We start from the raw sequence: 144,179 nt of genomic DNA, 5'->3' as shown, positions 1-144,179 counted from the left end.
AATGAAGAAAACTACACACAAAATGTTCGAAATTTCCATACAGTGTACATTTTTACACATCATTCGGGGCCTGGGAAGGATGACTAAAGAGTTGTACAAACTTCAGGATGAATCCCAGCGAACCACAACTTTATTTACGCGGACAGCTCATAATCTCCTGTGTGTATTTTGTCCAACAGCCCTAAAATCCAGATATCAACCACTAGATACCATAGATTTCTTCTTTTTTTGCAACCAGAAGCTTCCCGGAAACATTTTCAGAAGCGCCTACTCTATATTTGTCCTGACATGAAATTTGGAGAATATTAAAAGTGTAATCTCTAAAAGATGACCCATTTATCACGCAAGCAGTCGCAGAACCCATCAGCTATCACCTGTGGGGGCAACGGCCAATAGAGTACGAATGAGTCCTAAAACCTGGAAATCAGTTTGCATCGCTGCACTTTTGGTTCCCTCGTCTTAAACTCGATGGGTTTTGAATGGCACTTGTCTGAAATAAGGTGCTTAACACAAGCTTTCAGGTTTTGTCCTACGACATAAAATAAGTCCGTCCCCACTTTTGAATTTTAAAGCTTTCACTTGTCTCAAAAAAGGCAGAGTCTTAATGAGACTACAGAGGTTTTCGTGGACATTAAGCTTCTTTTTTGGGGAACACAGAGACTCATCTACTCTCTTGTCCGTCTTTACTTTAGTTGCAAACTATTCTCAAACTTTCTAACTTGTAGATTGTTAAAATTGGGGTAAAGTGTGTAGAGTCTGGTGTGGTAAGAGGCTTAGTGGTGGTGATGCTGGAGTCATGCGACCATACTGTTGTTTGTTTATAGCTTAGTGTTAGCTTTTTACTTCCGGTGACTGCATTTGTGCTTCAAAATCATAAAAATTGCGTACATTTGTTGCAAAATCTAATCAAAAAATCCCACAGGCATCACAGGATGATGCTAACTTCTGGGTGAGCCTCCAAAAACACGCCATCCTGCACTCTATAGGGTACTTTGTTGTAATCTATAGACTACTGACACACTTAGGTTACTATACTGTAGGTTGATCAGTCTAAGTGTGCTGCAAAAGGACCCAAAAAACAGAAATACTTCCTGAAAAAGTTTAAATTTTACAGCACAGTAACTCCAACAAGAGCTCCCACATATGGTTTGCAAATGTGCTGCTTATTTTAAAGGTAACTAAAATGATTCACACATTCCTTTCTCCTAATTTCCTCATCTCGCTGCAAGTGAGTGCTGATTGCACACAGCAGGAGAGGGGCGGTTTCTGTCATTAAAATAGTCTGTAGATTATTCCTCTTTGTCTCACAGTTTGAAACTGCACTTTTTTTGGCAGAGGGCTTGGCTCAATCAGCAGACTGTTGTTTTACTTGTAGATTGTCCTGCATGAAACACTTCCCAGATCATATCTTTTACAAAATAGCATCCAACATTTGAGGAAAAGTGGCTCTTTGCTGGCACGAAAGTAAAAGCGACACAAGATTATGACTACCTTCAGCTTTAGGATTTCACTTTAAGCTGCTACACCTCTCCTCTCGTGATGGCCTTGAGTGAAACGTTTGTGGAAATCCATCAAACGAGAAGTGATTGACGTGGAGCTGAAGGAGACGAGGAGGTGGAGATGGCCCGGGGGTCACGTGCGAGGAAAAGACCGAACAATGTCATCAGATCCTATCATGGAGCCCGCTTGGGAAACAGAACGGTAGATACAGCCGAGATAAGCTGGGGAAGAAACGCAGAAAATAAAACTGAAAGCTGAAGGAGACAGTCTAAGACGAGGATTATTAAAGGTATAAATCTTCAATACATTTTATGTTTGAGGGTAATTAGCAAATCTTAGCATGCTAGCTGGCTAAACTAAGATAAGACACATTTTCGTTAGTGCCCAGAGGGAAATTCAGGTGTCATGGCAGCAACAGCAATGAGAGTGAAACCAACACGTCCTCACACCCACACGACTGAACAGGTTGATTGCCCGTGATCGAGTTGTGGAGCCCGATGGCCACCGGCACAAAGGAGTCGCTTTGTGGTGCGCCACGGAGGGATGAATCTGTGGCTGAATGTGCTCCTCGTCATTGTTAGCTCATCATAGAGGGGATGGAGAGGGTTTTTGTTCAACTAAAACCTCGACAGATAATGTGTTTTAACGGGTCACACCTGTTTAAATAAATAAAGCAGCACTTATCACTATCTTATGAATGCAGTGTGGTTAAAAAATACAATATATCCCTTTTAAATGTAGTAAAGTAGAAGTATGAAGTAGCATACAAGAGAAAAACTCGAAACTGGTGTTAGCATTTGGCTCTGAAGGCTGCACTAAGAGCGTCTGAGTGCATCTTAACTCTCTATTCTCTGTGTCCTTCAGGCTTTGACCCACCTGCAGGACATACAGTGCCTCCTCCTCACACTGAGCCCCTCTATCCTGGGATTAAGTGACACTCAGACTGTCCAGACAGATTTGTTGTCGACGAGAACTTTACTTACTCGACTGTCGCAGAGTCAGAGTTCCCGCAGGCTGTCGTTTGGATCCGTCGTTGTCGTGTTTACGATCCAACTGGTACGCACACACAAAACTTGAGGCTTTTTGTTCAGACTCGCATAAATCCATTCTTCATTCCCGAGATAAAGCAGCATTAATACCTCTAATGCAATAATAAGCAGCACAAGCAGATACACAAACACTGAAGCATTTGGAGATTTGTTATGTTTCGGCTGGATGAGAGTCAAGAACAAGCCGCTTACCAAAGAAAAGAAACAGAAATCTGCCCATATCTCGACAGATTGATGTTAAATTCTGTTTCATTTGACATTCAGAGAAGCTGTTTTGTACCATTTTTGTTGAAAGCCATTATTGTAGTTCACTTGCTGTGATGTTTCCCCTCTCCTAATCTGCTGAGAGCACCCTCACTCCAATTTAGCTCCACCTAAATCCCGGTCCGACAGCTGTTTCCAAAATAAAGCACACCCAGGTGGCTTTTTGTTTCACTTTGTATGTCTTGTTCCTACCTCCTTTTCAATGCCGTAAGGGAGACAAATCATTCTGTAAAATAGTTTTAAAAAATCTTCTCGCTTCGAGCTTCTTTGACCCCCACTCTTTTTGTTTTTATTCACTGAAAGTCTTAAGTCCTTGAGCAGAACAAAAGCCCTCTGACGAGCGGATGAGTAACAAATTCTCTCTCCGAGCTTGTTTGATATACGACGGATTTATGAGCAATTTCTGCACCAAACCAATTAGGTGCTGCTGGTGGAGAAAAAAAAAACAAAACATCTGTGTTTCGGGGCTTGTTTGGTTTCATGTTGATTTAATCCAATCACGGGCAGTTATGAATGCAATTAATTTCAACACCGCCATACATTTGTTGCGGTCGCGACCTCCTGTTTGAACGGCTGCGGCACGTTTTAGTATAACGACAATAAAGCGTTGATCCGGCTGAACTATACCCACTCCTCAGCTTTTTGCACGACATGAATAAAACATGTATGATGCAATTTTGTGACACTGCAGATGACAAACTTTGTGCTTTAATCAAACAGTCGCCTCAGAACAGCTCATATTGTTTATTTGGTGCATCTTATGTTGTTGTTTTTGGGGTATTTTTCATCATGTTCTGGGACACTGGGTTTGATTGCTGTTTGTTTGCACATTGCTCATTGTGGAGAGTTTTAATTGTGTATCAGTGGAGTTACCTGATTTCGCAGGTCCTATTTTTAGAGCTGATGAATACTTTCATTTAGTGCAATTCTGACTATTGTTACGTTTGTTTTTCTGCTTCCCTTTCTGCTTTCAAAGGCTTTTTTTCTTCTTTGAAGCAATCATTTTCTACTGTTTATGTATTTATCTATTTATCTGACAAGCTATCTATTGACAGCTCACTGGCTGTCTATAACACCTGTGGAGATAAGTTGTATTAAGGGACTGTATGGAAGTTATTGGGATGGGGAGAGAGGCTGAACACCAGGCTTTAGTGCTAACGCTTCAAAAATATGGAGGATCAGGGCAAACAGCTTTTTGTTTTGTCTCCATTGTTTTGGTTGGCGTGTGCACGTAATGTGACGTCACCCGTTTGTTTGTAAGCTACCGTTTCGAAGCCTCAAGTCTGGTATTAAGGCCGCCGCCATCTTGGCTTTATAGAGCCAGAAGTGAACACATCTGGACGAGAGGGTGAAACTGAGGAAGGAAGACCTCCATATTGTATCTGACTGAGAGGCCGAGGACACGTCATGGTAGCGAACTGTCAATCACGAGGTAGGAAGGAAAGAAACTATTCATTGTTGCTTTTAGCACAAGTTCAGACAATAGACTCCTTCAATTCAATAATTCAATACTCTCAAGAACCTCTTGGGTCCCTCCTGCATTAACCTTTAGTGTTAAAAAGGTTTTTTTTTTTCCTTTGTCTGTTCTTTCTCATGTGTTCCCTTTTGTACAAGTTATAAGATGTCTTTAGAGAATCAAGGGTCGTTCTCTCGTACTCGGTTTACTGTTAAACGCCCTTGTAAATGTGATGGATCTTTATTCTAAGAAAAAAGTCAAATGGCCACCAAATTGCACAGATTTGATCAATTGGATTATGGCAAACAATACAAAATGATGCATCTACTTGCCACATTTCCAGCAAAGAACTGCCACTGTCTCTTTATTTAACATATTTACATACAGTATGTATCTCTACATCATGGGTCATGCTAAAATTGTATACATTTAACCTGTTTTATACATACATCTATCCATCACTCTATCCATCTGTCTGTCTGTCTGTCTGTCTGTATTGAGTGTACATACTTACATTTAACATCATTTCTCTCCCTGTGGTGATGGGTGTCAATAGGTGCTCTGCCTCACTCCGGTGAAAGTGGGTGATTTTTCTTCTGAAAGGAGGCAGACAGTGGCTGACAGGGAGCTTGACAGTGAGCTGTCGCTCTGCTCTTCGCTCCTCGGGAGGTAGATGTCCTCAGAGTGGAAGTCAATAGGAGGATTTCACTTTTTTTTTTTTTTAACCTAGTCAGAAACCGTTGTGTAATGGCGCTGGGAGGAGGACGGCTGTAAAAAAAAGTAAGGCAATGGAGGGAGATGGGGCCACTGCCTCGAAACTGTTTAATTAAACCCTCAGAGACTACTGGCTGCATGGGAACAAGGGCCAAATGAGTTGCTGGGTCATGTGCATGCGTTCTGCCGCATGAATAATACAAAACACTGCAGGCTCATTCAAAATAATGTGAGAATACTGCTCCTTCAGGCGTCTGCCCATGTGACAGGAAAATCCAGGGTGTTCTGTGTCTGCGTCTGTCTGGTTACTGTGCTCAGCAAAACTTATACAGTAGGAGGGAGACAGTGCAGCTCAGGTGACAACGAAGAAATACAAGTCGATTAGGAGCGTGTAGTGATGACGCCGACGTGTTTTCTGCACTTGATTAAAGTATCGTTGATGCTAGGGAGCAGTTTAACGCCGCTCTAATCAATATATTTATGTTAACAACGGATCAAATTACCATGTGTAATGTGAAAGGGGTTGCCCAAAGTGACGAATCCACAAAGAATTACCACAAGACTCTGTCGTACCCACAACTAGACAGAGCATTTTATTGTCTTTCATCTAATTGTTTTGGGTTTAAGGTGGGTAACTTACTGTTGTTTCCCAGCATAGCAAGCAGCAAAAGACACAAAAGTTACATTTGCATGACTTAAAATAAAAGCTAATGTTTTTCTTAATGTCTTCTGGTTGTGTTAGCCATGCGTTAGCCAAATCAGCTTTATATGGAGATGTCGGCAGAAGGCAAGTTTGATGTACACAATACTTTTCATCATTAAAGGGGCACTATGTAGTTTTTGGGGAAGAAATTTAAACCCAGAATTGTAATATTTACAATATTAATAAGGTAATAATACAAACCAGTGTCCATAACTGAATAAACAAGCTGTTCTCAGAGGAAAATAACTGTTTGAAGCTAGAAAGGTGGCAGGGTTAGGCATAAAAAAAACAGTCAATAAAGATCTTTCTCTTCTGATTGCAATTTATTTCCCAAAACTACATAGTGCTCCTTTAAATGCGCTGTCACTCATATATGATATCAGCAGTGGTGTATATTTACCTCCCTTTCACTTCCATTCTACGCCAGTGAAGTGGCAAATAAAACATCATCTCCGTTAGCGAAACAAATTCACATCTTGGCTTTGCAGGGAGTTCAACTTTGGTGAACTTCGAGCGCCGAGGTAGCAGCCTCAACGTGTGCGACGTTGACCCCACCAACAGACAACAAACCAGAAAACTGAGTTTAGTGTGCACAGCCCACGTTCGGCACCGACGGGCGATATGTGTGAGCGTGGCTTTATGATGAAGCTGAAATATATGCCGCTTTTCAAAAATGCACATTACAGGTTATTGCTCCGAAGGCAAAAAGTCCTTCAAGGTTAGTCGACAGCTTTTAAATATTTTCTGTCTGAGTTTTGTGGTCTGCCTTCTTCTTTATGCCCTTGTACTGTGTGTTAGACAGATTTATAGTCAATGATAGAACAGGTTGAACTACTGATTCTTTAGAAAAGGTTTTGGAGAAAAGAGCCAGGAGGAGAGTTTGTATCTTTGTGGTGTGAACAGTAACCTAAAAAATGTGTTGAGTGACAGTATGGATGCAAGCGAATGACATGATATAACACATTGATTGGACGATTTTGTTTATTTGAGGTGCATCACTTATGATCACCCTTTTCTTTATTAGTTCATCAATTCATATTTACAACGCTGACATTTTCCTCTGACAAGGGCGCGCTGCTGTGATACAGGTTGCAAGTCCTACTAATGAATGGAATCTGACAAATTGTTTTCATTTCACCGCTTCCTGATTGATCAGCAGATGAAAAGAGAATCAACAGTGAAAATCTGGAGCGACATCTGGGCATATTTCACGGTAAAACAAGGTATTTGATAACCTGTTAGCTGACAGCTAAGGTTAGCATTCAAAGGAGAGAGCGGAAATCCAAGACGCAGGACTGACATGGGGAAACAAACAAAGACAGGAAGTGGAAAGTAAAACATGTCACACGAGGATTAACTTTCAACATAAAACAGGAAATCACAAGATTAAATTCCCATCCTGAGTGAGACGTCAGAGGAAAATGGCCGCCGTGTGACTATGGTGTATCGCAGTAACATTGTCCACTACTCACAGGGTTGGCGGTTCAATCCTCACCACTCCTGTCGACGTGTCGAAGTGTCCTTGAGCAAAATACTGAGCCCAAAATTGCTCCCGGTGGTCAGGCCATCAGCCTGCGTGCTAGCTTGGTAGCGTGATATATCACGCTAGCCATTTACCATTGATATTCGTCACTGCACAGGGGTGATGAAAGTTACTAAAGTTACCCTTATATACCATTCAATAAAAAGTGACTGCAAAAAACTGGATTTTCTTAAAGCATTTATTGGTAGGAGTCCATAAAAAATGAACATTTCTGAGAGATTTCTACAACAATCATGAGAACCATGTTTCAAGGACAAATCAGACATGAGAAAACCATATTATATTTTAAGAAATCTTTTACAAAAGCACCTAGGGAAGGTCAACATCTCGCTGAATGCACTCGGTACAAAGAATCCTACAAAAAAAGAAAAAAATAAAGAAAGGAAATAAAGACTTTGAGAAGGTGAGAGCGAAAAGTCTTAAAAGAGTGGGTGATGTTACCGCCAGTGTGTTTTCATGTATGATGGAGGAGTGAGAACATGTTCATCTCTTTCTGTCTTAAAACTCACTCTTCAAGGCTTTCGTTCTGTTTTACTCTCACATTGCCTCGATAGCTCTTTCTCTTCACGTCTCTATTGAAAGAAAAAAAGATCCACTGAACAGCTTGACCTTCGTTCTAATTCTCACATGCTAAACAATATTACTGCAAGAATCTTCACGCTTTTCACAAACAAGGCTGCTACCTTTATTCTCCTTCCACCTGAACTCTTTCAAAACACACGTGCGCTGTAAAAACTCCAATCACAGGAGATTAATTAAGGTTTCTGAACTCTGTACATCCACAGGGCCCACCCACAATAAATACAGCGAAAGCTTAACTTCTAAAAATGTATCTCGGACAAAACAAAACGCTGAAGTAAGGCCTCTGCGGACTGATGAGAGCGGGCAGCTGATAGACGAGAGGAGATACGGTGCAGCAGTGGGGATGTCGGCGGTCCGATACATAGCAACGATGAACTAATGCCTCGTATGATTGATGGCGTCTCTGCCAACACATATATACGTGTGTGTGTCTGAGTGTTTGGGTTAGGGGGGTTTAAAAAAAGGTGCCAAATCCACCAAAGCGAGGGAAGAGTCGAGGAGCCCTTTTCTTTTTGGACTCCGCCTCCTTTAGCCACAGTTTCTTCCTCTTGGTGTCCGTGTGTCCTACAAAATAAAAGATAAAACACTGGGTTGAATATGAAGGTTTTTCAGTATCACTTTCTAATAAGACACCTTTTATTTAGAGTTTATAGGCAGTACCAAATGACCGTATTAATCAGAATAAATCTACTGATGCTAACGCTTTAAGATCTGTTATAAGACATTTATTCAATTCAATACAATCTTATTAATAAATGAAGGCAATTTGATTTGGGGCTTGAGTAAAAACAGACAGGAAGCAGACATGTGCACAGAAAGATAATTACAAGTAAAAGACCTGACTGGGGACTATGTTGAGCCGATACTGCAACTGCATTAAAATAATAATAAAAGTTATAATTAAAAGAAAAATCAAGAAAAAAGGGGTTAAAGGTTGAAAAATCTCGCTGGCTCTCCGTTACTTCACATAAATTTCACTGACTCGTCTATCTTTAAAATAATTGTTAAATATTTAAAAAAAAACAATACTTGACCCTAAATTCTCTCTTTAAACGCGCTGTATAATCAGAAATATTAAATGCAATTACTCACGCTGCTGTTGTTGTATTGTTCCTATAAACGATGTGTTATTTATCCAGAAAGCATAAGCAGATTTTATTGTAACTATTAATAAAGCCATTAGTTACAGCGTGTTAAGAGAGAATTATTAGAAGGCGGTGCAGATGTTTCTCACATTTAAAACTCTTAGTTCAGCTGGCAGCGGTATTTAAAAACACTCTCTGAGGGCCCATATTTGAGTAGTTTGTGTCATTATCTCAGAAAGAGAATTGGGGCCTTTATTTGCATCCCAGCAGGAAATATGCACGCCTAAATTAAAGGTCCTTCCTTAACTAGCCAAACTGCTCCTATAAAACATTCAGCCACTGTGTGTTGCGGATAATTGCTCGGCTTTTGTGTGCGACTTCCTGACCCCGTGAGGGAAAACAGAGGGCGACCTCTGACCTCTGGTCGTTACTGCAGCGTAGAACAGAGCTGCCTAATGAACACCTCTGTCCTCGGTGTTTACATCTGCCAATCAAGCATGCCACTCTTCGTCATCGCCCTTTGTGCGGCCATCAGACACAAAGGCAGACAATTAGCTGCGCTTATTAAGACTCTACTCTTTAAAAGAGAGCTCTGTGCGCTGGTAATTAATCAGCCCTGCAGTGGCGGGTGGGCGGACCTCTCGTTAGTCCAAGACTCTGCAGGCCGTGCTCCTCCTCTTCCTCTGAGGGGTTTTGGGCGGAGTTCCTCAGGTAGCGCTGGTGCAAGCCGTGGCCAGGTAGTGCGTTCTGTCTGCGGCGGCGACGCTCGTCCTCCGAGGGGTCTTCGGCGATGTCTGTGGGCAGAGCAGAGCGGAGTGGGGAATGAATCACACCTTAACCGTCTCTTCTCGCTGTCTGGATGGATGGCCTGAGGTGTTCAAAGCAACATTAAACCTGTTTTTTTTTCATATATATATATATATATCTTTGAATTTCAGCCTTCTGACATGAGATGTGTGGAGCAAAAAAAAAGAAGGCAGCTAAAAGGAAAACATATTACCTCGTAATGCCCTTGGCAGTGTGAGTACAATCAGACAGGGTGAAAAAAAAACCACATACACACATCTATTACAGCAAGTTGAGCACAAGTGCAAAAAGGCATATTGATGTAACCAACATGAAACAACAAAGATGATATAAAACAAGAAGTTCAAAGAGCCCCTGAGGACATATAGACCCCTCCTTCCTTTCAAACGACAACCATATATTTCATTCATATTTCATCTGCTTGACTTTATTGTGATTAGTCATGTAAATAAAATGAGATTTGGTTATTCTTTTCTCTAGGTAATTTACATTTATATTGAATTAGTGGCAGGCAGGGTATAGAGGAGAAGGAGGAGGAGGGGGGGGGGCTTATTATGCTGCGAGATTACAGGCAGATCTCATCGCCATTGTGTTGTGTAATTAAGGCAGTGGAGAGGAGAAGAAAGGGGGCCAGATGCTCGCCGTGCTGAACCTGGTCCCATTTAGAGGAGGATCTGCAGCAGCGTTTTCAAAATCCCCGGTAACAGCGCAGCCTTTAAAGACATCAGAAGTCATTGGAGACATGGCAGCTTTGTTTGACATATTGCTGTGTACCTGTGGGAGCACCTTGACATAAACACATTGTCATTTTAATCATTAATGGGGACAGTAACAGAAGACTGAGGCTATATATGCTTTATGTGGGAGATTTGAGAGGGGGGTGGCTCTCTTTGGATGCTTTCAGGTGGAGTTAAGGGGTTTTGAGGCTGCAGGTCAGAGACAAAGACATCACTAGATTTCAATTCTCTCTGAATAGGCATCCTATTACCGCAGGACCTCCATCTTGACCCAAGACTATTTCTTTGTAACGAACCCCTTTCGAGCGTGTTAAGGTTGAAATTGGTGGAGTATTTTCTCGCAGAAAACACCTCAACTTTAAGGTGATTTATGTTGCTTTAGCCCCACACTTGGATTGCAAAGCGGTGTTTGCAAATCACCTTCTTCTATCGAACACACTTTTATAATAAAGAGTTGACCTCTGCGAGGAGAGACCAGCGCCCGGTGGACCAACAGAAACAGGACAATTGGTGGCTTTACTTTCCAGGCTGCTGCTGCTGCTGCTGCTCGTTCTCTATCCGGCTAATCCCAACCTGCATTTGTCTGCTGATCCTATCAAGTGAAGTTAGACAGCTGGATTAAGCCAACATGTATGCGACTCCGAGCTTTGTTCCAGCCCTCCTTCTCTCCAGAGGATCAATATTTGCGTCTATTATGTGCGATAAGATTCCTTCCGCTATCAGGTCACATAATCCATCATCAGTTAATTAATTTCAACAAAAACAATATCAAAGAGCAGCCATGATAATGAGATCTTTTAGTGCTCACAAAGGCGGCCTTTTATTTTCTGGACTTAATTTGAAAAGCAGAGTGAGCACAGCTCCTGGATGCTTTCATTTGTAGCTATTGTCTTGGGAGTGCCTGTCATTTGTCTCCAGGCTACACAATGCTGTGTGTATCTGTAAAAAGCTGCTTGATACACACTGTCCAGACTGCAATACACGAGCACAAACACCCGGGTTAACACCTGAACACACATGGACACAAAATCCATGTGTGACAGACAAAAGCGGCGTTACTTGCTGCAGGCTGGAGCCCAAAGCCCAAAATAAATCACTGTTCAGGAGGAGGCTAACCCTACATGACAACTACAACTGTGGACCAGATTATTTTCAACAGTCCACCTTCCCCCGGTTCAAGACATGCGATGTCGTGCTGATGTGACTCCACTGCTGAGCACACAGAGATACAGTCTGTGTCCTCGTTCAGACACGGCCAAAAGGAGCTGGCAGCTTATCTTCGCCATCGCTCATAAAGTGGCCAGCAGCTCCGGGCCGATTCGATGTTTCATGCTAAGCTGTCAAGCAGACGAGGTGGTGATGTTGGTGGTGTGTGTGTGTATGTGTGTGTGAGGGCGGTTAAACCGGATGCTGCTTTCTGCCAACAGGAAGCCATCTTTCATAACGTTGGGAAACTCTAGGACAGGAAATCACAGTATTGTATGTTATATTGGAGAGGATGGATGCAGGAGGAGAGGCTGCAAGACGCAGAGATATTTTTTTTATCAAATGATCTAATACATTTATAATAATAGGTATACTGACACTTTAATATGATTATTAATGATTAAATCGAGGAAATTAAAATTTTGACGGGAAAATCACTTATTATGTCACGTGTTGCTCCAGTTGTCCTTCCAATCAGAGTCTGATTTCTTCAAAATGTGATTCCTGCTCTGGAAATGATCGTTCAGTCATAACATGTCATGCTGCCTTTTGTATAGAAACACTGACATCTAGTGGCCACATGAGGATCCACCATAAATAATTAAGGTCTAATAATTTAACTTTTCTTCGGCTCCTTATTTTACATGTTGTAACAGTGGTCTGAGAGGTAAGGGCCTCTACATGGGCTCAGGAAATTAATATAGTAGAATGATTAGCCAGAAAATCCACAAAATATGTTGATTTTTCAGACTTTTCTCATTTTTCCTTTGGCAAAATACTGTACTTTTACCTTATCAGGCCTCTAAAGATTGTCAAATTAAATAAGTTACTAATTATTTTATTTGGACGACCTTTAGTCTTTAGTAGTCTGGTACAAGGTCAGCCATTGGAGCTGCCAGTATCCAACAAGCAGGTTATGACGAAGTTAATTAATCTACTTTACTTTTGCCCCAAATATCACAGAAATCATAACTTTAATCTGACCACACATACAGTATACACATATTTTCAGAATCAGAGTGACTAACACTTTCCGAGGATATCATTATCTTCACTGTCCATAGTGAATAAATGTCCATCAATCCTCTTAGAAGACAGATTAAAAATATTGTCTTTTTACCTTCAGAACTCGCCTGAGAATCATCAAGTTTATAAGTTGTCTTATGTGTTAAAAGTAATTTAGTGATAGTTACCTGTACATATGTGGGTACATTACGAACATAAACTGCTAATAGGTAATTCGGCATTCTTTTAATGGTGCCAATTTGTCAAAATGCAAAGAAATAGAGGCAAAAAACAGAAAAACGGTGCTCTGGTTGTTGCCCTAAACTAGCTAACTCGCTGACTTCCGGTTTACACCCGTCAAATTAAGAGTAAACTAGAGCTCGGTCCGCTCAGATAAAAATAAGACTAATAATAATAATATGTGACAAAGTTAATGCTATAACTTCTAGCTCTAGCACAAAAATATATGTATATTAAAAAAAACTTGTTGATCCAGGAGAGGGAGCTATTGCACCACTAATACAATTCCTGCTCCTTCAACACCTATTCATCTAATAACACTCTTCACAATGCACTTTTTATAATAATTAAATCATGTGGCGTTAAATCTTGATTATTATTATTTATTTATTTTTTTCAGATTCCAGCGGGTTAAATAGGCTATAGATTAAAAAAGTATATGGAAATGTGACTCACAAATTTGTGTTCCTAAGATTTAGATATGATTTATGGCAACATGTTACTGCTCACTTTTTCTTTCTAGTTCGTGTAGTGAACCCCATCTACGACATTTATCCATAATTTACCCACAAATACACAAATATGCTCACACACAAACTCACACCGACAAAGAGAGGAAGGGATTGGCGCAGGGTTGCAGTTGTCACCTAGCAACAGGACTGCGCAGGCGCAAACGCTTCAGAGGAAATTGAAAGAACACAACAAATCCAAGCCCAACAGTGGAGACATGGCCTTCACACCAACAACACACACAGACACACACACACAGGCAACACATGTACATTCACAGATGTTACATTAAGTGTCATAACCTATTTCAGCCAAGACTGAATAGCTTAACGCCTCACCCTGCTCTATTCTTTCTCTTTAGTTTCCCCACTCCTGACTTGTCTGTCTGAAAAATATGCAAGAGGCTTGTGTAAATAAACTAGCCCCGAGCACATTCCTCATGAAACACACTGTCTTCTCAGTACACAGTGACCTCTGAGCCAACCGCAATCATCCACACTACTGCTCAATTTAACTTGAATCAGAGCCTATCATTCCTGATGTTTCACAAGAGTGAGCACATGAAAGCCGACCGAAAAGTTTTACTACCGACTGGATTTTCCCAGCTAGAGGATTCTGTTTAGTAGATGTGTTTTGAGTCCTTATTTTGGCTCGGTGTCTACAGAGAGGCTCAGGTTTTGTTTGAGGGCGTATTAAAACAAGGTGCACTATCAGCACTTTTACAAGCACATTAAAATGTCCACATGGGAGGGGTGAAGAGGAATGAAGAAACATGAGGAAGGGCGCGCGCCCTGGAAAGTGGGTGTTGTTTCCTTCCTCACCTGGTTCGTACAAGGTAAAATACCTACCTCAGGTATCTGAAAACCTCACGATCACTTAGATAAATAATTAAAATGATTATTTCAGTGAAAGCACACACAGCAAACCTACCAGTTTCCTGTTGACGGCGACCAAGCCCTCATGTGAGTCACCTACACTGAATCAAGGGCATTAGTAGGTTAAAATGATGCACACACAGTGAGCTGTCTGATGAGGTGAGTGTACAAAAGAAGCAGCTGCTGTGGTTTCCTTTATTGCGGGTTTTGTGAAGCAGGTTTAAAATGTAATCAGGCACAAGCACACACCTCATACCACACATTCAAGGAGGAGTGAAACGCTTAAAAAGCCACTCAAGCCATAAGAAACATCACACAGGAGACACCAGGTGACTGCAGCAGCCTTTCCGAGCCGTTCCACACAGGGAAGTTTATTGAAACTGAACTCTTTATTTTGTTTTTTGTTTTTTTTGTTTTTACAAAGAATGAAAATACCCCTGTCTGTCCGGTAAAGAGTGTAAGGTGTTGTGTGGTTTGATGGTTTGAGTTGCTGACAGAGTTACAGTGAAACTACAAAGCAGCCTCCTGGAATCAGCAATCATGCAGAAAAAAATGAAACATACGGTGGGTTTTATCAAATACATGAACAAATGTAAAAGTCAGAGGAAAACAAATGCACATTATATTAATTAATTAATTATTAATAATCAACGTCATTCATATTACACACGTGTGAACATGGTAACAGCTAACAGGTTAGTTCAAGTCAAAGACATTAGAGCAAAGCTTTTATCATTCACTTGTTAAATTGGTCAAATGAAAAGAGCAAAAAAAAAATAAAAAATGACATGCGTCAGTCTAAATGTACAGCATCATGTTTTCCTGCTACAATAAGACAATATCCACCCCAAAGGAAAAAATATGTAATATTTATAGCACGTACCCAGCACTGTCATATGGCAAAAATAAAAAGCACAATTCAATTACTCTAGTAAACAAAAACACAAGTTCCAGCAAGATGCCCCTCCCCCCCATAATAATGGAATAAATACAAATATACAAATACTGTGAACATCTCTCTCGCCTCCATCGCAGCTAAGCTAAAATGAGAAAATTCTTCTTTGGGAATGAGATGCAGGAGGAGAGAGACGAGAGACCAACTGCCAGTAGCAAACAGTCACTGGGCGAGTTTTTTTTCCAGGTGGTGAAAACTGTATGTTGGTCAAATGTTGTGGCGAGATTACTACTTGTTATCCAGTCTTAGGAGCTGCTCCTTACCATTAACTGTAAGAGATTTTATCTGACCGTCCTCCTCCACTTCCACCCGCTCCTGGCCGTTCTCCACGATCCTGTAACAAACACGAGAGCAGACAAGGTAGTCAGGCTGGTATAGCTGAGAAGTATGCCTTTTTCCCTTTTTTGCTAAAAGTGGGATGAGTATGAAGGACTGAAACTGCCAAAATCAAAAATAGAAATAAATGAATATGCCATTAAATGTGCCAAAAATAATATAAAAAAATAAATGTATTGAGCCATTTATTTATTTATTTGTTTGATTTCAGCACTTTTCATCGATCAGACGTTCTTTAAGATCAATAAGCATGCTCAAGAAACAGCTACGCTAATTAACTGCCGGCTGTGGCTTCCTCTTTATCCTACAAACATGAGAGTGGCATGAATTCATTTTAATAATGAATTGTTAAATATTGTCCCTGCTTGGGAGTTTGACATCTTAGTACCGTTTTGTAGTAATTTTTCTGCCGTTGACGAACTTGGTGGAGGTTGAAACGGATCTGAAGTTACCCATTCCTCCTCCTCCCCCACCACCAAATGATGAAGTCGAGAAGGATGTGATTCCTCCTCCACCCATGTCTCCGAATGAGTTAAAACCTACAAAAGAGCACACATTGAAAACCTCAGTCTAACTGGAAAAGCATCCAGAATTAATAATGAATCCAGTTATTTGTTGGGATGTACGCACCTGAATCGAACGATGAGAAGCCATGCCCGAACGCTGGGAAGCTCCCAAAGCCAAACAGCGATCCTCCCATCCTGTTTCGGCTTGGGCCTCTCTGGCGACTGCGGCTGCCAGCGAAGAAATCGTCAAAGGGGTCGTCAGCTGGGGAGGGAAACATGGTACAAGTTAGGAGGAACACTTCAAGATTTTATTGCAAAACCATGTGAGGTTTTTAATTTTTTCAAGACCAAAACAGTGAGCTGAAAGACACGTTAACACTTATGGGGGGAAATGCAGATTTAAGGTAGATTTGTTGCTAAGAGTGACCCCTTACATATCACAAATATTTGACCCATTGTTAATAAAACATTATTGATTAACAACTTTAAGACTGATTCTAGGTTCCAAAAGATTTAAGTACCTGAGACTCAAAAAGCTGCGTTTGATGTCAGAGGATGGGTTTGTAATTTCTGGAACAATCTTAACCCTAAACTGTCAAAGTGCCCACCATTTAATTCTCATCCTAAAGCCCCCGTGGACATGCGACTAATTGCGCTTCGCCAATCTGGGTCACCCCAGCAGGATAAGGCTGGATCACTGGCACCGTTTGCTGAAAGAAGACTCCTCCTTCAACCTTGAATGTACCAAGGCAGCGAAGAGAAAGCTTCATTTGTTCCCACTGACAGAAAGCTTAAAATAAAAGTGTCCCCTGACCGCTGTTGTAACTGCATTACTGTCCGTTTACTTAGAAGAAGACATTAGAGGAGACAGCTCGGCTCTTACAAAGCTGTCAGTAAGACAGCCAACATGAGTGGAAGAAAGAGAGGGAGATGTAAAGCCTGAGAAAGGCTGCTAAACACTGGATCCTGGTTTAATTCTCCTGTACATGATCAGCGTACACAAAGAGATAGCTGGGAGAAGAGCTAAGGCAAAGCGCTCTCACACGTCTGTGTGCTGACAGAACTTTAAAAGACCTGTCAAGCACAAAGACTGAGATTAAATCAGTGGAGAATGTGCCACACCTACAGTACAGTACACTGCACAGGGCGTAATAGCATAGAGAAGATTGTAAACGACAGGAAAATGGGTTTTCACAATGTGCATGTACACCATAAGCAGGGTTCCTAGATCTTTTCCATGGTCAAGTTTTCAAGCTGCATTTTCAACCTTTTCCATCACCTTAACACTGTGGTAAATGACATATTTATATACGTGTATAAGCTCAAAGTGATGGGATGGGTTATGAGAACTCTGTTGTTTCAATGTATTATGGTGCTTTTCTTCATAACAAACATAAAACGATCAAACTACTTTGCTGATGTCTTGGTAGCTAACTAGCTATCAAGAACATCCGTTAACATAAACGCCATTGACGACAACTGTTGACGTCCGAGGGGCTTGAAGGGTTGTCCCATTTCATAAAGGGGGATTTTAACCATGACAACTCGTAACTGTTCTGAAGGGTGCACTCAGAAACAGGTTAGGGGTCAAAATATGAAACGGCCTTGACTTTGGCATCCTATCTAACCTGGCTGAGCCAATACATACAGCTTATAAGGAAAGTATTGCAGTTACAATTACAAACAAAAACTTTATTTTAAAAAATCCTTGAAACCACATGTATAAAATAATGTCTAACAGCTGACAGCTACACAATTAAACAGGGACAGAACATATCATCTGTGTGAGTCAAATTGCTACAAGTCTAATTATAGGAGGTCCTCAGGGAGATACGGTGCACATATTTCTTGACATATTTCTTGATTATGTCCAACAAAAAAAGTGTTAAACCAGTCCTTTTTTGTCCACTTCTTCATGTGTCCATTTGAGAATTGAGTGTGTGCTGTTCTTGGCAGACGACTAAGCCCTCGTCATCGTGTGAATCTCTATTTGCCTCAACAGCACACACACCCCCTCTCCAGCCCTCACTCTGAGGTGGGTGAGTGACAGATCTACAGGACCAGCTGCTGCTTTCTGAGACAAGCTCCTGGACAATGCAGGACTGGGGGGCCGGATGGGATTTTAAAAACTATCTGGACCCTCTTTCTACTGCTGCGATCTTAAGTACAGTCAAGAGACCCAGAATAGTTATTTATATAAATCTATTTAAGGAAAAACCCTTCATATAGTGTTGGAATAAACTTGAGAAGACGGATGTTTTGGTATATCCTGTTTAAGCATAATAAAGGTTGTCCCCAGTCAAAATAGTACTTGAACAGTGCGGACAGCTTTATGGTTAGGCTTTTTTTAAAACAGTCAACAACAACAACAACAGCTGTGCTCCATTACTTTATCTTAAAAATAAAATCTACAGTAACACATGTCAGTGTCATAAAAACTGTTCAATAATCAAGAGTATGACTTGACTTTTCCTATGGCTTCTAATTCGAGTATCATTCCTAAAAACTCGTATATTAGATTACAATTTTTCCAGTACGTTTATGTTGTACACCCACACGTAGCACGTTTTACATGTGCTCCGACACATGGAGACACACAGCGCGCACACACTTATTACATCTGCTTTTGTTTTAATACGGAAGCTATTTTTGAAAGCATTCCAGTAGAGTGATGTAGACGCTCAAATCCATCCTCTGCCTGCGTCTGAACTCCATATTTAGAGCTACACGGGGTGAACTGCACATGCCTTCCAATCAGCCTTTTGCTGAACCCAGACAACCCAGTACAGGCTTAGCTCCTACAACTACAGACAGTCCTGATATAATCAATTATCAGGCTGTCATTATCACAAATTAACAGTCGCTGGTCAACTGTATATTACATCATCATTTTTTCACAAATTCAGAGAGAAGTGGTGGGCAAAAGAGAAGAGTATCTGTTAGGAATATTAGTAGTAACTGCTTTGAAAGTAATCACTGAAGTTGATGACAACTTACATCTTTTAGAGCGGATGATTTACTCCATAACATTTTTAAAAGAATTGGGTGAGAAGCAGAGTGTTTATTGAGCCAATCAGACAAATCCCTCATAAATACTGTACTACTGTATGTGTAACTTTGTATTTTAAAGTAGGCAAATCTGCCTTGATGTACCGACTGTCCCATGACGTTGTGTGCTGTTTTTTTTTGCCTTTCTGTCTATAGTTCTTATTATGTGGATAATGTGAAAAATGTTCATAAATAAAAGATTAACAAAAAATAATGTAATCACTAATAAATTAAACGTGCACATCTGTAAAAACAGACAGAAATTAAAGTAATTTCAACTTATAGCAATAAAACACAGGATGAGAGGACACCACTGATGATTAAATTATTTAAAATGTTAAAATATTTTCTTGGTTTATCTATGATATGTGAGAATAAAGTGGAAAACAGCCAACCACAATTTCCCAAAGTAAACCAAATCATATTTAGCACACTATCATATGAAATCCTCACAATTGAGATTCTATTTTTAGAAAATTTGCTACAAAAACACCCAACTAAGACCATTTATTGATTATGGAAATAGTTACTAAGTAGTTCCTAATAATTGACCAATTAGTAACATTTCTTTGTAAGAAAAAAATTCTGATAAAATGGTAAAAACTATGTCAATTCAATTTGTAATGTTCTACTACTTAATTTGCATTACATTTTTTTCTATTGTCATCTTAAAACATATTCAGTTCATCCGATCGTTATCCGACTGATGATCAGGTTATTCTGACTAAAATACTCTTTATTCATAGTTTAACAGTATGATTTTAAAAAGAAGCTGGAGTGAATTAAGAGGTCTAACCCGTCGTTAATGGATGAAGGCTACATATTGATGCAGGTCAACATCCAGCAGAGACGCTCAGTGTTTTCCAACATGTGACATTTACTGGCAGATGACCTCCCGAGGTGAACAGTGCTTGGTGTATTGGAGATTAACATTAGAATGCTGTGGGGGGATTAGCACCGGGCTTTACTGAAGGTTTCCTGGGTCTAATGCTCCATCTTTCAAATTTCTACACAGCAGGAGCTGCTAGCTAACAGCTCACAGGCAAACTAATGAGGAAATATCAATGTTTTATCTGGTATAAAACAGTATGTCCTCCTTTTCGCTCCTATTTTTGACCAGATAGAATCATGCAGTTAATAATAGCCACTGCGTGCTCCCCACTCTTCTGACTCTCTTCAGTTCCTCTTTCCTCCTACTCTCTTAAAAACAAGAATTCCCATCAGTGCCTCTGAGGGAAGCAAATGGACTTACCAAAAAAATCTCCAAATGGATCTCTGCCGCCAAAGAATTCCCTGAAAACGTCCTCGGGATTACGGAATGTGAAACCGCCGCCACCGAAGTGATCATAATGGCCTCCTGTAAAACAAAAAACAACAATGACGATCATAAACTGCACAATTATTCATCGAAAGCAGTTTTATTTTATTATAAGTCATAAAAAATACCAATGCATTACCAAGCCCTTTGTACTTTGGACCATGCCACTAAAACATCAAGATGCAAAATCATAGCTAATTAAATCTTATCAATCATATCCATGGCACTGGCTTCAAATACTTTGACATAATGAAAGTCATCCTCTTACCTCCTCCTCCTCCTCCTCCACCACCTCCTGAAAGGCCTTCTTTGCCGTATCGGTCATAAATATTCCTCTTGCTTTCTGTTGTGGGAAGAGTAGTACTTTAGATAAGATAGAGGGACAAATAAAACAGACAAACAGAAAGAGAAAATGCCCACCTGGTTTTGTTTTAAATCTCACTTAGGGTCACGAAGGTCTTTACTGCATATTGTGTTAGCATTAGCATCAAACTGGCTGCCTCTTTCAATTTTTTTCTCTTCACTGTGATCCATAACATTTTCCAAAGCACATCCAACTTATTGTAAAAAAAACAAACAAAAAGGAGCAGGAACTACTATCACAACTCATTTATTGTATGGGCCAACCTGATAACATGAAATGACAAGCAGAAAGTAAAACTAAACCTGCAGCACAAGATCTCTGTGCAAGACCTCCACTCTGCAGCATAAACTATCCTGACATTGTGCTCTGCAAATGCTAACAATAATGGTTTCTTGTGACTGGGTGTATGGTACTAAACTGTGACTAATCCAATGAAAATGTTACAGACTTCTGCTGTGTTCTCAAGCCCACATATGAATTCGAGACTTAAAGCATTATTCTGGTAGTTACTTCCACTTAAGAACCATGACTGATGAACTGGCTGACCTACTTGGCACATGTGATGCATCAGCAGGGCATGTATCAAATCTCAATTCTTATTTACTTAATACGTTCATTACCGACCGAAATTTGTCTGTAGCACAAACTATCTGCTGAAATCAAATGCCAGGTCAAACTGATGACTTGATAGGATTGTTCCGGTACCAGTATCGGAGATGCCTCTGATAGTGCCTAAAATGCTGGATCAGGTGACAATGAGTACACCTCTATGCTCTCTGCTCTATGATAATACCACATAATTTATTTATTTATTAGAAAAAACCCTGATACTTCCCAGCAGCGTCCCGGTACACCTGTATAAAACTTAACTATACTTTTTGCTTTTATTTGTTGAGTAATGCTTTATGTGTGTTGGTAGTGTCAATTTAAAGTAAACTTTACTCCACTTAACGGCTTACAATTATTTACAATTGTTTAAAAGAGAAAAAAAAAGGGATGGCAGCTTCTTCTGTAGATAACGAATTGTGTTTCATTGCAGATAATATCACCTCCGATCGATCACAGGCTACTGGATTGAATCGAATCGAAATCGTATTGTGACAGACTTTGTGATATCGGCAAATATCGCATCGTCCAAAGACTGGATAAAAAATCATATCTGATGAAACTGGTACAGTTACACAATACACAATTCTCCTGACGTTTATGGATAACGTCACCATAACATCCACACAGGATTAGTACTATGCAGCCGTTTGAAAATAACCAGGAAGGAAAAATAGTATTGGAAAGTTCTTGTTTTAAATCATAATTTGCCAATTTAAGACATATTTTCAGGAAAAGTTCTCTTAAGGTTGGCCGATATTTAACATTTTTAAGAACTTTGTTGGAAAACATGATTGACGATTTTGGTATCACTTCAAAAACCTTCAGATATCATACTTGTGATAGCAACAAAACATTAAAATGACACCCAGCCTTGGTAATCCAACATAAAAGTGCAGTTAAGATGGCAACAAATGTCAACTTTTAAATTTGATGACAAGATATATATGTTATAAGAAACATTCATTTCAAACAGTGCACTTCAGAGAAACACCCGTCATCATGTTCAGATATTCAGCACTTAACATGGCAACTGTATAACAGCTTTTATCCCTCTGCAGAAAGCCTTACCATCGGAGAGCACTTCATATGCCTCTGACAGCTCTTTGAACTTTTTCTCTGCTTCGTCCTTGTTGTCTGGGTTCTTGTCTGGATGCCACTTCAGCGCCAATTTTCTGTAACTGAGACACAAATACCATACTGTTAAATAAAGACACAGAGATTAAAGATGAGACAAACACATAATGTATGTAATATACTGTAGATGAACCATGGGCAAGCAATCAGTTCTTATTATAGAAATGGGAAAATGGAAATGTGTATGTATGTATGCCCCTAATAGAAACACATGTACACATGCTAGTCTGTTTTTAGGGTGGAAACCATGCCTACACCAAACACACAGACACAGATACACACACACACTGACGCACACTGTCCTTCTCCCCAACGAAGCAGAAATAACAAACACTGCCTGAACTCCACTGATGTGCAGCGCAGGCTCACACAGCAGCTTACGCTGCATCAGCTGTTTGTTTCTAAGCCCAGCAGCAGCACCGGCAGCGGACACGCACATGCTGTAGACAAGACTAGTGACTGAGAGTCGGCCAGCAAAAAAGGCTGCATTCAATCCAGGGATTGACTCCCTTATGGATCAATAGTAAAGAGTCTTTGTAGTCTACGTCTTTGTTGTAATCTGTGACATTATCTGTTGGTCTAAAGCCTGGTCAATGGTTGACCGTCGAGGCTACGTTGAACAATGTAGTGTCAGTGTTCGTAGTCAGTAGCCTTCATGTTCACTCGTAAAGGCAACAGCAGCCATTATCTTGCTCTGAATACTTATAAGACTCTGAGGACAGTATAAACTCTCTTGCTCTTCAGGCTATGATTTCATACACATCACATTTCATCAACAAACAAGACAAAAAGTCGATATCCAAGCTAGCAGCTCTGTGGAGCTGTACTTATGCTGAGTTCACTTCATTTGGGATGGATGGGAGAGATGGGAAAGATTCCCAAGACGGTTGTATGAATAAAGAGTTGGTCATGTGAGGATTACAAAAAAGTGTGCGATAGCATTTATTTTGGGTTTAATAACATTTAACAACAGCCACTGGCTGATGCAATGCATATATATTAGTTTGGTTTTCAGGCACTTCCACATGATTATAATTAAGTATAGCTGTGTTTAAAACAAAAACAATGTCCTTTGTGCATCATGAATGTCGGCACCAAATTCCACGGCAATCCATCCAATAGCTGTGGATGTATTCAGTCTGAACCAAAGTGATGGACTGAATGACCGTTATTGCCATCCCAAGAGCCAATCATTAGCAAATAATTCAATCAGATCAGATCAAAAGTCAGAGCTGGGGTCATAAGCTAAAGATAAGACTTATTGATTGGTGCCAGTCGAGATACCGTTTGACTTTGGTGGCCAACAACTGAGTGCACAGAGACAGCACGCTCTCAGCATTCATCATCTTTTTAAGCTGGCTTCTTGGCAAATCATATAGTCTTAAATTGGTTGACTTGATCTTCAATAGTTTGCTCCTCTCTAAAAAGATTTGACCTGCATTTCCTGTATTACCATCAATGACATTACATTTCCTAATTTCTGCCCGTAACATTTAAATATACACTTCAATTCATAGGAAATTCTTCACTTGTCAAAACAATGCGTGTTAGTGAGAAACCTGAGCAAGTGTCATGAACAGGAACTGGTCCGTTCAGTGGGCGACCGCAAGTGGTGGATGAACGTAGGGGGAAGGTATTTGACAGCAGCAAGGTTACAGGAAGAAGAGTGGAAACTTTCTGCATTGCAGTCTCTCTGTTCTCTCTCTCCTTGTGTCACTGTATACAGCTTGGGGGGGATATAATTAACCTATTACACCCCTCTGAGTGGCGGCGATTCAACGACAACACCGGGGGAAAACCAGAGCAGAAAACACTCAGAACAGGGAACTTACGCTTTTTTGATGTCCTCTTGCGTTGCATTTTTCTGAACTCCTAATATATGGTAGTATTCCACCATGGCTCTGTCTGTGTTGGTTTGTAGTTGCCGTCCTTTATGAGGGTCCTCTGCGTGGCCTCTGTGGAAAAAAAAGTTAAGTTCTGTTAGGACATGTTAGCTTGAAGAGATAAAGCCCAACAATCTGCGAGTGAGCGTAGCCATGTGTGACGGGCTCTCTTCCAGACCTGAGGGGTAAATTTTGTAAAAGGGAAGGAGGGGGCAACAGCATTAAGCAGGGTGGCAATACCCAACGATGCAATCAAAAGCACTGAAATAGAGATGCAGGGAGGAGGACAGCTAAGCTAATACAAGCCGAGCAAAATTACATAATAAGTGGGTGATCATCCCTCACCCCGAGGCTATGTCAGAGAAAAGTGAATCATGTTTTACTTTTGAAAATTGGAGATAAAGACCACAAAGCACATTTTTATAAACACGACCTAACTACTGAAGTTATGAAACAAAAACAAGACAGAACAGGTCAGATGAGAAAGTATCAGAAGATATTCTAGTCATCTAGATTTAGCCCTAGATTTCCACTTTGTTTTTGCAATACTACAAAACAGAGAAGGTAACCTGCACCAACAAACATCCAATAACAATTGCTGCCAACATACTGAATCTTGCCCTAGAGGTAGATACTAGGACCTATTAAACTACTTTTTCACTTTTAACCATTTATGCACAACGCAGTCTCATGAGACAAGAGAGAAATATGATAAGGATCACACATTACTGATAAAATGCCAGTGGCTATTCATTTTACAGATTCATATTTTACTTATCTCTTACCCATAAAGTAAACTGCAATCACTAGCAGGTCCAGCTAACTAGCAACAACCTACAGAAGTAACCGAGCATTACTTCCAAGACCAGGGAGCGTACTACTAGAAAACTACTAAATGTAAAGACCTTCCCCACTGGCAAATTATGCTGTGGGTGGGACTTGCACACAGTATGTCACAAGTCTTCTTTCAACATGATACAAAAAAAGCAGGCTCTGTGGTCTGTATACAGAGAAGAGGTGGGGGGATCTGTTTCTTCTCTCAGATTAAAGCTACAAAGTTTAAAGAGTTAATCTCTGTATGTTTTGGCTCAGAAAATCTTCTTTCACTTAAAAAAGGGAAAACTCAACCTCCCAGGACCTCACTTTCTTTAATAAGAAATTACACTGCATCATACTTAAGAGGACAATTACAACACTCCACACAAAAACAATCTTACGTTGTTTAAACAAAACTATAAAATAAAACATATCATGGTGGACATCAAAATAATAGATGTTAGGACACACCCACACAAATCCTGTTAACTGTGACCTCTATAACATAAAATATCATCCAAACCTGATAAATCACACTCAATGTTTTGACACTTAAACAGACCTTCTGTATTCCCTCCAACACCTTGACTCAACAAATAATCCAACAACTCGACATGTCGCTTTGTGTGTTTTTCTTTGCGACAGGCAAAATCATTTATCCTGCGGCAACAGGCCAACTAAAACAACAAGGAAAATGCCAAGCAAACCCACAGTCGACCATTAATCATCAAGAGAAATATCTTAGCTATCGCACTAAAAATGATAAACAAACCAATGAGGACTACTTACACAGAGAGTCCACTGTGTCCTGTTTGTTTGCTATTTATAACCTGTGGCCTTTGCCGTTAGATTGTGTTTGTGTGTGTTATGAGCATGTGGGGGGTTGGGGGTGTTTGGCACACAGCAGTGCCAGCAAGTGAGTCCTGGTTGGGACATGGCACAGGCAATAAACTCCTCTCTTTCAGATGCCTGAGTCAGTCCAAATGTCCCTCTAATGCTTCAACATCTACCTCCTCCTTTACTGTCGAATTTAGTGATTTAAAGGGGCACTATGTAGTTCCCGCTAAGTTTTAATATTTACAATACTGAGGTAATAACACAAACTCAGAAATATTTATTTTTTCCATAACTGAATAAACGAGCTGTTCTCAGAGGAAAATAAGAGAACACTGTTTGAAGCTAGAAAGGTGGCAGGGTCCGCCACATATAAAAAAAAAAAAAAAAAGTAAAACAGTATGAAATTGTGTTGTCCTTTAAGGTCATTTTGTTTATTCAGTTTATTCAAATCATAAAAAACAAAGAGTTTTTTTAGGCATAGAAAAGTCAGTCAATGAAGATCTTTCTCTTCTGATTAAAATTTATTCCCAAAAACTACAGAATGCTCCTTTAAAATCAATTTAATTATAACAGTTATGATGTACTTCTTTCTCCACATCCCACTTGACTGCAGTATATCAAAAAATATGACCCACAAAGTCATTATTTTCCTCTGGGTTTTTCTAAAAAACAAACCCAATGCCCTGACATAATCATATTAAATGTATCCCGTTTTATCCCCCTCACTTCAGCCATTACGGACCCACTCACCTGTCACCAGTCCCCCCCCCAGCAGTTTGGAGTTAATGGACACTAGTGCCTGCTAGAGATGTGTTTACTCGTGGTTCTGTGCAATTTGTGTATCCATGCATGTATGTGTGTATTGATGCCCCATGGAGGCATTACACAGCTAACCCAGATCTGATGGATTCCTGCTCCACTCAGCGTGAACCGAGCAAACAGATGTGGGTCACACAATCACATGATGACTCAGTGAACCAGAGGTGGGGGTTATAAACATTAACAGTTCACAGACAGAAGAAAGACTGTTTGTCTTTTAAATTTCCTGTAATAAGCACAAGTAGGAGTTAAATAAATAATAAAGCTAACAAAGACAAAGGTGATCTAAATACTTAATAGAGCAGAGTCGAAGAAAAACAGACGGAAAAGCAGCATTTACCTTATCTTACCACAATTCGTGTTGTGCAGGAATCCCTGAAGAATCCATTACAAAGTGACTTCATACAATTTTCCACAAACTAAATGGGGGAACAGCTGTTCATATAAACATTTAGTGATTTTTCCATTCAAGCATATTGTAGAAAGTGAGATTCCCTGTATGTTTCGGGTTATAAAGTAGGTCTAGGAGCTCTATAAATACTGTGAAAGTATCACAACGCTTAAACCTCGGACAAAATGCACATGGCTCATATTCAGAAACTGTATTCAAATGAGCTGTCAGGACTTCCGTAAGGCTGTGATTTTATAACACATTCACCGCCCACAGGTATGGTTGTTGAGCACTGGCCTGCTCAGGCCTCAAGAACTGACCAATCAGAGCAGACTTGGCTTTTAAAGATACAGTGTGTGGATTGGGACAGAAATCACTCAGGATAATCATGAATCTCCTCACATGAATGACATAAAAGACAGACTAGCTCGCTGACGTACAGTGCAATAATTTCAAAATACTAAGCCTGTCACCAATTTGCACTCCAATCTCTGTTACCACCATCCATGTTGTCTACGTATCTCATTCTGTTTTCCATTGTGATTTACTGTAAGAGCAGGGCTAAGTGCAAGGTATCTGTTAGATTTTGAAGTCAAGGTAAGAAAAATCAAAGTGAAACTGACAGCTGGCAGTATGTGAGCAGTGTATCGCTGTTGATGTAGAGCAAGAGATGATTCACAAAGCAAATTGCTGAATTTATCTTCAATCTCACCTAAACCACAAACTCAACTGAACATATAATCAGTCAAAATGAAACCTCTATACGGAGCAGAGTCTGTTCTACAGACACTGATCAGGTGAAGACCTCAGTGATGAGCTGCTTCACTTGTGTTTAGTCAGCTCTGGTGGTTTGGGTAACTTGTGAGGACCTCAGCCCCACCACCTACCCTTTCAAAGATGTACTGATGAGGACTGATTGAGAGAGTACCTCAGGGCACAACTCTCTGGAGGGACTACATCACCCAGCTGGCTTTGAAATGGGGGGGATTCCCAGGAGAAACGGGTGGAGGATCCAAGGGCAAAGCGACTCCAAAATCAATACAGATGAAGAAAGGATTATCCACTGAATTATAAAGAAGGTTGCCAGAAGAAGACCTTATGAATCATTATTAGACTAGTGTTCACGGGGCAGAGCTAGTTAGCAGAAGTCAACAGCAATGGTTTGATCTCAGTATTAAACACTGACTCTATAGGAATCTACACAGGATTTTGGAGTAAACAATTCTCGACAAGTTGAGCAGCAAGAGATTACAACAACATCTGTTCAAGTTTTTTTTTCCTGCCGTGCAGTACTAGAGTGCCAAATGAGATTTCCCTTGAAGGGGCAATATTGTGTAACAGTAAATGAGACTGAAAGTCAAATTCTTGCAACGTTAAATCAAAAGACACAAGAGTAAAGCCAGGAATGCAAAGATGTTAATCTAAATTTTACACACTTTACAAACAGCATTTAGTTTTGTCATCTTGTCTTGTGATCAATCAATAATCACAGGGTAAATTCCATTACAATGTATCAATACGTGTCTGACTCCAGGCTGGAAGAGCAGGTTAGAACAAGTTTTCAACCACATTCAAAACACACTAGACCATTTCATCTTACAGAAAAACCCCCACACCATTTAGATTAAAGTTTTACTGAGGCAGTTTATTTTACAGTTAGACAAGAAACTATGCCAAATACACAAACCTTTACTTCTTGAAGGGAGACCATACACTTCAAAGATTCCCTGGGTGGGTAGAGGACAAAGATGTTCACCAGAAGTGGGTCAAGAATATCATAATTATTATGATAATTATTATTGATTAATTAATATCATTATTTAAGCAATATGATCCTCTATGAGCCATCGTCAGGAAATTAATGAAACAATCTTCAGTACCTATGAAAAGGACAAATTCATATTTTTAAAATTTTACAAATGTAACTGGCCTGCAATGATTAGATGCAGCTTTTGATTGGTTAAACAAGCTAGCTAGCTAGATATATCTGAGATAAGTCAGTATTGGGAAAATAATATTGACTTGCTGATATATTGTATGTCCAAACAGCCCATACTGACACACATATAACCTTTGGAAAATAGAGACGTGACACATGTTAGGTTCTCTGAAGCCGAGCTATTCAGCAGCTATTAAGCATATTTCAACTGCTTTATTAATTTTTAATGTGGGCCTATTGTAGGCTAAGTGTGCACAGATTGGCTATTATTTAGAAGATAATAAATACATAATAAAAAATTAAAATCAGATTGGACTAACTGGAAACTCCATATAATAGGATACAGATCAGGACTGGAGGGCAACAACATGACTGGAATTTTCCCAAACAATGAGGGCCAACCCAAGTTATCAGCACTGAAGTTTTGCCCTTCAACTTACTGGAAGCAACATCGTGTTAATCAGGGTGTGGGCTCATAAAATTGTTGTTGTAAAAGCTTTCACGATTTCCGTCTGCACATCAACTCCCCAGTTAATTACCTGTGAAGCAACTTTAGGTTAGATCTCTTGATTAAGATCTCTGATTAGACTTCCCTAGTTTCCATTTTGTTTTAGGCCCAATTTCTCCCTAGAGATTTCAGTTTTTAGAATAATTACCTGCAAACCCAGCCTCACTCTGTTACAAACTGAACACTACGGTACGAGTACATAGTGACTGTGATTGCAATCAACAAAATGCAGCTGGAGTAGTGTCCAAGAACACTCAAACACCACTCACAAATCTGACACTGACGAGACGAGAGCACCGGACAAAACCAACACCTAACACAAATCACAGCTGACAGAGGAGAGCCACAGATGACAGCTGAACACAACACAAAGATAAGCTTGTGCCCTACCTGAAATGATTCATAGCAACGAGTGCTTGTGATTCAAACACTACAGAGAGAAACATAATCAGCAGCTCAAGAGAGTTTTCACTGGATTTTTCTCTCTATATTTTCCATTAGTGGAAACATTTTCGAAGAGGTCATTTACTGTCAACAGCAGTGAGCATTGTCTCCTTGGACAGAGAATCCATTCACAAATTTGCATGTGTGATTCGGGGGGGTAGTGGGTATATTTAAAAAACATACAATACTTTTAAAAAATCTGAGTTTTCTTCAGAAGGCAACAACCCTGCACCTTTTAAGACTTAACTCTAATGTAATCTGACTTGCACATGCCATATTATAGCTCATACCTCTTAATGGTAGTGCTAACACAAATTAAACAGGATTAACTTGTTTTACATTAGTGGTCAAACTGGTCAGGTGGTACTTAAAGACCAATGATAAGATAAATGCATTTCAAACTTTTTGTAGTGCTGCCAACCTTTGAACAGTAGTATTTACATCGTACACAGTATATTTCCAGTCAAACTCTGGGATAAAAGCCAACACAACATACTGTTTAACTGTGCAACTTAGTAACTTTCCATCACATCGTGTTGTAATCTAATATAGTTTCAGTATATTTAATAAAGATAAAATCCAAAGTAATAGATATAAAGTAATCATTAAAAAATATATAAAATTAAGCCTGATACTGCCTCATTGGGTTGCAACTAACAATATTTTTCATTATCAATTCATGTGTTGATTATTGTTGTGATCAATCAAATAATAATTTAGTCTAATGAAATGTAAATAGTAGAAACAAATCTCCATTATAAGTTATTTATCATATCCAAATCAATTAATCCATTAGTTGTCAACTATTAAATTGATCGACAACTATTTTGATGACTGATTAATTGGTTTGACAGAATATCTTTGGGTTGAGGACAAAATAAGACATTTGAGGATGTCATCTTCGATATTTTCACCATTTTCTGACATTTAATAGGCCAAGCAGCTAATCGATTAATTGAGAAAATAGTACAAAATCAGAATTTTAATATTTACAATATTACAAACTCAGACATGATTATCTATTATCTATCCAGAACACTGTTTGAAGCTAGAAAGGTGGCAGGGTCCGCCAGATATGAACAAAGTAAAACAGTATGAAATGATGTTGTCCTTTACAAGGCCAGTCATGCAAAGGAAGAGGGTTTATTAAATTTGTCTAGGCATAATCAGTCAATGAAGATCTTTCTCTTCTGACTAAGATTTCTACATAGTACACCTAATTGACTTATCGATTAATTGATTTGCTCTGTTCAATCACATTTCATATCATGAAATGAAGACTTTGTTGTTGTTGTTCACCTGCAGATGAAGAAATATCTGAAACAAATGTGATTTTCTGTCGATACTATAATTTCTGTATTTTATTACACTTGCAAATATAATGTCAGGAAGCAGTAAAGGGGATTTAACGACTTCCTCTCGTCCAGGCCTCTCGTTTGTAACCAATAGCAACCAGTAGTAAAAAAACAAACAACCTGCAACATAAATTAAGGAAAAATGTAAACTAACGAAGTGTTTTCTTCTCCTGTCGCTCGTGTTTGTCCCCTTTTTCTGGGGGAGGCCAACATCAACAAAGCAGCCAGACAACACAAGTGTGGCCGAGTTATCTTGTGAAACAGACCAGACTTATCAAGAAAGTTCGAGGAAGTTCGAGAAAGTGCTGAAAGCCGAATGAACGGTTATAGAGATATATTGACACACAGCGTGAGGATATTAATAAAATCTCAAAAACGTTACATAACGAGTGAAAACATCTCTAAAAATAGTGGTGTCGTAACTTTAATATTTGACTGGTAGGTCTCGTATTGCCCAGACCTTCACTAGCAACCGAACAAACATAAGCTGCGCTAGCTACAACGTAACTTTAGCATTAAATATGACCCCATAATTACAATAAATCTACCTTTTGTGTTGCTAACACTGTAGCTAGCTTTACCCAAGTTATTATATGCGAGTGAGGATAGCTACAGCCACATGAGCCCCACTCATTTGTTGTGTTTTATGCTAACTTAGCCGAGCGTTCGCGGGCATTTTTAATGTGAGAGCTACATTAAGTGGCTAAGTAATAGTGATATATTATTTATGATAATAGCCGGTGGGGGGGCATCAGATTGCGACACCACAGCATCCCCACATGTAGCTGAACGGTTACTCGAGTCTATGCGACAGCCAGGGGGACGGTAAACACATCCAACGGTCATTCAGCAAAGTACAGCCGCGTCGACACATGTAGCGTTTACATTTCTGCTGATAGAAATGAAACGGTGCTCACCTATGTGAAGGAAAATGTCCGCTCCAGCCGGCCTCTCTGTTGTTGCTTTTTTCTCCTCTGTGCTCGCCTGAGTGACGGTGGCTGCAGCCGCTGGTGGTGGCTGGTTGCTGGTGATGTGGCTACTGATATGACTAGCCCACAGTGCTGCTGCTGCTGCTGCGTTCAACGACTGTCGGATATCAGAAAGCTCATGCTCTTCACACTGAAATGAATGGATGTATGGAAGCCCACTTCGGTCAGTTAAAGGTGCAGTATGTAGTTTTGGAGAAGACATTTTAATCAGAAGAGAAACATCTTCAATGACTGAAAAAACTCAATAACAAAGCGAACAAAATTTCATACTGTTTTATTTTGTCTATATTTGGCGGACCCTGCCACCTTTCTAGCTTCGGACAGTGTTCAGGGGACCTTATTTTACTCTGAGAACAGCTTTTTTTTTTTTAACAATTTATGGAAAAAATAAATATTTCTGAGTTTGTATTATTAACTTTTCTTGAATAATAAATATTGGGGCGCCCCAGTAGCTCAGTCGGGAGTGCGCGCATCTCATTTACAGAGGCCCTGTCCCCACTGTAGTGGCCTGCATGCCTTCCCCCCTCTCCTGTCATCTCTCCAAGCCGTCCTATGAATAAAACTATGGAAGGCCAAAAAAATACCAAATAAAATCAAATATTAAACTTCTTCTCCAAAACAAACAAACAAAAAAGTTTTAAAGAAAAATGTCTCCAAATTAAGGCACAGTGATGCAGTAAAAAGTCGAAATTATGAGGAAAAAAGTAATAATTATGAGAGAAAAGGTTATTATTTTGATAAAAAAAAGTCATAAATATGAGTAACAAAGAGTAACCGTGGACCTGCCTGGTGTGAAGTCTAAATGGTAATAAAGATTATCCTTGATCCTTAAAGTTGAAATAATGAGATAAAAAGTCATAATTATGAGAAAAATGAATAATAATAAAATATAAAGCCAAAATTAGCGATGTCATAATTGTGGGATTGAAAGTCAAAATACTGAGATAAAAAAGTCTAAATTAAAAGGTCATAATTGTGAGATACATTACATCAGATGCAGGGTTGGTGGTTCATATCCAGCGTCTCATTACACCCTGGTGCCTTAAAGTGCCCCCTAGGATGGTCCTTTCATTACCCGATCCATGCCAGCTGCTAATGCCTGACTGATGAGTTATTCTAACCCTAACACCGTGTCCAATCCTCAGCCTATCGCACATGCGTAAAACAGATCAGGTCTCCGGTACAGATCTGGCAGCCACCCTTTCTAAGACAGATAAAATATAATAAAATATACTTCCACTGCTTGCATCTATGTGTGGATGGGTGAGAGTCCAAGAACTTAAGATAGCTCCTTTATTTTTACCCAACCTTGAGGTCGTGTCATGTTGAGGGGCCCTGTGTCAAACTCTGTTTTTAATATCTTTAATATTTTGGTTGATGTTATAACAAATCTATGTTGAAGAAGTTAACAAAAACCAACATACTGTACAGAAAATCTGCAGTAAGGTCATTCAATTCACTGTGTTACAACTGAATCATCAACACATTGATAACACTGTTTTCCCAAATGAACATAAACTCAACATGTTTAAAAAAAATCTATTGCTTTTGCTGGAACAGTATTATTAGTCCTGGCTTCAGTTAACGAGGCTCATGGGAACATTCTTGTGTGAATACTTGTACGATGAGAAAGCTGCAAATAATACTTTGTTAAATCTGTTTATATTATATTGAGTTAGAATGTATTTGTATAAACAATGGATGATCTACTTTCAGATAATGATCTTTTCTCTATTTTGTTAATATTGTGCTTTGGCACTGGAGTGCAACACGTGACGCTGATTTATTTTGTCATTGCAGAAGTGTTTCACAACCCCACAGATTTTCAAATACACATATACAAGAGGACTGAATGCACAAAACCTTACAAGTTCATTTTAAGGTGGAACTTGAAGCGTGTGTTGTCACATCTTGGACTTTGAGAAGATAATGCATGTCAAGTTGCATTTTTGACCCATGAGAGGCTTTTTTGTACGAGGGGTACTTGAACGCAGCATGCCTTTGAGTGCCGACAGCAGCGCTGTTCACTGACCTGCTCACACATCCATGATGACACAGAGCAGAGCCTGTGAGGACACAGGACAGAGGGCTGTCTCTACTGTGAGACATGTGCATAATGCATGAAGAGAGACACGAGTCAGGTAGTCAAGAAACTGGGTTAATTATCCGTCAGGCGACGAACAGGCACCGAGAAGACCTGACAAACCGCTTTCTGCGCCATCTGTCGTGTAGTGTGGGAAACAGGTGACCTATGACTGTGATGATCAGCTTCTGCCTGAAGATACTGTTGGGGAGGACCAACCCTGCGACTGAAAGAGGGGGGAAAGCTACACAGAAGAGCTTTTGGCAATTATTAGTTGGAAAAGCACAAGTATTAATAGTCTCAAGTATTAATAACAGCCCCAGCGCCCCGGCCCTAATCTTATATGCTCACTGGCAGAGCTTACTGGGACACTTAAATGGGGAAGAGCCAGAATTAATGTTATGTAACACCTGAGCTTTTTATACAATGACAAGACAAAATGTCTGTTGTGACCTTTTATCTCATAATTTTCACTTGTTGAGTTCAAACTAAGATGCAACACTTGATGTCCTTGCAGAGGGTTTGAGTGCAACTTATAAATGCTGATATAATTAGAAGGAACAGGAATCTGGTGGTAAGTACCAAGCAACATATTGGAAATGTAGCCTATTTGAAATAACCCCCAAATTACCACAATAACTAGAATTACACCAATATTATTTAATAATATTCTGCTATTTTTCTAACGAGCAGTTAATAAATAGCTGCTCATTTCTTCAACACATTTCCAGGAAACTTTCAACTTGTTTCTGCCTAACTTCTGCTGATCATGCCATTTTAATTAAATTGAAGCGAGTTGTTGCAACTTAATTTGCAACTAGTTTCTCTCCAACTTCTGCAGGTCAGTACACTGAAGTACATTTTTTAATCATCGATGTCTTCACTAATTTCATTTCATTTTTAGGTAATTAGCAATTTATGGTAGCCAACTATAAAAAACTGGCATTTTGGAAAGTTGTTCCAAAGTTGGACTAATCTACCGAAACGATAAGAATTGGTGAAAATGTCAATGTTTGAGAAAATATACATCAACTTACTGCAGTAAAGCTGCAACACAGAACCTCCATTTAGTGTCCTGCTGAGCAGAAACCTGTTGGAAGTTTCCTGGAAATGTATTAAAGAAATTAGCTGCTTATTGGAAATTAGCAGAATATCATTATCACATCATGTTGGGGTGGTTTTCAGGTGGTTTTCAGGTAGTTAGTTAGTTGGTTATTGCCTCCTACTATGAAATTTGTGGACCTGTGAAAATATCTAGGAAAGGTAACCAGACTTTTATGTTTTTATAAAATAATTGAACTTGCCATCACATGAACTCATTTGTATATCTTGTATTTTATTAGTTTTTATATGTCAAATTAAGTATTTTATAGGTAATTCCTCCTTTATGTTGTGCTTTTTCGTCTCAATTTTCAATGTTCACTTCATTGTTTGCACAGAAGGCTTCTCTGATCCTTTTTTTATGTTTGGCTTGGCTTTGCAGTGTTATATAAATGCATTTTATTATTGTTATATATTACTAATACGCCAGGACAGTCAGGGTGGCATTATGATGTCCCTGCCCACACAGAAGAGGCCTAATGGCCAGTTTGTATTTATAAATACACCACCAATATACCACTTGATCAAGATTTGGCTTTTCTTGGCATGACTGGGCTTCCATAGACTATTTTCAGGCCACAACTCAAAAAAACTGGACAAGACACAGAAACTCTGATTAAAAAAAGAAAGAAAGAAAATCAGTGGGCTGAACTCATCGTAACCCAAAGGAACAGAATGAAGCAGTGCAGGTTATTGCCGTTTTGAACCGAATTGAGGCTGAAATTACAGACTCGCATTGATTTTAAATGGAAAATGAAGGTCGTTCTTGCAGTTAAAGCCGGCCGGAGCTCTTGCCAGCTAAGGAAGACCCAATGAAAATGACAGATGGCTATTAATTACACTGGACATTATGGGCAGTCAGTATCTAATTAGACTCATTGAGCAGGAGGAATCACAGCAATAGATATGGTGCACGGGTCATTTTTAATCATACAGTCGATAGCTTTCTATAAACGCATTCGCATAGATTTTTATATGCTTTTCTTTGATTGTTATGACTGCAGGCGGCAATGTACTTCAGAAAGCGACAGATGTAGAAGGTTAGAAGACAGAGAATGACAATTCTTCACTGAGAAGTTGCACAAAGCTGCTGCTCACATGCAGACTTTTGAAACCGAGAAATAGGGTTGGGCTACTCCCTTTTCAAGTCTGAACAGGCAGAAAGTACACCCATAAGGCTGCACTCTCACACATTATACTGGCGTAATTTGCTGTTATGCCAAATTAATGCCTGAATAGTAAACTTTAACCATATTTATGAAGCTTAAGCTGACAGAAAAGGCAGATTTTTTTGTCTTTACTGCCGCAACCAGGCGGCCAAAGTGTGATAATTAATCTTTGAAATGTCTCCAGTGAGCTGTAGTTCAGCCCATTTCATTTATTCAAAGCTGTGTCTGGCAGAAGAAGGTCTCATTTCACCCGAGATATATAAAATAAAGGCCTATAAATGTTTAAAATGTTCCCCGCGCAGTGCCACAGTTTGACCACCAGATGGCACTCTGTTATAACAAAACATACCTGAGAGCCATGAAAGACATTTTCTCTTTGATGCAATACCTGCAGCTATGAATGTCATTCTGTCTCATGATTAACTTGTCAGATGCGCCTCCATGTTGGGCACTCACATCCGGTTTAATGCTCACTTTTTACAGGCGTGCACAGTTGATGGCACTTTTGGAATAATCTTCTGCAAAGTAGGCTCCGATCCACAATCCCCGTAAAGTGATTTTTTGATGTTTCCTTGCACTGCAGGCAAGATAAACAAGCCTAAAAGCTTCAATTAGCCCTTAAAAGGCCTGTGAGCAAGCTAAAGTATATTACACAGTGAGGATGATTCATAACATCCTGCATTAACTTTGTCAGTTATAATCCATCACGAGGTAATAGTCTTAAATAAATCTCATAGTAATTGAGATGAATCCCTCATTTCAATGACAAGTCTGGTTTTTAAGACCCAATTATCACTTTGAGTTCCCTGGCCCAGCAGATGCGTGGGGTTCGGGCTCTGAGAGGAGGAGAAGAGAGGGCAGAAAGTTGGCTGTTTCAGCAGCACGGAGGAGAGGATGGGGAGATGGACTCGGTCCAAAGGGGGATGGATCTCTTCCTGGGGCTGTGCTGCATCGGAGAGCAGGTAGATTTATGACGAACGCACACAATCTTAATTTGTGCTCAGCCCGATAATGCATCTCAAGGCCAGAATAGTTCTGCTCAGTGTTTCTTAACTGGATGTTTCTTTAATTATATGTCAGAGGCCATAAAACTCAGGAGGAGATTTTCCCACAAAGCACTGTTTTATGTCTCGGTCATTACTGTAAATTACAAGCAACAAGAAAAGAGACTTATGGAAGGAAAATGCAAAAAGAAAAGTGGGTTTATTCATTTCCATACTGTCCTGTTTTTGTTTTAATCACCCTGTTGGTACACTGATCATTTGAAGCCTTATGACACGCTCCCAGAGAGCAAAACTTCAGGGCGCTGACCAGGGAAGAAGATTGTTCACCTTAGCGAGCATGTGTGAATACATGAGGCCTCCACTCGTCACACAAAAGGAAAGAAAAACAAACCTGTACAAATACTGAGTAAATGAATAATACAAGAGTAAACATATACATATTCACAAATCCATTATCATATAATACTCTCCCCCAAATCTAGCAAATATAAGCTGTTTACACACTTCGGATGGCGTGTGCACACTTACGGTATGGTTGTCAGACATGACGGTTATTACTATTGATAATCATTGGAGAAATCACAAAAAAGTTTCGATGACCTTGATGTGAAAATACACGATGGCTGTACAGAAAAGCTCCCCTTCCTCTGCAGCCCTTGGCACACCACGAAGCGGCTTTTGAGTCCTACAGTCCGTCCCTGTCTGTCTGTCTGTCTGTCATATTGCCTTTTTCTATATGATGCCACTTTATCTTTGGTGAAAAATAACTGCGTGTTCATGTTAGATTACACAAGAGAGCAGCAGCACCTCTTGTTTTTTTTAACTCTTGCATGAAATTCAACTGTATCTCAGCTTTCTTCTGAAGTTCTGACACAAGATTTAACAATTAAATTACTTAAAAGCAACAAGGCTTTAAAAAAAAGAGGCTTCCTACCCCGCTTCATCCTTGCACCCTTTATTCCTCAGTCTGTGGAAAAACCCACGGCTTGGCACGCACACACTCATACACACACACAAACACAGTAAATCAAGACAGGTCAGTGCATCGTTTGTGTTCCCCAAGTCTTTTTTTCTCCCACGGACGCAGGGACAGAGAAGCCTTCGCCCTCCTCAGCTCAGCTCGAACCCGGCGGATGACTCGATGGCGTACAGCAGCTTGTTCCTCATCAGGTGCTGGTCGCAGAACTCCGGCAGCTTGAGCAGATTCATGCAGGTGCTGGCAGTGGGCAGGCGCTCCAGGTCGGTGCCACCGTTGTGGATGCAGAAGACCGGGTAAAGCTCCTGTGTGCATACATAAAGTGTTAAAGGAGCAGTGCACCCAGAAATGAAAATTCAGCTTCCCTCTCAGCACCTTTCAAACACTAAGTCGATTTCCTAAATGTATACTTCCACGGTATTATCGTACGGAAGCCCTAAAGGGCCATGCAATCATACATTTTATTTCCTCCGTTTTCCCGTGATAACGAGTTAATTTCAATTGTTTTCTCGAGATCTCGAGTTATTATCTTGAAATAACAACTGCTACTGGAGACTTGGACACCGCTGGACAAGCTATATGGAGCCATTTTATGTCTTGGTTTTTTTCGGTTATTTTTTTACGTTTTAAAACAAGTCCCCATCTACTTCAGATGTGTAGGAGAATGCTGCAACGCTGTTTTGCTGTGACGCTCTAGAAATGTTTTGTTGACTTCGTAACTTCACCTGACTTTCCATCAGCACGGGGGTGAGTAGATAATGAGTGAATATTCATTTTTGGGTGAACTGTTCCTTTAATGATCGCCTGACACGTTAGCTGCAGTTGCAGAGATATTTGAAACATTTTGAGGCATTTAAAGACTTATGGTGTTGATGATCGCAATGTCCAAAGCAATCATGATTAAGCAATAAATGTCAAATTCCACAAGGGGATAAATGTTAAAAGAGAGACATTAAGCGTTAAGCTAATAACGCGGAAGTATAAATTTGGGAAATCAGGTTAATGCTTGAAAGGTACTGAGAGGGAAACTGGCCCACAGTTTGACCCTTGGATGAGACACGCGAGGAATGGTCATTTCATGTTGTCTATCTGGCATTTTTTAAATCAAGCCTCCCTGCGATGAGGCCACCTCATCTGCAGACTGTGACACTGACCGTGTCCATCACAAGCCCGGCCGGTCGAATACGTTCCTCCGGCCTGATTTCATCCTGCTATTTAAAGTTAGCGTATACGGTTCAGCGGCCATACTCGCCCGATTAAATGGCTCTTCGGGGGCTCAGCCGTAATGACCCCATTTTTCTGACAATTACCGTATTAAACTATCGTTGCTTATTGAGAAAGTGCCATTACCACGGCTATCATTTTGGAAAAAAAGAGAGTTTCCATCATCTTTTTTAAATGGCTTCTCCTGACAGAGCTATTTCTCCTCTAATGAATCCTGGGCCGTTTCACGACAGCTAATTAAGGCTTAGCTGGCTCAGGCTGAGGGCCGGGTCAGGGGCCGCTCCCCCCACGAATTACCGCCCTTCTCCGGCCTGGAGAAGAGACGAGGAGGGTGGGGTGGATCCACACACTGGCCAAAGTCAAATTGATTAAATGAGGAGGGAAGGCAAGACTCAAACCCCGAGAGGAGGCACTGAGAAGGATTTTAAGGAGAGTTTTGTTCCCTCACTCTACTGCAGTGCAATTAGGTTTTCTTAACTAATGACAGCCATAAAGAGTACTAAAACCAATCATATGATGATTACAGCTTCTGGTTAGACGAAGTAAGACACATAAAAACTCTTTAATGGCCCCGAGCAACACTTTCTGCTTTTTCCTCCTATCTCAAGCTACCCAAGTGTCCCACAAATCAAGTCAGCGAGAAAATGAAACGACTTCCAATTAGGAAATCATTTCAGAAATAGGTTACTAATAATGATTAAGCGCTGCTGAAATAATGTTTAGAATTACAGGGGGATATAGTTTCCTTGTATGTTCATTAACAGGAAATTGCTGCGTTGTGCCATGTCACACAGAAGGCAAACGTTCAAAAGTTCAACCTGCTACGAGCTCTGAATGACAATATTTGTCCAGCCAGGATCTCCGACCAAGCCCACACATACAGGGCTGCAGACAGAGTTCTTCAACAGAGGAAGGTCATGAACTATAAAACAACAGCGGACGTGGAGATAAGACCTCACCACGCCGGTCTTATCGCCGTCTAATTTGAAAATGATCATTTTGAGGGCTGTTATCAGTCTCTGTATTTTCATTACAAGTCCATTAAGAGGTAACACGCCCTTCTGTCGAGCTTGGAAAACCTGCCAATAATGGAGGATAGAGGTAGTACGCAGTCTGATGGAGCAAAGGAGGAAAGTCTGGTTAACTCTCACCTTGAAGCCCAGCAGTGGAGGTCTGGAGCAGCTGGTGACAAACTTCAGCAGCTTGCGCTTTTCATCGTCTGTGAAGCCTTCGACCACCTCCCAAAAGATGATAATGACTGGGTGAGTGGCCGAGTACCCGCCTGAAAGAGAAAATGATATTATGTAACCTACAATCACACATACATTACCCTCACCATTTAAATATGTATATATACTGTTATCAAAATCCTAAACTACAAATTCTCAATCAGATAAAATGGAGATTCCACCGATTTTACATGTTTAGGCATAATGAGTATTAAAGTATTGTTAATGTCATAATCTAATCCATTTTAAGACTTGTCAAAATCATATTTCATCATATTTATGTCTAATCACATTTAAGACATAGAAGTTCAGATTATCCAAGACATTTTAAGGACCCACAGGCACCCTGTATAAAGGGTCTCCACAGAAAGTTGGACCTGTAACATCGGCACCTACCTGAGTAGTTTGTGAACTTCTTCAGGTCATCAAGACAAATTGGCACATGAGCCCCAGATATCAGCACCTATTAAAAGACATTTGAAGTGTCTGTGAGTTATAAATATGTTGCAGTTTGATGGACAGTTTTGCTTGTCGTGCTCAGCGTACCTGGATCTCCTGCTGATCAAACATGCGCAGCCACTCCAGGTTGACCACGTTGGCCAGACCCTGTCTGAAGGCCAGGCAGTGAGGCCTGATCTGCTTGTTCAGTCTGTAGTCAGCCACCAGGTGGATGTAGGCTATCCGGTTGGCCGTGGTCACGGGAATGTCTTTTCCTCCAAGCTTCAGCTCGACCACCTTGTTCAAAAAGACATTTGTATTTTTACAATTTCTACTGTTTTATTTAAGGATTTTTTTTGCATGTCTTGGTCCTGACAGTAGCTGAGTAATATTACAGTTAAGCAGCCATACTGTTATGTTTAATCATGCATACCGCCGAGGCAGCCTTGGGTGCCAGATGACCAACAAACAATGTAAGTGCCAGGTGCATTTAATTCAATCACAGCGAGGTAATTAAGATATTTTCCAACAGCACTCTGATTAAAGGTATGGCTCAATGTGAGTGTATGTGTGTGTGTGTGTGTGGTTAAAGTGCATTTCTAAATATAGCACATCCAATGAACATCTGGTCCAATGCAATTTGGCCTCAAGTTCTCTTTTCATTAGCTATAGAGCAGTTAGCACTTGATAGGATGTGCTCATCTCTGTTCATAAAGCTCGGCATATGACGACATCACAGCGGCTCCGGGGGGACGAAAAGTAACGTTCATCCTTTTCCAGTGCGGTTTTCCTGCATTTGGTATATGTGTTTTCAGAAAGTAATGACTTCCACAACTGATAGAGTAACTTTACAGTCAAATTCACTCTCATGTCCCGTTTCTCTTATTTGCTGGGGAAATATTGGGATACTGGCATTAGTTTAACGTGTTGCAGGCATCAACTTCGTAATGATAGGATAAGGATTATCATTATGAACAATAAACATCTTGTTTACGTTGTCTTTTTTCAGTCCCTTAAAACTTGGGGGGGTTTTAATCCAGTTTGCGGATGCTTATTACCACAACTACCTTTGTGTAATTCTGATCAGCAACGACTTAGAGTTGCCACACGCAGGCTGTCACAAAAACTGACTGAGAGACACTTAACAGGATATTTGTTTAACAATAGAAATGAATCAGCAGCTCTCTGACGCAGTCTTAACAAAAACTAATTGATAAGCTTCACAATGGTATACAGTGCAGCGATACGGAGCTATTGCATTATAAGTACGTAAGTGTGTTCCTCTTTTTTTGTCCATCCCCTGAATGCTGCCTACAGCATGTGGTTCACTGACAGGTAATAATTTTCTGCCTTTTTTTTTCTCTCCCCCACAGTGGATTGTGATTATGTGCTAATGTAAGAGAATTACTGTCCTTATCTTGCTTGCTTTGGCTATCTCACGAGGGCAAATGCAGGGCAGACTGCTCCCGGGTGTGTGCCTAATCTTTCACAAATTGTTTTCCCTATCGTGTTTGCGATTGCCCTATTTGTGACCAGGAGGGCTACATTGTAACTCGACCATTTCAGGTGTTGTTTGAGAAGAGCTAATAAGACGCGTTAAGGCCCTGAGCAAACAGGGGCTCCGGGTAAGAGTGCAGGTCTGGGTCCAGGTGACTCAGAGTGCTGGTTGGCGACTCGTCTTCGCAGCCTTGAGCTTTGGGGGGGACGTGCTTAAGAGCAGCGAGTTGCTTCTGTCAGGCGTGTTCTGAGATAATTCCTGAAGGAAAGGCAGGTGGAACGGTCAACAGAGCCGCTGTGTTCCCTGCGCCGCGGCAGAGCTTAGGGCGACAGCGGCGACGTGCTTTATCTCACTCAGAGCTGAAAAGTGGTACATCATGAGGGAAATGAATTATTAACGCCACAAAGAGGGACCAAACAGGAGGAAGGAAGGACGGCTGAATGAGAGGGAGATGGAAAGAAAAAGTGAATCATTTATCAGACTCCAGTCACCTGAGCTTCTCCTAGATCATTGTTGACCACCGTGAAGTTGAGACCAAGCTCCTCCACGTCACCCTCGTAGCTCTTGAGAAAGAGGAGGTTGCGGTACATCTCTGGGTCCAGCGACGCCAGATGGTGGATGTCCACGTCTGCGCTGGTTCCCAGAAGTTTGGACAGGAAGAAGCTGGCGAAGGGCAGCTCCACCAGCATGTTCTCATACAGCGCCTGGAGGAAAATGTAGCTGTTTAGTTGGAGGACAACTGCAGGACAAAGATACAGGCTGTTTCTTGTAAATCCCCCCACAAACATCAGTCAATCAGTACAAATGAGAAAATGCTCGTAGCGTTAAACACAGCGATTGTTTATTGCTTGGGTGTCACTGAATAAAACATGATGATTAGATAACCGAGATAAACTAAATGGACTGCAGCCTGCATCAAGTACCACGCATAATACTACTGAGTGCATATCCAAAAATCTAAATACAACAAACATTACACAACATTGCCTACTTCTTTTATATCAAAGAATCAAGTGATAAGATCTGGTCACATTTGACAGAACACAATCTATCTAAAACACACAGGCTTCTGTTTCGCCCGCCTCAAACTTTATAAATGCCAATTCTCACCTTGACCTTAAATGCCATTAAGAACCACAGCCGGGCAGGTGACTCATAAAACCCAAAGCTAATGTACTGGAATAGTCCGAAAAAGAGCCCGTTGGAGGCATTAAAATATACAGGTCTTTATAAATGATAGCGCTAAAAACCCTGACCGCATCAGCTAAATGGATTATAAATCTAGTGGATTTCCATAATGCATGCATCTTAAACACACAGGCACGCATAAATCACGGCTATTTTCTAAACACAGGTTAATTGCGCAACTTCAAACATTGTCTATTTTTTATGCAAAATAATCCACTTAGTATTTCTCTCGTGGCCGGTGCTCGTTTCAGACCATATGCGCCGCGTGGCCCCTTGAAACCTATCAATAACACTTATGCCGGGAAGAGGCAGCAGTAAGTATATGGAAAAAAACCTGTGGCCTTATTTTTTCAATGCCACTTCCTTTATTTATGAGTGTTTATTGCCAGAAATTGTGCCAAAATGACTTGGGCTGGAAAGAATTAATTATTATGGCCCAGGCCTTTTAATATAAGTGAGTGCAGTGGCAACGCAATTAAAGCAGATCGCGGCACCATCAGGTGGAATAAATGCCAGCAACGTTGCAGGTGCATTCTGTTAGCTGCCAAATACAATCCTTAATTTACAACATTAAGAATCAATAAAATTATAATGCCTTTCAAACGCATCTCTATCAATCAGGGGCGCCAACCTCACACACCTCTAAAGGGAAGTATCAGTCGCTGGAGATCAGCGAGAGGAGAGTGTAAAGGAGTCTGGTGGGTGCAGGAGGAGGAGGGTGAAACTTTCCTCGCCCTTTACGGAGTGGAGAGGCTCTAAAGCTGATGAGGTTGGAGGTTTTGTACTAATGAGAGACGAACGAGGCACAAAGAGAACCTCCTGCAGGTCGTACTACATAATGAGAAATTAGATTTTGACAAAACCACGTCTGTAAACGATCTCATCAAGATGAACTTTTTACTCCGAAGTCTGGAAGGATGGGACCACAAAAGCAAACGTTTTCACCATTTGTGGCCTAAATCTCTCAGCCTGTCAGCTGGGTGGACAAGTGAGGAAGAGCGATGATGACCGGCCTCTATTCTGATGTTCAATCCCATTTCAGTGAGTACCCCAGACAAGCCACTCCTGCCTGTAATACATCACCTCCACAACAATGGCACGCCTCGGACATTAATTAACAATATTAATCTCCCGTGTCCTTTGAGCCGCACTGTGCACTGTGCACTGTGCACGTTGCAGGCAGCGGTGATGCAATCCCAATCTTTATAAACGGTTGCCTTTTATCCAGGCAATAACGGCACTAAACAAATATCAATACACCTCTCAAATGGCCACTCAAACGTCCATTTTTATGGAGAAAGAGGAACTTAAGGAAGGGTTAATTGAAAGTCAAATTCAAATTAATTTCCCCTCGCCTAATTGCCTGAACCATTAGCTATTGAGAGCACAATATCGAGGGAGTAAGGGGGGCGGAGAGCTCGTAGCTGCTGATTGATCACTTCCAAGGAATACAGAAGAAGAAGAAGAGGAAGAGCAGGAGGAGGAGTTACGATGCTCTGATAAGTGGACTGGACCATCTCGGGCCGAGCAAGAGAGAAGAGACCTGGATGTTCCTGACTGTAAAACAGATCAAAATGCTATTACCACATGCTTTGAACGCTTATTTATGTCCTGTCTGTGTGGGCTCGCTGATTTAGTGCCAGCCAAATGCAATCACTACACAAACAAGAGGTAGGAATCATCGGCTAATGGAAGCCCTAATTGAGAGGCGACCGCTTGTCATGAGGTAATTCTTCTCCGGGTTGAGATGATAGCCCCCCCACACCCCCCAGGAGGAAGGCATCTTGATAAACAATCACTAGCACATGCATTAAGGATGATTTAGCAACATTAGGCTCTAATAAATAGTGCCATCAGAGGAAGGAAGGGACAGAAAAACAATGCCGTCAACAGATTATGCACAGGGCTAATTAACAAAGCTGAAGCTTGCACGAGTGCCAGGTTCGTGTTCTAACCCCGACCCTGAAATCTGTTTTGGAAAGAAACCACGGCAATTTCTCTGAACATTGTCAGCGTCCAGAACAAAACACCAAAACAACATCTAAATCTAAATATGGAGGGAGTGCAGCCTTGACACTGACTGCAATTGATCTTAATTGACTTATTGACCATCAAATCAAAGCAGTCTGTGACTAAATCTTTCACTTAACTTAAATATCGTCACACATTCCTCATTGCTTTAGGTATTTTAAGGTTACTAGAAAGGACGAGAGAATATCTAACGTCACCTTTCCAAGGATCCTGCCTAGAAAGTAGTAATGCCTCGTGAAAGAGTCTCCGACCAGCATCTCGGCGGCGGGGTTGGGATACAGCAGGCCCTCGTTGGTCGTCTTGAAGAAGCCCTGGTTGGGATTGAAGCCCGACTTGAGGAGCTCGTTGAGGAACTCGCGAAAGATGCCGCCACCGTCAATGCCGGCCTCGTCCAGACCGTGAGCGTTCAACAGATGGACTCGAATCCGTTTCTTTAGGTCCGGTTCTAAGGTAAGGACGAAGAGAAGAGAAGAGAAGAGAATATACAAGTGTTTTAATGTAGTAACAAAAGAAAGCTGACAAATTGTCATGAATGAGTTGTTTTATCTGCCATTTTTCTTCCTTTACTTTTCCTGGAAAGCACTTTGTAACCTTGTTAAGAAAAATACTATATAGATAAAGTTAATTATAACAAATATACTACAGATAGTACAATAGACTATGCTACTTATCCACTACTATAGAAAGTAGTGAATAAGTGTTTTAACAGAATTACAGCCTTTTTAATACTCTATACTATATTCTATTTAAACAGGACACTGGTCCTCACACTTGAGTTGGAGAATCTATCTTGAGAGTGAGAATTGGCCCAGATGGCAGCTCATAAACAGTATCACATAAACCAACAATTAAATGCAAGAAAACACAATTGAAACTTACATTAAAACAATGAGTTAAAGCGCTTGACATATTCATGATGACACAAGCAAGTGTAAGGCAAGAGAAGCAGGGAGACCCGTCAAATAACATGCTGCTGTATGTTTTACAAAAGCTTCAAACTCTTCAATAAGGGGAGTTGGTTACAAATGGTCCAATACTCTGACTTCTAACCTTCACGTTGCCCTTTCTAAATCAGTCAAGGTTAAGGTAAACATTTTACTTTGTCTCCATGCATGTAGAGTATCTACATCATTTGGTATTATGTGCAAATATGTATTTTCCTGTTTTGTCTACCTTTATTTTTTATTAGCAATGCCTCAAGGTTACCCAGTTGATTGATTGTATTATAATGCATTTGACTTTTTTACTCTATTGTATTAACGTCTTCGGGGAGGGTTCAATTCCAAGGTCTCCCCATGTGATTTACGAGCAGTATTTGCAGCAAAATGCAACATAAAAACAAGCAAACCTTTCAACTAATGACCTAAATACTCCTGTAAACTGAGAAAATGGAGGAAAAATGTAAATATATAATTCCAATACCATTAACATCTAGTGTCTCCTGTTGTTTTCCTCAACAAACACATTTTGCAAGAAAGCAATTTCTTGACCTGCCGAATATTCAAATCAAATTCTATAAAAAGGTCATCTTTCAGAATAATTAATGTACAGTGATAAATCAGGGCAGCTATAAGTTATAGACACATAAATGATATAGATCATGTCTTCAGCCCAGGTCGCCTACTACTCTTTTTAATCAGATTGCCCCCACCGAAGTGCCCTTTCAAATTCAAACACAAAAGAGGTGACTTAAAATAATTGATTCTGCTTTTATGTGATCCATTATAATAATCGGAACCACAATTATGCTTTACCGAAATTCAATATTCTGCACAAGGAGAGCGCTAACCTTCATCTTTAAAGCTAACCTGAGCCTTGATCCTCAAAATTAAGATGTTATAGAGCACAACAGGAGTTTCAGGTACAGCGTCAACATTCACTACAGCGTGCTTCCTCTCCCTCTTGTACTTGTCATCTTGAAAATAAACGCACATATTTAACACAACCTATAATGCATGTGTGAAAATCCCTCTTTTATTTAAACTGGCATGATGCAAGCCGTACCGTTTTCTGGAGAGAGCTTATCGTAGGCGTCCTCATAGATGTAGTTGCGTCTGATGGTGACATTGATGCCATCGGGGAATGGCCCGTCCCCCTGCACGTCCCGTTTGTCAGCATAGATTAACCTCTGGAAGATCTACAGGACAGGTGTAAGCCCAGTGGCAGGGTCAGTGACAAATCCTCTCAGTTGTAAAATGTATTTTTCCCCCCTGAGTAAAGATTCTGCTACGTATTATTCAAACTTTATCTTTGATCAGTTGTTTTCTGGCAGATTACACCTTTATGGGTAGATCAGTGCAATAAGAGATGGATAGAAAGAGGGGATAGGGTATAATAAGCAACAGAAGTAATATCAAGTACAATTAAGCCAGCTGTCTAAGATATAATTTAGACAGAAAAGGATATTCTACTATCTGTAACGTTGACCAGTAGTATTAAAGTACTACGGTAATATAACAAATGTACTTACACACCCGACTAGACAAAAGTTGGATGTTTGCCAACATCCTGTGGTTAATCCTGAACTGATAATTGTTGCCCCAGTGGCCTGCCTAATCTATAAATAGCACCCATGATACTTCAGAATACTTCAAAGTAAAATACTTAATATTGAGACTATAGTTTCTGGTGTGCTTATTTCATATACCGTGTTGCTTTGCTAGCTTCTTGGGTGAAACAAACAGGATAAATGAGATGTATTGACACTTTTTTTGTTGTTGTGGTTGTGTGTCGGACAACAGTGCAGTACCTTGACTCGCTCCTCGAAGGGAACCACAAAAGGGAGCTCTGTGAGGATGGCCAGATGTCTCTCTTCAGACACAGAGAGCTGTGGAGGCTCTAAACCAACTGCAGAGCCACAGACAAAATTCAACATGTTAGAGTATTTCCTGATTTTAGACCATCAGTCATCCTGGTCTCTTTGTGTTTACTACCTAAATATTTTGTGTTCGCAAGAATAAACAATTATTTTTTTCTAGATATAGAAACCCTAAATATAACTGGTATTTTATGTTAACCTTAAATTATTACCTGAGGATTAAGTAAGTACGTTTATTTACGTTTATAATATTAGTTAATTACATTTTGAGCATCGCAGGAAGATTATTTTGTCTCCTCCACTGGGCTTCAAAGGTCAGAGTCAAGTACATGTGGAGAGGACAGGATCTGACAGGGTTTAACAGCCTTGTTCAGGGAAACTTTATCTGGAGACATACTTCCTGACATCAGGTGTCGTCTGTGTGTAACACTACTCTAACAGTATCATTACCTCCCTCACTGCAGCGCTCTCTAAGTAAGACCTAGTCCACCATTTACAGGCGAGCCATTAAAGACATTTCCACCCTACACCCTTTTAATTACACCCTTTTAATTAACCCAACTGTGAGCTGCCCATCCACCTGCCGGCCTTTGTCCATTAAGCTGATGTTTGTTTTGTATTAAACTCGGGGTTTAGACTGTTTAGCCCACAAAAAAAATTGCCACAATAGCTAAACCGCTCTTCACCCTCCTCGCTTTGCGTCCACCGCAGCTCAATTATTCTGCTCAATTAGTCAATCTGATCTGCATTTTCCCATCAGGTTTCCATCTTTGAGGAGAAATATGGCCTCCGAGTGGTCAATACATTGCTCATTCATCAGCCGCGGGCCCGTCCATTTAAGGAAATGAGAAAAGGCCAGACAAACACACCGACCAGATGTGGCTGAGTTCATCAGGTACTTTCACACTAATTGAATTTATCCCATACAGCCTCTGAGTGGGATTAGGTAGATCATACACACATATTATCAGCTTGTTTTCACACCAAAGAAACCTGAGATGGCTTAAAGTGAGCCAGATGAAGCTCAGCCTGTGTCAGTGTATTTTCCTCTGAGCGCCTAATTGAGCCAACAAAGAGAAAAATGTGGTAATGTATTGCGGAAGGTTAATGAGTTTTTGCCATGAGGAGTGCTGTGAAAGACATCTTTAAAATATGAAGCATTTTCCCAGCTACAAAAGTATTAATGATGGCTTGTTTAGGAAGAATCATTTTCTAGTTCTACACCGGAGGACAGAGCAATTTGCACCCTAGAGACAGAAACCAGAACGATGACTCCAGCCTCTTCTTATGGGAAATAATCTCAATGCACAGCTCCATCGAATATGAAGAGCAAACGCAGAGAAGGTGACTTTGGGCAGCAATTAGGGTGATTTCCTGGGCTATGTATCAAGCTGACGCAAGCATTACTATAAAGCATTCTACATTTTCATTCATTGCCAATAGAGTAGCTCTGTGTGGCGTTTCGGATGACAGCCTGGGAGTCCAGTCGTTCTGGCTCACAAATATTTCATAGACTATTCTTTGGCATACGTAATTGCAGGATAACTGTCAAAATGCTTTCAATGTTTTTCAGGCAAACATATGTTAAAAATGTGTCTTTTCAAAGGGCCATTCTCATGAAGCGAATACAGTTTTTTCGTACCATCAAGTGTGGACTGAAGCGGCCCAATGCGGCCCATCCTTCTTGTTCGCCATACATGTCTCGCGGACGGGACGTACAACTGGGTGACCTGGAGAGAAAAGAGGTGGGTCATGAAAAAGACTTTTTACAATTTAGTTTTGTTTGTATATTTTGCTTAGTTTTAACTGATAATTTGTTTATAGCTTAGCTTACACTTATACTCACTATGCACACTCTAAATATGACAAATAAAATCTCTTGAATCTCAAAAAAAGATGAAGCTCCTGCCAGTGCCTACCAAAACTTAAAAATAACCCCTAAAAATGTATTTCCATAAAATTCATAATGGTGTGTAGCTGTCCCTGCTGGTTCATCCATCTTTGTTTCCTCTTAGTTGTAAGGGAAAATAAATAGAAAAAGGCAGAATTCTATATACAATCACCTACTTTATCCACTGCAATCAATGTATAGCAGAAAGCTTTGTGAATACAGCTGACTACAGAAGTGTTTTATTCACAAGCAAACACAGACATTTTATTTCATACATTACATTACATTACATTTTAAGCTTAAATCTGGCATAATATCACATCTAGCAATTAACAAATACAAAATTTAAACAGCTGTGGTGAAAGCCAAGTACCTTATCTGCTCGGATGTTGACCTCCTCAGAGAGCCAGTGACCTCCTGGACAGAAGGGTCGTCTAATGTCGCGAGCTTTCACCATCTTCACCAAGTTAGTGATGACCTGGGTAGTAGATCAAACACACAGACAGGCACACACCCGCACATTAACATCTCTAATCCACTTCATTGTAAGATAAAGAAACACACTGATAAACACTGATAAAAAGAGGTTTTCTGTGTATACACTGTTCAATAAGATGAGGTGCTTTCGCTTAGAAAGAAAAAAAAGCAATTTGAGAATTTAGCCATTAGTGCGCCATTTATGGGGAGTATAAAAGAAAAACGACCTGTGCTGTCGCTCAATGTCCAGCCTTGTTAATTACCGGCGAGGTCTGCTGACATCAGCCATCGGACGGAGAATGCAAAAAGAAAGACACGGCAAGTACCAGCGAGGCTCTCGCCCGGCCCGCAGAAGGCTCAAAGATATTTCACTTTGATGTAATGTTGTGACTTTGTAACGTGCACAGAGAGCATCGACATTAGCCACAATTACAATCAGTACTCTGAAGTGGTCGGTGTGCTTTTTTTTTAACTTCTTTTCACTTTATAACCAAAATTAAATAAAAAATACGAGAAAAGAAAGAGTTTTTTGTATTCATAAATAATATAAACAATGTCAACCTGCTCAGTTAAAGATCAATATCAATTTTTCATATCTCGATTTTCATCAAAGGTCCAGAATCAGGACTGAAGACGTTATAGTAGCACGTTTTATGGGTAACTTTTGGGTTTCAGTCTCCTTCGACTGGACATAACAGGCCGCTGTTGCCATGGCGAGTCGCAGTCAGACATCCGCTGTATAACCTCATGCATGTCATTGCATGGAGATTCGTTAAGGGAGCTGTTACGTCTTCCAATAACAGTTACAGCCAGTCCATTTCCATATAATACCCGGCCTAGATTATTTCAATCGAAATGTTCTTTTCTAAAGCACGTCATTTTCATAGAGCGACAATCAATCTCGGCCAATCACCGAGAGGCAACCAGAGTCCGCAATAATGGCAAGTGCAAAATGCTGTAAAAGGCGCGTGGCGATGGGTTTGGAGCAGGCCTACCCCCTGACTCTGGGAATGAATAAGCATTCCTTAATTAGCCCATCGGGTTAAGTGCAAGCCTTAATGGGCCTTTCCCAAACTCCGGCGTGACATCGTTCTCCAAACATGGCCAAGAAGAAAGTTCCATTAGCAATATTAATACAAGCTTAGTTGATCATTTTCATTCAATTAACTTCTTTCAATTAAATAGATAGCTCGACAATGGAGGTGATAAAAGATGGGGAGGGACGGCTGATGACACGAACCAAACATTAGCGTGTTAGGGGTCAGCGGCGTTAAACCGACTGTAAATCCCACCGTTCAATTTGGAAAATGCATTTCCCCTGCTCCCCACTTCTTTAATGGGTCGTTTTAGCTGACAAGAGGCCTTTGAGCAGATCTTTTATGAAAATTCCCGATGTGCTCTTCGCGTATTTGCCACCTTTCACAGAACTCCAGTGTTTCTTCTGTCAAAGACTAACAGCCAAGAACAACGTCGCTTAATTACCGTTTCCTTGATGGAGAGCTGAGGGAAAGGAAGAGGCTGAATGAAAGGAGAGACGCGGAATGAGAAAAAGAGCCGAGGAGAATGAAGTTAATGCTGTTTTCTGCCTCATTTCCTCTTGGTAAATAACCAATGGATGACCTCCAGGGCAGCGCTCCACCTTGTCTTTGCCTGCTCATGCATACACGCTTGATTTCCACAAACACAGACGAGCATTAGGCCACTATGCTTCGATGCACGAAGAGGCTACATAAGAAGCAACCCTTATGTGAATGTGTCACATATCATGGTTTCTGCGCCGAGGTTTCAACAGGAAAAACAGAAACAAATCTTAAATTACTGTCATGAAAAATATTTAGAATGGACACAAAAATCGTCCAGAAGATGTGGTGAAAACATTAAAAATGGTTTTAGGTTGAATAAACTCCTCTTTGCAAATATTATTTTTTGTAGTGTTTCAACCAGACTGACAACTGAGAGGTCAGAAAGAGAAAAAGATACATCTGAGCAAAAGTTAGATAAGAATAGAAGAAATCCCCAGTCAAAAAGTCTTAGTGCACAATAATGCACAATAATGCAAGAAGGCTGTTGCTTTAGCCAAGCTCTTCTTTAAGTTTATAAAATAGATACAGAAAGTTATTCAAGGGATTTAATTTTTGGAATTGGATCACAGAATATCAGCTCAACATACAGTGGACTGATCTTGGGTCACTGACGCTTCTCTGGACTGGAAAACAAATGTATAATCAAAGAGTATTTCTGGGTAGAAATGTTTGAGGCAGTATTCACCCCGGTCATGCAACACTGTGGGGACGCTGACTTAAAGGAAGTTTTGAATTGTTACGTTTTTCTCCTTCTGGGGTGAAAAACTATTTTAAATGTAAATAAAACATTTGTTGTCTGAATTATACTGTTTTTATCCATGTTAAAATAGCCACTATCGCCGTCTCTCTACGAAAGACTTCCAACTTCAGTTTTTTGCAGGCCTCTGTGTGTGTGTGTTTGAGTTTAAGTGTGTGAGTCAGGGTTTATGTTACCCGGGATATTCTAGCTTTTTGCCGGTATCGCATGTAATTGTCAGGCAGATGAAAATATCAACGGCCAAAACGTCCGGTGGGAAATATGCCAAATAAATTAATTAATTAATTAATGGCATATTAAATAAACTAACATTGTGTGACCTATACGGTACTTGTGTTGTTTAAATATTTGTGTTTTAATTGTTAAAAAAAGTCTCTCTGCTGCCGTCTCACCACACTAAACTTCAGTTATCAAGTCATCTACTACGCTGGTCTGTGTGTGTGTTTGAGTTAACAAAGCTTGTGAGTATGTGCGTGCACACAGTGGCAGTGCAGCCTCCCGACCCCTCCCACTTCATTTCCCACGCTGAGTTTTAGGACAGTGGGAAAGTGAGAGACACGGCAAAGGGAACAACAAACAGAGACTGCATCAAGTTTCAAATCAAATTCAGCTGCCTGTCAGACGAGAATACAATCAGTTATTTGACAAATATGAATGAGAAAGTTGTACTTTCAGCTGTTATGTGCAGGTAGTTGTTTTTGGCTTACCTTGAAGAGCTGTACCCAGCGTTTCTGCTCGGCCTGGATGCGCTGCTGCACCTCAGTGTTCGTCTTCACACCCACACTGCGGAAGGCAGCCATATACTCCTCGCGGTGCTCCGTTTTGGTCTCGGGGTAGGCCAGCTTGATGATTCCCAGGCACGCGTCCCTCAGACAGCGAGACAGAGTCACCAGCTCTGCCAGGGTGAAGGGCATCATGGAGGACTGCGTCTGACCTGGTGAGAGGCAGAGTGGATTCTCTTTCTTTTACAGATATTGATTTTTACATTTATATGGCGGCAGGACGAAGAGCAGCTGCTGAAAACAACAGACGATAGATTATTTTTCCACCAAAGTCAAAAAGTAGTTAAGGTGAGGGGTCCATCAGGATCGGTACAGTTTTTCCAAAGTAAAATGTATGCACTTTTCAAGCACTTTCAAGGTACCTAGACCAAAGTCATTCTCAAAGCTTTTATCATTGCATCTAAATTGTTACTATAAACACAGATGTGAAAAATAAAATGTACAGAATTCCTTTATACCAGCAGCAATCAATGTATATTACCACTTAGGTAATTAAGTACCTGTTCACATTAACTTTGATTGTATATTTAATTCATGATGATTTAATTCTAGCTAATTTCGACACCTGGAGACAACAAACAAATATGATGAAAAGATTTTTGTTTTACATGAGTGATGGTGTAAATAAAACACCAGATTATATTGAAAATGAAGCATTTTTTAAAAAATCCTATTCAAATTCATTCATATTCCTAACCTAACAGTTAAAATTAAGCTTTAAGTTTGTACAGACCCTCAAACAAGAAAGACTTGAAAAACAAAGACTTGAACTGCGCTTTTTTTGATAAACAAATGATAGAAGTTGCTCTTTCTTCAGCTGAGGACCATTTAAATAATTGAGCCATTTTTATCTCCTGGCCTTGAAAAAATTATTACTACTATGCACTTTCCATTATGCAGCTGCTAGACTTTTAGTTGATTTCTAAAAACGAGTTCACATTACCCCCATCCTCAACTCTCTTCATAGTTTGCATATCATTTTTAGGAATTGATTTTAAAATGTTACTGTTTTTAAGCTCAGGCCTAGATGGTCCCTACATCTTGTACACAACCTCAGATCCTCAGCGGCGTTCCTCCTGTTGATTCAAAATCCCGGCTTCTCACATGTGGTGACTGGGCTCGCAACTTCAGTGTCCTCTTTTAATTCTCATCTTAAAACGTATTTTTATAGTTTAAATCCATTTCTTTGTTTATATTACTAATGTGTTTTTATACAAATGTGCCTTGTTTGCCTTTTACCCATCTCTTTCTACTCGTTTATATAAAAGTACTCTGTTACTCTGCCTTCTTATGTTATTTTTACTTTGTAACAATGCTTTCAAAGGTGCTATATAAATAAAGATGAGTTTAAGTCGAGTATAAATCCAATAAAAAAGGATGGGTAGCCTATTACCTTCCATTTCGTGACCGAAAAACTCGCTGTCATGCACAGAGATAAGCGAGTGGCTGAAGAGAGAGCTGAAGAGATAGAAGAGGGGAATGATGCGGTTGGAGTCCTCAAACGACATCGGAGACCCTCGAGAGATCAGCTGTAGGAGCGGCACCATCGAGCTGAGGGGACAGACAGACAGGCCGAAATAGGAATACAAGACTGTACACGCACAAAGATACGTTTCCAAGTAATCAGGCATCAATCAGCTCACCCAGTGATCATTTTTGTCGTCATGGAAGTTATCAGGTGCCACAGATGCCTCAGGAAACGTGCATTGAAAGCTAAACTGTACAGAAGTCTGCAGAGAACAGAGAAGCAGAGAGACACGTTCAGTTTAAACACTTATTTTGATACAGAGAACGGCTCTCATCAACAAGAAGACATGTGTTTGAGAGCTATTTCAATCGGATGACACAATCAGTGCGAAGAACTGTAAAATGACTTTCCGACAATCTGTCTGCTGTGTCGAGATTGTTAACTTTGCCCTGTTAACCAGAGGACACAAGTAAAAGGGGGGGAATAAATAAATGACACTGTTAACCAACATTTTCCCTCATAGAATTTTCTTGGCCTTTCTCTCCCCTTTTATACCCTGTGAGGGCCGAAAAGAGATTAAATGAGCCATTAAGCTTTATTTAGGCGAGGCACCTTCCATTAGTAAACTAGTTGCTGGCGAGGGTGCCCAGCTCGGGTCATAAACAGCCCCTCTGGCTTCCTGCTGGAGCCCCATTTAACTTAATGGCCAGGGGGAGCAAGACAATGGAGGACAGAGGAGGAGGGGAAGCCTGGTCCTCGCTGTGACCCCGCAGCGCCAGCATGCTTCCACACTCACGCCGAATTACATGATAACACCGCAGAGGGCCCACATACCTTGCTATAGTCGCCCTGCACTCAACGGGCTGTGGCACCGAGGTGTGAAGCTGCTCTTTGTTCGAGTGTTTGTGTGTGCTCCTAAATTGCATGGCTTTTCACACAGAGGGTAAGTACAGGTGACAATAATGTTCTAAGTAAGCTAAAAGGTAAAATAAAGGGCCCCTGCATATAATAGGCCCTTGTTTAAGAGTGACAGTGCTGACACCTATAAGGATGCTTGCATTTAATAGGGCAGCATCATGTATTCTCAGCCGAGGAGAGGAGCAAAGGTCAAGAAAGTAGAGCAAGAAAAAGAGAATCCAACATCGGCTGAATATTCTCATCTCAATGTCAATGCTCAAATTCCCATTCCGCCATTCAATCTTCCAAAACCCATTCAAAACTCCCAAAATGGAAATGAGCATTAGGAGCGGGGTGTCACACGATCCTCGGTACGGCTTGAAAAATGGTTTGTGCCGAGCGCACACCATCTGTCAGTGGTACAAGGCTCAGGAGAGAAGCAGGGAGTGGTGCTGTGGGCTCATAACAAGTGATGCAAGTGTTTGATTGAAATGGGAAACAAAGCACTAAATGCCAGCTGACACGCTGATTTACGGCCCGAGAGAACCCAAACCCCCATTTCAATCATGGAATGAACCGCTAATAAACAAAGTCAAGACATCAAAAGGGGTGTGTGTGTGTGTGTGTGTGTGTGTGTAAAGCAGCTTGATGAATAACGCCGGGATCATTTCATTTTGTGGTGATGGAAGAATCTCTGTTCAGCAAAAAAATAGAAACAGCAGGACCGGGTCAGATTTGATACCATAAAGATCAAACGAGCAAATTTCAACCTAAATACAAATTTGTTTAAACGTGATTGTTATCTCATGACAACACGAAAATCACAGCTACCATTCAAAAGTAAATGAAGGACCAAAGTTCATCAGAGCGAGCCCCGTTAGCGACGGAGTGTTACGTTGGGTTAAACCAAACTATCAAAGTGAAATTACACCAAATATCCGACGGTAAACAATTAAAGTGAAATTACACCAAACACTCTAGAACAAACCTGGGCTGCACACAATTAGAAAACCTATCAAAAACTAATTCTGGTCTCAACTCCTCTCGGAAAAAAAAGTCCTTTCATGAGACATTTTACATATTTATTAAAAAGGCAGCGTGCCGGGCCGGCTGGACCACCGGCCAGCCTCTCTCTCTTCTTTTTGCTGTAAGAGCAGTAAATCAAGGCCGGGATGCAATTTGCTCCCCTTAGCCTCTTGTAAAGCTATCCCGTCCACTCCTGCAGTGATTAATCTTTCTCAGTGAGCTAATTATTTTGTACAGATATCCAATAATGATGGAAGACGAAGGGCAGGATTTATGGTAAAAGCGAAGAGTAGGAGGAAGCTGTAAAAATTAAGGGGAACGGGAGATAGGCAGCGAAATTATTCTAAACTCTGGTCAATCACTTGTAAGCAATCCTGCAAAATTGCTAATTGACCATCAGAACCGAGATGCATGTGTCGATGAGGGAGCTAATTTTTGGTAACAGATGCACAGTAAGATACAGTTGCAAACGTGATAGGACTCCTGATACATCACCATCTCATCTCCACCCACACATTTAAATCAACTGGCAGCAAGTGGCTCCACTAATAATTAACTAGAGCAGGTTGACCATCCATGAAGCTCAGTCTGGATCACCTCCCGTCAGTCAATGCACCATCCACCCCCTCCACCACCACCACCTCCGACATCCTGGCCCTAATGTAATCAACCTGAGAAGAGGTAATTGCCCTCGTCCAGAACTGACAGCTTCCCTGACATCCCTGCTTCCTTTGCCGGTTGTAAATGCCAGTGGGTGCAGACCACTGATAACTGCCTGCCTCGCTTCACCGTTATTTACATTACTGCTTACAGCGCGGAAACACATAAAGACACAGTTTTCCTCTCAATCAGGTAGGTGTGTAAACAGGCTCTCTGAATGCAAGGGCTGATGTTGACAAGGCGTGTAAAATGTTATGATATCAAATAAAAATGTGTTTTTATGTTTTGTTTTGATCCATAAACACCTGCTTCACTGTGAAGTAAATATATTCAAAGTACCAAAAGTATTTTTATTAAAATGAAAGAAGGATACCCACAATCTCTGCTAGTTCTGATCGATATATATATAGCAAGACAGTTATACAAATAAAAAGTCTAAGTCTTACAGGTTATCCCGAAACCAAAAAATTCTCTGTATTTGTACCTGACTTTTGGCACCATGAGGCGATGCTGGACCATGAGTGTGTGACAGATGGATGCCATCATGGTGAAGACCTCCTCGCTGGCCGAATCCCTCCAGACCAGGTTCAGTAGGGCGTTAGTCTGATGCTTCGTGTCCAGCTTGTGGACACACTCCTCTGTGATCAGCTGCACTGAGATTCTGCTGTCATCCTGATATGAGAAGGAAACACACACTGGTTGGAAGACTCGGAAATAGGATATCTATCTTTTTGTTATTTGAGTAGAACTGAGGTTAATTGCTCTGTATTTAGCCAACACTGATATCACTTTTAGGCTGCTATTGATCTGTCTGAATTGCACTGTTGAATACTGCAATAAATAGTTTTATTTACAGAAAGACACACAGACTATACTTTGTATACACACACTGGTAACAGTACTCAAATATGTGTGACACAACTGTAATATCTGTATATCAAAACTAGCATGAACATGACATCCCGTACAACTGACCAATGTTTATGAAGCTTGTTTTTGTTTTGAGGACAGAACTCTGACAAAAAATTACTAACAGTGGTGTAATCCCATTACCATTTTATGAGTACATATATGTGTCTGTGTATGTATCCTACCTGCATGGGAGGGTGATGGATGCCAGTGTTATCGTCGTCGTCCTCCGAGTCACTGCTGACTTCAGGCCTGGTGCTGCTCTCCGACACTGGCAGCAGCGGCAGCAGCGTCTGCAGAGCCCGGAGGTACAGCAGGAGACCCTCCTCTGATAGCGAGCCTGCCAACACACACCCATCACCATCACCGAGCACACCATCATAACTTCATCTCTTTAAATTAGTCATAAAGAGTTTATGCCTCAGTGTGCGCTCTAAACTGTTCCACCCACCTAAGCAGTTCTCCCCCGCAGAGAGGACAAAGTAAAAGACCCACGGCGCCTTGCTCTGCGGTGACGAAGAGGAGCCGATGGTGCCCTGCAGGGAGCTCAGGAAGGCCTCGAACGGGAATGAGAGACGGACGTCGGACAACGCCGGGATAAAGAAGTGAAAGATCTGCTCGGTGAAGGGTGCAGAGATAAACTCCTCGGTAAAGGCGGCAAATACAAACTGCCTGTGAGACGACAGAGAAACAAACATAAGACGAGTTAATGCACTGCATGAGAAGGGTAACGTTACGTAAATAAAATGACTGTGATTCAGCTACAGAATTCAGCTAAAAGGGCGTCTTGTTCCAACACCACTCTGCTCATTCTGTTGCTCCAATATTGAATCTCCAAACAGAGCTGCTTTGTGTGACCCAGTCACTCACATCTGGTGGGCCAAGTCAGATAATTAGCTGTTACAGTCCGCGTGTACACAAGTTTCTCTCACTCCCGCCTCGCTTTTCTTCAAAGAAGAAAAGAAGTGCCCTGTCGTTTGTTATTAAGAATGTCTGAAACTGAGGGCAAACAGCCTGATATTCTGCACTCTGGCGAGCGAGCGAGTCTGGGGGCCTTTTATGGCTTGTTGTAAATTGGTCTCAGAAGCAATTACTGCTTCACTACTGACTAGAGGGGACAAAAAACTGCTGCAGTTTGTCTGATCAGTTTAATGGATGATTTTTAGAGAATTCCCTCGGGACAAAGACTTTCCCTTCCAGCTGTAATGCAGTCGTCTTCTCTCTGTACTCAGAAAACGGCATTTTGGGAGGTCTGCAGACATCAACCACTTTATCAGTAAATCCTTCGGATCTTATTACGTGCAGATTTTTATTGTGATACTCTATTAAGTGTGGATAGGGTTTTTCAGCCTTCTCCAGACAACGTCAGCACTGTATAAGGATCTAACCTAAAGTCTGTGAAGTCAGTCTATGCTGATGATCGCAGAATACAATTTGCAATCCACGATCAATGATGACATTATTTATACGGTGCAATTTTACTATCAGACACCTGTCACTGGAGTTTGTTGTGTCTGATATACTGTAAATGCTTATTTCCTTCAGCTCCTTTAGCCAGTAACCATTTTGAGACCCAACTCCATAAAAAAAATTTAAATATCACATAAATATCGTAAATATCATACACACTGACAACATACTGAAAGATGTGAGGATATTGCAGGTTACAGTACGTGCAATTTCTTCAAAGCCTGGATGCTTATGATAATATGATAAATCATAATTAAACTTTGGAGCAGAATTTTCCACCCTGCAATGCAGCAAAGTCCTGCCACCATCTGTGTGAAGGCCCTGATCTAATTGTGGCTTCAGTCTCGTGCTGTACCTTGCGCCCGTTGTGCAGGAGGAGTAAGTAAAGTGCAGAGGTTTGAGAATGTGCTCCAACAGTGTGCTTGCTAGAGGGACAGAAGGAGCATCACTGTACTCCAGACTGGAAGGGAGCCTGTGATTCACAAGAATATACAGCGACCTGTAGTATCCTGAAGAGGAGACATAGAGAGAAATTGAGATTGAAAAAGGACATTAAGACACCAATTCATTAGAAAAAAAACATATAAAAATATATTTGCAAACATTACATAACAATAATAAACTTTAACAATAAGAATGTAAAAGGGGAAGCAAGGATAACCTGCAACATCAGCTGAAGATGAGAGCTCTCCTCTGTGTAATATTTTTAGCTATAAAAGTAAGGCTTGCCAGCCTGCCTGCTTAATTGGGCTTCAAGACATCTGACTGCAGTTGACACAGTGCCGAAAATTAAACAAGCTGCTTTGTGTTGACGGGAAAAATTATTTTAAACAGTGCTGCCGAAGTGACTCATACCACTTGGAAAATGTAAATACTATGAGATGCACTTGACCTGTGCACAGTACTGTATACACTCAGGTGCCAGTCAGAGCAGGAACTGCCCTTGTTCAGATAAAAGTAGTCAAACACACTTGAGACCAATTGGTATTGACATACATTAACAATCTCTATATAAGCCTTAATGTTTGGCGATTAGGCCTTTAAAGGTTTATTTGCGTCTGTGCTACAGTACATGCTGGAATAAGAGCCCTGTGAGCTTACCTTTCTGTACCATATAGTGCAAAATCTGCTCGAGTAATGAAGCTACATAGTTAGCATCTGGAATAACAGGAAGATAGGTTTTCTCTGATGAAAAGATTTCTAGCATCCGCATGGGAACAGCCACATTTAAACCATCATCCGTGCAGTTCTGTAGGAGCCTGTGGAGACCAAAAGAGGAACAAGAGAGATGGTGACAACCACTGCATCTTCCCTAACTATCGCCCTACCACGTGTTTAAGCATCCAGTAGCTAAAAATAGGAATCTATTTAGTTCATTTTTTAAGTACTGTACCTGCAGCAGAAGCCTAAGATCCTCTTGATCTGAAACATACATGTTTGTCTCTGTGGGCCCACCAACAGCTTCACAAACTGACTGTTGAGTTTCACCAGGTTCTGGCACAACCATATCTTTAAGAAAAGACAAAACAGACGCAATTTATACAATGTATATGAGACCTCTGGCTGTAACAGTACAATCAGCATAATTGTAACTGAAGAACATTAAAGATATTTAAACATCTCACCAATCTCTGTGCATCCACACCCTGTCTGTAGAAAAATATGAGTTGTCTTGATAAGAGGCAGAGACGAGGACCATCCAAGACATGCTGAGCTCCCCCTGCCAGCGTCTGGCTGACGGACTCGTCAAAACTGGCCCTCTGGGTGGCATACTGAAGAAAAGGTTCAAGGTCACAAATTGAAAATACTTTGTTCGTGCAGACTTTGAAGGCTCTATCTGTGATTATGAAAATGACAAATGTGTGAAATGACAAGCTGAGACAATAATCAGTCATAATGACATATTGTCACTTATCTGCTTTCTCAACAAACAGCCTATGTTTAGGGTCCTGTCATATGCACTGTATGTGTGTCTAATCAGTGCTATCAGTGCTCTTATAAACCCTTTGCTGACAAAGTGAAAAAGATTAATTCATCTTTTTTCTTTTACCAAACTGTCACTTTCACAATTAACACAAATCCTTTCATTTCTTGAAATATATCTCAAGCAGTCATCTCCATGTTCATTAGTCATCACTAAATGACTAATAACAAGAAAGCACAACAGACAAAAATAAATGTCACCAATTAAAAAAAGATTATACACACAACTTTTTAAGGAAACTGATGAATTAACTAGAACCACCCCCCTTACTGTGCAAATCCTTACTGTAAATCAAACTGTAAGACACATAGCAAAACTAAGACAAAGAAAATCAACCACACAGGAAGTAGTTGTTCATCAACAGATATTCTCACTTGATACTTGTGAGACCTGTGCCAAAAACCACAGCCACATTCAAACACAGACCCGATTGAGATTTCTGAAGGTTGATGCACTAACCCACTGACTGTAACTGCAGACTCACCAAACCATATCCACAAGCCATAAAACAGGCAACGCCATTCATGAGCCACCTGCATGTTACAGGGTTTTATGTGTAAGTGCTGACACACACCATCATTGAAATCTCAACATGGTACCTTAAAGTAGGCTCACCTTGATCCTACTTTTCTTTTAGGTTTTTTGACTCAAAAATAAGAGTCTAATGACACAGCTCACATTTCTGATGGAGAACCGAACATCTGAGTCTGAATGTAGCGTATAAAATAATAAAAACAGGGATTTATGGTGCTTGCGGCCTTACCTGTCGTTTCAAGTCCTGGTAGCCACGTATGTAGGACTGAATGATAATGGCATTCTTCAGTCGTTTCCTTTCATCCTGAGTAATAAAAGAGCACAGTTTAGAAGTGATGAAACCAAAGCATCAATGACCACTGAAACAAAGGAGGGTTTTTCTATCCTGAAAACGTAATGTTTGGTAGGTGAAGATTCAGTCATTCAGGTCATGGTAGTCTAAATGCTATATCGTAACTTTATTGTACCAAGATGGTACCAGGATGAATGGTGAAACATCTTCAAGAAACTGAAACAAGTCCAGTTGCCTCCTATATAGCACTTGTAAACAAAGCAATGCACAAACACAGTTACCTCTCTTTTTCTTCTTTCTTCTTGAGTGCGGTGCAGCAGAGATGCCTTCTCCTCCTGGAAAACAACAAAAGATCACCTCTAGATTACTTGCTTAAAAACTAATATGCTTTCTGAGTTTTGCTATTCACAGACGGGTAAGAAAACTGACTATTTGTTTGATAAGATTCATTCATCTCTACCTTCCCAAATGACACTTACCTTTTTACTCGCTCCTCCAAGTGATACCTTGGGTCTTGTCTTGAAATCTCCCTCAAAGCTAAACATTGTTAGATTTTTCCCATTGACTGGTTCAGAAGTTGCCACTGATTCCTGAAACAGAAAGTGAAAGGAAAACGAAGTCAGGGTCTTTATCTAACACGTAATGGTAGAGCCAAAACTAAAACAAGTGATGAAATGAAACTAAAACGACCTGACGACTCGTGACTTGGCAACAACTTACAAACAATTAACTCAGGCTAATCGATTCTTCAGCCAAAACAGCAGGCTCTTGCGTTTGCTGATTGTAATATATATGACCAAATAAAACAGGCATTAACGTCAATATGGACAAGACCGAAGGTTAACTTAAGCTAATTGTCCGGCTGACAGCTTCAGTTTGGTTTGCAACAATAGTTAGCTAGCCGGTTACTTAGCTAGCTAATGACTCAGCAGCTGTCAGACACTATTCACTGCCGTTTACGTTATGTGACTCCAAGCAGCAACGAAGACACCAAATCACAAAATATTTATTGTTGACATGTCGCAGTACTGATTCGTACGTTTGTGAGTAACTTGATATTGTTGACGTTAGCACTGCAGCTAGCTAGCAGAGGAGCTAAGCACTCAGGCAGGCTAACTTTACGGGGGGTGTCTTCCTATCCGCATGTCCTTTTTGACATCGCTCATATTGCAGGATACTCGTCTGAGAAATAGAACCGTTTACCTTTGACTTTTGATTTAAGGAATGAAACACACACAATAACACTGTGTAGGCAGTTAAGGTTAATCCAAACGTCAAGTCTTCTTTTCCTTCTCTCTCTAGAAATCAACACAACACAGGGAAAAGCTAACTTAACTGCATCCGGTTCCTACGCTATCAGGGAGCTGATTGGACAGAATTCCTGTCAATAATATTCAAGCGGCTTAAGCCCGCCTTCTTCTAGATGCATTGAGAAGGTTCTGTGACGTGTGATTTCTCTTTTCTTTCCTGTTTTCTGTCTTTTCTTTACATTTTTATAGTTTATTGTGAATTTAAAAAATAGAGAGGAACTTTGCATTAAGATATCGGTTTATTCTATTTTATTTTAACTGTACACATAATCACACAGGTGCTTGTTATTCTATTATAAGTGTTGTAAAAAAGTACCCACAAGTCATACTTTAGTAAAAATAAAGATAAAGGCCTAAAACATTGCTTTTGTAAAAGTGAAAGTCACCTAATAGTATTTGAGTAAAGTCCTAAAGTTCCTGATATTGAATATACTTAAGTATCAAAAGTAATTTCCTGGTAATACATGCTCTTAAGTATCAAAAGTACAGGTAAAAGTAACATGTATACATGTATGTTGTACATGTATGTATATACTGTATACTAGGGTTGATATTCAGCATCTTTCTAATCATTGGAATCTTAAATTAATTTCCAAATGCAGTACTTTGTCTTTGATGCAGCATGCAATCTGCAAAGTAACTTGTAACTAAAGTAATCACATAAAAGTGAAGTAAAAAGTATAATATTTGAATCCAAAATGTCTATTGGAAGTATAAAGTAGCAGAAAATGGAAATACTCAAGTAAAGTACAGATGACTCAAAATTGTACTTTAGTATAGTACTCGAATAAATGTACTTAGTTACATTCTATCACTGTGTATTATATAAATACAGGTGATTTTTTTCTCAAAAAAATACATGATGCACTTTTGCTGCTATAGGCAAAGGAATATAAATATAATTGATGGATTGTTTAATAGAAAGCTCAGTAAAAAAAATCTATGTTAGGGTGTCATTGTACAGATTTGAGGTGAAATACCCACTTTCCTCCATACTCTACCTCAGTGACACAGTATACCAAATCATCTTTTATTGACACCAGAAGCTGTTTCATAGGACCCTCATCACATAGCTGAATTTAAGGGGGGATAATTGGAGTAGTAACCCAACCAATATATTGGTCGACTGATATTACTGGCTGATATTGGCCTGTCACAGATCGGTGTCAGCGTATGTTGTCTGATATGTGCTGATTTTCTTTTTACAGAAAATAATGCAGAAAAGGATGTTTGGGGTCATTATTGTTATTAAACTCCCAGTGAGGTTTAGTTTCTGTGCACTGGTGTTGAACAAGTTTATTGTTAAACTGTAAAATATCCTGCCTCCATCACATATGTATCTTTGTCACTAGTGTTTAATAACCACTTTTCAGGAATCATTAAAAAATATGTGTGTTTCTGTGTATGTTTATAAAAGATATAGGCCAAAATATCAGTATCAGACTTTCTTTACTCCCTAACATCGATATCAGCATTGGCCCCATGAATCCAGTTCTACTTAGTAGCTGTTCTGAAGCTCTCAAACATACAGTATCACACAATAGAGGGAGTTTGCCTGTTGTCATGTAACTGCAGATGTTAATGAGTATTTCAAGGACTTCTCTTCTGAGATTGAAAGTTCTTCCTTGATCTCAGAAACAGCCATCATTTAAATGCTTGAATGTAGTTTTAAACATGGCCAATAACACCTTAAAGTGCTCAGAAAATCTCATCATAATTTCATTACCTTGATGTCTGGAAAAAGTTCAATCCATATGACTGCCAAGAGCTTCGATTTGCCATATTTCATTGTTCATCTGAAAGGACTCTATAGTTCCAGCTGTTGCTAATGCAGAATATTAGCTGACATTAGGTGACCCTAGGGGCATTTTCTTCATTATTAGTCCAGATATATTCAATAAAACCAGTCAAATACAGCACAAACAACAACAACCTGAAGCCAAAAAACATTTGTTCTATGTGATTCATGCGGCCATATGATCATCTCCTCACAGTCCTTCATTACATGTGGTGTACCTCAAGGCTCCTTCCTCGGACCAGCTACAGTCTTAACTCATACATGAGAGGGAAGGAGATCTCCTGTCGTTGTTACGCTGATCACACACAGTTTTGCCAAGTTGGATTCTCTGCATAACCAATTTTATCTTTACAATACCCGTTTCATGAGTCAGCTCTTGAACAAAGGGACAAGGCTTAAGCTTTGTTTAACTTTCTCCTCACCAGCTCTATCTTCATTTCTTTAGCTTTTTATCTTTATGAACTTTTGATCCCTTGTGAGCCTGCACATAGCTGGAAGTCTCGGATGCAGGCGGAAAGATCTGCCTGAGCAACTGTGCATGAGTCAGCATCATTACTATAAGGTCTTTTGAATTTTTAAACTTTTATGTATTTTACATTCCTATTTTCTCATCAGATTTATCGATTCCTTCCTATTTGGTGCTATGCTGTGTAGTGGATGTGTAAATTAACATTATTATATTATAAAATGAAGGCATAACTGGTGTGATGGTTCAATCTTGATTTTGAAGGACATATGTTTGTAAGTTCTGAAAAGTATTACATATATACATTACATATTATATATATGATGGATTATTGTGATTTTTATGTGAAATATTTGAAAAATATCATATATTTATCATATATACATATATAATGATAAGACAGTATATATGTGAAGTCAAGTATGATGATTAAAATGAATATTACTAGAAATATTTCTGTTTCTATTGGTGTTGCTGTTTGTACCTCAGTCTTTGACTTTGCTTAACGTATTCATCAGTTTATACATAAATACAAATTATTAGGTTTGCATGCATAATAAGCTGGAATCTCATATAATTGCCCCACAAGACAGCCTAATATTTTTTCTCATTTGAACCCCTCATACGATGGCCTAAATATTACAAACATTTTTCACAGTACATTTTCCAATTCAACACCACCTGATCAAATCAATGCCTCTCTGAAGAAAGTCAACAAAAAGTGAAAATGATAAGCTTCACTTCTAACCATCTCTTTTTGTCCCTCCGTAACACAAACATTATAGGTGGAATGATGTTTTCAGTAAAAAATCTCCTTGAACATTTAAATTCATTGAGTAAACAAGTGATTAACAGTATCTGCTGATATTTTCCAGCTTGGTGGAATTAAAAACAACACCTCAAGTTCAAAGTAACTTAAAAGGTGAGTTTTCTGTTAAAATAATTGACCTATATAAGCCAAGAACCCCAAAAAATGTGAATATAATAGTGAAGTCTGGCATGAGCTTCCACACCTTAAAGTAAACTGTGCCATTTAAGAAATTAAATGTGTGCTTCAATAAGCCAATTTATTTATTTATTTATTTATTCATGTTGTTTATTTGTCTAGTTTTTGATTGGCCATTGGCTCATTTTCATAGTTAATAAAGGCCTAAAACTCACAAATGAATTAATCACATTTGATTTGATTCTTACTTACCATAGGCATTTATGAGATATATGCTGTTTTTATTGTTATTATTTACACTTTTTGTCAACAAACCGATGACTGATATCATCGGGCTTTTTATTGGCTGAACGAATAAAGGCTTTTAAAGCACGAGCACGAGACAGAGGCAAATGGTTTCATCGATTAGATGTGATTGGGCCTATATATAATACTGTGGACTCCTATTCTCTCCATTCACACTGTGTTGATAACACGTGTGAGACAAATTAACCAGTGATATCGGACTTGAGACGTTTCATTTAGGGAAATAAGTCCTGCTGTAATTATCTCACATATTGACACTGATATTATAATTTTTTTTTCTTGAGAGAAATTAGCTCATTAGATGTCAAGTAGGGGGAAAAAATGATCATGAGCCACAAATGTTTTTAAAAGCATTTCTGCACATTTCATGAAATTGGCCACTTGTGCCAATTTACCCGAGCGTATTTATTGCGTAAAAAGAGACAGCGCAGGTCCCTTTAGATTGCCTTTTCATAATGAACGCATTTACCGGAGATAATTAATATATAAACTATCCCGATTTGTCACTTTGATTTGTATTTTAGTTAATTGTGAAAGTAATTACAGAGCAAATTAACAGCTTTCAGGAAAGAGCAGGGTTTTAGGGTTCGGTTCCATCCTGGGTGCCTTATTAATTTTCTCTCCTCTAGATGTGATGAAAAGGAGCGATAAATCTGGGTGATCGGTGAAGGCCAATACTAAATGGCTCCATATTTCACCGCCGCTTTAATAGAAATATTCATGCGGGGGCCCTTAATGAAATTAAACCCGCGGTGGGGACGAGGCGCAGCTCGGCCGCGCGGCGATCAAGACTCCGGCTGTTATAATAATCACAGCAGGTTGATAAAACGCGTTTAATTGACGAGAGAACCGCAAAGCAGGACTTCTGCTCCGGAGAGGTGAGGATGTTTATTCAGCCATTCAGGAGGATTTTCTTTTTTTTACAGAAGCTGCCCCATCCTCTCCTGTGGCTCCAAGCTGGATTTTTCTATCATCGTAATTGAGAGTAAAGGTCAAATAAAAATGAGGGGAAACACATTTTTATGAAAGAAAACGCTCATTCCAGGAACATTTTGGACGATCTATCAACGCACAATAATGGTCTAATATTTTATGCTCTTTAACATCAGCATGTGCACCGTTTCCACCCACAAAAATAAGTTGGCAGCAGCACATTGTAGTGACTTGCCTCCCCCTCTCCCTCCTTTCTTTCTATTTTTTTTTTGTTCCACGTTTCCACGCAGCCCCACATCAATCTCCCCGTTATCATTCTGTAATTGGTCATGATCATCAAGGTCCACAATTAAATGGCGATCCTTTACTCGAAAACCACCCGGTGACTTGTTGATTTCCCCCGAGCAAATAAACGTCCCCGGAGCGCGGTTAGCTGATGAATTGACAAAAACTAATCAGCTTTATTGGTAGACAGGTTAAGGGCAACTGGGTGTCAATAATTCTCATTTTGACCTCCTCTTCCATTAACTTTAAGTGGCTTATTAGACCGAAGTCACCCGGAGCCACGGGCCTATTAACTCCATCTCTCTCCTCATCACACTTTGGGGCTTTCAATTACAAAAAAATCTTGGTGCGGCTCGTTTGCGCACGGATTGCGCCTGAATTTGACTTATTTTGTCAGCTGCGTAAAGCTTTTCTCAGCGATATAAACATCCAGTTGCTTTCTTTTTGTGATAAATTTGATTTTAAAGGAAATTTTGCAATAGTTTCAGTAGTACAAGAGCAAAAAAACGTGGTGATTTCTTTTAGAGAAAATGCACAAACTCCAAAGCAACAAAACGTGGTTTGCGGACACCTTTGTTAGAAGCAGTGAGGGTTGATTAATTTGGCTGCACAGCTCCATTATAACAGGCCAGAGTGCTGCTGTCACCTTCAGGTTCGGAGCGACAGAAGGAGGGCTTTTACTGAAATTTCCCAGTTGGCCTCGCAGGGTGATCCGGCTCAAGATGTTCACTTCTGCGCACGCTTTCTCGTCCTCTTTTAAAACGCAGTGTGTATTACGTTATCTGCTATCTAAATTCAATGAGCGAAGATGAGCCTGATAACCTTTCACAGCACTTCACACGTTAGGACTTAATCTAGAGGTGTACACCAGGGGATTAACACGCGCAGACACGGTTTGGCCTGCAGTTATTTCATGTTTTTTATTATTTGATTTTTTAGATTTGTTGTTATCATCTTTTTCTAAACAGTATTATACATATTTTACTAAAGCTTACATCTAAAGTAGAGGCCTATATAAGAGAGGCAAAGACAGAAAACAAACAGAAAGCTTTATAATTGGAGTAATACATTAATTTTCTTTCTTTTTATTATCAATATCATATTTTGTTTCTAATATCAGGTTAAAACTGAACAAAAACATTCCTCAGACAGATCATCCAGTATACTAACAGTATGAACAATTAAAGGAAATTCGTTTTTCTCTTCAAGGTTTTCAAAAATGTAGTCATTAAATGTGCTTTTATGAATTTATCCTGCAGTGTCTGTGGCTGCAGATGTTTACTAAGACATCACCATAGCTGCTCCTGTGACCTTGGTCAAATTGCTGATGTACACAGAAAGCCAGTCCCCCCAAAAAAACCCACAGCAGAAGGGCCACACTGCTGCTCATAAAGAGAATAAAGTCCATCTTGAGCTCTCTTGGAAACGTTTGCTCCATAAAGCCTCTGTGAGTGAGTAATATATATAGGCACAAAAATAACATCCAGCTGTAATTGAGCAAAAAACTTAAGTTTTATTTCAAACGTGTGCGTCATTTTCTTATAACAGCGATATTTTATGAAAGCAATAAGGCAGCCAACAGCGTGCTGTACAGTGATTAGAGCGGAGAGGCGTTGTTGGGTCTGTGACGCTGAGCCAGCCCACCTCCAGACGGCTGCACCAATCGCCTCCTCCTGACAGGGATTAAGTGTCAAGCCGAGCTCCTCTCTCACACTCCGGACCACATCATAACTTTTGAGAGGTGGGAAATCGCCACCGACTTCTTCTCCTTCGTTTACGGCAGCAGAAGTGACAAGGACGCGCAACGGCGGCCCGATGGAGAAATCCAAAAACTTTCGCATCGACGCGCTTTTAGCAGTCGATACACCCAAGGTGCAGACCTCTCCGCTGGCGCTTGTGACTTCCCTGTCCTCCTCCTCCTCCATCCCGTCGTCTGGAAGCGAGCTGACCGCCAGCGCCGACGCTTTACGCACCGAGACGCCGTCTCCGCCGAGGATTTCCACCTGCGGCTTGATTCCTAAACCGGGTTTCCTCAACAGTCCGCACAGCATGGTTGGATTACATCCGCAGAGCACCGCAGGGATCCCCGCACAGGCTCTCTACGGCCATCCCATGTACACCTACTCCGCAGCCGCGCTCACAGGCCAACACCCTGCCCTGTCCTACTCCTACCCACACGGCTCCCATCACCACCACGCCAGTGATCCCATCAAACTGTCAGCCAGCACCTTCCAGCTGGACCACTGGCTGCGGGTCTCCACAGCCGGGATGATGCTGCCCAAAATGTCTGACTTTAATTGTAAGTAGCTGTTTCATCACTGTCACTTATACTTTAAATAAATGTAAAGATATTACTAAGCCTTTTTTGGTTATGAATGGGTTATATCTAAAAATGGTTGATGAAGCTTTATGTGTTATATTTTTGCTTCTTAATTTCACAAATAAAACGATGCTGCGTCAAGATTTGGTGAAATCCTTAATTTACTTATATAAGGGTCAGTTTTCTTCAGATATTATGATGTCTGAATGAAGAGGCTGTCACAGAGAGATGTTTTTTTCTAAGAGGAACTAAAATGGACAGATAATGGACAGTGGGAAAGTAGCAGAGGAATGTGAAACCCACAGTCGACATGCTATTTGCTCACCAGATACTGCCTTTTTTGTCTCAGCTCGTTTTAACAGATTTGTTCAAAACGGAGTGGCAAATAGCTCCTCTATGGAAATATTCATATGTGGACGACCTTGGTGCTTATGCGAGGGGGCAAAGAGATATTTTATTGCAACATAACACCAGATGACTGTCGATTTTGTGCTGATTTTAATTATTTTAATGTCAAGTTTTAGACTTAGATCTCTTTAAATTTAGATATACTTCATGTCTGCAATTATTTTCTAAAGTCTACTCAAGGTCTGTGATTTTAAGGTTGAATTTATGTCCTCTCATTCTTGCAGCTCAGGCGCAGTCCAACTTGCTTGGCAAGTGCAGAAGACCAAGAACTGCATTCACAAGTCAGCAGCTGCTGGAGCTGGAGCATCAGTTCAAACTGAATAAGTACCTGTCACGACCAAAGCGCTTTGAAGTGGCCACGTCCCTCATGCTGACAGAAACTCAGGTACGCTAATAAACCTTGAAGCATTTTTTTGGGGTCGCCTGTTTAAAAGCTTCAAATATGTGTTGTTGTTTTTTTTCTTGGTCTCATTTTCTGAAAATGATGAAATCTCATTCTTCTTGACCCCGGTGCGTCCTGACTGGGTTATGTCTTGTCCAGTTTTCCTTTCACTCAAATAAAGATACGATAGTATGTTAAAAAAGTGATTTGAAAAAATAAAAATATAGTATATATATACATATATAGTAGATTACATAACTTTTTAGACATGTGCTCTGTGTGTGATAGCTGTAACGCCGCAGAGGTCAATGTCAGGTGGACTGGCAACCTTTACGCAATCTTTACGCACAGTTACGCACAGATAAGCCTCCTTCTCTCCACGTTTCAACTCATCAAACTCGATCATTTCCCTTCCTCCAGGTTAAAATCTGGTTCCAGAACAGACGCATGAAGTGGAAGAGGAGTAAGAAGGCCAAAGAGCAGGCCGCCCAGGAGGCCGAGAAGAATAAAGGCAGCAAGAGCGGCCAGGAGAAATCTGACGGACTCGAACAGTCGGACTATAACAGCAAGACAGACTCAAAAAACGGCAGAATAAGAGACTTCAGGGACAGTGACGACGACGAGGGCGATAATTTCCTGTACAACTCGTCAGACTGCTCCTCGGACGACGAGAGGAATCACACCAGCGACATAAGTCCGCAGCCTTGAATCTCGAAGGAGGCGCAGAACTTCAATTATAAAAGACTGTGGGAGGATTTTCGCTATTAAAAAGTGCAGTTGCATGTAATCCGACCTCTAAATCACCTCCATGGAATTCATTTTGTTGTCATGAAAAGACTAACATTTAGGTCAGATGATCTCAGTGTCACGAACGAGCAATAAAGCAGGAGATTTATGTTTAATACAGTAGGAGCATCATTCAGTCGGCCGTAGGTAAACTGTGACATAACGCATGGTTTATACGCTGTAAACTGGCTCAGGTCTCTGCAGTCTTTCCCTGCTGTGTTGGTTAGTTTGTCAGCAATAACAGCTCACACTACAGTAAATACTCTGCCGCCATCTCTCTTTATGTTGGCCTGATTTTGTTCCTCGTGTAGTGAGTCATATCACGCTGGAAATAAATGTTATGGTTTATTTTTCTATACTGTATTTATAAAATGGTCATATGCCAGTGCATGCTAAATTATTGTTTAGCGTCTCAAACTATGTGGAATAAAAATGTTTTGTATAAAACTCGATCACGGCGCAAGTCTTGTGGTTTTTTGTTTTAAAGGGAAAAAAATAGTCCCCTTGATTTACGATTCATTCGCAGCGCGGATGCGGACGGATGGAGGCTTGTGTTTTCCTCGCTGCTCTGACAGGTCGGGTCATGGGAATTACTGTTAATAGCTGCTGTCGGATCTGTGCAAACGTGCAGCGAGAGCAAACAGCGAGTAGGCAGGCAGACGGAGGAAACATTTCACACCACACTAGCAATGGGCTCGCATTAATAAAGCCCCTCAAACGGCCTGTTGAGCGACAAGTCCGCCCGCTCAGGCACTATTTCCAGGTCTGGAGTCATTTTTAAATTCATTCAGCTGAAAGAAGTCTTAAAATATTTCCATTGTGGGTATTTTTAATTGAGAAAATCTGATTTAAAGGCGCACTATGTACTTTTGGAGAAAAAAAATCAAACATATTTACAATATACAATATTTTAGATAATAATTCAAACTCAGAAGTAGTTATTATATCCATTATTGAATAAACAAAGCTGTTCACACAGGAAAAAAGGGTTTGAAGCTGGAAAGGTGGCAGGGTCCGCCGTATATAAACAAAGTATAACAGTATGAAATTGTGTTGTCCTTTAAGGTCAGTTTGTTTATAAACAATTTAGTTTGTTTGGGCATAAAAAAAATATATCGGTCAACGAAGATCTTTCTCTTCGGATTGAAATGTCTTCCCCAGAACTACATAATGCTCCTTTAAATAAAAATCTGTTGAAGGTGCACTATATGATAGAGAGAAAGGAAAGAAAAACCTCCATCATGATTGATTTTCATGGCTGAATAAGCGGAATAAACAAACTGTTCTCAAAGGGCGACACAGTGTCACAGGCTGGTGTTTTACTTTGTTTATATCTGCGGGAAGCCACCTTCCCAACATCAAATAGAGGACGGCTTGTTTATAATGGAAATATATCAAATAAATATTTCCCAGTTGTTATTATTATGTTATTAATATTGTAAATGTAAACTTTCTCAGTTCGATTTTTTTCTGTAAAGCTATGGTGCAGCTTTAATTTGTGACTAGCCTATTTTTTGTGTGGCCTGATCGCAGACTAGCGACTCTTTTTTTAAATCCAAAAACAATTTAAGAAGGAGGAATGATGAACATTTACTGCTGGGAAATAATAAGATATATATATATATATATCTTCTTGTCTTTTCCTGGTTTTAAAAGCTGCATTACGATAAAATTATGTAATATTCTGAACTCACCAGACTGTTCTATATCCACATTACTGATTATTATTTATCAAAAATATCATTGTGTTGTGAAAGTACCAATAGTCTTCCATACAATATTGTCACAATATCAATTATGAGATATTTAGTAAAAAATAAAAAGTGATATTTGATTTTGTCCATATTGCAGAGCTCTGTACACATTTCTAAATTGTGTTATGGACTCTGTGCGTTACAGGAAAAATAAAAGTGGACTTCCTCAACAGATTGAAAATATCCCATCTGCCTAATTTTGATACATACTTACACATAAATTGACAAATTTAAAGTGTGTTATTACCAAATACGCTGACATCCAATAGGATCTTTTAGGGTTTTATTTTGTAATATTTTGATTTAAATTCGAGCTATAGGGCCAGTTTAAAGGTGCACTATGTCGTTTTGGGGAAGAAAGAGAAAGATCTTTATTGACTGATTTTTTATGCCTAAACACACTAAATGAACAAACTGAATAAAAAGATTAACTGAATAAAAACTGACCTGAAAGGACAACACATTCAAACTGTTTTACTTTGTTTATATGTGGCGGACCCTGCCACCTTTCTAGCTTCAAACAGTGTTCTGGGGACCTTGTTTTCCTGAGAACAGCTCATTTATTCAGTTATGGAAAAGATAAATATTTCTGAGTTTGTATCATCACCTCATTAATATTGCAAATATGAAAATTCAGAGTTCTTTAAAACTACATGGTGCCCTTTTAATAACTCTGGGGTCTACATTATGCATCAGTTACTCCACAGAAAACATCGTTCACGCTCATCTGCGTTAAACTGTAGCCGGTGTTGACTGATAGTGTCTCATTTGTAACAGGATTACTGAGGGATCTGTTGGTTATCTCCAGCTGTTTGCTTTAGCAGACTAAATCAAAGTTCAGCAGAGGGTCAAGCCCAGCCAGAGCACACCAGGTAAAGCCGATGGCAGCTCTGTGACTCACGGCTGCAGACAATGGCCAGTGTATAGACTGCACACTGAGTCTATTGATCCCACTATCTCTCACTTTTAACTGACAAATTCTCCGGTTTTCCTCCCGGTAGTCTCCGTCTCCTGTCCATAAAAAACACTGCTACTCAAGCCTGAAGTGTATTTGTCCTTTGTCGTGTGCTCTTTGTCATCAAAAACAAGTATCTTCAGTGTTTCATGTCATTGAAACAACTGTGCTCCCCTCAGCAGTGTGATTTGTGGCTTAGTGTACGACATTTCCTCTGGTTGACCTTGGTGGCCCATTCCCGACCTCCAGCCTCTGTTTGATACAGGCAGCGCCGATGGAGCTAATTAATAAGAGCAAGTATCAAATGTAACAGAATGACTCTGCTATGCTAACCACGCAGGCAGAGACTGGTGTCAGCGAGCAAACAGAATAGACTAGTCTGGAGGCCTCGGGGTCATTTCATCAGGGCGTGTAAACACTGAATGTGTCGTTCATTCAGCACCACCACCGTCCCCTCGCTGGAAATATCAACAGAAAAGAAACAACACACAAATATTCACTAATCAGTTGTGTTTAAGGCCGAGAGACTTTACTACAACGTGCTTTATTTTGTGCAAGAGTGTAAATAGACCCACTAAAGCCAAGAAGAATGGCTCCAGGTGGTGTGTGAACTCAATATTAACTCTTGAGGTCTGCTGCCTCCATGAGGGCGTCTCAGAAGAAGAAATGAGAGCCGGTATTGAGTCAAGTTTTGCCCCTTTTGTTTTATTAACAAATGTACAGTGTATTTAGGAATTGAAATACATAAAATATCCAAAGTATTGCTAATTATTCCACTATTTTTTGCAGGACAATAAAACCTAACCAATAAACACTGCAGTAAAAATAATATACAGATTGCCACTTGAGACTGTTCTCTCTAAAGGATTCAGCGTCTTCCAGATTTAAAAATCTTATTATTAAAATTATTTACAAGCCAAAACATCCATTCAATATCAAAAAACATTTATTTTTCTTTGCAGAAAACTGTAGCTTCTGTTCTTTGTATCAAGAGAAAATTCACACTAACAATCCATCTTCTGTTCCACAGTTGTGTTGCGCTCGTCTGTCACGTTCCTGGTGTGTGTGGCTGTGTGTGTTTTACAGTTTGAGCTTGGCCTCTTTGGCCTCCATGGCTTTGGTGGCGACCTGAGCGCGCTCTGACAGCAGCGCTGCTTGCTCAGCTGGCCCCTGTGACTGGGCATTCTTTAGCAGGAAGTGGCTGATGAAAAGCTTCAAGCCCTCCCGCAGCATTCCTAGCTTGGGAATTCCTGAAATCCTGGCGAATGGGAAACAATGAGGGACATTGATTAGAGACGTTCACATGGTGTGAAGCAGTGAAGACGAAGATGTTGGCTAACATCGCTGAAATGTTACAATAGGATTTTAAGCAATGTTAGCAGGATGGCTCAATGGATGGCATCTTGTTCTCTCTCATTTTATTAAAGATTTTTACTATTATAACCCACAAGTAATATATTATTACTGAATTTCCCTCCTGAGTGTCACAAAAGGTTTATCTCATTAAAACCACAGGAACATCATTTGTACCCATGTATTGAGCATCAGTGATGTCTGTAAAAGACAACACCCACCCCAGTCACAGTCTGTTCACCCTGCCGCCATCTGGCAAAAGATACAGAAGTATCCGCCACTGTACCACCAGACTACTGAGCAGCTTCTCTCCTCGGGCTGTGAGACTCCTGAACACTCCACCGTGAAGTTAATCTTATTAAATTGATTATCATTTATTCAGTAGTTTGTATAGTTTGGGGGTTTTTGCATGTGGCTTAGAAAATTCAAACTGGAGTTTTGCTACACAACCTTGTGTTGTATAATGAGAATTAAATTAATACTAGATATTTGGTCCATTTTGGTCCAAACAGATATACTTCAATAATTATTGGATGGGACATCAAGACATTCTTGGTCCCCAGAGGATGAATCTCATTGACTCTGTTCATCCCATGACTTTTATTTATTAATTTATTTATTAATAAAGTACTTTAGTTATTATTTGTTTAAGTAGAAATAAAGCATTTCTTCACATCCAGCTCATAAACTGAGAAGACTGGCTGCTTTTCTTACATTATAAAGTGTTTGTCGGACAAGACAATATCATCATCCTGGGCTTCATCATCATCACTCTTTTAAGCTTAAACAATTAATTAATCAAGAAAATAACCATCCTTTTGATACATAATTAGAATGCAAAATATAAGAAGTATAAGTACAGCACTTACACAGCATTACCTATTGTTAGCATTAAGCTAAAATCCCTGCTGTGCTGACTCATAGTGGTTGTTTTTTTCCATTATTTTCCATGTTTAAACCTCAAACCCTCTAAGTGTATGCACAATGAAGCTCACCTTCCAAATATGCTGGCGAGGTCCTCAGGATCCGTTTCTTTAAGCAGTTTGGTCAGAACCTGACGCAAGAAGCGCACTGTGGGCTTATCTAGTTCCCCAAACTCGATAACCTACAGAGAAAAACACAGAAACGACTGTAAGTAATATATTTTTTTTAGGATTTAACTCAAATCATCACATCAAATATATAAATGTAACACAGCGAAAGCCTCAATCTAAACATGACATGTCACTTACTTTGAGTATGGAGAGCGAGAGGCACTTCTTCTGAAGGAAGCGGGTAACCAGCAGGACCAGGTTGTTAAAGGTGCTGCTGGGAAGGTTGGACAGCTCCCTGAACTTGTCCCATAGGTTGAACTGGAAAGTCATCTTGGAGAATACAAGACAAAAGATTGTACATTAGCACCGAATGATACACAAATGATTCCCAAAAACAAAACAAAAGTAGAAACCACAAACAACAGAAACCAGCTTCTCTGCCCAGGTAATCCCCTCATCCAGGTCCAGTTTATATGTGAAAAGCAAACATTCCCGCCAGCTCCGCTTCGAGCTCTTTGATGAGGACAATGGTTCATCAGTTTCTGATATGGACCCGCAGCCTACACGGCAGCAGAGTAGGAAGTGTGGTCTCGCGCCCATTGTTTGCAGTCACAGTTTGAGTGAAATCATTTCAGAGGTGAGAGGTGTGAGAGGCTCCCACACTGCAGAGGTGAACTACAGGCCGGGTCACACACAGTTTAAGAGACTGGGTGGTCACACACACACGCATACATCCAGCAGGTAACTCTTCTTATTTTCTCATTTTCTCTTTTCTTAATAAAGACAATGTACAAAGGATTTAATTATATAATTATCATATACTGAATGTGCAACATTTATATAAGAAATTAGAGATTTGATTATGATAATTACTTGATTTGAGTATTGAGATGTGTACCGGTGAAAAACACATTATTATTATTTGTTTACGTTCTGCAATAAAATAACTAGAAATAAAACAAAACGCCAATCAATCAATTGCAATCATTTGCAGCTATTTTTGTGTTTTTTTGTTTGTTTTTATTTGTTAAAGTCATATTTCTAGCAAAAATACCTAATGTTACCTACTTCCAGCCACTAAATTGGGAGGACTGGTTGCTTTTGTTACATTTTGGTGTGTTTTGGGGAAAAAAAAACAATATCATCATCCCTGGCTTTGGGAAATTCTATTGGCCATTTTTCACAATTTTCTCACTTTTACAGACTAAACCATTAATTAACAGGGAAAATAAACAGAATATTAAACACACAATTAAAATGCAAAGCATTTATATATAGATAAACTAACTATTGGTACTGATCCTGAAATTTAGTGAGGAAGAAGTAATGAGATGGTGGGAGGGCTCCGAGTAACGATTATTCGCATTATTGATTACTCTGCCAATTATTTTCACAATTGTGACAAATGTCAAAACTCTTGTTACATTATCATAAATGACATAGAAAAGCAACACATCCTCACATTTATGAGGCTAGAACCAAAGAATAATACATAAAATAATAATAATTTAAAAAAAATTCTAATGACTAATACATTATCAGAACAACTGTCAGTTAATTTTGTTTAAATTAACTAATCTATTCATGGTTTCAGCTCTAACTTACATCAGCTATTCTTATAATTCTGTGCTTTTACAGCATATTGTTTTTTTTCAATCATTTCCTGCTCTCAAGATCAGAATTTCAAGTGTTTACATATAACAACTGTCTTGGAGAAAGGCTTCTTATTGTATGTACTAATCTGACTGTAGTTGTATGTCTCAGTCATCAAGGTGTGGGTTTTTACCTGGAAGCGGCGATCCTGGGAGCAGAATTTCTCTCCAAGCACGGCGTAATAGGCATTAAAGGTTTTCTCCTGCAGACAGCAGTCCATCAGGACATGAACGATCTCCCTCTCCTGCTTGTCCTTCAGGCCCATCCTTCACACACAGCAAATAAAAGGCTTTTAAATATCAACCTCACAGCTGGACTACTGTGAAATGCTCAAATAATGAATGTATCATTTCCTTCCGTCACACTGCAGAGGTGAGCGAAGACAAACCTGAGCAGTTTCTCAAATGCATCTAAATAATCTTCACTCGTCATAATCACACAGAAGATGTTTCTTCTGACTTCTGTGTTCATCCTCTGTTTCCTGGCCAGATCCAAGACCTTGGCACTAAACTGAAACAAACAAATCAACAGTTAAGTTAGAAATGCTGGTAAGGCCGAGGACGCACATGAAATCAATCACATCAAAAATTTAAAACATTCAAAAACTGTAATAAAACTATAATAACTCTGACTACCTGTCCCTCAGCAGTACTATGTTTCGAGGTCTCGTTCCCTGCTTTGTTGATCATGGGCGCCCCGCTCCACGAGGAGCCGACGATCCACCAGCGGCCCACTTGCTCTGCTGCCAGGAGGTTGTCCAGAGAGACCCTCAGCTTCATGTCACTGCCTGCTGCACTCCGCTGGATCTGAGAACCACATTTACACAGAATTAACCACAAGTTCATTAAGGAGGCGAACGCCAGTTGCAGAATATTAAAGAAGGACGTCAAGTTAGCGATCCTGAAGAGCAAAACAGTTAAAAACAGCCACAGAGATGGTCATAACAGCATCAACAACGATTCTGTAAAGGTGGTACTCTGGCGCCACCTGGTGGTACAAGTGGGGGCTACAATTAAAAAAAAACACTTAAAAGAAACGTCCATGTTCAGTATTATGAATGTAATATTTATTATGAAGTAGCACATCAACATTTTAAATTCATTTTCACTAAAGGGGGAAGATATGGATACTTCAAACGTAACATGGTCATGTTGTGAAATCACCCACCAGAGTCCTCTGCAACTTCCTCAGTCTCTCCATAGGTTCGGGATCGTAGCCTGGGATCTTCCGCATATCGTTGTTCTTCAAAGCCAGCATGGTTTCCAGCATGAAGCGCACCTGAGAACACATGTGTACATAAATTAAAGTGAGAGAAGCTTCCAAAATACATACAGAACTGAGAAATCAATTACACAAGGTTGTAGCGTGTTAAAAAAGTCGAGTAAACAAAATAATTTAAATAAAAATGTATTCTTGGTTGCCTTACCCTGGTCTGATCCTGAAACTTCGACCCCATGTCGCTGGCCTTGCGCTGGCCTTCAGTGATGAGCTCCTTGAGTGCCAGAGGGTCGTCCTTCCTCAGGGCGAAGCCGACATTCCTCAGCGTGAACAAAACCAGTTCCACGTCCTTCTCTGCGAAGGCTCCGATCAAAAGTTTCAGGATGTCGAAGATGAGGACAGAATGTACAACCTGGAAGTTATAGAGGTGACCGATGATGGCGACCAGGTTGTCACACTCCTTGCCTTCAGTCGGGTTCCTGTATACAGCGTCAAACTTTCGCACAACTGTCTCTAGAAAATGGGCCCCGACCTAGGAAATAATTAAAAGGACAATTTCAGACTGTGATTCATGTTTTAATCAGATGTTTTTATGTTAATATTTGTGGACATGGACATATGATGAAATGGTTCAATATAACAGCGCTACACAGGTTGCCACAGTTCAAGTCCAAAACATAACTCCATTTGAGACTGAACTACAAGAGTCAAAGTTGAATCTAATGGATGTTCTAGGATTGTTGATGTATCCCCAGATTTCTACAATAAAATGAGTTACAAAATATTCCTTAAATAATCTCAAAGATCCCTCAAACTGTGTTCAAAGCCAACTGTATGCTCCTAATCTTACTAATGATCCTGTTGTAGGTCACTGACAGGATGGAGAGTCAATACAACAGAGAGATAACAATCCTATTACACCTTAACTAAAGGAAACGGAGGTGTTAGATATCACTTTCCAATTCATTAAAAGAGCATTAGCTCACAGTGGAGACATGCTAATTCCAGCAGCTAATCCCTTTGAAAAAAAGCCTCTAATGATTAATCCAAGATCTGATGTCGATTCTCAGGTGAGTCGTTACTCTTTCTCACAAAGACAGGGAAACCACAAGCTTATTAGTGGATGAGACAGTGAACTGAAGGTCTCCAGGTGGAAATACCTCCAGAAATTCAAAGCCCACCAAATGTTGTGCATCTATCACAGGTTTTCAAATTCTGAAGCCAGGAATAAATGGGGTGTGTTCACCTCTAAGCCGACGGCGTGATGGAGGATGCTGACGAGCAGGACGTGCTCCATCAGTAGTCTGTCTGGCATCAGGGCCGGGGTGACGCAGGCTGCCAGCAGCAGCTCTGTCAGGGTGTCATTCATGTCCTTCCTGCTGCAGCTCATGTACAGCTCCTCCAGCTGACCACTGATGGACGCCATGTTGGGCTCACTCAGCCTGACCAAAAAAATGGGCGAGTCAATCAAGAGAGTTTAATGACAACTATTTTGATAATTGAGCATGATGTGCCAGCAGAAAACCTGTTACACTTGATAGAAAGTGTAACAGGTGCTGCTGGTCATGAGTAAATACTATTTTATTCACAACCTAAAGATATTCCGTTTACTTAAAGATACCAGAAAATATTCATATTTAAGAAGCTGTAATCAGAGAATTTTGACCTTACAATAATAAAAATTAAAATAATTGGCGATTAATGTAATGGTTGACAAATAATTGATTAATTGTTCCAGCTCTAACTTGCTTTGGGGTTTTTTTGGCAGGCAATTCATAATCATGTCCACCTACAACAATTGATATGCCAAAGAAATCAAGGTAATGAGATAAATATGGTGTAAATATGAATGCTCAAATCTAAAAACTGATTTCCTAACATCATTTACAAAGCGATATCTATTTAAAGTTTGGTCACATTAGTTAAGATCAGCCATCTTAAGCTATTAGTCATATCAGAGCAGTAATGTCAATGTGAAAACAATTTCCCAGAGCCCAAAATGTCTTCTTTTGTCCAACCAACAGTCCACAAACACAAGACTCTTCATTTACTGACATAAATGACAAAGAAAAGCAGCAAATCCTTACATTTAACAAGCCCGAACCACCGATTGTTTCACATTTTTCCATGAAAAATGACTTAAATGATTATTCAATTGTCAAAATAGCAAAATTTTAAATAATCAACTAATTGTTGCAGCTCTAACAGCTAATGAGTACAATTTGTCGTGTGTAAGAGGTGCTATTTCTGTGCTGTGTTCAGACAGTTACCTGTTAATCAGACCTTTCACATTCCTCTTCAGCTTTTCGAGCTCTGCTTTGCGTTTATCATCTCCAGCGCCTCGCAAGTGAGGTGGCACGTATTTACCCGTTGTGTTGACCTGGATATTAAAACATTACAATTAGTATTAGTATTTCCATTATACAGTATACAACATGTCAAAGATATGTCAATGATGGTCAAATATTTCTGCACTTACAGTTTCTGACTTTGAGTCTGATGTCTTTGCGTCTTCCTCTGCTTCCCCTTCATTTTCGTCATCTGACTCAGCTGCATCACTCTCACCCTCCATTTCCTCCTCCTCATCAACCATTTCATCATCATCATCATCATCCTCTGCCACCTCCTCATCATCATCATCGTCGACCATTTTATCATCATCATCCTCTGCCTCCTCCTCGTCCAACTCATTTTCATCATCAGATGAGCCCATATCTTCCTCACTGCCCTCACTCGCCATCTCATCTCCAGGTTCTTCGTCCTCATCTGACAGCTGAGAGTCATCGAGCTTTTCAAAGTTCTCCTTGGCCATATCCATGTCATCATCATCATCATACATCCCCGCGGCCGACGAGCCAGAGTCAAGCATACCAAGGATGTAATCGAGTCCATCGGCCACGAATGACTGAGGGAGAGTTTTCTTGTTTTTTCTCTTGTTTAATCCCAGATACCGCTCCAGTTTCTTTATTTCTCGGTCCTCGTCTTCATTTGCTTCCAGAAGTGCCTTTTTTCTTGACTCTTGAAGCTTATTGATTTTCTTGCCTTTCTTAGAAGATGCTGGTGTTTTAGAGGTGTCTGATTTCTCTGTAGGAGCACTACTGGACTTACTTGACACCTCTTTCTTTGCTTTTTCCATTTTCTTCTTCTGCTGCTGCTGCTGCTGTTTATCAGCTGTCACTCCTGAGCTTTCACCCTCATCCAGGGGTAAACTGATGGTCTTTTTACCCTCATAATGACTTTTCTTTTTGGCTTTTTTCATTTTTCGCTTTTCTTTGCGAAGCTCCTTTCTGCTTTTCTTTTTAACAAATCTCAAGCCATGGTCATCCTCCACTTCTTCAGCGCCACTTTTGCTTTTAATAAACTCATCCACTGACACCATGTACTTCTGCAGCAACTCACTTCCCTTCTTCTTTTTGCTGTTCTGCTTCAGTTTCCCCTTCATCTCGACAAATTCAACTCAAGACTTCGACTACGAGCTGGATAACGTTAACTTCATCCGGCTAACCTTCTTTCAAAACGCCCAGTTTAGCTAACAAACTAGCTAACGCTGTTGAACTACAGAGCATAGGCTCAACATTTAAACAATAAACCGACGTAAAGCGCTAATGTGTGCTTATTTTAAACACATCAATACACTCACAAACACACTTAAATACCTCAGAGTTGCACATGTGTCTCCATGAGGACAATATTGTTGCTATGACCCACGAGCACGTGACCATCTGCTTCCAGGGCGCACAGAAGACCCGACGCAGGCTGATGACGCACTTTATTTTGGGGCGTTTTTTTTGTGAAGCGGTCTTCATCCGTTGTAAACTGTCTCCGAACCAGACTGTGCAATTGTTTTTGCAGAGGGGGGAAGTCACCGGAGTTGTTGCTGCCGTTGCCAGTTGTGCGAGCTAGCATGTAGTGAGTCAGTAGCTTTTTTGTATTTGCAATATGAAGAATGGACGAAGACGACGTTACTATCAGAGAGCAGAATTTCCACAGCCAAGTTCGAGAGTACATCGTAAGTAACGTACGGAGCGGCTAGCCGAGGCTAGCAGGCTAACAACGTCCTCTACTGCACAGTGACGTTAACGGGGGCTAACGTTAGCTTCATCTGTCAGTTTGACACGGCAGAATTTATTCAGCTCGATAATAATACTTCATTATGTGGTGCGCACAAAAAATATTTAATTTCATGTCCACTCAAGTTAGATGGCCACATCTTGTGTGAATTTAAAAAAATAAGGAGTGAACGCGCGAATTAAAGTTAGCTTATGTTAGCTAACATTAAGTAGTTGATTACAGTCGTATGAAAGAGCTAATGTACTGGCTGATGATGTTAGAATAGATTTGTATTTAATTTGCCTGCGGTTCACTCAACTACGACATGGACAAAATGTCCCAGTCCTCACTGATTCAATGTTCCTGAATTAGTGAGATAAAATCGTTATTTTTTTAATGATTTATGTACCTTATATTATCCAAAATGTCACAGAGTGCTCATAGTGCTCAGTGCAGATAGTCTTACATGTGTAAGGGAAGATGTCATGTTGATGTTTGGGGCAGACCTCATGTAAGATCATTTTTATCATGAAAACCAGCTATAGTTAAAAAAGTCTATTTCATGTTTCCACGATGGTTTAAAGTTTAAAAATCCTTCTGGTGTTTTAGGAAGGGAACATTTTTTGTGGCAAATAGTATTTGTAGAGCTTGGCACAGGATACCTTTTGTTTTCAGTATGATATTATATGTAAAAGGTTATGTTCTTGTCTTGGTTATCCAACTGATACTTTACTTTTGGTGTCTGATAAGAAGTAGGTGATTTTTTTTTCATTTTCAACAGCAACTGACTGCTTTGGTCATTTTAGTTTCAGAGATATTGTCGGGACCATAGATTCTAACTAAAGGATCAATTGAACAGGTTGACAAGGGGAATTTTTAAATGATGTCTTGCCAGACATCTTGGTGAAGTTGAAGATGGGACACTTTGTCTGGAGTAGGTCTTCTGGCAACACTTCTGGACTATAAAAACTATCGTGTGTCTAACCAGCAGGCAAGCTCAATAACTCAGCTTAAGCGTTCACATTTTGTACTAAGCATCTGCTCAGTATCTCATATCAACATTCTGTACTAAGGATCCCTTTGCGTGATGCTGTGTTGGTACTGTGTCATTTAGCCTTAATGTCTATGGTGAGTCTGCTTATGGATTGATTTCTACAGGTGTAAAGTGATATTTCTTGTTGTGTGTGTGCTTATTTTGCAGCTAATTTTGCACTCTGGGCTAAGTTTCAAGTTCATAAACATGACTTGCTGACAAGATGGTATGCTCTTCATCTGCAGCTTATTTTGCACTCTTAAATTATTTTATTAAGTTCATGAACTTGAGCCGGTGACAAGATGGTATGCTCTTATTAGGCCTGAGGTGTGGGAAACTGTTTCTTCTGTAAATTCCCAATACTGTAAAGAATTACTGAAGAAAACCATGTTACCATGTGCAATCAGGTTAACATAGGAATGTGTCACTATCTTGCATGTGGTTTGGTCAGTAATTTCATTTTCCACTACCACCTCCAAGCAAGGCTGTAACATCATTATCATGTATTGACGTCCCAACCTGAACAGCAGTTTCTTTGGTAGAAATTAGTATCACCATAGTTAGGGGAACATGTAACATGTACTTCCAACAGACTTTGCAACATCACATTACTCTCCCTATCCAAGGTCTCCTTCATACTCATGTCTGTTCTTCGGCTGAATTCTATATTTATCTCTAAGGTGACTTATAATTTAAAATCATGACCTCCAATAATGATGTTACTACAGTGCATGAAAATATAGTGAGCAGCTCAGCCAGTTGGAGAAATTGCAGGGTCCTCTGTCTGAAACGATGCAATTACTGCCCCTCAACTCCAGCTTGAGTTCATATGTCATGAAAGTGTGAAATACTGTTTCTAAATTGGTTGGGGATGCTTGCAAACTTGGGAGAAGCTCGACTTGTTATTACCTGCTCCTTTTATATTGCTTACAGTGTTAGTTCATATATTTTTTATAGGAAAACAGCAATAACCTAGCTAGTGGCAGTGGTGCTGACTGGTCTGCTTGCTACTTGTCATTATCTCCTCCCAAAATGATGTGTTTTTGGGTCTGTCCTGGTTTATCAGCTCTGTGCAGTGTGCACCTGATTATGTCTTATTTTGGGTTTCCCCTTTTGTGGACATGGTTTAGCTTGAGCCACAGTCACTACAGAGTTTTGTAGCTTGTAAATATATCAGCTGTCTTTCATTTGGAAGGGAACTGCAGACGATTAGAAAAACAGTGTTTGCTACAGCTGTTACATAACACCATGTACTCCCCAGATTGACTGTGGAGGTTTGGAATTTCTTTTTATGCGAGTTTGTCTGTCTGTCTGAAATGTGCACGATCTGCCTGGTGGTGTCTGGCTGAGTCATCTCATGATCCCAGCTTGGCTGTGATGAGCTGTGCAATGTTGACAGGGGGGCAAAGTGCTGAAGTGGGAGCTTCTAACATTAGTTACGTCCCAGCCACTGTCACAGTAGAAGGGGGGAATGTGGAATGTGATCTTTCTGTAAGACCGTCAGGCTTGTTTCAAGGCAGTGGTTACCTAATAAACGGCACACATAGGTAATTTCTGGAACACTTTGCATGCAGCATTGGCCTAATTAGTATTGTCCGATGTTGGAAAACAATGATGCATTGCTCACTTCTGTCCTTTTATAATCAACTAAATGGGTCGTGTTGAAATAGTAGCTGATGATTTGTGCAATAATGGAACCAAAAAGATTTAATTTTACCTCAATCTGCACACTTGAACAGACCTAAACCGAATGTTCGCTTATTTATGGAGAGCAAACATTTATGTGTATACTGTGCAAATGCTAAATGATCAAGTATATTCCACCATATTAAAGCGTAGGAGGAAATTGACAGATTTGTGTAGGCAAGTCTTAGTGCACTCTACCCTGCCAGGACTAGATATTCAAACACTCAGATAATCCACTGTTACAGTTAAAACTATTAGAGCTGAAAACCAATAATAGATTATTTGTTTAGGTTATTAGTTATTTTGACTCTATTGTCAATCAATTTTGTTTAGGTACATTTTTTGAGCAAACATGTAAAAAATCAACCGGTTAGACTCCCTGAAATGTGAGTATTTTCAGTTTTTGTCAGTCTTCTGTGATAGTAATTGGAAGAAAACAAGATTTTTGTATATCAACATGGACTTCAGTGTCCATCAGTGTTTCCCAAAGCCCAAGATTAAAGACATTCTGTTTACTGTCACAGATTAAAAAAAAAAAAAAAACTGAACACGTTTAAGGATTAAGGAGCTGGAACCAGAGAAGTTTGATCTTTTTTTCTTTAATTTATTGTTGCAGCTTTACCTAATATAAATGTAATTCGACTAGATTTTATACATAGTATTATTATATTGTTGAGATTATAACATGTACAGTAAAGACTAACAATCGTGTAGTCTGTAGTATAATAAATAGATGTACAGTAACAAGAAGTGGAGAAGGTAAGTTTGAAATCTAAGTGTACTTTTGATAACTCCTTGCTAATGTACTAATGTGGTGAGTCATCTTCAGTCGTTGTAAATCCTTGACTAAGATTCTTATGTTGTCATTTCAGATTTGCTTCCTCCTGTTTGCAGTCCTCTACATTGTCTCCTACTTCATCATAACCAGATACAAGAGGAAGAGTGGTAAGTGTAAAATATAAACGCTCCCTCCGTGGGAACAGAATTCGGCATGGGACTCCATTTAAAGCATCTTTAACACTAACGCAGCAGAAATGTGCCCGTGGTGGACCCATTTTCACGGCAAACATTGTAGAAGTTAGTCTGGTTATGCTGTGTTTGCTCAAAGAGAGAGCCCTTCATTGTTTAGACTGAAAGGAAGTCATGGCCAAGAAGGCTTTAGGTGTATGCTTGAGAGACCGCACCCATGCCTTGAGAGTAATCTCTCACAGTCAGCTCAGAGTAAACTGTATCCACCCCAAATTGCTTTTTGGGCTGTGGTGGCAAAATGAATACAATTGGTCACATTATAACCTGTTTGTAATAAGGTCAGGTTAATGACATAACCTGTTGTGTTAAATGTTATTCAACCAATGAATTGAATTGACGAAAGGATTTGTTTTTTTTCTTCTGTAACATCTCTGACACAGCGTTTGAGCTACAGCAGTCAGACATGACAGATAAAAATCTGACCGAGTTGTAAAGGAGAAAACGGAGACGAGAGGCCCAGGCAGACATTATGAACTGTATCCCATTTTCCCAGGACAAATTTAGTATGTCCGGGTCACCTAGGCTTCCCTTGTCTCATTTTGAAAGTAGACCACTTTGCACCAGAAATTCCTTCTGGAGTTTTGTACAGTAGAAATCTAGGCTGCTCACACCTCGTGCTTTGCCAGCCTAATCTTATCACTTACATTACTCAGGCATTGTGAAATAGAAAGTGGTATTACATGCACTATTTCGTACAGGTTATTTGAACGCACTTGCACTGAAAAATGTAAGGGAGCACTTCATGGACTTTCACTTTGGATAGGGATACATGTAGACGTAGAAATCACAAGAAAGCTCCAAGGCGCTGTCTTTTAAGCTGTTAAAATGCCTTTATTGTCACAGCATATTAGAGTGACGTATTTTGGCATCAAGCCTTCATCAGGGGATCTAATAAATGGAAGGCATGACTCTAAAATACATCAGTTATCTGTGATATCTGCCGAAAAAACATGATCAGTACAAGTATCATATTTTTCAAGTTTCTGACATGAAATAATGCTGGATTCAGCATTCAGCAAGTAAAATGTTTATAAGAAGCTTTTTAAAAAATAATAGGTCACCTCATATAATCTGTCAAATTAGCAGTGGACAAGTACAATTATTATTTTTTTTAAAACAATAATGGATGCATGGAAAGAAGTAGTCAGCCTTAAAAACAAGGACATCCCAAATACTCTAGTCTTTTGTCCCTTTATCTGCATTCTTACAGTAATTTATGTTTTTTATCAGCTAATCTAGGGTGGAAAATTTTAGATATCTGACTCTGCTGACTTATTAGGATGACCTGAATAATGTTGACAATGCTGTGTTCTCCCAAGTAATGTTTGAAGTAAGATGTGATGTATTGAATGTGGACCTTATTCAGCTCAAAAGGTCACACTCTAACCACCTTGTGACTGAGTAGTTGTGTTTCCTTTTATAGATGACCATGAAGATGAAGATGCTGTTGTCAACAGAATATCGTGAGTAGAGCAATTTATTCTAGAGATTGTAGCAAGCACCGTTGAGTGAGGTATCTTTTTTAAGAGAAAGTAGTCATCAAGCTGTTTTTATTCGGATGGGCACAAGTAAGGAAAGTTTGTAAGATGAAGTGATTAATTGATCAGTTGATCAACAGCAAATGTGTCGATCATTTAAGTTATGGTTTCCAACCAAATGACAAGGTTTATCTGATTTAAACTTCTCAGTTGTGAGATTTTTCCTTCTTGTCTGTATTTTATATCATTGTGAGGTAAATATCTTTGGGTTTTTAAGTTTGGGTGAACTAAAAAAGTCATCTTGGACATTTTTCACTATTTTCTACAATTCCATAGAGTAGACCACAACAATATATGTATTAATCTAGAAAATAATCTGCTGATTAATAGATAGTAAAACAAACATTAGTTGTAGCCCTAATTCTACTAACTTCATACATAAATTGAGAAAACATTTCAACAATCTACTGACAACCACTAACACTCTGAATGTGTCCCAGATTGTGTCACTATCTAGGACTGTGTTGACAAGTATCGCGTATCAGTAAGTTTAGAGTTACAGTACACATCACACTCTGGGGCGCCTGTTGTGTCCTACGTGTTCAGGCCCAGCCTGCCAAAATGGTACCTAAGGGCCCAGCATAAATAATGTAAAGCATTTCAGTTAATGAGCTCCTTTAGTGATATGGTCAAGGGGGGGACCTTGCATTGCCCTACTGAGCAGATGGTCACTCCCCTGGGCCCAATCCGGAGACCCACAGCTTTTGAATCTCTATAGCCAGTCCATGTCTTTTGTTCTAGGACTGGGGCAGGAGTGGATTAAACTGAGGAGTAGAAGGATGATTGGAAGTATAGATTGACATGTGGTCACTTTTGACGAATAAGTTATAAGACCAAGTCACACTTTTATGTTTATGCTATAATCCAAAATGAATCCTCCAGTAAGCAAACAGAAATGTCCTTGACCTTGTGATTCTGCACGTGTTAGTTTCTATCTCGACTAGTCCTAACACTTCCGTGTGTGTCTCTTTTTGTCTGTCTGTGTGTGTATTTGGTTCCATTTGCAGATTGTACTTGTGCACCTTCACCCTGGCAGTGTCGGGTGGTGCCGTCTTCCTACTGCCTTTCTCAATCATTAGTAACGAGATCCTCCTCTCCTTCCCCAAAAACTATTACATTCAGTGGCTCAATGGCTCCCTCATCCACGGTCAGTAAATCACACAAACACTTCACGTGTCTTTCTATTTGATTAATTGATTTTCTCTCCCTTTCTGCTCTTCATAGAAAGACAATACCTTCTAACATATTTGGAGTAACATTGATTAGAATCAGATAACTTATGGCATTAATGTCAGAGTCAATAGATGTGTTGATTAACATGCAGTGAACTAATACCCACATAAATACATTTTTAATGTAGGTCTTATTACTCAGACTTCAGTCAGAGATTCATCTGAATTGGACAGCTTAATTACATTATATAGTATAGTCATGTGCAAAACGTTGAAATTCACTCCAATACAGTATGATTTTGTTCAGGTCTTCAACAATGTCAACACCACTCGAGTCAGTTATACCTTCTTTCATTCGTCATTGTGCTGTAACACGACTACATAAGTAGGATAGAGTTATTGTTGCAGTTTCATGCTTTTGGTTTTACTTAAACACAAACTGGATTAAGAGAATATAAATAGACTTGGTATGAAAACTTGTTTTAAATCTGCTCGACTTTGACGTCAGTTGAAAGCATCCTGACTCATTTATTTCTTGGTTGAATGCAGCATCTTTTTTTCTCCTATCAAGTTTTCCAGTTTGTTGTTTATGATCAAATGTTGAAATAGAGACTTTGTTTATAACATGTAAAAAGGCTTGATTGGCACTTTTTTGGGCCAAATTTGTTCTTCTGAGGACAAACTATTCTTGTATCAAACTGTAGGTAATACTGCAGAATTATGTCTGGCTTTTGTGATACTATTGAATGTGGAGAATTGTGTAGCGAGCAGCAGCACCTTGTAGAGGGAATATTTCTTTCCTTCTATTTAAAATCCAACCATGTGAGATTTGAAAAAGGTCTTCTCTGTTTCATCTGCCACATCACCACATATCAGATCAGTTAACATCTTTGTTTCACAGTTGGTCAGTGTTAAGAACCAACTCTGTAAATAAGGGTGTTGGATTCTCCAACAGCCACCAGGGGGCATTAGAGTCCATGAGTTAGACATGGCAGGAAGACACTTGCCAGATAAAACCCTCCCAGTGTTTCAATACCCATACTACAATACTATTTAGTATGCCAGAAAAAGATTTGGTTTGTCCCATTACGACGTATGTGAAATGCAGTATGCTCAAAATACCGGGATATCCTACTACATCCGGTTGCATTTTGCAGTATGCAAGCCAGCATGCTTTTCTGGTTGTTCTGACCCACAATCCTCTGCGCAGCGGAGGATGCATGACATATGTCACAGTGTGTCACACAAATATAAACAAAGCCGAGAGAGCACAAACATTTGACAGAATGACAGACACCACAATGACAGATAAAATACATTAAAGTGTGAGAACTACATTCTTTGTACTACAACGGATTTAGGGGCGTAGTTCATGTCCCAATTGTATGCTTACTCCATGCTACAGGTATGTACTTTATAAGGGCAGCTACATTACATACTAAAATTAAATAAGAAAAAAGTATGTGATTCAGAATGCACCACCTGTGTTGGCACCTAACCTCACATCTACTGCATCATAATGTTCAAGGAAAAGCACTCTAAACTCTGGAGAAAACTGTTTGTGGAACCTGACCAAGCCCTGAAAAATGGTCCTACTGTCACAATTAAAAAATAAGACTGACTATTGATTTATGATATATAGTTTTTGCATACAATTACACATGTATGTGTATACTTATATATGTTTTGTTTCTGCAGGTCTGTGGAACCTGGTGTCACTGTTCTCCAACCTTTGTCTCTTTGTCCTGATGCCCTTTGCCTATTTCTTCTTGGAGTCTGAGGGATTTGCAGGATCGAAAAAGGTACATTAGCTAAAATGTTTGTTTTTATATGCATCATTTCAATTTTTGTGTATTGTCATTGTGTGTTATGCAAGGTTACCAACTATCAAAAACCCAATGATAGCATTAGAAACGGAAAATTAACACTTGTACACTTGAGACTGATACTGTGTGAAGTGATTTATTAATCATGAGACAGAGGTGAAGACCAGGCAATCTGCAAATTTAAAAAATGACATTTTTAATTGTAAAATGCGGAATCCTGTTTATTTTTCTCTTTTGGTCTTGATGTAGTTGTATACTATAATATCCATGCAAAGGGTTCCCTCTTAAAAGCCAAAACAGCAGCAGCAGGTGCCTAGTCCTTGCCCTCTCCCTGACTCACGCCACTGACTGTAACTGCCACCGCAGAAAGCTCATTAACCATGAAAGTCTGAATCTGGACTTCGCCCAGCGCCACATCCTGACAAACCCTTCCAATAAGGCCATAGGCTGCAAACGCTTCAACACTGCTGCATCGGCCCCACTGATTTAGAGCCTGATTCCTTGTCACCCCCTCCCCAGCCCCCTAAAATAAAACTTCAAAAGGACAGGCTAATAATCGAGTTGTAAGGCTCAGCGAACTTCCTCGTTTAATTGATTACCCCAAAAAAAAGAGGCTGGGGGCTCGTGTTCCAAAAGTCCATAAAGTCGCAGCAACATGACAGCACAATAGAGCCTCGCAAAATGGAGGGGGAAAGATTTACTTTTAATACACCTCTATCCTGTGTCACAGTTTGAAACCTCTCTGGTTTATGTCCCTCCTGGCAAAAGCACATAAAAATTAGTCTGTACTGTAGTGTATAGCCCGTTCTTTTCTTCCTCAGCCCACTAATTTGTTTCGGTTGGATTTCTTCAGCAGAGGGCAGGCCCTGATGTGTAGGAAGCAGGACGAGGGCCTCTTTCACGTTCCTCCTTTTTGTTCTTTTTCATTTCAGCAAGACTGTTTCTTGCTACTGATCTTCCATAAATTTGCTTAGAGGAAGCACTGTTCAGTGTTGAGCTGCACTTCCAGGTCTATATTGTGTGTTTGCTATGGAAGGGGTTGAGGTGACACTCCTGTTTCACCTTAAAGAAAAAAGAAAACAGTTAGGGGCCTGCAGAGTCAATCATGCGGGCAACAGCAAGAGGAATGTAAAACACAGATCTGAGTTTTTATAATGTGATATTATCCCTTTCCCCAATAACAGCATTAGACCACGATGTCATAAGGTTTTATGTGGCATTTTAACCTCCTGGGCTAATGTTATGGCACTGCGAGGTCCTTTTGACTGCGGAAATGAAGTGAATGATGAATTTCACTACTAACGCTGTAAGTCAGCCTTTTCATGTGGCTGTGTTTACTTTTGACGATGTACTAAAAGACGCCACCAGAATAAAGATGGAAATGTGGATTTTTTTAAAAAATGTTAACTGTTCAGCTCTTTAGAGGCTCTGTCACCTAAGTGATTAATAGTTTAGCAAATTGTCCAAATTGTGGATGAATCAGAGCGACTTAGGCTCTTGATGTCAGATGTTATGATCTGGCTTTATTTGCTGCTGTAAAATGTCTCCCACTTTACTGCTGTGTTCTTTGGATAAGAGCTGCATCACAGGGGCTGAGAAAGGTCGTTGTTTAGTTCTGGTTGTTTGGGTCTGATCATGTTTGAGAAACCTCTATATCGTGGTGTATTTGTGTTGTAAAGTAGTATCTAAAAATTAAGTTCTGGATGTTTTTAGTACACTGGACAAGATATAAATCTCCTTTTTTGAGGCTTTATAAAGCCCAAATTGAACAATTATCTGTTATAGTTGTCTCCACACCACCAGTAGATGGCATTATAATGATGAGAGCCATCCCTGTCATCCTTTTTGACATGATCAGCTCGTTCTGACAAAGACTGGAAGAAGTCAGCACCAGCCTTTGTTCAGACTTGCTTTAATATCAGGTTAGCTTAATTATTACGCATAACGAGTATGATATCTCAAAGCTGTATTTACTCAAAAAACAATCAGATTAAGGTAAATATAAAAAGTTTTGAGAATTACAACTTCCTGCACTAGGGTTTATTCTTAGATGTTTATTATCGCCAGTTAAAAAAAACAAATTCAGTGGCACAGCCTTACAATTATTGTAAATTTAGCATGGATGAAAAGTAAGTCGAAATTTTCTGTGTGCAGGTTTTTGCTTCAAGAAAATATATGAATTGAGGAAAGTATGCGTCGCACTGAATAGCCTTTTGGTCTTACCCACAGTATTGAAATGCGTTTGATCCTGAAACGAGTTGGAACGAGTCTGACCCCCCGACTGACCCAGCAAAGGGCCAACAGGTTTCATCTGGTAGTTAAAGAAACTCCTCATCAATCTCATCCTAAGCCCTAACCCGCCAATGATGAGAAGTGTGTTTATTGTGGAGGGAGAGGAGGGAGGAGGAGGGGGAGAGAAAACGTCTCGCCGAGCAAACCCCGCGTGGTGTTACTAAGATACTCGTCTTTGTTGGAGCTCCACAATGGGGGCCTGGATATTTATTTCAAATCTCCTGCACATGCAGACATTTTTCCCAGGCCTTCTTTCGGGCAGGGCCAGCCGGAGAATATAAAGTGGTGTTTACATACCTTCCTTTAAGGTCACAATGTCTCCCTAAAGCTGCCTGTTACAATGTTCGTTACCATGGTAACATATTAGTTCGAGCTGGGAATTTAAAAAGGAACAAGCGAGTTGCTCAGGATTTTTTTTCCCCCTCCTCTCGTGACTCAGTTTTTCTAACCTAAGTGATAAGTTCTGAAGCTTGACTGATTCTGAAACAGATTTTTAGCAGTTTTTTCCCTGATTTTAAAGATACTGTCTATTATACATGCAAATACTACAACTCATTCGCTTGAAGTAGAGTATTATGTTGATGTCTTGGTCCTAACCGTTTTCTTGTTGATAAACTCAGGTTACAGTCATTTATTCTTTGGAGACTCATCAGTCTGACACCTTAGTGTAATCGAAACAAGCTGTCGTCACTGTAGGATGTCAAATGAAATATGGCAAACATCAGAAAATTCTGAAGCTGCTTCCATCGTTTAATTTCTGACTCATCTGGTGAATCAGTCATAAGACCAGCAGGGAAGCAGGAGTTTTAATTCACATTCCAACAACCACGATACTACCAAACTTTCACAACAATGTTTTCTTTTTCTTGCCAACCCCCCTCCCCACTCCCGCCTCGGTTAGAATGATACGATGTGATGCTGATCATTTTCCATGCTCTTGTGTCATCGGTGCTTTATTAAGAAGTCTTATTAAGAGTCTTTAGAAGTTCATTGTGCAGCTTTACAGGGGAGTGTCCCTCTCCTCTGCTTTCTGTCTCTGACACGGTCACTGCGCTGTGGCCGACTGGTTGAAGGATACACTAATAAGGTCCCTGGGCATCTGGCACGTCTTTAGCAAAGGAGCAAAAAAAAAGGACCCTGCCCCCTCCCTCACTTATTACACTCTTGGCCCTTGTTCCACACGCCCCTGACAGTGAGCAGAAGGATGGTCTGCGGGATGATCTCTGCCACCGCCTGCTGACCTGCTAAGGATTGATGGCAGCAACTAGGAAGCTCCTGCACCACCTAACTCTCTCCCTTTGTCTGATTTCTCTCTCTCTCTTTCTCTCTCTCTCCCTCTCTCTCTCTCTCTTCCTTTGCCCCCAACATCCCACACAGCCCTTCACCTTCCCAAGTATCAACTCTCACTCTGTTTCACACTTGTCCCCTATTGCACAGTGGCATTCAACTTCCAGAGGTGAACTCTCTGCTGGATTCATCAGCCGAAGCACTACATCAAAGACAGTGGCAGACTGTGCTTTAGTTTGTCTGCAGCACGAGCTAGGCGAAAAAGCTTGTGAACTGTTTCCAGGCCCTCTGCGGCTTTGCGTAATTGGGTGGATTTGGAGGTTGATTTACTTGGCTGGTCGTGTGTGTGTGTGCGTCGCTTTGTGTGCGTACATGAATTCATGCATGTTTGTTCGCTACTGCATATGAGGCGGTTACTTTCCCCTCTCTGGCCACTCCACGCATTTCTTGGAAGTCTCTCCAGTCTTGTTCAAGCATAGCTGCAGTTAGCCAGCCCCTCACTCGATGTCGGTGTGAGGATCAGGGGATGCTGAATATTTCAGAGCTGCTATATTTAGAGGTAGTTACACATTTAGAATGGCAAGAATAGAAACTTTCAGCGGGTGCTCTGAATGCCAAGGCGCAGGTCTTTTTCTTTTTTTTCTCCCTTCCTTCACCAGTTGACAGTTTAGTCTTTGATCATTGATGATAGCTTCGTTGAATTTTCCTATTTTTGTACCATATTTTTGCCCTTATTTACCTTTGCGATGAGAAACAAAGGACTTAGTTTTGCCATTGCAAGGATAGATGTAACTTTAACTGTGCAATGTCATTCATGTGGATGGATACGTGAAACCAATCTGGGCTCACAGTTCAGTGTCCTCTTTCTCCTGCACACTCAAATCATGTCTGACACAGTGGATTGTTCTTTCAGCGAGGCAGTAACCGGGGATGATAGTAAGGGAGGTGACAAGCATTGCCTTTGCCCTAAATGATCTGAATGGGTAATGATTTGAGTCTTATAAATGATTGAGAGAGCTATCTAAAGGGAATACACCTTCAGCATGGCATGGGCAGCTTGTTAAGGTGGACTGGTGCGCTTGAGCGGACGCATGTCCTGCCTGCGGCTTCTGCTCGTCCCGATGCATCCTTAAGAGAGCGCGTGTGGGACGTGGCTGAAGTCCCTGAAAGCATTCCTCTCTCACCTCTCCTACCTCCGGGGAATGAGATGCGCTCAGACGTTGACTCCTCTCCTCCACCAGTCTCTCTCTATCTCTCTGTTGTTCTCTGTCTTTATGTCTCTCTTTCGCTCTCCATCTCTTCCTTCCGCCCCCCCTTTTCTTGTTTTTTTTTTTTAATTTCGGCGGTGTTGAGTGTTTTCCCCACTGCCCAGTTGAGCTGGGCTGTGTGATGCTTGATTGCAGCATCCATCTAGTGAACTCAGAGTGTGTGAAGAAGAGCACGAGGCAGTCAGCATAATTAAATGTTTATGTCAGATTTTCGGCTATATTTTAAGTGTATTGATCTGCACTATGGTGGTGGATTTATTGTTAGATTGTCACATAATGGCAAATATGCGTACATGCTTCCCTTGAGATATGTGTGATGTATCTATTAATGTTATATGTTTATTTGTAATATATCACTACAGTCTTTTAGGTTTATTTCATGCTGACTAAAGACCCTGCAAGGCCCACTTACCCCATCTAACATTACCTGTCGAGTGGCTGCAGTGTCCACCTCGGCCACACTGGGGCACTCCAGACCCTGCCCACTTTCCTCCCTGTTGTGCTAGAAAATTCTGCACTCACTCACTCAAGCTTTTTCAGAATATGACCGTAAGAGGAGGCAAGAGGCAAGTGATAGCGAAAGGATGCTACAGGGGATTTTCACCACTCACAATGAGTAGAATATGGGAATAATCTCTATATCATTATCCCAAATATGGGCTGAATAGGTCAGTAATAATGTGTAGAGAAATATGTGTATGACCCGTGAATGTTTATTATGCAAGAAAAGTGCTTGCTCAAGAGTGAGTTAACTATATTTTAGGTTGTGTAGGAGAGAAGACAGCTCTTAATATGTGACCTAATTGTAATGCTAATGTACAGGTGGTTTGGATGACAGGCATGAACTGTGTTGGGGGGGGGGGGGGAGAAACCAAGCCTTGTCTGATTTAATCAGCAGAATTGAAACCATTTCCATTCTATAAAGCGACTTGATTAACAGATGGGGACTTTCAAAGAGAGACCCCCTTCATGTACCTGTTGGCAAATACTGAACAGCAACCGCACAGCCATTATGTTAGCTGGTAACAAATTGCTCATATGTGGCCAATTTAAGCAGCGCTCCAAACGCAGAGAGCCCTTGTTATCCCGTGCCTGGTAGCCTAGCTGACATGTGTACGAGAATGCCTATCTATCTTACAGTGCTAGACAGCTCGGCTCTCCAGCAGGGGGGGAAATGGAAACTGTGTGAACAGGTAGAGGAGGACTTTATTAACCACTCAGCAGTTTGTGACCCGGAAAACCCAAATTACCCCAAAACCCCTTCGTCTGCGCGGCCCGGGACACGACCGTGGTGCTAAGGGAGCTCTTAATCGGCCCCAGATGGGAGGCCTGCTCTTGATCGCAGACAGTAGCTGACCCAGCCAGGATTCATGCTCCTTACAGCACCCCCCCGCCCAGCTCTAGTCTTTTTTTTTAATTTCACCTCTGCCACCACCAGCCCCCGTTAGACCCACTTTATAGACCACAAATGTGTGTATAAAAGAGTTGTTTTACACATGAATCTGTGGGAGCGTTTATGTCATGTTTGTGTGCTGTGAACGGAAATGATGCTGTTTAATATGAGCAAGGCACCAGCCAGACGTCTTGTGAAATTAATCTTCTTTTGTGTTTCAAAATCTGGTATGAAATAGAGGAAATGCCAGCTCCCAGCTCAGAGCAATGAACATCAGTTTTATTAATGTGTTTTTGATGCATTTTATAATGTCCTTACATACAGTATGTTATGATATTGATGTCTAACTCTTTCTCTTCTGTGCACTTCTTCTGTCAGGGCATTAAGGCACGTATTCTAGAGACCTTTGTGATGCTCTTCCTGCTGGCTTTGCTCATCCTGGGCATCGTGTGGGTTGCATCAGCGCTCATTGACAATGATGCAGCTAGCATGGAATCACTCTACGGTACGTTTTTAAGGAATTCAGTGACATTGATGCATGTCAATCATGGTAATAGTCAAGGAATGGTAATAGTTAAAGTAATGACATACTTTGATGTTAGATTGAGAGCACTTTCAATATCTGTGCATTGACCATAAACCACGTTTAGCTTAATTTAAAAAAACAGCATCTCTAGAACATGTACAAATTAACACCATGTATTTTTTTGTAATCCCTTCACTAATCGGCTGTACAAAAGACAAGTTGTGGTTTTACTCAGAAGAGTTTCTTGTGTATACTTTCAAAATGTTGAACCTTTCAGTCCATATTTCATTTAATTACTGTATTTCTTTCTGTAGATCTTTGGGAATTTTACCTGCCATACCTCTACTCCTGTATATCTCTGATGGGAGGACTGCTTTTACTCAGTAAGCCATTTAATTGCTTTTAATACACACTAAAGAAACAAAATACCATTGATGATGTGGTGTTGAAATACCGTCAATTTGATTTTGCTAAACTAGTTCACCTTACTGTAGTTAAACATCAAGCTGATTGTGCTGTATTCTGTCTCATATATAGTGTGTACTCCTGTGGGATTGTCGAGGATGTTCACCGTCATGGGCCAGTTACTAGTAAAGCCAACAGTAAGTGATCAGTTTTTTATGTTTATTCTGTAAATGGTTTGGTCAGTAGAAATTTAGCAATAGAAGTTTTCTCTGAACTTGATCACTTCAGCTCATACTTGAAGCTACTTTGCTCCTCCATTCTGAAAGATGTCTGTCTCATTCGGCCATTTACATTCGCAACAGAGGACTACAAATACATCACCAACTCATCCTCCCATCTGCCATCTCTCCAGTCCCACTTTGGGCCTAATTATAACCCATTTCATCTCTTCCTCCTCTGCTCCCTCCCCTTCAGATCCTGGAGGACCTGGATGAGCAGATTTACTGCATCCATTTGCAGGAGGAAGCCCTTCAGAGGAGATTAAACGGTATGTCTGCGGGAGACGTGTTGGCACATTATAGGGGAGGGGAGGGGTTGACTGCCCTATTGGGTGTGATGGAGCGCACCACACTGGAATCAATTAGCATTGAAAATTCAGCCAGACACACACACACACACACGCTCACACACCAACAGACAAAGGCTAAAAATCCACACACACTCGACACCGGCACTTTCCCCACCACTGTCTTACCCTCATAACTTTCTGCTAAAGGGCAAAGCAGCCACCATGGCAAGGACCATATTTTATGTTTAGGAAGTTTTTAAGGATCCATTTAAGACACTCCAGTGTCACTGACACTGCTGGCGAAATGATTGCCTCATTTAATGTCAGGCTAAGAATTGTAGCCTGGGTAATAGGATGGAAATGAAATCTTTCACAAGAACTTTTGGCTAGATCCTGTTAACATTAAAGCGACTTTTCTGTGACTTCTGAAAGGAGACCAGGAGTTTTGTCCTCTGGACTCGAAGGGAAAGGCACGAAGGGAAAGTTTAAAGAGTTTAAAGATGGTGACAGTGTTTTTCTTTTGTCAGCCTGCATTTCCTTTTCATGTTACAGCCCTCTGTTCCCAAATTCCTTGTTTGACGTTGAATAATCTCAGAAAGCAGGAAGTATTTGGGCCAAATTCCAAAACCTACTTTAATATTAACTCAAGCACGCAGCCAAGTGTACAGATGCGAGTAAATGAAGAGGACGAGCGTCCTTTCAAACCAGGGAGGTAAGGGAGATCGCTCCCTGATAAAGCATGTTTTTGAATGCTACGCCGGCCACCTCCATTGACTGTCACCAATGCGTATGGTTCCTTAGGGCTCATTCCACACCGCCCTGCTTTGAAGTAACTGATAGAATAATTGTAATCTGTTCCTTATCATCTCCTACGTTGTTTGATCTTTACAAATCCCTGTGAGGCAAAAATTGAAGGAAAAAAAAAACAGCTGTGGTCAACATCTTAATGTGTGCACAGAGGCCAAGCTGCAGTCCTCTTTAACCTGTTAAATGGTGGGAGTTACAGGCGAGGGAGGATGTTGGCGTGAATGTTTTTATGCGCATACTGTAGGTACGTGCACCCACTCAACGTTCACGCTCACACTCAGGCCAGAGCGGCGTTCCTTTGATCTGCCTAGAGCGCTGAGCAGACGGCAGTTCAGGAACAGTTCACAGGACACACTCCAGAGGCGACCAATGTTGTCTTCTTGCTTCACCTGTGTCCTCTCTGCATCCAGCTCCTCCAACAGATTATCCTCTTACCACTTTGTGTTTGTAGATTTGGACTGTTGAGCCACATCAGTTGATGCATCAGTGTTTATTTACGCATCTGGCCCTTTGTTCTCCTCTCTCTACATGTAATTGCCCATTTGTAATGACATTGTTGATGTTTTAAATCTTGCAGATCAGAAGGTTTTGGCTTAAATTGGTTCACTGGACATGCGTGTCTGTTTTCCTTGTCAAAGGGTATGATGAACATGGAGATGGATGTGGGAAATGTTAGATAAGCTTATGACACATAACTTATGAGAAACAATTTTTAAATTGTACTTGCACAATGTAGTACAAGTTAATTATGTCTTTACTGCTTTTTTGTAAGGCTTAAGTGTACAGAAGAAGAGAGAATTCATTTTGTGCTACATTATACGGGAAGTGTATTCCCTTCACTACATTTTAGATGCAAATATTGTACAATTTTACTCCTCTACATTTATTTGAAGTTACTCTTCAGATTATATTATTCAGTGTTGATGGCGGGACATTGAATGAGACCACAGAGCAGTGATGAGGACAGAGAGCCATAGATAGCTACAGAAACTAGTACAGCTAGCAGCAGTTAGTGGTTCCTTTGCTGATATGCTGTCCCCTATTTGTCTAGAGTGACCTTTGACAGGCGGCCAACTTTTGCATATAGCATCTTTTAAAAAAGGAACACACACACACACACACACACACACACACACACACACAATACCCCTAATTTCTGCACATTGTACCCATTTTGTTTCTGATTTCAGTGGATTGATAGCTGAGAACATATTGCAAAAGTACAATCTAGTACTCGGAGCACACAAATATACTGCAGTACAGGCAATGTGGCATACACACTTGTCCGACCTGCCCTCTCAAGACCCTGATCTGCTGATAGCAGAGCAACAGAGTGCCTGTCCAGATGCTATGCGGCACAATGACCTTGGCCAGTGCCTCTGTTGTCTCAGCATGGTGTTTAGCATATGTGTGGATGACGTAATTTTTCGACTCTAGTGAAGGTTGGAGAGGATACGTTGAATTACTCCGGGCCTTTCCTGGCTGCCAGAAGCCTCACTCAGCATCTCTGCCTCGCTGTAACTCAGCCTTTTACTTGATGCTGCCAGCAGGAGAAGAAGGATATATTTAACTTCAGTCGGAGTGATGTCATTGAGGATACTGCAGTTGAAATTCTCACCGTTTTCTTCTACAGCCCTGAACAAGTGACGATAGTGTTCTTTGTCTTTAGTTACATCAGCTTTTTTTTAAAGGACCTACTGTTCATTTGATGAATGATTTATCTGTCCTGTGTGACGGGTAAGGCCATGTTGGGATATGTTATGCACTAAGGTGATAGATTAGTTCACTTGCGGCTGAGCAGATTTGGCTACCCTGAGGCAGAGTTTTCAGTTCGTATTTGGAGAAAAAGAGCTGCTGAACTGTCCCTGACATTTCCTGTTGTGTTGTGACTGCATTTGCTCGGAGGGTTCAAACTTTCCCCTGCTTAGATCCTGGGACAGGTATCTGCGAGGGCACAGACAAGACTGTTCACTCTCTCTCTTCCCCGCCTATCTCACCTCTCCTGCCTACTTAAAGCCATCCAGACAGGGCGTGTCGTAATAACAGAGGGAAGAAAAAGGTTTGATCAAAGTGATTGGTCTTTCACTCCTGTAACAAAGATGAAAGATGGTATTTTTATTGCACGCTAGTAACGGTGTAACACTGAACTAATTGGTCTTGATCTGCCAATCACCCCAGGGGATGCAAATGGATACTCTTCCACTTTGGCTCTGAGGGGCCTCTACGCTAGTGCGTCGAGCTGGAAGGAAAACAGAGTAAAATAGATAAATTAGCCTTAAATGAGCCGGCCTTGTGGTTTTCCTGGAGAATCCCTTGCTGTCTTCTTCAGCACACTCAACCAGTTGCGGCATGTGCTAGACAGCTCCTGACACAAGAGATTATTTTTACTTGTTTGAGATCACATTGTTGTGTTCTGAGAGGGATTACTTGTTTTGATGGGATTTCTTAATAAAGATAAGTCAAATATTATTATCCTGAGGTAAGACAAGTACTGTGAGAAGTTAACATCTTCTTAATTAGGACTTCACCTTCTATTTTTTCTGATTTGATGCATTCGCTGTGTGAGAAATGTCAAAAGAAATACTGTTGTTTTTCAACTGAGTGAAGAGTTTAAGTGGTCTGTCAGATGCTGTCTACATATCACATATCAGAAAAGTGGTGCTTTAGTTGGGATTTGCTTAAACATTATGGCTGAAACAATCAGTTGATCGACAAAAAATGAATCCGCTGTTTTAAGGATCGATTAATCAGTTTAATTAAGCAAGTTGAACATTTTATCAGATATGACAATATTCTTCTTTTCTTTGTCTCAACATTTTAAATTGAATAACTTTGGATTTTGGACCGTTGGAAAGACAAAACAAGACCCTTACAACTTGTGATGGGCATTTCTATCATTTTGTGACATTTCATAGACTTAAGGGGCTCTGTGTAACAATTTGTAGCAACTTACATGTATCACTTTTTTATTGGCCATATGTGAGCGGATTGTAATGCAACATGAAAAATGAGACCTTCTCCGTCTCTCTTGGTTGCCTATACAAGCCTGTGAATGATTTGATTAAGTTGTTTAATGCTACCGGACTGTGGATTTCTTTGTGAAGGACTTGGATCTGATTTTCTGTGACAGTCCAAAGGCTGTGACTTAATACACTTTCTCGAGTGCCTCGTTTCTGTTCACAGTACAGTAGCTAACGTTAGCTTAGTCCGCTGACATACACAACACAACACAGAAGGTCCACAGAGCCTCTTTAATGATTAATCCAGTCATTGAAAAAAAATATCTGCAGATTTATTGATAATAAAAAAACTATTGTTACTTGCATTTTTCATTAATTTCAATGGTTTCTGTTTCCACAGGATCATCCACTCTTGCTTATACTCGAGGGAGCGTTACTCATCAGCTCAACAAAGAACTGGACAATGTCAGGAATCAGAGAAATAAATTGGGTAAGTATTTGTATTGTGTGACAGGTTTGATATATTTTGTCTTAAGACCTTGAATTACCATGGAAATATATGCCAAGAAGTTAGCTTTTTACATATTGCTGACAGGCAGCCGCTTTCTCCCCGTCTGCCTTAATTTCTTAATTTGGACTTGGACCAGAACTGCCTGATAATTTTCCATCCATTTTAGGATATTATAAATGAGCCCCGAGCCTTTTGGGGAGCAGGGTGGGAGGGAGGAGAGCACAAAGGCACTTAGGATATTGGACAAGATGCAAACTTTATATTGTAGCAAGCCTTTTAGTGATGTCATTAATTTAGAAGGATGGTGCATATAAAGTGCACTTGGCAAACTTCTCGGGCAGGCAGGGTGGGTGCACTTTGAAAATAAGGAGGACTAACAAGGTTGGAAATGGAGAAAGAAAGTCAATATGGCAAGGACTAGAGGGCAGTCAGATACACACTATAAGGGGACCGTAGATGTCCATAACAGAAAATATAGTGCCATGTGGTCTACAGGCTGTCAGCAGTGTCTACAAACATGACTGATGAGCTGATGAATTAAGAGGAAGATGGAAGATACAAACTTTACGTTTCATCTGGCTCGGAAGAACGAGGCACATTATTTTTCATCATGCACACACGCACCTGTTCTGACCAAAATATAAATCACTGAATTAATTTTGTTGCATCTCTTTTTATCCAGGATTTATTATTGTTTCCACTAATTAAGGCAATGATGAGTGTGGCTAATTAAAGAGGAAGAACTCAATTTTTTTTTTTGAAGGTTATGAAGTGTATATTACCTGGAGGGGGGGTGGTTGTGATGAGAGGTGAGATTGTGTCTGATACACACACTCATGATATGTTTTACTAAACCAAGCTGTACAAACCCTGTAAATAAAGCCAGCGGGCTTGAGGTTTCAGTAGTTGTCTTTGATGAACAGTAATTAACAAGGGGTGGAAAGTGGTTTGTAATGGAAGGGTTTAGCTCATCTTTGGATATTAAAAAGTTGCTTATGCATATATTTCTTCAGACTAACCTCATATTTTCTCTCATTTCCTCTCAGAGAGAAGAAAGAAAGCATCAGGTTGGGAGAAGAACTTGCTGTATCCCATAGTGATGCTGATCCTGCTCACAGGAACGGTGAGTGCTGCTGAGACTGACCTATCATTAAGCCCAAACTGTTTACTCATGGCGTACACAGCCTGGCTGGTGGCCATCGGGACTAACACCCTGTACATCAAACCCCATCTTCTCACAGTTTCCCCACAGAGTCTGGGTGTGGAAACTACTTTTGTTTAATAGCTGTTTAAGACAATGCTGAATAGCCACCTGCAACAACTGTGATTTTCAACAGATTATAGTGCGGGAATACTATTTATGCCGTCTGATATTGTTGGATAAAGCAAGAAAGGCCATGTGAGAGGCATGGCACGTGCATCAAACAGCCCCACATTGTTCAGGCTTTGAGAAGCTTAATGTGGGAACAGTTTACAATCACAAGATGGTTATTATGCATTTCCATACTTACGGATCAGCAAGGCTCCCACAATTCAATTATATCATGGTGCCGGATATTTTAAGGATTTGGTCAATCTTTTTATAACTATACCATGTGTAAACAAATCTTTATCTTCCTCTCTGTCTGCAGACAATCTCAGTTCTTATGGTGGCATTGAATATCCTCTACCTTCTAGTGGATGAGACTGCCATGCCCAAGGGATCCACAGTAAGCCTACCGTCTGACTGAAGTACATTTCTACCCCCACACACACACACACACGCCCAGAATGTAAACTGCAGAAGAGCTTGCCTATCAGACCTGCCATGTTCCTGGCGGAGACATAAATCAAATTCCGGATGTGCTCAGATGCATGTTGGAAGAAAAGGCCCGACCAGATGTTAATCAGACCCCAGCGTTGTGCCTCTGGTTTTGTTTTGGAAGCTCATTGAAAGTCATTTCACAGCAGTGTGCAGATTCAATGAGCTCGCTACGTGTCTCAAGTCCACAGTGTGTGAATAAGCTGCTTTTCCTCCCTCCCTGCAAATGCAGTCAGGGCCAGGTGAAGGGCTCTTACTGTGCGGCAGGCTAACAGAATGTGGAATGGCTCTCAGAGATTCTCATCTCCGCCTAACATGCAATGTGTTTTAAGCTCCCCTTATCTCATCTCATCTCATCTGCAGTGACAGAGGTGCGTGTGTGCGCGTGCTCGCGTATGCATGTGCGTTTGCGGTTGCATTCTTGTCTGAGAGGGGGCAACATAATGTATCCTATTTCTCCCTCATTTCATTTTGCATCTCGCGGGCAACTGACAGAGCTGCCCTCGACATTCCAATTATTTTATTGAGCAGAGATGTTTTCTTTGGCATGACGCATCGCAGAAAATCCCCCAAATTACACTTGTCATGCAGCTTGAAGCTGTCCTTCCTGACAGCATGGCCCCACTAAATGGTTTACGCGTTTCTTAAGCTGGATGGATGCCACACCTCTGATCTCACAGCACTACGAGGGGAGGGGGGTGGGGGGTCTCGTCCTCCAAAACAATCGATACTGATATGATATCCATCTATCCACCCCGTTAACCTTACCCTCCAGCTGTAGAACTCTCTGACACGAAAATTCCCTCGCAGTTACCCGCACACAGTCTGGAAGGGGATAAGCACAGGGGGGGAAAAAGTGAGATAAAGAAGTAGAGAAAGAGTGACTGGTATGAGGTTTGAAGGAGGTACAGCCGGAGCAAAGAGACTCAGACTGTGGGAAAGTCAAATGAGGCCCCGATGCGCTGATTGTTGTGGGGAGGGGGGGAGCACAATGGAAGTGCCCTGTCAATGTTTGTCTTCCCTTCTTACTAAGCATCCCGCCGTAGTCCTTAGCATACTGAGCAGTGCCCCCATTGCCTTCACATAACAGAGGATGGCGGTGGAGAGGGATGATGAGGAGCAAGGAGAGAGGAAGAGAAAGAGCAGGGAGGAGAAGCAGGTGGATGGAGATGAGGGGATACTGTAGAATGGGGGAGGAGGAGGGGAACTTGAGCTGCCTCTGTCAAAGGACACAGTGTTTTACAGTTTGATGAACATGCACTAAGAGGGACCAATAAAATTGTTACTGCAGGCCCTCCTCTTTGGTAGCAACCACACTTGACACTGTATTTTGTGAAATGGACAATTAGCTGCAACTGGACCACAATTTTCACCCCACTAAAGTTGCCCTTCTCTAAATGCAAATCAGACTTGCATAATAGCACCTTCAGACTTTTCCCTTCGCTGTGACCTTTAAACTTTTATTTTGAAGTGAATATTAATGTGAGAAATTTCCATTCTGACCATGATAAACAATGTGAATTAATCTCAATCAATACCTGGGATGCTGTAAAGTTAGCGCCCTGCTTAATTCCATTTTGGTTGAAATATCTTAACATTGTTATCACGCCTCTAACTTATTATTTAAAAATAATTATGGGAAACTGATTCCTGAAATAAGGAACAATTTGACAAGATGGCCTTGCTGTAAGAGTGAATGCACCTCTGGGACTACTGTTGTTCCACTCCTTAGCCATAAATGTCTGTAGCTGTACTGTTAAAAAATTGGATAAATGATGTTGACGTTTTTATGGCAAGATGAAGTGGAATGAAATACATGAAACTTTTATGGCTAAAAAGAATAGATAGCACAACTCATCACTTTAATTACTCCCATTAATCCATCCTTTATCTGTTACCGCCTATCCTGAGCAGGGTCCAAGCTGACGTTGGGCGAAAGTTGAGTTACACCTTGGACAGATTGCCAGTTCACTACAGGGCTGATGTGTAAAGACAAACAAACTCCCATTTACACCTATAGGCAATTTAGAGTAAACAATTAACCTAACATAAGTCTTTTGACTGTGGGAGGAAGCTGGTGTATCTGGAGGCAGACACGAGAAATGCAGACTCCAAAATGGAGAGTTTGTATTACTTCAATGATTAAATGTATAGTAACAATAGTTTCCCTGCCCCAGCACACCTGATTCAAATGATGAGCTCGTCATCAAGCGCTGCTGAAGCCTGACAACGACCGATTCATTTGTATCAGGTGTGCAGGAGCACGGAAACCTCTTGAACATGAAGGGCAGGGGGCCCCGAGGACCAGGACCAAAGAACACTGGAATAGATAAATGTGTCTGTAACAATACTACTAAACTTTACATTCTTTTAATCACATTTTCACAAAAGAGGATAAACCTCTTCTGGCAAATGCACTGAATTTTAAATATAACAGTCGGCAGGATGATCTCGGTGTCAGTCGCCTCTTGAAAAATGGGTCTGTTGTCTGTTCGTCGAAAAATGGGGTGTGAACTATGTCCTCAGAAACGCTGAGCTATGAGGATATTTGTCATAGTAGACACCCAAACAGACCTTTTCCCAAACTAAATCACGACAAAAGGAACAGCTGTAAAACAGAGAATACTTTTTTGGTAGCTTCACAAATGGCCCCGAAAAACTTTGTATAATCATAATTTGATTATTTGGTTCAATAAAATCTGGAAAGTCTAGTAGAAGCATATCCATAAAGTATTTTATTCATGTGTGCACAGAGCCAGCAAGCAGTTAGTCAACTCAGCCAGAGGAGGTATCAAATGTAAATAAAAGACTTCAGTGCGCATACTCTATGGGTCATGAAAAACTTATTGATGGAGCCCCATCTTGGAAAGTGCTGTCTGGTTTCGGCAATACATCCATGGTGTCAGCGTAGCAGGTTACTCAAAGATAAAGATAATATACTGCTTTCAATATCTTGAAGGTTCAAATTCTCACTAGGGAAACATTTAGTGAATGCTGGTGGGGTGTTTGTGATTGTGGTTATGGCATAAAATGTTAAATTTTTATTTAAAGATTAATATAACCAGGCTCTTACATGACAATGAGGAAAACCTTTCCTTGGCTAGTAGCAGGGAACAGCAGAATGACTGTAGTAAACACTAAATATCACACTGTTTTAGAAACATTGTTTTTTCTCTTTTTTGGATTAGGCCTTTTAGAAGTATGTACTTGTCAGCCTGTTCTCAGAGAGGAGAGAGAGAGAAAGTACAGACATTATGGATGTTTCGATACTTCAGAAAGGTTTTACAACACTAATGTGGTACTCTGTGTCAAGTAATGCCAGTCTGTTGGTCTAAATCATAGCCTACAACTGAAAAAACAATATAAAGTAATTTTAGAACATGCAGTGTAGCCGTTCCCACTCATATGTCCGAGCACTTTCATAATTCATACCCAAAGTTGATAGCAGCTCTATATATTATATTTACTGTGTTTTTATGGCAGCTTATTTCTCCTACACATTAGATACGTGATAGCGGGGGGAATTACTTGGTGTGAAATAGCTCAGAAAGGTAGAAGTAAAAGCATTACGATATCTGTTGGTTACCTTCTTTTTTTACGTTTAAATAAATTAAGTTTACCGTTACTTAAATGCACAGTATGTAATTTTTGCCGTTAGGGGTCTCTCATTCAAAACAAAAAATGTCAGTAACGTGGGATCGTGGGAGTTGTTTTCTTCGTTGTTAAACAGGCGAAATGTTCACAAATAAGGTCACGGTTTGTTTTTTTTAAGTTTTATTCACGTTATGTTTAGTAACATTCGCCAACTTCCCTCCTCGCTCTCTGACTCGCTTCTGGGAGTTGAAGCAACAGGCAACCAAAGTGAATGCACAGTTACCTGGAGTAAGATTATGTATTTCTCTGGGTTTGAACATTGTTGGCAATACATCAAAAGTCTAGTCCCTTTTTCCAAATTTAGTGCAGAAATGTTACATATTACAGCTTTAAGGGACCTGCTTGAGGTCAAATGGTCAGGACGCGAGGCGCAGTTGTGTGTTGGTACAACGCTGACGACCTTGCCAGCGCAGGTATTGCGAGGTGTTAATCTTACAAGCAACAAATGCATGTGTCTGCTGAAAGAGCTGTGGCAGGCAGCACAGACGAATCTACCAGCCCCCCCCTCCGCCGACCCCTCCCTCTCCTTTGACACACACAAGCACACACTCCATCACCCTTCCTGCTACTGGAATGAAAAGAAGTAAGAGTTGAAAGGAGGCGTACTGTGAAAGCTAGCTGTCCTGAGCGTGCGCGCGCACGTACACTCATATTGCAAGTGCACACACACACGATCTTAATGCATGCCCGCCCTCCCTCCATTAATAAATTACATCAGATGCTGTCTGCTAATTCCCCGTGTAAGAGAGAAAGAGCACTGCACCATGGCTCTGCAGTAAGCTCGCGCAGGGATGACAGTTGCATAAAAAGGCATGAAACAACCTGCCAGGCTTTCCTTTTTTCTTCAGGCTCTTTAACAAAACAAATCAAGACGGGGACACTCGAGGTGGGTAAGAAAGAGATAAAATAGAATATAAACAGATAAATAATAAAGTTAAAACTCGGACCACTCTCAATATATACTGTGCAACTGTCGTATATATTGTTATGGCAAGCATAGTACATGCTGTATATGTGCACATTGCTATGTACATTGATGTCATGCATTGGTATGGCGAGGTATTTGAATTGCACTGCTGTACAAATATATTGTATATTGAATCTATACAGCTATGTACACACAATACGGAGATAGGAGTATTGTAGACTATACTGTATAGGAAAATACTGTACATTTCTAATTACATATACTTCATATATCTTAAGATCTGAATATACAGCAACTTCAAACTAAAAAAGTGTGGTTTTTTTAATGTATACGTCAAAAGTGAGCAGTCCATGGTCACGTATAACTTGTGGACATAATGTATAGTACTGTAGGTGTCCCATACAACACACCGATCCTTTTGGAGGATCAACCCTGGATCCAAGTCCGACAAAAGCAAATATTTACCATTTGAAAAAAACAGATGCTTGGTATGTGCAGCGTATGTAGATGCATGTCTTTCTCCTGCTCCAGTTTCAAAAGGCCTTCAGGGTTGGAGGGGGGGGTGGGCGGGGGGGTACGCCTAGTGTGTTTGCTGAAGTATTTGTTTTGTTGTTTTTATGTTTTTGGCGCGCTTTCAGCCAGTACACTCTTCTTACCGTAAGCAATGTGCCGTTTTTGTTTGAACACCTGTTCACATATTGTATGATCGACAGTGATTTGAAAAGAGCCTCTTTCATCTTGTTCCATTCATTACTTAGCCAATTTGATTCTGTCTTTCTCAAGTGGGGAAATTCTTCATGCACCGCGTACTTACTTTGCAGGATTTCTGTAATTGCATGTGTGTGCAACTGCCTGCAGTGCTGTCGTTTCCCCCTCTTTTTTTTTTATATTTGGGATGTGTTTATGTAAGATTGGTGTGTGATGACATTGAATAACCCAGTTTTCTGTCTGTGTCTTCCTCCGTCTTCCAGGACCGAGGAATTGGGAACACCTCCCTGTCCACATTTGGCGTGGCTCAGGCAGCGCTGGAGATCATCCTCATGTTGTATCCTTTCAGTGACCCCCCGCCCCCACCCACTTTTTGTCTGTGGCCGAAGTGGCATGCTCCATGGCCAAGAGCAACATTGTCAAGCCAGCTTTGTTTACCCAGGACATAGTTCAGCCGGACATCTTCCGGAAGACATGTTGTGCTGTTTCGTCACCTTTTTATTTTAGCTGTAAAGGTGCAGACTTGAGATGCTTATAAAGACGACTGAAGCAGCGTTGCTACCAGCTCAGAAGTGTTTTTTGTCCTTGATTGATTTGCTGAACAGCTACTTGATGGTGTCGTCTGTCGTTGGCTTCTACAGCCTGCGAGGCTTTAAGGTTCTCACTCCCAGGAAGGATGACACAACCATGACAACGGTAAAGATGGGATGGGAGGACAGGGTGCGAGGTGAAGTGGGGGCAAGGGTGCAGAGATTGCTCCTAAGGTGCTGATGTGTTTGAGACCCCCTGTGTTTCATCTATTTCCTCTCCTCTCTCCCGCCTTCCTCTCTAGTCAGAACTCCTACTGCTCACTAATGTTTTCCTCAGGGCCCCTCAATGGCTTTAGTTGATCTGTCCAATATTTGTTTGTGGGTTGCGCAAACACTGGCAAAGTGCAAGCTCCTTTCTTGTACATCAGAGGGAGAGTGGGGTATTTTGGGGGTGGTGGGGGGTGGAGGATGTGTGCTCTGTTTGGCCCATAGTGGCACCTATTCACTTGGTAATGAGTTTGGGAGTGGTGAGGCTTGTTAACTAGCCATGACGCCCCAGTGAAAGGGCTTGAAAGGACAACAGAGAGAACCTGGTAATGAGCAACTTCAGACGTACTAATTGTACAATATGTGGAACCAATTTAACATGAAGTTGTGTGTGCATATGTGTGGGCACATCATGTTTGTAAGTTTCCTCCCTTAAAAACTGTACGGTACATGCTAAGAGATCTGAAGTTTGATGTGTTCTGCTTGTAGATCATTGGTTGCTGCGTATCCATCTTGGTCCTGAGTTCGGCCCTGCCAGTGATGTCCAGAACTCTGGGTGAGTACAGACCAGGGCTGCAACTAAGGATCATTCCATTATTGATTAATCTGCAGATTATTTTCCAGATGAATCATTCTGTCTATAAAATGTTCAAAAATGATGAGAAATGCTCATCACATTTCTCCAGAGCTGAGAGTGACATCTTTAAATTGCTTCTTTTGTCCAACCAACGATCTAAAACCTCTTCATGTACCATGATAAATGACAAAGAAAAGCAGCAAATTCTTACATTAACCAGCAAATGATTAATGTGTTTGTCTGAAAAATGAAGAAAGGAAAAAAAAAACCATTAAACTGATTATCAAATTATGTGCCAATTTTCTTTTGACTAATTATTGCAGCTCTAGCAAATTTAAGACTACTTAATGGTTTTTAAGGCAGAATATTTCTAATTTAATTTGAATTTAATTGAAAACATTTCTAAGGACCTGCAGACATGCTTCTTTAGACAGAGCCAGGCTAGTTGTTTTCCCTTGATTTAAGTTTTATGCCAAGCTAAGCTAACCGGCTGTTGGCTGTAGCTTCATATTTAGCGTAAAGACACGAGTAGCATCGATCTTCTTATCTAATGTCAGAGCGACTTCACCACAAACAACCAGAAAGATTGAAGGCCTCTCCCCGCAGTGCTGCCACCGACAGCAGATCATTAAAGTTAGCAAAATGAATTCTCCTATAGTTTCCCATAGTGACATTAGAAAGGAGTGCAGGGTGAAGGGGTAAAAATGACAGGAGTAGCACCATCACAATGGCACTAATAAACATGCAGAGTGCAGAGCACAGCTGTTCAAATAGCTCTACTCTCTGTGTGTGTGTATTTGAGTGTGTGTGTGAGAGAGACCAACAGAGTGGGGAAAGTGAGCATACAGTGACTCATTGGGAGCTTTACAAAATATCAACAGGTTCTGCTTTGTGACGCTGAATAGATTAAAAGGAATAAATGCATGAGACAGAGTTGAAGAGAAACGGCCTCCCAGTGAAGAAATAAAACATGCGGAGAGTTGAGTGTGACAAAGTGAGATGTTAAAGACAACAAAGGGTTTTGTGTGTAGATGTAAGGTGTTTTTTGTGTGTCAGTGTGGGAAAACTTTGCACTGTACAAGAGAATGGGGAACTGTACCACGACACAGAAAGTAGGCTAAAGTCTGTCTGTTTTAATAATGTAGTCACAACATGTGTGTTAACATCAAATGCAAACAGTTTGTACACAGGGAGTAGTGGTTATTTGGTAACTGCACATGGAAAAGCTGTTTTTATGTTGAGTGGTTGAACTTCATCACGTAGTTGAGGCATTTTGGAAACCAGTGAGTTTGATTTAAACTCATGGAGTTAACTAAGAAACTCATCTTGTTTCTTTCTGTCTATAGTACGGATGTTTCTGTCATCTGATTTCCTTGATGTGTAAACACAAGTTTAAGCTTGGATTAGTCGACTAGTCTAAAAGAAAAAAAAACACTGAACATAGTGGACCATTTAGCAGCTAAAGTGCCACATATTTCCCTCAGAAATCATTAGAGACCAAAAACAGAGCTAGAAGAGTGAATATTGGACTTACTAGTGGCTGGACATCATCATGTTATACTCCTAGGTATTTGCGTTAAATGTAAAAATGCACACATCGGTTATGTTTCACCATCCAGTTGGTTCAGTCATAAAGAACATAAAGCCCGATAAAATTGTAACAGTCATCATAATGTTAATAATCGGGTTTTGGATTTTCCTTTTATAGACTTTTCTGAACCAAGACATAATCTTTAAAGAGAACAAAGTGATGCATATAAGAATTTTTATTTTTTTCTTTCCACTCACAAAAGAAAATAATCTCACTGTGCCGTGCAACAATGACGAATCCGGTCCATGATTCCCGGATGCATGCTAATGTCTCCAACTCTGCTACTGACATTTCAAATGCCAAGCATCTTTTTACCCCCAATTAGATTTTCTCAAATTACCAAACCAGGATCAAAACCTTTGGCATTAGAAATGGATGTAGCCAGACCACAGTGACGAGCTGTATCGACTGGGGTCTCCATCATCTCTCTCCCCGTGTCTTCACAGGCAATTTTGTTAAAGGTCCTTGATGCTTGCAAACTGCTTACTGCGGCTGTAAATACATCTCTCCAGACACTGAATCGATTGCCCAATCTAATTGACGACAGAGGTTGTGAAGATGTTACAGGGGGAGTAGAATGTATATAGACTTGTGCTCCTCCTGTGTGCCACATCTGAATAGAGACTTCTACAGACAGACTGCTGTTTTTCTTAAATTTTACATACTGATGCAGTAATGTTGCATGCAAAATTTACATCTTAAAAAAGACATTAATACCATTAGTTACATTGACTATAATTATACACATCAGGTTATTGAAAGCTTGATTGTATCCCTAAATTACTTTGCACAAACACCCAGATTAATGAGCAGTAAATGTGGTGTTGATGGCTTTTGATGCAGATTCAGACAGATGGTCTGAAAATGCTGTAGCAGTGTGGAGCTAAGAGGAGCCTGCAGGAGAAGCCGCTCCTTTGTCTCTGTCTGAAGGTCCTTGGAGAGAGATGAAGTCCACCTGCATACCAACCTTTGCTGCTATACTTAGTCACCCATCCTTTCATATTCCACAGGGAACGGCCCTTACAATACTGCAGACTAAGACACAGTCAAGTGATGAAAATAAGCAGGAACTTCGCAGTGCAGTGTGGATCAGTGGTTGTTTGTTTAAGCTGGAGCAGATTTGTTTTAGTCAAAAAAAATAAGAGACATAAATCTTGACAGCATTGTCGGGAACATAGATATTAAAGACACTGAAAAAAAGCAGGTGCGTGTTTCTTTAAAGAGATAGCGGCTGACTCAGGTGGATGTGTGTACAGGTGACTGTGATTCTATGGAAGAAATGGGAGTGGCTTTCTTTTGTTGCACCACCTTATTTTGGACAAATGAGACCTCAAACAGAAAGAAAGATAAACGGACACGATGCACGTAATACAGGTCCTGGACCCAAAGTGTAACACAAGTATCTATGCATCAGGGTCACACAGTTAAATATTTGTTTTTTACGCTGAGATTATATCTGCTATACACATGGAATCGTTCTCTGATTCAGCCTTTTTTACTTGTTGGACCACTGGAGAGAGACTCTTCTCAAAGTGCTTTAACAGCAGACAGAATGTCAGACCGAAATAGTAATTATGTTGTCCGAGTGTGTGAGTGTCAACTTGCTTTCTAACCCAGTAATTTGACTTGTATCTCTGCTCCCTTCACAGGTATCACCAGGTTTGATCTCTTGGGAGACTTCGGGAGGTTTAATTGGCTGGGAAACTTTTACATCGTCCTTTCATACAATCTGCTGTTTGCAGTCGTGACGACGCTCTGTCTTGTGCGAAAATTCACCTCAGCAGTACGGGAAGAGCTTCTGAAGGCCTTGGGTAAATTAACCTGTTTGTTTTTCCACTAATCAGCACCTGGTAATATACGACAACAAAATAATTGCATAGTCTTTCAGTGTCCTGCGATGTCTGACGTGCTGTAGAATATAAAGCAATCTATTTCATAATAAGACTTTGACTACTTAATTTCCTCCAAATTTTTTATACCCACAAAGGCTGGGTCTGAAACATTGACAGCACCATCCTTCTCTGTGGCTTTGGTGGGAGATAATGTTTATTCCTCTCAGACAGCACAACCCCGAGTGACAAAATGGAAGAAATTGCAGCGAGATCCAATGTGCTGCGGGACTGACATGTGACAGAGGATGGGGCTAGTCTCAAAGGCTTGTGGTGACAGGCCCGGGATGTTTGATACACAGGATGGGATAGGGTTAGAAAATGTCAGACAGAGGCACTGAGGGGAAAAAAAGCACATCAATACCTCTGTCTAAGTGAAAGTCTGAGGCTTTTTAATGAGATTTCTCTCCCTTATCTCCCCCTGCCCAGGTCTGGATAAATTGCAACTGTCAAACAGCCCCACAGACCCTGAATCTGGGAAGCTCTCGGCCAACGGGCATCAGAAAACTCTGTGAAAGGGACGATAGATCAACACACATACACACTCACGCACACACAAACACACACATACACACACACACACCTTAGCACAGCCAAAGGGAGATTTCGACAGTGCTGCCTGACTGCTGAAAGGTGAAAGGGATTGGAAGGAACTTAATAAACCCGGGCAGTGTCTGACGGATGCTGCAAATGGAGGCTGAGAGCAATTTAGCTTCGTGACATTCCATCCTCTGCGTCTCAGATGGAAGCTGGGACAGAGCCAGGGATGAGACCGAGGAGTGAAATAGACTGGCATCACTGCAGTGACCTTGACGTTGACCTCAACCGCGACTGTGACTTTAAACCACACATCTCTTGCTTCAGGGGTACTCTTCCTTCTCCCCCCTCCCCTAGCATCGCTACTGTTGTCCCTGTACAACCACTGCACTAGACAAGAGCAGGTGAAACACTGCACCTTCTGTCTTTTCTCGAAGTCTTACAAAGTCTAACTAAAAGGCAGTGGGTTCTCTTCCATCACAATGCTCCTCCTCTGTACTCAGTGTAGTAAATAGACCCCCACGATCCAGTTAGATTCATTTTTAATGTCAGTATGTCTGCGGTAAATGGTGTCAGTGATGAAGCATTTGCAGTTTATGGTCTCTTAACATTGGTCTTTGAGCGTTATGTGGACTGATACAGGCATGATAAGGTGTCCATTTGTCATTTTCTTGATTTAAGCTCAAAATGTGAAAATATTGTGAAGCATGAAAGAAGTCATTCATTCACACTCATCACAACCAGAACATAAAACTGCACGGCAATACAATCACATTATATGCATCGGCACCTGAGATTTTAACACTCCTGCTGTCATTTGTCATTTTTACTTGGCTTTACTCAAGTGTGCTTTAACTTTATTGATGATGTCAGTAGTTTGTATGAAGTAGGTTAAGAACTTTTTTTAGGTGCTCTAGATTAGACTTGAGCTATTCTACAAATGGGAATCTATATGGGAGTTTTATCCACTTCGGCACCAACGAGAAGAATGCTTTAGTGAATCCGGAGCTGAAAATTTTATTATGCACATGGTAAGAAAATGTCATCACATTTTTTTGCTCATCCCCAAAAAAAAAAAAATCTTTAAATTCACAGGGCACAGAAAGATTTGTCAAATTGTTTTGTCATTTTTGTAAATGTTGTATTTACATGTACATATTCTATCGTGTTTCATAACTCTTTTTGCATTGTTTGGATGTAAATATCGGGCTCTCGTCGAGCCCACAGAGGGTCTGACTCACTTAGCAATCTGTATTTTGTTGTACATATTTTTTTAATAAACACCTACATCTAATGCAAACCTGTACCAGTCTTCACAAACAGAATGCATGAGTGGAAAAAATGTGCAGCCAGTAGAAGGAAAAACTTGGTGACTCAGGCCCCATTTACATGTTGTTGTATTGCTGCATAATCTTCTGAACTGTGATGTTCTTTGTCTCCAGAACCACCTTAAATGCCTTATACGACAAGCGTCTCGCAGGCTTAGTGTTAAGGTTGTTTGTTGTTCTGTGTTGTATGTTGATGTACATGTACATATGTGTACATGCACATTGTTTGTCTGTAGACAGTTCCACTGTGACCCCCTGTACGCCACCGAATTTTTAGTCTAAAGCCAGCTGGATATAACATACACATTGCTTTTGCTATGAATGTCATCACAGTAGCTCTTAACTAGTGAGAGGCTCCATTTCTTACATTACCCATGAAACTTGAGCACTTGTTAAGATAGGGTCGATTGGTCGAATGGTGTTGTTTTTACGGTGTTATAGATGTGTATCCATGATGATGACAAAAGAAGAGGAAGTAAGATAATTTTGATTTATATATGCATTCAAAGCTTTTATTTCTTAGGACAGGGAATGTTTTACATCAAAGCTGTCTGCCATTGGTTGTTGCTATATTACAAAGACTGGATCTGAAGAAAATTTTTGCAACTCTCAATCACAAATGTTGACGCCACCGTCTCAAATGAGCAAACTGGACCTGAGAATGTTTAGTAAAGAATGAACATGTATACAGTTGGCACCATTCTGAACCCAAAATATGTTTCTATTTGTGCATACTTTACTGGCAGAAACATTTGGTAGATTTTCAGGTACATTAGGTACCATTTAATGTGTTTTTACAGCTATTTTATTGACCATGCTGATCAAAAATAGTCCAAAGTGGTATGGCAAAGCTAAAGGGATGATACTGTATATTGGCAAAAGAGAATTTTAACCGCTGGATGAATTAGTGAAAGTAAAAATAAACGTATGACTTGATCTGGATGAACGACATTATCTCAAATGGCTCAAGGTGGATTTGTTTTTCCAGCTCCATCATAGACTGTGGTAACACTGGACTCTGTGATACTTAGGAGGGAAGTGTTGAACCAATGATAAAACATCACAATCATACAGCTCGCAGGGCCATTTTCTATTCAAGCAAGCTTTTCTGGTTGCCTTTACAGTACCTCTCTGTGTTGTGTGGGGGTTTCAAAAGTTGAGAGTTGGCCTGTACTGTAAGTGAAGCAGCTTTTTTTTTCTGTCTGTACGTCAGTTGGTCTCTGCATGTAATTTTTGGTACATGTTTTGTGAATGTATTTTTTACGATTTCTCAGTTTGCTAAATGTATGTTTTGTTATTTTGATGTTTGTGTGTTTGCAAATAAAAGTAGAAAAATGCTTTGTGAACATCTTTTAATTTCGTCATTTGCCTCGTTTCCACCAAAAGTACCCAGAACTTTCAGTCCCGGGAACTACCTTAAGAATATTAATGGTTCTTCGTCTCCACAGCGATCTTAAGACCCGCAAAGATTATCCAAATTAGTTTGCTGATGTACGAAAGAGCAATTTTTACATTTTACATTTTTGCATGTGACTATATAATCACAATTGTCATCGGTCCATCTTTTAAATGCTTTCTTTTGTAACTCCAAGTGGATCTGTCAATAATAAAAAAAAAACACTTGAAAAACGGTGGCAGAAAGTGTTCAGTGATGCAAGCCCCACCCCAAAGTTTAATTTCCATTTCCTAGTCCCTGGGGAAAGTTCCTGTGGTGGAAACATGGCTATTGTGGCATTCTGGACATCAAAATCAATTGATAGTTGTGTTAAATGAGTAGTGTGGCATTTTGGAAATGTGCTCATTCAATTTCCTACCAAGAGTTGGATGAAAGGATTGTCGCCACTCTTATGTCTGTGCTTGTATAGAATATGGAGCTAGCCGTGACCCAATTAGCTTAGCATAAATACTGTAAACAGGGAGAAATAACTTGTCGGGCGCTGTCCAAAGCGGAAAAATCCTGTCTACAATGATGTAGATTAAACAGTTTGCGATTTCAAAGAGAGGTATATGCCGAAGCTATTTTTTGGGGCCCAAAAGTATGATGCAGTGACTTTCTGCCTGACAACCTTTCCGTAACAAGACTGCAGGAAGTTGCTGCCAACCGGAAACATGTCATGTTTGTTTTTATTTTTATGTACGGATTAAACAAATCAAATACAATGTGTTTTCCATGGGTGGGCGAGGCAGGCTAGTCAGTTCTCCTGGCTTCCCATCCTAATGCTAAGCTAAGGGCCCGGACACACCAGGCCGATGGTCAGATGTCAGGCGGTTGGCACTAGTCGGCCCTTTTTGGCGGCTGACCGAGCATGCAGAATCAGCAGTGGAGCCCGTCGGTTAGAAAAATCACTCTGATTGGCTGTTCAGCTAAGCAAATCGGAGCATAGGAAGAGAAACTGAAAAAACAACAGCCTTTGTCGCTTTGGTATCCATGACTTGACCCATTTTGTGCGGTTTAATTCTGACTATCACCACTTGTTGATATTTAAGGGTACTGCAACAGTCTACTTTCGTCGCCTTAAGGTTAACAGCTCTTGGCTCCAGCTTCATGTTTAACGCACAGACATGAGATCTCCTCATCTGACTCTGAGCAAGAAAGTAAATAAGCAGATTTCCCAAAATGTTGGAACTATTCCTTTAATCTTGTTTTCACTGTAAGATGTCTTAATCATTTTGCTTACAATAAAGGGTCACAAATATTACTTTGTGCCTGGACAGATGAGTTTTTTGTGGTAGACAGATCTGCACACAGGACATGAAGGTCTGCTTTCTGTAGTAAAGGCCTCAAAAGCCTCCAGACAGAGCTGGTGGAAGAGGTGGGAACAGGACAGAAGAACGCTGGGTCTGTGTCGTCCATGGCTGGATGTGTCCTCCTCTGTTCGGAGGCTTGGGCTGCACAAAGCAGTCAGGCAGATGGGGCAGTCCCAGACACCTCTCTGGATCACCTGTCAGAGTAGGGAACAAGGAATAAAAGTAGAATATTTACACCAACAACTGCGGAGTGATGAGGGGTTATACCAGTGACTTTTATCCACTGCCATCCCATTATAAAGAACCAAACCTGTTGGCAACTAACTGACAGGTTTGATCAGACACGAGGTGATAACATGTTTATCAGTGATCCTTATAAAAACAAAGCAACACACGCACAGCTCTGCCAGTGATTAACCTGAGACAGCTTCCTGTATTTAGGGGCCAATCTGCCCCCGCCGTTAAATGTTTCATAATGAGCTGCACTCCTCCGCTTTATAGAGTTTGCACCCGTGAAAAAGGTGCAAGGTATGTGTTGAAAGCACATTCACTGTTTGATACTCCATGTCAAGGCTGAGCCACTCCTGCCTTGTGCTCAACCTTTTCACACCAGATAAAGAAGAAGAAGGGGAAGGGAAAAAAAAAAAGACATCTTCTTTGCACACACCCCACCCCCTCCATGGAAAATGGTACTGGTTGCAATGAAAGCCAACAATGGAGCCTTATGGAACAGCAAATCTTAATGTCTTTTCAATTCCTCCGCGGCAGTCCAGGCGATGAAAAGCCTGCCGTGCATTATCAGACTGGCTCATGTTTTTTGTAAACACGGGGGATTATTAGCCTACCCACTGCCATTCACTTGGTAAAGTGAATGATCACCTCTGGAGAGATGTGTACTTTCTATCCAGCAGCTGTGATGCTGTCGTCCCCATGCAAGCATTAACATGTCAAGGGAAAGGCAAGGCAGGGAGAGGAAGAATCAGACTCGGATTAGATATTTTTAAGGGGCCTTGTTTAATGATTGAGGTGGCTTCGGGTTCAGCAGAGTGCATCGTGTTCCTGACCTGGCTCTGTATTCGCTCCCAGTCGTTCTCCCGAGGTTCGGAGACGTGCTTTCTCTCCAGCTGCTGGAACACTCGTCTGCTTGATGACAGCGAGCGGTTGATATCACTCAGAAAAGCCTCCGTGTCGGTGTGACAGTATCGGACAAAGCTGTCATTCAACTCCTGCAACTAATTAGAAAAACCATTTTAGTGGCACAAAGGAGGCATGTTTCATTCAGATACACAATGGAGTCGTGTTGTCGGCGAAGACTAATTGTGTGTGTGTGTATTGTAATGGCTGAGGCATGCTGACAGGGTGCAGTTGTTAAACAGCCAGATCGATACAGTCACGTCTCCCACTAACATGGAGAATTAATGGAAACCAGTAAAAAGAGGAAGATAGTGCTGGGAAACATGGAAACACACGCATCTCTGACACTTTTTCTGTCTGGGTATTTTATAGATTGATTCCAGACGTAGGATGTTCAAACTGGACTACTTTTAGAGCGACAAATAAACATAATGTTATTCCAGGCAGAGTGAAGAAGGGACTGAAACAGCATTTAGATATTCATGTTGGAAAATAAGCAGAAAGTGTAATTTAGCTGCTAACTGAATGAATAAAATTAGTTACATTTTTGGTTTTGGTATTTTTTTTCAGATTTTCACTCATGACCTCGGTCTTTCAACAACCAATTTCCTCCATCCGGTCACATCTTCCATTCTCGAACTGACCGATTTTTTAAATACTTTCTCTCCGGTGTCTGTCCTCCCAGAACTCATCTGTCTTCTCCCATTTACAGCAGCTGTTGCTAGGCAACAATTAACGCCTGCATATGCGCGTTTAGATCCAAAACATGCTCAACAGTCAATGAAGAGGCTATTTATATATGCATAAGTTAAACGGCACCGTGCGTTTGACCAATTAACGTGAGCAACAGCATCTCCGCAGTGAAATGATGACAACTGAACGGTCTCCATGACAACCGAGCAAACTGCCTTCACCGATGGAAGACCATGAGATGTGGGTGAAAGGTCTGGAAAAAACAGTAAGTGGACCTTGGGATACAAAGTCTTCAGGTAAACATTTTCAGTAGTTCAATGACTTAAGTGATAACATTTGTTGGATTAATCTGCTGATTTTTCCCGATAAATTGACTGTTTGGTCTATAAAAGACAGAAAAAAGCAGCAACATCTTCACAACTGAGAAATCGAAACTATGGAATATTTGGCTTTTGTGTGAAAAATTAAATAGGCGATAATTCAATAATGATTTCTACATTAATATGTTGCACTACATCTGGGAAAAGTGCTGCAAAACGTCACTAAGAATAGAATTAGTCATAACACCTGCTTGCACACATGTACATGTTTTCTCCATCTATGACTCACCTACACACACACACACACACATACAAATACAAACCCCGTCCCTTCGCCTGTCACAGTGGCATCAGAATTGCTTTACAGCTAGGCTTTTATCACTAATTAAACAACTGTTGACCATTGGGATGGAGGGTTTTATGAGCCTGGCTGACTTTTCGACAGTCAAGGCAAACAGTGCAGCCTCTGGTGAACTTTGCCTTGCTCCGCAGGAGATGCAGATGGCAGAGAGGACACAGTGGGGGGAAGAGGAGGTGGAGCGCAGAGGTGTTATCTCACGGCAATCCATCTAGATGTCGGTAGTGTCCCCCTTAATGTGTTGACTCAGGGTCGGACCTCAGATGCACGTAAAAATTGAAAGCTGGGCATCGGGATCAGCTGATAAGATTTCTGAAACTGACCTGATACGTGGGAGTTTTTTTTTCTCTTCTCTTCAGGGAACACCTGTGGCTTCGCGGTACAAAGATGCTTTATTGCCTCCTGCTATCACGGGCAAAACAGAAAGAATAGGTTGCTCCGTCTCACACAGGTCCCAGCCCGGCACTAACATGCCTGTTTGCATTACAGTCAGCTAAGCAAATAAGTCTTCCCCTTGAAAATCAAGTCAATCAGACCTGTCAGCGCTGTGTTGCGCAGCTCAAAGCTCTTGAAGATCATCCTCAGTGTGACAAAAGACATGAGACAATCTCATGACCACCCACAACCACTGAATCACACAACTTGAATGTAAAGTGGCTGACAGCGTCTATGACTCCATCCTGAGCGTGTTAGACCCGGACACGGCCTAATGTGTTAGAACACAGTTAATTGGCTCAGTAAATGCTGTCTTTGTTTACGTGACGTGTTAAAGGCACGGTTTACAGGCGAGATGATAGAGACTGACAGGGGGATGGGTAGGACACTCCGACCCTTGCAACACATTATAAGTGTGGCCCTCACGCGTTTGTCACTTTTGCTTAATCAGCCTCCTTGAAGCGAAGGAGCACTCTGCATGATTAGACCACCCTACATGGAAATAAACAGGGCCTGTTCTTTAAGACATCGGACATACAGAGCATGTTGGAGCTATGGGTGTTTTAGACGACTCTGAAAAACTGATGTTTGGTGTGGAGAAATGGTGTCCAGTCTCATCTTTGGTCATCCAAGGCCTCGGTTGGGGGAGGTTCACTAGGTGGCAATGTTCCCTTTTCCTGAGAGCCGCCATGAAGGCAACACAGCCTCAGAGTCAAACAAACCCATCCACTGGCTCCTCTTGAGGCCACTTTTGAATAATCCTTCCATCGAGTCCAGTCGTTGCATGATTAATAGCTTTGAACTAGAGAACAAAGCCTGAAATGACAACCTGCGTCAGGTGTCCAAACAACCTGGTCAACCTCACCTCTTCAACCTTCACCATCCGACCCAGAAAGAGAGCTACACACACGCGTGCACACACACACACACACACAACAGACATACATAGATAGATGAAGGAAGACCAGACCCAAACATGCACAGGAGACATCATGCTTTTGTGTTGGCCCTGGAATGTCCAGACTGTTTGTCTCAAACACAAAACTCTCTCCACATTAGTGGACAAACAGTGTATGATTCACAAAGCATCAAAGGAGCTTGAGAGGGTGAGAGCAGGTGAAGAAGGTGTGTGTGTGTGTGTGTGTGTGTGTGTGTGTGTGTGTGTGTGTGTGTGTAGGTTAGCAGTGGGGTCAGTGAGTCCCTGAAACCCATGTCTCAACCCTAAAGATGTGATGTTTGTCACAGGCTTTATTTGACCGACTCTTGACCGACCGAGTCTTTAAGGAAAAAGACTTATGTGAACTTATTTACACTCAGAGTGATCTCAAGAAGCATGATTGATCGATAAGACTCTGATGTGATCATTACAGATTTGAAGTCCAAACTCACCTTTTCTTCAAAGAATTTACGCCGCAGCCGTTTGTCTTTTGGGCATATAGATCTTCTCAATTTTTGGTATCTTTTTCGAGCAACATAGCCTCGCCAGCACGCTTGAATTCTACACAAACACACAAAATGCATTCAAACAGAACAAAGAAACAATGATGAGACCATGCTCTCAAAACCGTTCAAAATTTAAGGGTATAAGTTTACAAAAACGTGGCAAAAGTGAAGATTTGGAGAGATTTGAAGAATATATTGTATCTACTGATTGCCATTAGCTTCTTGGTAGAGCTAATTTCATGTATTTAAAATGAGATGGCATTATTTTTTTATATGTACAACCCCCCCTCCGAAACTTTAAACTGTCTCTCTAATCTACACTGCGTGGATCTACCCAGGTGCAGCAGTTTGACGACGTGAGCGTGACAACAGCATGCTGCGCGTCTGCTTTGTAAATGCTGCGCTTGTTAAGTCAATTAAAGCAATTTGGCTTTGTATCATGGGCTCTATTTATCGGCTTTAATTTTATTATTAGCTGATACCCAATGATTTAAATTTCCCATTATCAGGCCAATAATTATCAGCTTAAAAATCCTATTATATACAGTATAAAACATATATATTTGAGGATGCTTGTTCCTTCAGCGCTGGGTGAAAGACGCTGTTTTGCACCTTCACATGGTGAGACTGCGGATTGAATTGTTTTTGTGCAATACTATGAATGTGATGTCTGTATGTATTGTGTGTATATGTCTGAATGTGTTTGTATTATGCTTTTCTTCGGTCTAGTGCCTGTACCTGGTGGCACTCTGGTGTTTGAAGAGTTGAGCTGCATCGTGGATCACCCGTGTCTCATACTGCTCCTTCCTGCACATCGGGCAGCACTTCCTCCCAGAAAACCTCTCGAAGGCCTGCACGCATGCTCTGTGGAACACGTGAGAACAAGACAGCAACACCTAAACAGAAACGGTGGCATAAGTTATCAATCGATCGACCGGACAGGAATTGGCCTGTCAGTGTCGGATATATCCGATTCTTCCGGTCACATTTACACATATATCACCCCCAATGGGACTGCCAGCCCGAACTGAAAGAAAGAAACTAAATATTTAATGTTATTTACCAAAAATATGTGCGCTATTTTCAAGTCAACATGAAAGTCTTTACTGCTCACATGTCAATTGCAGCACATTACAGACAGACTCCTTCTGTTTTTACCTTTCCAATAAGAGTCTCAGATATACCAGTATACACTGAGTAAATGCTTATAAGAGTGAGCTTAAATTCGATGAGACATTTTAGTAACAGGCCATTAAAATAGCTTTCAACATGTTATTTTTATCAGTTATTTAATAGTCAGTGTTTTATTACGAACATTCGATTGAATTTTTCATAAAAAAAATCAGAATCAGCCGAAATTGGAATCAGCAGGTCGGCAAAAATCAGAAATCGGCATCGGTTCATCTCTAACATCCGCTCCAATTTTAAGAGTTTAGATTTCGCTCGTCTCCACAGGATGCTGCTAGACGTGTATTGGTTTTCAGGTTTTCTTTAAGTGCTCAGGAAGGCTCTAACACAGTATACAGTCTGTGCACATGTGGTGTGAACCTTAAGCCCTGCTAAATCTGTGTGAACTCATGCACGTATGTGAATGTGTGTATCTGCTCTTAAGTGTTATTTGCTGAGGAGGACAGAGGGAGTCAGCATGACCCCCGGTGGGCCGGCTGGGACCTGGACTATAGTCTCCTCTACCTGTGAGAGGGACTCTTTTATCGTCTGAAAGGAGACAGCCACAGCTATGGGGCTTGGCACACAAACCAGTTTACTCAGATCTCTAGAGGGTAGGGGGGAGGCATATTGATTTCCCATTGTTTTTGGCCTGACCAACACACTCCATCACCAGTGAAAGGGCCCCCTGCAGTGTACAATTTCCAGGAGCTCGACAAGCCATTAGACCACAGAGAAATTTCACTTCTTCTCACTGCGCTCTGAGGCTACAAGCTACAGTTTATGGACAGCCATACAAAAGATAAATGGGAAAAAATGTCACGGAAAGCAGAGGGACATTTTCTTTTCCAAATTTATGGTTGGTGTTGAAATAGTACGAGCTGGATAGAGAATATTTCTGTCCACACAACTGCTGCTGTAAGCATTTTTAATTGTCATATTAATGCTTGAATGCAACACAAGACCGAAGCACACAAATGCATTGTTACAACATGAAGGCTTGCAGGAAAATGCCAAATCAACAAAGATTCCCTCTTGTCACTTTCCCTTGTTAGCAGGCTCTAATTAACTTTTTTTTTCCTCCTCCTGAGTCAAACTAATATTTACACGTGCATCTATGGCAACTGTGCTTTGTGAGGCCGCCTATTCTAGTCCCGCATTCTTGAGGAGATTGGCATCTTAAAAGGGGATCGGAAAGGTGTAAAAGACTGAATGACCCTCACAGTAACACACTGATTGCTACATCATCACGTCACAGTTGAGTTCCAAGGCAGTATGGGCAAATTTGTACAGTTGTCTACACAGATTAGAACATACAGGAACTGCAGGGGGAGGTGGGAGAGGCGGGGGGCTTTGTGTGTGTGTGTCCATGTGTGTATACGGAAATACAGGTTTCCCTGAGGACAGACAGAAGATTGGAAACATGTAAGAAAGAGGTCTCTCGCAGAGTATTAACAGTAGCTGCTGTGTTGGGGGAATACCTGAGGCTGAAGGAGAAACTCCTCCCTGCACACTGCACAGGGCTGAGCTGATTCCCCCTGCTGAATAGACCTCGCCTTGACCCGAGTCCACTCGTCCTCTGTGAGTCGTCCTGCAGGGGAGGCCACCAAACCCAGCTTCTGAGCTAAAAGAAACAAGAAAAATTCTGGTTATATATTCATGGGTTGCATAATTAAAGTCGCTCCAAATGTTACTTTTACCCAATGTTAAAGGAGGCGGAGCAGCATCCAGCACATATTCTCCATCTTCTTCTCTACGCAGACCCCTTTCTTCCACTCTTCCTCTCCCTTGTGGATCTCTGGGCGCTTTCCTTTTCAATCTCAGCAGCGGGTCAGAAAGTGAGATACCCTGCTGCAGCAGGCTGCGTGTGATGTGGTCGTGAAAGGCAACCGAGTTGATCACCAACTTGTTGCCAGCTTTAGATGTCGAACCCTGTGAAATAAGATACGAATCCTCATCACTGCATTCATGTACAGTGATGCATGAGGCACAACAAAACTTTATATCCCTGGCAAAGTAGTAGCAGCAAAATGGAGGAAAAAATGACTGCATGGGCAAACGGATAAAGTTAAAATTGTCAAAGATAATTCACTATTTCAGTAATGCGTGTTAAATAAATTACTTCTTTATTTACTCATAAATTAGAAAATATATCAATTGCTTTCAATGTAAACTGAACTGTGACGAGCTCTCCCAGGTGTTTGCTAACTACCTTATTAAGCTAGCAGGTGCAGACAACAGGACAACGCAACTTTGTACTTCTAACGACACTATAGTTTCTCACCAACTACGAATAAAGTCTAAAGACTAAATGTACCACTAACAACAAACCCTGACGAGATGTCTGCCTTTCATTTTCATCCAAATTAGCACATTTTAATGTCTTAACAAATCAACAAAGTGCTGCTAAAATCCAAACCTTCCGCATTGCCATCCTATCAACGCAGTGTTTGAGCGGTTTCTAGGCAACCAGTCCATGTCCCGCCTCCGCTCGATGCCAGAGCCTCGTCGCTGTCTCTCATTGGCTGAGCTGAGACCTCCAGGTTAGCTGATTGGTTATTGTCTCCACACTAAAAACACCACAAATTCAACAGTGTGATATGTTTGATGTCTTTATGTGATAATTATGTAATACTTTAAATCTCTCAAGTGCCTGTTAAAGCCTCCCTGTGTCTCTAATTATGTTTTGTAATATTATTTTTTTATAATGTTCAAATGATATTTTATGGAATGGGGTTGCGAGTACAATAACAAGTACATAAGCCACAGAGAAAACAAATTAGTAATATCCTATGTAACCTTTTCATAAATCAACCAAAGTGAAACACACAATATGAGGGAAGAATAAATGGTGTGTCAACACTGCGCCCCTGCATGGTAACATTTTGAGGTATTTGTACTTTACTTGAGTACTTCTGTGTTATGTGACTCTACTGCTACTCCAAACCCCAGAGAGGAATATTGTACCATTGTAAGTTACTTGGTGGATTCATAAATTAGATTGTACATTTGTTTTAAAGACATTATGGATGGTTGTTGATAAACAGTGTTGTAAAAAGTACTTGAGTGTCATACTTGAGTAAAAGTAAAGATACTGGGTTAAAATATTACTTTGGTAAAAGTTAAAGTCACTTATACAAATAGTACTTGTCTTAAATTATCAGATATTAATACAATTCTGATCACCCATCTTGCATATTGTAGGATCGGATATTCAGCATTTTTCTGATTATCAGAACCAGAGGTATAATTTATCAGATTGACAATGAAATTAATCAATTAAAAAATGTGCTTATCAAATAAATGTAGAGAGTAAAAAGAACCATATCTTCCTCCAAAATGTAGTGGAGAGGAATTACAAAGTAGAAAAAATGGGAATACTCAAGTGAAGTACCTCAAAATTGTACCTCAAAGTACAGTACTTCATTGTAAAGTAACTATACTATTCCATCACTGAAATGTAACACTAACAGTATTAATAAAATGTACAATTTCATTAAAATTATGTGTTTATGTCCTGATATGTAAATACATTTAGCTAAAAATAGGGATTTTTATTTGGGTAAGATGCAAGACTTGTATTTGTATTTTTAAACTGTTGTACTGCTTTTTTTCATGGAAATAAAGGATCTGAATACTTCTCCTGTTTTCTATGTCTATCCCCTTCTATCACCATGCAAAGACAATGTTGCTCTTTGAAAACCGTGTGCTGCGTCTCAATCTCACTAATGATTATTTTATTGTCAGGGAGTTGTCAGTGAATAGCTGGAACCTGACCAAAGGAGGTTAGTCTATGTGTCTAGGTGACTCACCGAGCTGTCGTCAGAGTAGGCACTGAACAAAGCTAAGCTGCTCATACCTGGGCTGTGAGCTAAGGGATCCCTCCCAGGTCACCCTCACATGGAAAACCACGCACACAAACACACAGTCCAAACTGTCTCTTTTTGTGAGCCCGATGAAAAGTTTGCTTCGTTTCTCACACACGGCGCGGGGGTGTGTGACTTTTAAAATGCTTTGCAGCCTTGATTGACTTTGATGTGCTCAGTGAGAATCGGTGAAAACAGATGGCCGAGGAGAGGGCTAACGGTGAGGCCTGTCAATCCAGGGAGTCCTCTAAGAAAACAAAGTGAAGACCTGGCTCTGGGAGAGGAGGAAACCCCTGAGCTTCTCAAGAGGCTGCTGCATTCTTGAGATTAGGGCAAGAAAAACGCAGACCACTGCTGTTAATGCCCCAGACAAAGGCGTGGAACAATTTATTAGTTAAGAATTCAAGCTCAGAGCTCAATCAAAGGCCTGTCGTCCACAATGGCAGACTTGGGGCTTTGGTTTGTTTTTTTAAAGTAAATAATCATGCTTAAAAGATACGGCAAAGATGGGGCTCAAGTCCCGCGTAAAGCCTGCATTCTCAACTGTCATCAGAATGGATTTCAGTGTGCGCTTTTATTTTCAACAAGTACATTGTTTGTCTTTTTCTTTATGAATACCATTTTAAAGAGCTTTTTATTTAACTTTCTTCCCCCCTGGACCTCTTTACCTGATCTGTGGTATTTTTGAAAAGACAACTCACCTTGACGTGCAAAGAGCTGATGACTTAAGTGAACGGTTAAAAAAGGGGGAAAAAAAGAAGAAGCTGTGTGCAGGAAGCTGCTTTGCAAATTTGCACCGACAACAGGTTGAAAAGGAAAATTACCTGTCAGCTCTCCGGTGCTCATGCTGTGATGCAAACTGAGATAGAGCTGCTGCTTTGATTAATCTGAAGCACCTGTAGAAAATATCCAGCCCGGTCGCCCGTTAAATTGAATATTAGATACTTTTACTGCATTACGTGTCATATCATGTTCAGATCACATGCACGGTATATGTACACTTCGCTCAGGGACGAGGAGGAGGGGACACGCTGCCAAGCGAGAGACCACTGCTCGAGACAGCATTTCAACATCAAGCGCAAGATATTTTTAACGGGATGTCAGGAAATTTTCCAGCTGTGTTAGTGGTAACAAAACTGGGTATTTTTGACAAGACATTGGAACAAGTCGCAAGTTGAAGTTGCTGACAACCTGGTATTTTTTAGGGGACGTGAGGACTATTTCCAGTCGTGTTTGTGGTACAAAATGTTTTAATTTAATTTAAAAAAAGCCTGTCCGAACCCTGACGGAGTGGATTTTGTGCCTAAACTTAAGTAGACCATAAGCACAGTGTTATCACGACATAAAATTGAAAATCGATCAAGAAACGTGAAGATGCAACATAAAGAAACATAAGTTAAGGCGGAGCAGGTGGTGGGGCAAGTGACCACTGTTCGAGACTGCATTTATACATTTGTAAGCACGACACCACCATTTTTTTAAAGACAGGACATTTTCCAGCCAAAAATAAGATATTTTTGATGTGAGTTCGGGACATGTCTGTATTTGTGTTGACCAAAACGGGTATTTTAAGGCAGAACATGATCTTTTCCTAACCCTAACCAAGTAGTTTTCATGCCTCAACCTAACCAGATCATAAGCACAGTGTTGTCACAGGATAAAAAAGAAAACTGAACCCAAAAGAAAAGTAAAGTTGCAACATAAAGAAATGTAGAATTTGAACATATCTGTGGTTTGCAGAAACACACACTGCCGACGTTTATTCTCGCGACTGGCTTGTGTGTGAAACAAAACTGATGAGAATCGATACTCGAGTAAATAAGGCATCTCGCCACGAGTAAATGTGCAACACTTTCATGATACTGAGTCAGTTCATACTCATAAAACCTGGTCTGTGACCATACATCATATGCTGTGATATATTGCATTGTTGTCAAATGAGTAATTGCTGTGAGATATAGATGAGAGAGGGCAGCCCATAATGGTTAATTAACAATTATGTCAGCCAGTGAGATGACCAGGAGACCAATCACTTTGATAGGAGACAGTGGAGGGGGACAGAAATCAAATTATTTTATGACTTGACCCATAATGCTTCCCTAACATGACTTTAATCACTCCATGGTGGATAGGAGTCCCCCATGGCTATCTGGGAGTGAACCAGTCAAGAGAGGAGGACGGCGAGGCTTCACTATTTGCTGTTATCTCCTGCATCATTGCTGAGTAAGTAAGCTATAAAAGAACACAGCCATCATTACAGCCGTTTGGTTGCTTTTCAGAGAGATGGAGCTCCTAATGATTAGACATGTCCTTTGTAAATGAAATACAAATCACCTCAGGCTTTTGGTTTTACTTCATTTACTAAGTGCTACATTACCTCATACTTTGGACCTAACAATGGATTTCCTATAAATCTCCGGGTAGTTGAAATGATGAAGGGGCTCACATATCACGAAATGTGCCAGTGCTTATTAGCACTTGAGAAGTTATTGATCGGGCATTTTGATTAATGTCCGCTGGGGGCTACGGTGGCATTCAGAGGCCCATGGAGGACCCACTGTGCAACTGGCTGGGACTTCTCCCTCTCAATTACCCCCTGTTTGTGCTGACTGCCAGCCTGAGCTCTGGCGAGACGACAGCCACTGCAGCGTCCCGATGCCAGGATTTATAGGAATTCACCTGCTATTTCCCAATTCTTCTCCATTATTCAGACATAAACATATTGAAAGAAGGAGAATGGCTACGGAGGGTTTACTTATTGGATATAGTGTAGTGTATGGGTCAGCACCAGAGTACGAAAAATTGCTAGATAATTAGCATTTTGTGCAGACAGCATATTGCCCAAAAATACACTCCCTGACGGGATCTTTTGGGAAGCATTTTCAGTTACGACAAAAATTAATCTAAAGCCGAGACACTTGCGAAACCAAACCTCCCTTGGCCGGTGTTGCAACACCGACTCTCTGCACATAATGAAGTTAATAGCGCCAACAGTGGCAGATTCACCACTTGGAATTATTTGTAATTTATGAAACACTGAGTCCTTAATTGGTTGTGAATGCTGGAAACTAAACTCCATTCAAACTTTGAAATATTTACCATTTCGGCTACATTCAAAGTATCATTCAACTTTCAAACCCCAACATTTGAAGATTAGTCTTTGTCAATTGGAAATCACTTCAAACTGACTCATATACAAACTCTTCCCACTCCTTCATACGTTCACAGCAACTTGCACGTTCAACGTTTTCATATCTATCATTCTTTTTACACAATCACAGGTTAAACTTTCATTAAATTTTTGGCATTTTTAGATTTTTACATTGGTGTGTATGGGGCAGATTGACAGAGTAGATAGGAGCTTCAAAAACTTCTAAAAACTTTGTCTTCAGCTCGCTCCCTTTCCCACACTGTTCATTCCTCCAACATGATTTAAACACCAGCTTCTAGGAAAATTTGTGCTGGTCGCACACATGTGGCTCTGGAAGCAATCGGTCCAACCCTTTTGGCTCGGTGGGCTGAGCAGTGACAGGAGTGCCAACCAACTGGCGCATTGGCTCCTATATACCTGAGAGGAAAAATATGTGGAGGCATGCAAACACATCCACTTTTCTTAACTGCTCCACTAACCACATTGTTTACAGTAAACACACAAAAAAATCACAGCGTGCTCAGTAGGCAGGCAAATGTTGATTTTTGCCGGCTAACATTACAAGTACAAGGATGGAGGTCTGAAAAGTGAAGACAACGTGATGCCTTAAACCTACATTCTTTCTGATGGCAAGCATGGGGCGACACCTCTGGTTTCAAAAAGAAAAAGCTTATGAGAAAATGACCCTACTTCTCACTTGTTCTGCTCTCAGTAAACAGTTTACGGTCTCTGTAGCTAGTTTCAAGTCTTCTTCAATACAACATAAAGTTCATTTGGTAAATTATGGTCCCATTCAGAGTAAAATAGACAATAAAGCAGGGGATGCTTTATGGCAATCATTGACAAGTTGCTACCATGTTGTGTCCTCGAGTTCTCGATCAGATCCAATCAACCAAAAAAACAAGATGGCGATGGCCATAATACTAAATCCGAGGCTTTGAACCGATGTGTGACCACACAGAAGGTTTATACTTATCACTTTTTAAAACCTGTTCTCTTAGCTTAGCTCTTATCTTGCAAACTTGTACAAGCAATACAAGAGGTTGGATACACAGTATGCTCAGTTTCACTTTGAACGGTAAAGGAAAGCCTGTCATGCTACATTTGGCAACCCCAGACTAAACCTCAGCTCCCTACAACTAATGCAAGTGGTCACAATGTTGCTACTAGGAAAGTAAAACAATGAAAATTACCATTAATCCAAAAATTACATATTTGTATTGTATTTATACTTATTTTGGATTTATCCCAAATCTTTGTTTTTTCTTATGAAATACCTTAAAGCCTCTAAAAAACTGTACAAATGAAAGAATCAGAGAAGGAGAAAATCACTTCTTTAAGAAGCTGCTCATGTGCTCACATTATGCACCCTGTTATAAGAGTACAGTCTGGTATATTAAGGGATAATAAGCATGAAAGGTTAAACGGCTGCATTAATCTGTCACAGAACAACAGAATTTCAGTTTAGGTTACTTTTGGCTGAGCTGAGCTCGCAGCGATGATTTCAATGTAATGTCACTGCAGCGGGAACCAATAACTTCTGGCATGGTGGTGCGGCCATCTTTCTCCATAATGGACAATAATTGAGCAGAATCCATCACTATAGCTAGAAATAGACCACCATAATGGCCATAAATTGTGCCCTGCGAAGGCATGAGCACTGAAAATCCAGCCACCCCCGCTGCGTCTGAGAGGCATTGCAACTTCTACACGTTCGCTTTCATCCTTACATTTTGACTCCATGCTGATTACATACAATGCACTTCCAGTCGAGTCAAATCATACCTTTTAAGCACAGTCAGTGCAGAGTGCAGTCAATTGACCTTTGTAGGGTGTTATAGGCTTGATGTATGGCAGTATTTCTGCTAAATAACAGGTGCTTGATTGAAAAACTTGATATTAAAATGTGTCTGATGTGATTTCCAGAAACACTTTTTGATGATGTTTCTGTGATCAACACATTAAAAAGTATAAAGCTTGGACTGAGAACACAGAGCAGTGTTTGTCATGACTGTGAAGAATTACACACATATTCATCAACCTCCTCAAAGAGAAGCTACTGTAAACGTAATTAACTTATTTCTTTCTTTCTTTTTCTTTAAACGAGCACCTGAATTAAATAAGCAGGGCTGCTGGAGACTCGCTTCCAAAACTCCACCATAAATCAGCGCCAGCTGCTTTTTCATCTGATTGAACGAGTGCAAAGGGGCTGAAGTTTGCCTCTGCTGTGGGGAATGTGTTTGTGGTGAGTCTCATAAATGCCAAGTTCTTTGGGCAATAAGAAAAAATATCACAACCACTCTCTAGAATTACCACATAATTGGGGACTTTCCGCGTCTGCACAGGACCCCGCTGTCTCCTCCTCCTATCCTACATGTACTACAACGGATGAGTCCATATTTAGGTGATGAGGGGCGGGAACACGGTGGCAAGAGCCATATTTAGCCCGTGAACGCAGACAATTTAAGACAGCTTCAGGAGAACAACAATAATAAGAGCAAAACAAAACAATATATAAGAAAGAGCAACTTTAAAGCGTCCATAATGTTCACATTTACATTTTTTTTTAGCATTTTGCTTCCACATACATTATGATATAACATATTCTTCAGGATCATGTTGAAGAGACGTGTCCCGGACTACATAATGGTCGTACAATAACTGGGTTCTTAATATGTTGTGCAATGCAATATAAAAATGTTAGTATGGAGTATGATGTTTCACAATACACAACAGAAATGAGGTGCTACTGGTTGTGGACAGCTGTGATACAACTCCAGGAACATTTCAGCAAAACAATAAATCATGCAATGACTGTTTAAAGCTGCAATATGTAAGAATCTCAGATGAAATTAAGATTATCATCAGAATGAAGTCATGCTAACCAGCTAGCCTTGGATCATCCTGGTCTAAAGCTTCTGTGCTAGCTTTGTAAACCCCAACACTTCCCTGGTGTTCTGAGCTCCCAGCCCGGACCGCTAGCTGCACGGCTAACTAAGCTTACTAGCTAACGGCAGCTACAATTAGCAGCAGTTAGCGGTTACTCTGGTAATTTGCTGCCCCCATTTGTTTTGAGTGTGGGTTCAACAGGCCGATTCTTGCATAGTGCATCTTTAAGCAACAGCAATCCAGATGGTGAGAGGTATTTGTATGAATGGTGTAACTCAAGACCAAAGCCAGGAAAGGATGAAAGGATAATTAAACATTGAAGCATCATTTGGATGGTGACTATGTAACCACATCACCAGTGGTTTGTTTACTGTAACCCTTGTTTATTGTGATCTTTCTCTACATCTCATTTGGCCCGGGTCATGTCTCATTCCCAGCACAGCATTCAGTATTAAGCCGTCAAACATCTGCTCTAGTAAAACAACCCCGAACAATTTGATCATCAAAAACGAAGCCAATCATTAAAAAAAAAACATCAAATCTCTGCCATCTAAAAGACACATGTTGCTTCACCATTCAGAGGGCAAGTCATTCACCATCGCTCGCATACTTCAAAGCGCGTTGAGACTCTGCCAAACAAGCGCAGTCTCTTGGTTTCTTGTTGTAATTTTAGTGTGTGTTGAAAGGTAAAGTAGCGACACTTATTTACCTGTTACTCAATGTGCCAAAGGTGTAGCCGCAGATGTTTTTGTTTCCATTGTCTGTCTCGTCGAATCTATTCCTCCAATCATCTCATGAATGTTTATTTATGAATGGAGCCATTTGAAAGGGAATATCAAACACCTCTCTACTGATAACATTAACCCCATACCTCAATCAGCTAACCATCTATTTGCGTATTATTAAGATTTCCTTCCATTAATGAGTGTTTTTCCCTGAGGCCCGAAATGAATTTGTAACTTGAAGTTTGACTGTCACCGCTTAATTGCATTTCCCATGGTGCATTCAGGAGAGGACTTTGAGAGACAGCTTGTAAACTGGTGGGGGATGGGAAAGTTGGATATTGGAGCATTGGAATGAATATTCAGTTTATTCAACCGTTAAAACAAATAAACCAAAATAAAATCTTCTCCAAGAGACACAATCAGTGTTTCCATGACTAACGTCAGAGAAATATCGGCTTTAATTTACGTAAGCCCCGATCCAGAAACGTTCCCCTGACCCACGCTCGTCATGTTAAGTGCGGTGCCAGCTAACATTTCTGCATGACTTGCATCGATTCACTCGCATGTGAGGGGACACAACGGGAGGATCCAGCGGGAGAAGTGACAGGCTACTGGCTGTTTGCCTGCTCGGTCTCATGCACTGCCAAAGTAAACAGGTGAGCTTCTCATCTTTTCACACCTCTGCCTGCTCCTGACAGAGAATCACATGGAACAGAATCAAGAAGAAGGTATGGACAATGGTTTGGCCTACTTACAGTCAGAAGAGGTGTTTTGATAGCCGTCGTTGCCCCATCGAACTGGATATTTTAGATACAACTGCTAAGTTATTTTGTTTGAATGTGGAAGAAGAGCCTCTGTAGTTGTTCTCCGCTTAAATGTGAGGATCTTCCTGAAGAGGAGAGGGCTGAAACTGAAGATCAAGGGTAGCCTTGTTTACATTCCTACATATAGTCCCACTCAACATATCTCATTTGACACCGCAGATCAATTTTACGAGAGATGAAGTGGGGAAGAACTCATGAAATTCAAACATTTCTCTGATGTATATTCCAATTGGCTTGACCTTTTGATAGGGTCAATAGTGCCGCGTCAGTCACGTCACGCTTTGTGTTTACTTCCCCTCGAACATCTGTCACGTCCTCGTGCTGAAAAACAGGCCGCCGCAGCTGCCTGCTGGGAACCCAAGATGTCATAAAAGCAGCACAATACCTGGCCATCAGAAACTGACAACCTTTGAACTGTCACTCCTCCGAACGACTGAATCCGCCGAGGCTAATCAAGACATGTCGGGCCAAACAAGCTGGCGTGTGAGCGGGGATTTGGGAGGTCATGCAACATGGGAACCACAGACATATTCTTTATTGAGAAGCTTTCTGACCATACAAAGATGTGCGCACACTCACCTACTGTACGCGCACACACACGCACACAAGCTCTACAGTGTACACTCACACGTTACCCACGCAGCAGTGACTTCAAAAGGAACAAGGAGATAAAACAAAATGAATTGCAGACACATCAAGCCTCCCATGCCCTTTAAAGCTTAATTATACCTGTTGGGGTGATGAGAGACACATCACAGAACCTAGTGATTAATAAACAAACGGCGCATCCCATAAAGCGTCTGACAAGTCCCTGCTCATCGCCCCTCACACTCACAGTCTGAGCTCAGGTGGAGTGCACATATCAAAGTGTATCAAACAGGAACGGAGTTGGCCCAAACCTTGGCCGGGGCTTAACCCCCCCATCCTCCCTGTCCTCGTCTCCCGCACTCTTCCTCCTCCACCTGTCCGTCTGCAGGCCGATGAGAGCATCATCCAGACACGTGCTTCAGAGCACCAGCCCTCAGTCTGAGCTTTCATCTTTCATTGCCCAGCCCAGATCACTCGACTGAGGCTTTGTACCCGCCGACGCGGTAAGTGTCGCGTTTGCCAGGGTTTTGTAAACAGACACACCTTTTGTGAAAGACGATGTGAACGAGATGAAGTTACTAACTGCTGGAGCTGCGCGGCTGCCGCTGAAGGAAGGGGCTGACCCGAGGCTAAGGGCATATTAGATTGCCCCGTCTTGACAGGGGTATGTGTCGAGTGAGATTCATAGTTGCAGCGAGCACTTACAAGAAGTAGTCAAAACTCAGGAATTGCCGGCAATGAGACTTCCATCGGCGGCAGTGGAGTTGCGAAGGCGCGGGGTGATTTTTCCTGCCAAACATCGAGTCGACTCATGTTGAGGAGGAAAGACTGAGTGCTAATTACCTCTATGATTTGCTCAGAGTTATCATCGGGGCCCTCGGGCTTCATTACAATGGTGGAAAATGTAAAAACCTTCATGCCATTATGGAATATCTCATTAAAATCACATTCTGATGCATGGTGCAGGTGCATTCACTAACAAAACAAATACAGTGTGACGGCCATTGCTGAACATTCACGTTAAAACTTTCCATGAATTATGAAGAACACGAGCTGAAACACAGACAGAATGAGGCCATTGGACCCAAACTGTTTGTTGTTTTGTCAGACTTTTGGTATTTCTTAAGCTCCTCACCAGTCACCGTGTTATTATGCTGTTGCATGCTTCTCGCTCTAAGCTGCTTTAGCCAAACAAATGTGATTTAGCCTAATCATTTCACTCAGACAAGTTGGTATTGTTTGGGGTGTTTTTCCACTTCATTTGCATCAAAAGGCCGTTGGTATACTTCAGGTACACGTGCTAAAGTTTAAGACAGGAAGCAGCACAATGGATTTCCACCTGGCCAGCTATCGTTATGCTCAAAATGTAATATCAAAAGAGCCTTATTTTAAAGTTGCAATAATTCTTTCTATTAACAAAAGATCAAATGACTTAGTGCAAAGTGAGAGACAGAGGTCTGGCTTGTAGCAGTGGACCTACAAAGAAATCAGCCACCACAGTTTCCCTCAGCTGTAATAAATGTTTTAGCATCTTTCAGCTCATCAGTGTTGATTTTGCTGTTGTGGTTCAGGTTTCAGGCAGCTGTGTTCTGTGAGAAAGCTCTGATAAACCCATGATAAGCTACCTGCCCAGCACCAAACAGCAGACAAAGTTAGCAGCTAGCTGGTGAAGCATTTAGCAGCTAAAGAGCCAGTATGCATGCAGTACTGGGGCTTCAAGTAACTTGCCCAACACTGGTGGCCAGAAACTCCAAATAAATGCTAATATTTACTGGATTAGTTGGCTTACATGTTAGCCATGATGAAGACACTTTATAATTCAAACATGAGGGATTGACTGGTGTATTTTATTGTGTAGAACAAAACATGACAGTCTCTTAACCACAGACCAGGCATTTATTGGAAAACCAACGCTGAGATAAGGGAACCGGAAGTTATTTCCGCGTTTTAGGACTTTTTCCTGCAGCACGTAATGATCTTTACAGAGCGCTCTGAAATCCAAGCAAATAAACCACTCTCAAATGCATCAAAGATTAGCCAGTAAGCTAGCTAGCATTTGGGGTAAATTCTTAAAGTCACTGTAAACCAGTTTGGCTAATTTGGGCTTCAGCTAAATGAAATATTTTAAACAACCAACAGAATTGAACCCCATTTTTTATCTGAAGTGAAACATTTGTAGTTTAAAAATACAATGTATAATAATACCCCTACAAATTTTGATCTCAACTTTGCTGATATAAAGTAATACTTAAGGCTAATAGGTGTCACATGACAGCTACTGTCATAACTACTGGCTATTAGGAGAGCCTGGTGTTGTACTGCTGGGGACTGCTGATAGACTGGGACCAAATGAAAGGGCTGACAGAGACACTAGAAGTGCGGTATAGTATAAATGATCATGCCTTACCATTGATTTAACTAATGATGAGTGCTCCGAGTGCAACAATAGTAATTTTGTCATAAAGCTGTCAGCAGTAAATCAATCTGTTAAGGGTTTTCCTCCTTCAATGTAAGATTTATTAAATGTTCACGCAGGCGTGTGCGGGCACGCTCCGGTCTGCCTACACAAAGCAAGTCGAAATGTTTCACAAGAACTTTGATGTTCCTATTTGTCACATCATTATTTCATACTAGCTACTTACTGAATGGTATAAAATTAAGGTGACATAATGGTGCATATTTTTCACATGCAATCCTCGTGAGCTGACAAGACAATTTATGCCTCTTCTCTCACCTGTGTAATGACTTTTTTTTGTGTATTTGGTTTGTTGTCTGAGCTCCTCAGGCTGTGTCTCGTGTAGCCAAGACTTGCACAGTAGATGCCTAAAGGACTTTCGAGGCCTGCTGGTACATCTGCCAACAATAGGAATTTCCCTAGCTTACACACTTCTAACACAGAGTAAAGTTACCTCTAAAGATTTAGCCTCATTGTTTCCTTTTCGGAGGGTTCATGCCACTGAACGGCTTGACTGATGTTACCTCAGTTTAATCTCCTGTGATTAATGTAATGAACATTGCTCACAGGGCTGTTTTGTAATTACATCCTTTTCCATATTAAAAATAATATTTGAAACGTGTGGTTTGGCTCATGTAAGCCTAATTTTCCAAATAATTGACTTAATAGAAGCACTTAAACTCTAACAATCTTTTAAAATGTTCCCTTCTTGTTTTGTTTGACAATGTATTTCACGTTTGAATGGTCTTATGATGCAAAACAATCAACTCTTTCAATCCAATTTTTATAAAATTAGCACTTTTATTGCCGACCCTGGGAAAGTATGGCAGTGAAAAGGCATTTTTCTTAGTTGCAGCCCAGTCACCAAAATAAAATGTTTGTATTGCTCATTTCTGCAAACCACAGATATGTCTTTCAGACTTCATAAATCTGATACCAACATTTCTACAATACGTGTCACATCATGTTCAGATTACATGTACATGAGCTGACTTTCATGTTAGGGGGAAGAGCACACGGTAATGTAAGCTTGAAACCATTGTATATTATTAATGAGATGTTGGGAAATTCTCCAGCCGCGTTAGGGGCGACAAAACCAGATAGTTTCGGCAAGCAGCAGCGGCAATCTGCAGCCGAGAACTGTGTATTTTTCACAAAACAATTTCATATTCATATCTTTTTTCTAACCCTAACCATGTGGTTTTTGTTCCAAAACCAAACAAGACCATAATCACAACGTCACAACATAAAATAGGAAGCTGAAAATAAAGAACAATTTCAACAGTTCAGATGTAGAAT

At 40.7% G+C, this 144,179-nt stretch overlaps 6 protein-coding genes across 7 annotated transcripts; 2 read left to right on the top strand and 4 right to left on the bottom strand.

Annotated features, from left to right (window-relative positions):
• Positions 1-7,381: 7,381 nt before the first annotated feature.
• Positions 7,382-32,621, bottom strand: dnajb6b (DnaJ heat shock protein family (Hsp40) member B6b). Its single transcript, XM_084340365.1, has 10 exons — positions 32,456-32,621; positions 24,379-24,501; positions 22,481-22,590; positions 20,708-20,782; positions 20,374-20,478; positions 16,198-16,335; positions 15,956-16,106; positions 15,495-15,565; positions 9,535-9,690; positions 7,382-8,375 (listed from the first exon to the last, which is right to left on the bottom strand). The coding sequence occupies exons 2-10, from the start codon at positions 24,441-24,443 to the stop codon at positions 8,266-8,268; spliced, it is 981 nt and encodes a 326-aa protein (XP_084196491.1). The 5' UTR covers positions 24,444-24,501; positions 32,456-32,621; the 3' UTR covers positions 7,382-8,265.
• Positions 32,622-38,064: 5,443 nt separating this feature from the next.
• On the bottom strand, positions 38,065-65,352 carry ube3c (ubiquitin protein ligase E3C). The gene is made up of 24 exons (XM_084340779.1): positions 65,220-65,352; positions 64,496-64,606; positions 64,298-64,351; positions 63,954-64,028; positions 62,832-62,978; positions 62,600-62,715; positions 62,308-62,465; positions 61,562-61,715; positions 60,188-60,408; positions 59,922-60,076; positions 59,312-59,499; positions 56,420-56,506; positions 56,170-56,327; positions 54,702-54,928; positions 51,551-51,655; positions 50,929-51,016; positions 49,218-49,315; positions 48,473-48,605; positions 46,666-46,913; positions 43,741-43,953; positions 41,860-42,048; positions 41,710-41,776; positions 41,236-41,366; positions 38,065-39,165 (listed from the first exon to the last, which is right to left on the bottom strand). The coding sequence occupies exons 2-24, from the start codon at positions 64,559-64,561 to the stop codon at positions 38,995-38,997; spliced, it is 3,249 nt and encodes a 1,082-aa protein (XP_084196905.1). The 5' UTR covers positions 64,562-64,606; positions 65,220-65,352; the 3' UTR covers positions 38,065-38,994.
• Positions 65,353-71,854: 6,502 nt separating this feature from the next.
• Positions 71,855-74,408, top strand: mnx1 (motor neuron and pancreas homeobox 1). Its single transcript, XM_084340411.1, has 3 exons — positions 71,855-72,359; positions 73,013-73,173; positions 73,591-74,408. Exons 1-3 carry the CDS (start codon positions 71,876-71,878, stop codon positions 73,876-73,878), a joined length of 933 nt encoding a protein of 310 aa, XP_084196537.1. The 5' UTR covers positions 71,855-71,875; the 3' UTR covers positions 73,879-74,408.
• A 2,936-nt stretch (positions 74,409-77,344) lies between these two features.
• On the bottom strand, positions 77,345-85,623 carry nom1 (nucleolar protein with MIF4G domain 1). The gene is made up of 11 exons (XM_084340288.1): positions 84,403-85,623; positions 84,194-84,303; positions 83,170-83,365; positions 82,132-82,455; positions 81,873-81,983; positions 81,341-81,511; positions 81,094-81,215; positions 80,839-80,971; positions 79,251-79,382; positions 79,014-79,123; positions 77,345-77,923 (listed from the first exon to the last, which is right to left on the bottom strand). The coding sequence occupies exons 1-11, from the start codon at positions 85,363-85,365 to the stop codon at positions 77,746-77,748; spliced, it is 2,550 nt and encodes an 849-aa protein (XP_084196414.1). The 5' UTR covers positions 85,366-85,623; the 3' UTR covers positions 77,345-77,745.
• A 97-nt stretch (positions 85,624-85,720) lies between these two features.
• lmbr1 (limb development membrane protein 1) lies at positions 85,721-121,421 on the top strand. Its single transcript, XM_084340289.1, has 17 exons — positions 85,721-85,932; positions 89,565-89,637; positions 91,145-91,184; positions 92,267-92,406; positions 94,130-94,233; positions 100,876-101,002; positions 101,338-101,406; positions 101,561-101,625; positions 101,903-101,975; positions 106,164-106,253; positions 107,321-107,397; positions 107,906-107,983; positions 113,629-113,702; positions 113,971-114,061; positions 114,652-114,718; positions 117,980-118,141; positions 118,649-121,421. Exons 1-17 carry the CDS (start codon positions 85,870-85,872, stop codon positions 118,732-118,734), a joined length of 1,479 nt encoding a protein of 492 aa, XP_084196415.1. The 5' UTR covers positions 85,721-85,869; the 3' UTR covers positions 118,735-121,421.
• rnf32 (ring finger protein 32) lies at positions 121,422-130,861 on the bottom strand. Of its 2 annotated transcripts, XM_084340291.1 has the most exons (8): positions 130,802-130,861; positions 130,083-130,314; positions 129,864-130,006; positions 127,954-128,111; positions 127,162-127,270; positions 123,897-124,064; positions 122,763-123,026; positions 121,422-121,681 (listed from the first exon to the last, which is right to left on the bottom strand). In XM_084340291.1, exons 1-7 carry the CDS (start codon positions 130,814-130,816, stop codon positions 122,781-122,783), a joined length of 1,071 nt encoding a protein of 356 aa, XP_084196417.1. In that variant the 5' UTR covers positions 130,817-130,861; the 3' UTR covers positions 121,422-121,681; positions 122,763-122,780. The 2 variants fall into 2 exon arrangements, with proteins under 2 accessions (XP_084196417.1, XP_084196416.1); XM_084340290.1 differs by lacking the exon at positions 121,422-121,681 and having other exon boundaries at positions 122,703-123,026.
• Between the last annotated feature and the right edge of the window lie 13,318 nt (positions 130,862-144,179).

Source organism: Pagrus pagrus, assembly GCF_965226575.1.
Source record: "Pagrus pagrus genome assembly, chromosome: 20".
Taxonomy (NCBI): domain Eukaryota; kingdom Metazoa; phylum Chordata; class Actinopteri; order Spariformes; family Sparidae; genus Pagrus; species Pagrus pagrus.
This window is presented reverse-complemented; position numbering and strand designations above follow the sequence as displayed.

Excerpts from the sequence above, each read along its gene's own strand:
- rnf32 (XM_084340291.1), bottom strand. Across the intron at positions 130,007-130,082 it reads TCCGCCTCCTTTAACATTGG|CTCAGAAGCTGGGTTTGGTG; the intron begins GTAAAAGTAACA and ends TGTTTCTTTTAG. Across the intron at positions 128,112-129,863 it reads AGTTTCTCCTTCAGCCTCAG|GTGTTGCTGTCTTGTTCTCA; the intron begins GTATTCCCCCAA and ends GTTTCTGTTTAG.
- dnajb6b (XM_084340365.1), bottom strand. The coding sequence starts at position 24,443 with ATGGTGGAATACTACCATATATTAGGAGTTCAGAAAAATGCAACGCAA. Across the intron at positions 22,591-24,378 it reads CAAGAGGACATCAAAAAAGC|TTACAGAAAATTGGCGCTGA; the intron begins GTAAGTTCCCTG and ends TTTGTGTCTCAG. Across the intron at positions 20,479-20,707 it reads TGGAGGAGGAGGAGGAGGAG|GAGGCCATTATGATCACTTC; the intron begins GTAAGAGGATGA and ends TTTGTTTTACAG.
- ube3c (XM_084340779.1), bottom strand. The coding sequence starts at position 64,561 with ATGTTTAGCTTTGAGGGAGATTTCAAGACAAGACCCAAGGTATCACTT. Across the intron at positions 56,507-59,311 it reads CTCATGGTGCCAAAAGTCAG|ACTTCTGTACAGTTTAGCTT; the intron begins GTACAAATACAG and ends TGTTCTCTGCAG. Across the intron at positions 42,049-43,740 it reads ATGATCTAGGAGAAGCTCAG|GTGGTCGAGCTGAAGCTTGG; the intron begins GTGACTGGAGTC and ends TTTTTGAACAAG.
- nom1 (XM_084340288.1), bottom strand. The coding sequence starts at position 85,365 with ATGAAGGGGAAACTGAAGCAGAACAGCAAAAAGAAGAAGGGAAGTGAG. Across the intron at positions 81,512-81,872 it reads GGAAGTTGCAGAGGACTCTG|ATCCAGCGGAGTGCAGCAGG; the intron begins GTGGGTGATTTC and ends TGTGGTTCTCAG. Across the intron at positions 80,972-81,093 it reads GCATTTGAGAAACTGCTCAG|GATGGGCCTGAAGGACAAGC; the intron begins GTTTGTCTTCGC and ends CTGTGTGTGAAG.
- lmbr1 (XM_084340289.1), top strand. The coding sequence starts at position 85,870 with ATGGACGAAGACGACGTTACTATCAGAGAGCAGAATTTCCACAGCCAA. Across the intron at positions 101,976-106,163 it reads CCTTCAGAGGAGATTAAACG|GATCATCCACTCTTGCTTAT; the intron begins GTATGTCTGCGG and ends CTGTTTCCACAG. Across the intron at positions 118,142-118,648 it reads AGAGCTTCTGAAGGCCTTGG|GTCTGGATAAATTGCAACTG; the intron begins GTAAATTAACCT and ends CCCCCTGCCCAG.
- mnx1 (XM_084340411.1), top strand. The coding sequence starts at position 71,876 with ATGGAGAAATCCAAAAACTTTCGCATCGACGCGCTTTTAGCAGTCGAT. Across the intron at positions 72,360-73,012 it reads CAAAATGTCTGACTTTAATT|CTCAGGCGCAGTCCAACTTG; the intron begins GTAAGTAGCTGT and ends TCATTCTTGCAG. Across the intron at positions 73,174-73,590 it reads TCATGCTGACAGAAACTCAG|GTTAAAATCTGGTTCCAGAA; the intron begins GTACGCTAATAA and ends CCCTTCCTCCAG.